Source organism: Carassius gibelio, chromosome A12, assembly GCF_023724105.1.
Source record: "Carassius gibelio isolate Cgi1373 ecotype wild population from Czech Republic chromosome A12, carGib1.2-hapl.c, whole genome shotgun sequence".
NCBI lineage: Eukaryota > Metazoa > Chordata > Actinopteri > Cypriniformes > Cyprinidae > Carassius > Carassius gibelio.
In genome coordinates this window covers 22,606,472-22,750,650 of record NC_068382.1, presented here as the reverse complement: position 1 = coordinate 22,750,650, position 144,179 = coordinate 22,606,472, and the positions used below count along the sequence as shown (strand labels likewise).

The window sequence follows — 144,179 nt, the reverse complement described above, 5'->3', positions numbered from 1 at the left end:
CTTGGACTCTAGCTCAGAGACTTGTGAGCATCTCTGGTATAGCCTGACAAATCTAGAAAACTCATCCAAACATAAATCCATCAATTCCCAATACTGTTCTGAGGTTAGACTTTGTTGTTTCACCTGCAGAAGAACAGAGCATTCCTAAATCAATAAAACAGTCAAAATACCTTGAATTGATCATGACATAATGGTAAATCTGTAGTGTAGCATGTCTAATTCCAGCTATTGCTTTATCGGCTGCTCTCGAGGCAGAGGTTTGTGCTCCGTTTGCTCTCGGTGTAGTGGATATACCGCTGTCAAATATAAATGTTATCTTACGGCTGAGCAATGATGTGGAATAAAGAAGGCCCTCACAGTACCACAGTGATGCACAAATACCCCCGTGTAACTCAACATCTGCTTTTAAGATACTGTGTTTCATGAAAGTTTAACTAAAACGTATGTTTTACAGACTGGGCAAGAGGGAAAAAAAATAATGAATATTGACAACAAAAGTGACTTGAAACCCTCACTACTGTCATTTTAATCATAAATTACAGTATTAATACTGATTAAAATGCAACTTTTTAATTAATATAAAATGCATATAAACATGCAGTCTGTGTTTTTGTAAATCATATGCATGCATGCATTAATGTCTATTTGATATCTACGTTGTTGAGTGTGCAGATATGTTGGGAAAAACAAGTGTTATATATGGAGCTGGTGAAACTGTTTGGCATTAATGTGCAGCTCTAGCTCACCTGCTATTGACAGGTGATATTGATAAGGATATTGTCAGAACAGCCACTGCAGGATCCTGAGCTTTTTAGTGACATTGTGCGGCAGTATGAAAGGTCACAGCATGGGTGGACAGAAAATAATGAAAATAAACAACACTGCTCTTCATTAACCAAGGCAGCATACAGCTTACTACTTATATAAATATGAACATGTTTATTTGTATTGACCTCAGAAATAAATGTAATAATGGGTGGGCATTGCACATAAATATATATATTATATCTTTAATATTTTATATGGTAATTTTAATAGTATTATTATTATTATGATTATTATATCAAAATATTGGAATTGTCAAATGGACGCTAATTTAATTTAAAGCCTCAACAATAGGAGCATAAAAAGTTATTATAACTTTAGAAAGTATACTTCAAAAATATGTAGACCTAAATACTTTTTCATGTTTTATTTTGGATGTTTAACGCCTAACTGAATGGATGTTTAATGAATATATATATATATATATATATATATATATATATATATATGAACTAATATAACAATTAAAAGTTGCATGTGAAGCAAGAGAATCCGAAAAATTTCAAAGAGCCTTTACGCTTAGTGCAAATAGCTCACTTGTTGGCAAATGCAGTTCACACTAGTTTCTCCCACCAATGTCTGGTAGACTCAAAATTACAAAACAAGACGTGTCTAGTTCTCCAGTAGACAGTAGACTCTGGGGTGTTCTCTGAATTCTTAATCTGGGTCTGCATAGCACAGTAGGCTACATTACTGAAAGTATTTTTTCACAGCATTAGCTATTAAGGTTGTTTTGTGACAAAAAGCATAATCACAGAGTGTTTTTGTAGAAAATCTGTACCTGTACCTGTCCATTAGTGACGTACAGCTTGTATATGTGCTTGGACGACACAAATAGATTACTGAAAAATAACAGAGATGGAAAGCGAAAAGGTGGGGAACCGATAGAGTGAGAGAGAAGAGAGATCCATGAAAAAACAACAATAATACAATTCAGAAGAATGAGTCATGGTCTATTGTTGAGGGAGAGCTCCTCGGCTAATGTTCATCTTCTGTAGATATAGCCAGACCTGCCGATTTCACCAGGACGTTCTTTGTACGTTTCATTACCGTACACGAAAGCATCGCACCCATATTAACAGACAGAGTACCTACAGAGACGTTGATTCGATTGAGATGAATATGCAAGAAAACCTGTTTAAATGCCTGTTTTATTTCTACTTTGCTATCAGTGCTATCAGTTACTTTATTTATTTTTTAGCCGCTGGCCAGTGTTTGAGAAAAGCACAGTTTATGCTTTTGAATGTCTCTTATGCTCACTAAGTCTGCTTTTATTAGATCAAAAATACAGTAAATCAGTAATATTGTAAAATATGATTAGAATTAAAAATAACTATTTTCCATTTGAATAAATTTTGAAATGTAATTTATTTTTGTGATGCAAAGCTATTTTCAGAATCATTACTGCATTCTCCAGTGTCACATGATCCTCCAGAAATCATTCTTATATGCTGATTTGCTGGTCAGGAAACATTTCTTATTAGTATTGTGCAGTATATAACATATATATATATATATATATATATATATTTTTTTTTTTTTTTTTTTTTAATTTTTTTTTTTTTTTTTGAACTGAACTCAAACTTCTGAATGGTAGTGTAGATATCAAAAAAATTATGTATATTTAATCTAGGTTCTTAAATGTTTATCTTTAAAGTTGCTGTTGCATAAAAAGCTTGGTTTTATAAGCTGTCAGTGCATTAGTAATGGTTCAGTGTCTTCAAAATTGTGAAAACGTATGTGATATAACCACACTTCATGTAGAAACTGCTGATGAGATCACTTTATGTTACATACATTTTCGTAGCTTGTTACTGGAATGGTTGCTGTATTGTGAAAGCAGTTGAGTCCCCAGCACTTATGCAGAACTATTAGAAAGTGATGCAAATATGAGTTTTACACAGCACCTGCCAATTATGTGTTGAATTCAGCTGGGCCGGATGCCAAATAGTAGAAAATGAAGATTTCGGATATCAAGGGAAATTGCAAGCCAGACATCATAGCTACTACCCGCTGCCTCCTTATTTTCATTCACTCATCCCTCCATCCATCCACCTGACCCAGAAAGCTGGAGCACTGCTATGACATACAGGGAAAGCACAGCTGTTCCTTTCTTCGCAAAAGCAGGCTGAGAGGGAATGAGCTGGCTGATATCCCACTGGCTCTTGGGCCTGGAACTCTTTAGAAAAGCATAAAGACAGTGTAGAGTCAAGGTAGAGATGGAGAACGTCATGGCTCAGTGGGAAATGCATTCAAACAGTGAGAAGAGTTGAGAGTTGTCCACTTTGCATTCTGAAATATTCATGTGAGAAAGTGTGAAGGAGAGCATGCTAAATAACATGGAGCAGATAAATGTCAATGTTTTAGTTTAGGTATCTGTTGGCTCTTTTTTGATGATTCTTTTAAAGCTTTTTATGAGATGTAGTGCTCTGTATGATATACTGTAGATAAAAACAAACTCACACAGAAACTTATGATTGAAAGAAATCATAGTCTGAAGCTAAAAAAAGAAAAGAAAAGAAAGAAAAAAGATCATAAAAATACTCTTTTTGGTCTCTCTACTTCAAAATTTAAATTGTTACTTGCCGTTTCTTTGTAATTAAGTGTGAATATTAAGAGTGAAAAATGTCCTACAGCTACACCATTATTATTTTTTTATTATTATTATTTTTTGTCTATTACATATTCTATTATTGGGATTAGGGCTAAACAATGAATCATATTTTAATTGCGATCATGATTTCTGTGATATTTTAATTGTGATCATGATTTCTGTGATTTGTGATTTGAAGCTTAATTGTCTCCGATATGCTGGTTATTTATCTTGAAGGTGTTTAAATGTAATTTTGCATTTGCATTATTGCATTGGTAACAAGCCTCCACAAGCCTTCATGGCTGAGGTGGTTGCCAGGTGTCAAGAGTTTAAATCCACCAGTCAGAGCTTTTTCAGAAATAAACACATTTTCTTCCCAGTGTTTTACTTTATCTTTCTTCATGACAAATGAAGTACTGAAGGTCTGAAAAATACTGGCAAATATGTGAGGGTATGTTTACACAACAAAGACTTATACTAAAAAAATGCAAACGTTTTTCCTTTGTGTTTTGAAAAGTATCACACACAGTTTCAAAACACTGTCAAAATGATTCCCATTCACACGGATCCTCGAAAATGACTGAAAACACTGCATTATGCATCTCGGGCCAGTAGTTGCCAATGTCACTTTGCGTGCCACATAGTTATGCATTCACGTAATACACACATGCACATGATGTCACAATTTTATAATAAAATTGCATGGCAATAGTAAGGATATTTATTGTATGTATTTATTTATTGCGTAAAATAATTGTGATTAGTGTTTAACCATTGACATGCAGCCCTAATTGGCATCTGAAGAAACGACCCTTATGAAACAAAAATATATTGCAGTATATTGGAAAATATCATGAAATATATTAACCATATATTATTATATATATTTATTTTTTTCCAATATATTGCAATATATTGAAAGTGGCAATCATTTGTATATTTTGCTATAAATTATATAATATATGTATCATCAATATATTATTAAATGTATTCAAATATATAAAATATTAGAAAATAAAAAGGGAAAATAATATATTACAATATATCACAATATATTTTAAGAAATATATTGGTAAATATATTTTCCTTTCGTAAGGGGACCTTCAGGCCTTGAGATCTTCTCAGATTCCAAGAAGGGATAAAACCCTGGGAGTTTGATCTAATTACTGTTGCTGGATGCTAATGCACATCGTCTAATGGTTCAGGACTTGTCTCATATAAGCTTACTCGGTTGACCAGCCATTCAAATCCAAGACGCCATGGATCAAGGCGAGCTAAAATGTGCTAATGACCATAATTGAAGCCCTCTCTGAACTAAAGCAGGGTGGAGTGTATTTACTTGACTTCAGGCTGCATTTTAATTAGCAAAGTTGTTCCACATCTTGAGCCGCAGGTGGAGGGCCACAGGGATTGACTCTTTGGGATATCACTATGTTGATTAACAGCATTGCCGTTGGAGAGGATTGAGAGCACTGTAACACTAATGAATTACTGAAAAATGTATGTTTTTTATGTAACAGAGCGACCCGTGGCACCTCCAGTTGTCACTTTTGATACAAAGAACCGTGTTTCTTCTTCTTCAGTAACTTCTGTAGTTTCCCAAGGGCATCTGCTCTTGTTCGTGAATACAGTACAGGATGGCATCCATCTCAGGAAGATGGTGTGCTATCAGCTGGCCACAGACGATGCGCGATGCATGCTGCACAAAGGGAACAGTTTCCATAGAGGAGGAGGAAATATTGAGACACCTGGATAATGGAGGAAAGAGAAAAGAATGAACAAATTTACAGAGTCTCCTCTTTTCCAGCTGAGGCCACGGTAACCAATAAACCGTCATCTGCTATCAGAGGAAACTGGGATTTTTATGTGGTTTATCAGCAGCACTCACACAGGCCTCTGCAACGCTAATAATAACTAGAGCTGTCAGCGTAACATGTTTATTTAGTGTGATTCATTAGAAGGAAAATAATGTGATAAAATGATTAGTCATGCCCATGAGACACTGATACAAGAACATCTCTTAAATTAACTTTACAGTATTTTTCTTCCCCATTGGCAAATTGTTTTATTATTATTATTATTATTATTATTATTATTATTATTATTATTATTATAAGCATAAATCTAACAGCATTTAATGTGCTTTATACTTAAAATGAGAGACAAACAATATTTATTTATCAGTGGGTATAAGAAAACCATGGAAGCTTGTTTAATAAAAAAAATAATAAAAACATTTTTTTTATTAAAAAATCTTCCAGTTTACATTTTTTTCTTGCTATTCTAAATTTTTTAAAGGATTTTATATCTTACAATTTTGTTCTTTGCATACACTATAGAATAAAAAATATATAATAATACAATTGTGCAATTATATTTCACAATTCTGAATTTTCTTATCAGAATGCTAAGTTTATATCTAGCAATTCTAAATTTAGCAATTCTGAGTTTATGTAATTTAGAATATTAATATTGGGTATTTTATTTTATTTTATTATGGGCTTTAGAATCAATATTTAGTTTATTTTTGGTTTTCAGCAAAAACACACACACACACACACACACACACACACATATACTTCACTTCATAATGTCTATTAATTTTTTTATTTTTATTTTTTTTTTTTGGATCATTATTCCTCTTTCCTCTTTGTGCTTTAAAAAAAAGTAATCCTGGCCTAGAATATCGGTGTGACATGCTTATTCCAGTCACCCTCTGTCTAACTGAAGTGAATCAAATCAGAGAAAAGAGGGAGAGAGACGAAGATGTGTGACAGACTGAAAACGTCAAAGACAAAGATGAGAAAGATTGTGAAGATGTGAATGTGTTTCAGCACACAAACATCAGTACCCTGGGTTCTCTGTCTTGGCTGGAGCGAGTAAAGCGGAGAGAGGCAGAGGACTTTTCTGGAACTTTCTCTGAGGATTAGGAGCTCATGAAGGGAAGTTCTCTCTGTTCTCGCCTGTATTTAGGCCATCTCTCCAGTTTTCCATTTGCTATAGACTGGATCAGACTGATCTCATTTCAGTTCTTAGCACAGTTAGCTATGTTTGCTGAGAAATATGTGAGTGTCCAATCAGTGACCAGAAAAGCCAATGACATCAGTGTAAAGGCTTGAACTCTTTCAGATCCCTTCTGCATGGCAAGCATTTTTAACATGAAATGTCAATTTTATTTTTGTAAATCACTACCATATTGACCAATCCCCACATGCACAGTTTACTTATCAAAAAACTGCTTGTGGTTACATTTTAAATACTGTTTATGAATCTAACATAATAATAATAATAATAATAATAATAATAATAATAGACATATATGAACTTGTTACATATTGACCAGGCTATATATATATATATATATATATATATATATATATATATATATATATATATATATTTTTTTTTTTTTTTTTTTTAAGTTATGAGTTTACTGGCAACTGTTCAAAGTGAAAAATGGTAAAAATGTGTCAGAACCGAAGATAAACTTTGTCTCTGGCTAATGCACGTTTTCAGTTTGAATTGATTTAACCCATGTGCTGTGCAATGACACTGACAATTAACCAGTTCCAAAAATGCCCACAAATGCCCACAAACCCCACAAATGTAATAATGTATAACAATGTACTGAAAATATTTGGGAAGTTGCTATAACCTGTGTAAGCAAAGACTTAACATTTTAGTCCAATAATGCAACAATATTAAATTAAAAATAATTTTCATAATAATGATAATAATACCAATAATAATATTTAATAATAAAAAGAAGAAGAAAATACTCTCATCCTCTCCCATACTATATGAGGGTTAATAAAGACAACTTAATATTGAAAATATAGCTAAAAATTGGATATCTGCATTTTTGGGTTAATGTTTTGGGCTAAAAAAACAGAGAGAAAATGAGATAGTGGCAAAATCCAAAAATAAATATTCAAAAATGGATATGGCTTATTTCCCATCGTTTCATTCTCATTCGCACTACTTGCATGCAGATTTCGTGTAATTTCTGAAAGTGAAAGTGTATGATTTCGCACATTTATATGGAAATGATATTCCTCCCACCCTGTAAATCACACACTGACACAAATGATGCTTGCTTAAGGGAATCCTGCGGGAATGCCAAGAACACTGAAGCACACTGTGACTCCAGCTCAGATGATCAGCGGCTGCTTTATTTCAACCTATTCTTTCTGTGCTTAATGTAAAAATATATGCATTTTAATTCATTTTTAAATAAACCTTTTTCTTTATCCTTTCTTATTCCGTTGTCATTCACTCTGTAAAAAAAAAAAAATGTTCTCTTACATAAACTAAAATGTGCTTTATGTAGTAACTAAATTGTATTTTTTTAATATAAATTTAAATCAAAAATATGATTTAATATGAATAATCAACCCGACTACATTACATCATTACATAAGCTTCTTAAGTTCATTTGAAATATCTTATGATCATAATGAAGGATTTAAAATATGACCTTTATGTGGCCATATCTTATTTTCTCTAGCATGCATATGTAAATATCCTCAATTTACCATTGTGTATAAAATGTAAACTTGCTTAAGACACATTACATTTGGATGAACTGCATGTATGCATCATTTTGTCCGTAGGAGTGTGTTTATGGAGTTGTTTGTTGTTTAATCATTAATATTTGAGAACACATAGAAGCTGTGTGTTAATCTAATAGTGTCTTGACAAGAAACGCAATGAGTGCTTTTGCATACTACTGACCGTACGACAGATCAAACAAGACGCGGCGGGACTTTGTGATTAAGATTATAATCATTTGTTTTGCTTTGCTTTTCTTGTCATCCCAGCTCCAGGTGACAGCTTAAGTGGAAGATGCACTGACGACTGAGGACAGGAATCCAAAGAGCTATATTATTATGCCATAAATAACAGTTTTATGGTCCTGTAATCAAATTCCACTCCAGTCTTGGCATTTCTAAATGAGGCTTTATGACATCTTACAGTGTGACATGAAGTCATTTACTGGTATTATCATTTAATTTAGATGGAGATTTATCTAAACTGGATGTAAAAGTATGATATAAGTGTTGTGCACTACATAATATAAAGCTATTTTTTAATGATATGGTGTTTGCAGAGAAATAAAACTCACTGTGAAGACATTGTTTTGTAGCTGGGCAGATACAACTCATTCATTCTCTGTCAACCTCTAGATAAAATAAGCGCGTAATCATATACTTCTTCTAAAGAAACATATGAGAGAAGGGAAATGGTGGAGATTATTCACTGCCGGTGTGAGTGACTGTACTGAGCTAAGTTTCAGATCAAATAGATGCTCTCCATTAAGCCCATGGTGGTGGCTGTATAATATTTCCATATGAAAAGGAAAGGAAGGTCATTTCTCCTTTCTGTTGGGACAGTCACACACCTCTTCTGAAAAAGAAAGAACCAGCCATAGGTGAGCGGGCAATGACGTAAACTCTTATGCATAACTCTTATAATAGGCTAACACACGTAGATTATGCCATCAAGGTCAAGAGCTATTTAAGAACATGAACAGAAGAGTTGAGAGGCTTTAGCTCTCCAGATATTAAACTATGATTCTCTCTTGGTTTGGACAAGCTGGTTACACCATCAGAGCTGGGGAAGATACAAGCAAACCCATTTAAAGTAGTTGAATTAACATCAAGCTGCTCTTTTGAAAAAGTAGTGATGTACTCAAGCTGCTAAAGAAAAGTAGCTAATTAGGTTTGATTGATTTAAAGGAGAAATAGTTCCATGAAATCAAAATTGATTTATTTGACTTTCCAAAACATGACAGACTTTCTTTCTTTTGCAGAAAACAAAAGATCATATTTTGAAGAATGTTTTATTTGTTTTTGACAATGCAAGGAAAGTTAAAGTGTCCAAAACAACACTGGACTTTTCTTATTTTTTATTATATTTACATTATTCTTGTATTATTTTTGTGTTCCAAAACATGGTCAGAATGGCATGAGGGTGAGTAAATGATTAAATTTTTTTTTTTTTTTTTTTTTTTTTGGATTAAACTATTCTTTCTAAGGGGGGCAATATCATATTAAATAAAAGTGAGTAAGGCTATATTTATTTTTACAATTATTAAATTTGAACAAAAACACTAACAAAACTATTAAAAATAATAATGTGATGCCAATTAAAAATGGAAGCTACCGGAGAAGCTACACTGCTTTGTAAACATCTAAGCCCCTGAACAATCTAGTAATGTTGCTTTTCTAGTTCATCGCTCCCCAACACTATACATGATCAAAATGTTCTTCGCTAGTTGCTTGATCTTGTACTTGTGCACCTCCAAAAATCCTCATATTTCAGATGTTATCTTGGAAACCGGGTGTTAATAAGGACATGTCTGCATAGCATATAACACATCTGCTTTCTTTACGAGTGCAGAGTATACATTAACATTTCACAGCTCTTTTTAACCTGAGCCCTTCCTCTCCATGTAAGTTGACTCTACGGGATTAAAGACAGAGAATAAAGACAAATGTTTGCCACAAATATGGCTCAGGATGATCATGAGGAGTAATCTCTCTGCTCTCAGCACTGCATGTGGACCAGAGTGAGCGATCGCTCTCACTTAAGTCAAGATTTCATTACTGGGTCATCCATCTCTTTCTCCGTCCCATCAAGAGAGAGATTTCATCTCCTAATGTGACTCTCTCGCTGAGGAAAGCACAGAGAGAAGACAGATATCAGTCAAACTCATCATCATGGGCTTCCACTGGTATGATGAGAGTTTCTGTCTTCACTATGGGGTCGGCCTTCTCTTTGAGACTTGGATTAAAGCACTTCAATTTTTTTTAAGTATGCATTTTAAACTTTTTGAAAAATAATAATTTGACACAATGGACTTTCAGGGAGGAGGCAGAAATCTCTAATTTTTCAAGTAAGTAATAGTTCATTAAAAACTCTTAATTTAAAAAAAAAAAAAACTGGGCAACTCTAAAACTTGTTTTTCAGGTCCGCAGGTTTAAGCGACCACAAGAATGTGATATTTAGCCCCTAATTTTTTTTTTATTAAAGTATTAATTAAGTATTTTAGCCCCGGAGTGTGATTTTTACTATTGGAACTCCCTAAAAACACGACTGGGCTAGTTTTAAATAGCAATTGGGTGGGTATTGTTGTGAAAATCTGGCAACCCTGCCCTCAGGTCATCCAAGATGTAGATAAGTTTGACAGAAATTTAGCACTGCATGACTTGTAGATCCTCTGCAGTGAATGGGTGCCATCAGAATGAGAGTCCAAACAGCTGACAGAAACATCACAGTAATTCACACAACTCCAGTCTATCAATTAATGTCTTGTGAAGACAAAATGTGTTTGTAAGAAACAAATCCACCATTATACAGTACCTTTCATATTGTTGCATCTGGTTAAAAAAAAATACCAAATCCATCATTTTTTTTTTTTTTTTTTCAGTGAAAAAGGTCCATCCAGTTGTCCTCTCACATAGACTGGAGTGGTGTGGATTATTGTGATGTTTTTATCAGTTGTTTGGACTCTCATTCTGACGGCACCCATTCACCGCTGAGGAGCCACTGGTGAGCAATAATGCAGTATTTTTCCAAATCTGTTCTAAAGAGGAAACAAACTCATTTGCATCTTATATATCCTGATGGTGAGTAAACTTTCAGCAAATTGTCATTTCCAGGTGAACTATTCCTTTAAAAATATATTCATGGTTTGAAGATGAACAAAAGTCTTATGGTTTTGCAACAAAATAGGAGTGAAGAATTTATTTAGTTTAAATGTTGTTGTTTTTCATTTATATTTTGTATTCGTTTAAGTATGAACGATAAATCCAGTTTATTTTATTGTACGTTGTTTTTTTTTGTTGTTTTTTTTGATGTATCAGGGTGGATTATACAGTTAACACCAATTTTATTTTTACATTATATAACAAATATTTCTTATATTATCTTTGAAAAGAATAATGTATCAATGGAAATGTTCTTCTTTTCTCAGGCAGTGCAGTCAAACATATTTTAGTTAAGCTGCTTTCATTTTCCCTGACAGACAGTGATGCTGATCCTGATGTTTCCCAGCTCTGCTGAATGGTTGGTCAGCTCTCATACCCACCATGCGTCCTTTCAAAAGCTCCAACAAGGGTTTGTGGGGACAATGCAAAGATTTCTGCAGAAAAAAACATCTCTGAGCAAAGACAGCCGATATCATGGCTTCACGGAGGTGTTTGGCTGGTCTGGATGTGGCTGGGAGCCAGAAATGTCAAGATGTTCTCGTCTCTCCTCCGTTCCTAACTTGTTGTTGAAGCTGTGTGTAAGCATTATTCTTTTCTTCTGACAGACTTCTTTGTGGGAAACAACAGGACTGCATTCCAATTAGTTTTCAAAAGCAGCCACACATTTGAAAGATAATTTGTGGCTCTGTATATGGTGTGAGAAACCTTTAAAGCATGATGATTTTCTAGTGAAAACGATGTTCAATACCCAGGTTTGTTTTCAAAAGCTTTCCCAGTTTCAATGACCATCAGCTTTGCTCTTATCTTTACAGAAACAGCCGCTTGGGATGAAAAAGGTCTGTTTCGTTTACTTATATTGTTAATGCTGTCTATCACACAGTAAGCTGTGCTTCCTAAGGACTGTAAAGTTTACAGATTCTTAATTGTACAGTTTTAGTACAAGGCATAGTGTTAGATTTTCTCTTCATAAGATATGTCTAGTTATTAATAAAGTTAAGATTTTTTGACATTTACAATGATTTGCAACTAAATTTGGTGGAGCACTGATAGGCCAATATCTATCCAGAGTCTTTCACAGCCACATGATATTTTACATCTGCAAATTCTTCAACAAATGTAGATAACTGATGGCAGTGTTTCATTATAATAATAATAATAATGCAGGGTTGCCGGATAAAGTGTCCACCTGACAGAAATGGATAATAATGCTAAAATAATCTTCTAATCGGTTTCATGTAGAAACCCTTTCTTCCTCTAATGAGAGGACATATCAGCAAGATCGGCAGCGGGCTCTCAATGAGCTTCAGTAAATGTAGCTCAGAATGAAATGGACTGATTTTAAGTGTCTTTTTTGTGTGTTTCATCCTCTTTCCTTTTTTAGAGGTGCTTTCATGCTCCCAGCACAATGAACTGAACTGTTCAGGTCCAGAGGTGGGTAGTAACGAGTTACATTTACTTCGTTACATTTACTTGAGTAATTTTTCGGGGTAACTAATACTTTTCGGAGTATATTTAAAGATGGGTACTTTATACTCTTACTTGAGTACATTTTTTGGGAAAAATCTGTACTTTTACTTCGTTACTGTGGGTGACGCCCCTCTCGTTACTTTATCTTAATGCAATAAATGCTATTCCAAACGCGCCGTCTACTTTTCTCTGGGCAATGAGCGATGCCCATTCGCGAATGATTCATTCTTTTGAGTCAACTCTGTTCAAAGGCTTGATCAAACCAATTGGCAAACGAGTGAATTGGTTCATGAATCAGTTTGATTGAGTCGTTCAGTTCCATGCTGCACGCGCTGAGCTCTGAAGCGGTTCACTCAGAATTGTAACGTTTAAGAATATTAGCAGCGTTGAAAACGGGGCTATGGAACTGCACTGAATTGAAAGCTAATCTGCAAAGACTATTATTTGCTTGCGATGGACATCCTTATTAGATGAACGCGTGTGCTGTCTACTGTTTAACAGGTAATAACTTGGGCTACATTCGATTACAGTACACGATACCACTGTGACATTAGTTTGTTGTACGTGTGTGGCTTATAACAGGTTGAATGCAGCTTCCAAAAGACAAAGAATAGCCGATTAAGATTTTATTAATTTTAATACAATCACACCAGTGCGAGTACGTTCAGCAAGTCATATCATCAGCTGCTAAATTCAGATCTGTGATCGCTTGCTGGCGCTGAGCCATAGACAGACGCGTTTTTACAGCGCTGCGCATTAACCAATCACACACGGTTCTATTGAGCTTTTGAATGCAATCAGGCCAATCAGAGGTGTTCCGATGAGTCATCGCTGAAATGCCGGCACTTCCTTCACTCGCTCACTTACTGAATACCTCTTTCTGCCGAATTCTCTCGTCAGAAACAACAAAGTGCAGATGTGTGTACGAATCTATAATTAAGATATTGATTTCACAGTGTTAACAGTTTCAGTGATTTTAATGGTAGTTTCTGAGAGTGAATGAAATCTAGACTGTCAGTGAAAATTATGTTTAATAATGTAAATGTTATTTGCTCTCTTTCTGAACAATGAAAGATTAGTAGCAATATTTATATCACATTGACTTTCAATGTTAAATTCACATTTAAAATAAAGTCAGTCGTATTAAAAATATGTTATGGCATAACACCTATATTTGTTACTTAAATAAACAGACAGGGTTTTATAATAAATTACATAAATTGGATTAAAGGCTGATGAAATATATACATTTATACACACACACATACATTACATACATTTTTTGTCTATATATCTATATAAAAAAAGGCTCCGTATATATGACCCAAAGTAACTAGTAACTAACTACTTGAGTAGATTTTTTATCCGATACTCTTTTACTCTTACTCAAGTAACTATTCAAGACTAGTACTTTTACTTTTACTTGAGTAAATATTTCTAGAATTACTTTTACTTTTACTTGAGTAAAGTTTTTGGGTACTCTACCCACCTCTGTTCAGGTCTAAATTTACAATAGGAACTGCTCATTAAAAATAAATGTGCACATCACAACACAACGCACTAGAAAAATACAAGTTCAAAGATTCAGTAGAAAATGCTTTTCTGCAACATCAAATGCTAAACTTTCTTAAAGGAATAGTTTGCTTGCAAACGAAACTCCTGGAAATAAAGCAATATAAAAGTTGTGAATACTATAATATATACAAGTATTCTGAAGTCGTATGAAAGCTTTGTGTGAGGAGAAGTTATTATTCACAAACATGCTGTGCAACTTCAGAAGCATTGTAGTATACAACTTAGTCACTTTGACTGCATTTATGGTTATGGTATTTTATTATTATTATTTATTTATTTAATTTTTGTTTGGAAACTAGGATTCTGTTGTGTGGAAAACAGATTAAAAAAAAATACAGCAGGTTTATTAAATAATGAGAGATTTTTAATTTTGGGGTAAAATATTAATTTAAAACTTTCAATCTATAATTATTCTGCAAACTGTATTGGAAAATGCACACTGATTTCTGATTATTATCATCACACACCGTGATTAAAACTAATTAATTAGGCCGTTCAATGCCTGCGATGGAATTTAGTAGATTTTTGAGAGCGGATGCAATGTGGGTTAAAATGTGGAGTAAAAAAAATGTTGTATCCCTTGACACCACGTGCAGGACATGATAATTGGGCAGGTTTGAAAGCCCATTTATGTCTGGAGACGTGAAAAGAATGAAGCTGATGTCAGGAAGATGTCAGGCATGTTTCTGGAGGTATTAAGGTAAACAACACTAATGGGCAGGAGTCCTGAAAGCTGGCTGAGAATCAAGTCTTGCCTCTGAGTTTGGAGAGATCAGTTTTCTGTGCATCCGGAGTAGTTCAAACAAATCCATTAGGGTATATTTTCTGATTCATGTGTGGTGAGGTGAGTGCTTCTTACGGATACTTCAGTCCCGCATCACAATTGTGAAAAGAACAGGTAAACATGTCAGTGTTGCCAGATCTCGCTAGAAATACAAACACCTTTCTGACAAAATAAGCCTAAATGAGAGTAGGTGGGGATATCGGAAAACTGTTATTAGTGGTCTGTCATATTTTATTGAGCTATGGGGACCAAGAACAAAAACACTACTGTAATCTTTTTTTTTTCTTTCTTTTTTTTTTTTTTTCTCCATGCATAGAAATAGATTTTATACAAAATGTGTTCTATATTACAAGTCTTTTGAAGGCAAACAAGAGATTTTTTTTAAATATAATTATTCATATTTAAGCATGGCACTATCAATGCAACTAACTAATTATTATTATTATTATTATTATTATTATTATTATTATTATTATTTTATCTATATAGCAGTTATCCTTTAATCTAAATATTCATGATGCATTGGTATTGCATCTTTATTGGTTTTGGTCACAGTAAACTGGTTGATGAAAAAATATGTTATTAAATTCAATCCAAAACTGTATTAATAAATTATAATTTCTATTATGTATTCCTGTAGAAAGGTCTAAAAAGCTTTGGAATGATAACATTCACACTGACATATGCATATTGGAACCGAGAGCTTTATGCTGGTTCTCTTTATGAAAAATCTATTGCAATTAGCAGCATGTCACCACTGTCCAGTTTTACGTTGCAATTAGTAGTTCTTTACCCCCGATGCTTTATTTACAATGGATTCTTGTGAGCATTCTGGATTAATTCCCCTGGCTGTCAACACACCCCAAAGATTTGTTTAATTAAATGTTTACTATAAATAACTGAGTCAATGGAAACCAATTAATTCAGTGCTCAACAACACTGTGTGTCCATAGAGGAGTTTAAAATAGGAAGTGGTTCACATGCAGATTATGCCAAGGTTTCACATGTGTTTATCAATCTTATTTTCTATCTTTTTTTAAGGGAATGATTTTTTTAAGACCATCATATATTACAAAGACAAATTTAGGTCATTTGATGTTATAATGTCCGGCAATTATTTATTTTTTTCTATCATAAATCAAGTCTTGTTTGTGAGAGATATTACCTCTAGTAAGGGCTATTGATTTCGTTCTTGCTCGTATCTGAATGTAGGACAGCGACTCATGTGAGCTAGCCCCCTCAGGACAGTCATTAGTAAAATGACTGACTGATAGAGGTAAACTACTGGGATGCCTGTTCTTGTCACACCTCATGTTATAACCAGGAGCGTTTTTAAAATAATGTGCATCATAACTCTCCCTTCAGACAAATCCACCTGCCTTCTTTTGGTTTAAGAAATATTTTAATGTGCCAAAATTAGCTGTTTCAGTACTCATAATGTATCTCAAATATGAGCACACATTAAAGTAATATCATTGCTTTAATGCTTTACTACTATTCTTTTAGTTGTCAGAAATGTGTTTGTGAACTTATATGAATATGAGTTAAAGTGGTCTTTAACAGGTTTTTTGCTTTAAACTATTTAAGCTATTTTTTTCAGCAAAAATGAACAAAGTATCTACATTTTATTAATTTTTTAGATGTTTTTATATTCATATATTTGCCTTACAATTGCTCTCGAACACAGCCACAGTATAAGCATCTGTTATTCATGTAAACATTAAACTAGAGTTTAACTAGAGTTAAAATTATATCATAAACATTCACATGGCAGAAGAAAAATACTGGATGTCCAAAAAATTTTTGTTCTATTTTAAAATCGATGTTTTGTTGAACATTTCTTCAGAACAAGCTGATAGCCAGAGAGAGAACTAGCATGGATTTAAAATTGAAAATTGAATCATGACACCCAGGGGCGTCGCTAGGCCCTTTTTAGGGGGGCTTCAGCCCCCCTAAACTTATGCCCAGCCCCCCTAAAAATTATTTGATTAATTAGTGATCGCTTCAGTCCCCTTTAAAATCTCATTTGAGACGGTGGCAAGCTGCATCAAGTTCCGGCTCCTCCCCTTATCTGAGTCTGCATGGATTCAGCGCGTTTTTCAATCCACAGGGGCGCCGAGCAGAGCGAACATCAGAGAGTACAAGGTGTGTGTGTGTGTGTGTGTGTGTGTGTGTGCGTGTGCGCGTGTGCGTGTGTGCGTGTGGTGTGTGTGTTCTCGCATCCCATACCAGTACGTCTTCGCTGCGTTCACTTTCAGCCTTTATCACAGTGTGACAGATTTTTTTTTCTTCCAACAAAAATGAAGCGATTAACACCCATGAAAACATACTTTAGAAAACGATCATGATTTATTTTAATTTACTTTTTGAAATTGAAAACATATTATTGTGTATTTCGGCATTACATTATGCAGCCATTCACAGAAATGATTAAAGACACACATCATTGTCTGAAAGTACTAAATGGCACAGAGAGAGAAACATCATGTGGAGTTATTTTGTTTTCTATTATTAAACATAATTTTGTATTAAGTAATAATTAATCATTAGTGTATCATGATACATATATTAGAGTAAGAGTAGGCTAAAGGGATCTGTGATTTTTTTTTTTTTTTAAGTAATTGATTTATAGAAGTGGCAAATTGATAATGATGTTATTTTTAATAAATATAAATAAATATAGAACAGATTAAACATATTGGCAATAGACAATTACATTAATACATGTTTTGACTATATTCTTAATGAATATTAGCTGGTTAGTTAAATGATTTGAAATGAAATAAATGTTCAGGGGCTGACTTGATGTATAACCAACCGTATTGTTGATTATAAAGGCTAAAAAGCTAAAAATTAATATTAATAATAATAATAATAATAATAAAATATAATAATTTATATTTCATTGTAGATGGATATACAACATTTTTTTTTTTGTCGTGCGGGAGTAGGTCTGCAAATGAGCAACAGTCAGGTGAGAATAGAACTGACAGCCTCACACACACAATACCACTGTATTCCCAAGATTCATTGCAGTCATTGAACCCTTATGTTGTTTTAATTTTCTGCCAATTTCCACGTACATTTCATAAGAAAAAGCAGTGGTATCATCAAAGGATAAACATGAATGTCCTAATACTGAATCAGGAAGTCTTTATTGTAAAAAAAAAAAAAAAAAAAAAATCTACATTCCCAATTCAAAATTTTCCAGTGACTGGTCACATGTAAAAAAACTGTATTAGTTTTTTTTTTTACAGTGTTATATATGGCTCAGTCAGTACTCCTACTCCCATATATGAAATACAGGGAATACAATGGAATAGTGGATTGCAATAAGGTTAGTAGTATACAACCCTACCCTAATAGTAAAATAATATTTTTTAATCATACCCTTATTGGGGGCTGAGCCCCCCTAAAATCAAAATCTTAGAATCGCCCCTGATGACACCAAATAGTTTTCCCGCCTCCACTGCATTTTTATCACAATATCTCAAAACATGCTGCCTATAATTTACCATGTTGTTTCCATCTCTCACCAGTTATGCCTTCAGAAGACTGCTACAGGAAGTGATGCGCCAAACCGCTGCAGTGTTAGAAAGCATAACAAACTCTTACTGAAGTCTTTTCAAATTGCATTATAATTATTGTGCACAAAGTTTTCTATGGAGTTTAGCGTTGTTTTCAGCAGTCAGACTCCCATCTCGTCTCCAAGGAAATCTCTTTCCAGGATGTGAAGGAATCACACTGCAAGACTGAACAAATGAACTTGGAAGTATTTCCACAAATATATTATGAATGTTATTATTTGTAGAGGTAAAGCTCTCCCTCTTCCACTTAAAAGCTTGAAAATGTGTTAACTGCAAGGGGTCTGTAAGTATTTTATACTTTAATAAGGACTTAAAACGACAACAAGAAGAAAACAATTGAAACAGTAAGCAAGCAAAGATTGAATAAACCTCATATTTTCAGGTTACTTCAACTGAGATCATATGGGTTAAGCAAAAAACATTTGCTTATGATGAGGTTCAAATCTTAAGTCTAGCAAATTTGAAATACTTGTGTTTCTTTCCTGCTCATTTGCAAACAACTCTGGAATATGCAAAAACTGAAGGCCACAGAATTGCTCATAAATGCTAGCTTGGCGTTTCCCATAATTCTCACTCATTGTGTTCTGTCACTGGGTTTTAATAGACTCACAGTATGTGAGCACCATTTGCTAGTCTCTTTCCAGTGTTTCACTCCCAGGAGTGAATCTCCATTGATTTAATAAGCACTGGGAATCATTAGAGCTCTACTGCTTCACCATTCACTGAGCATGAGGAACACTCGCCTACCTGAAAATAAAGGTGAGGCAGGTGAATGCAGAAACCTGCAGAAAGTTTAATAAATGTGCAGTTTCTGTTAGCAGAACCTTTGCACTAAAAGGGTCGACAACACAGCAATTAAACATTACTAGCTGTGAAATGTCTGAGATGGTGCTAACATGGTGCATCTGCTCTGTGGCAATATTGAAGCTTGCTCCATCACGACAGGAGACGCATGCTAAACTGAATACAAAAAATGACTGCACTCAAGCACAGCAGTATGCCACAGGCTGGAACTCATGGGAGAATGACTTGCTAATCTTTTCCAAATAGAGATGTTGCTCTGGGATATGTTGGGTGATGTACAGGTACAAAGTATGACGTTTTGAAAGCTTAAAGTTTAATGGGGGATAATTATCTTTTAATATTATTCTATATAATATAATATTATTCTTTACAGCACACAGATGAATGGTTCTGTTTTAAAGTGAAAGTGCGAGGAACAAGTCTTAAGTAAGTGACTGAATAAATATTAGAGCTCAATTAATGTTATGAGCTTATTCTGAGATTTGTGTTTGAAATTGAAATTTTAAATTTTAAATTTTATGCAGGGAGAAAGAAGTGAATACGTTTGGAGACAAAATATCAGGAGAAAGCTGATCACAACATAAAAGCCTTCACAGATGTGTTTATGCTGGCTCAAACTTGACTACACCAGCTTATATATTTATGAGTGTATGAAATATTTTGTGCTTCTTTAAGGGGCATAGAAAATGTTATAGTAACTTTGTATGTAACTTTATAGTAAGCATTTGGTGCTTGAAATTCTGAGCTAGCTTTTCGTGTGAAATGACTCAAATTAGATGAGTATAGCAGTGAAGTGAATATATAAAACCTCTCCAAAAGTGGTGTTTTACACTTTTATTTTACACTTGTAATCATGTTTACCACACTTGTAATTCAACATAAAAAAAAAAATAAAGAACTTTAAAATACTTACATTTAAACACCACATCTCCGCTTGTGTGTAGATCTGCCGCCGCCATTTTTTTCAAATAAACAACGGTTATTTATGGCGATGCAAAGAATTGTGGGTTATCTGTAGCAGCGAAGGATACACCCAAAGTCCTTTCAGGCAAGTCGTGGCACTCGGGCGCCATCTTGGCAACCCCTCCGGGCAGCTATTTCAGAATAACAAGACCAGCTCCTATCTAAATGAATGGGCAGAGAGTCAGAACTGCTGTTTCACTGGTCACCGGGACTTAAAAACAGTATATATAGAAACAGCAGTGAAATATGATAAAAATCGCTGAAAAATTTTGATTACTTTGCCCCAAAATAAGGTTTAAAACGCCTTTTTCCCTACAGGTTATACCTTTTTTCTGCAAGCGCAAGTGTTCCTCAACTGTGCACATACGTCAGTGGAACCAGATGATAGGCTTAAATGTTTCCTGGCTTGACGGTTGATTGGCTTTCCAGCGGGAGGGGCGGAACATGTGCACACAACCGCCATCTTTGCCGTTACGGGTTTCCTTATATAGTTGTATTGAGGACTGAGGAAGTGGCATGTCTCTTATAAACTCTGATACACCTCATGTATCCTTCGAATTCCTGTGAAAAAAGCTCACATTCGAAGGTCTCATTCGGAGTGTGCTACTTGCTTTTCTGAAATGAACCTCGATGACGTATGCAGCCTTCGAATTCGACCTTCGGAGAGCCCAGCCTTCTAAATGAGACAGCAATAGTAACACATGAAATGGGTTGCAATAGTCATTTTATGTTGTTATTTTATCTAATTTCCAGCAGGATCAGTCTTTTGGGGAAGTCGTGGCCTAATGGTTAGAGAGTCGGACTCCCAATCGAAAGGTTGTGAGTTTGAGTCCTGGGCCGGCAGAATTGGAGGTGGGGGGAGTGTATGTACAGTGCTTTCTCCACCTTCAATACCACGACTTAGGTGCCCCTGAGCAACGCATCGAACCCCCAACTGCTCCCCGGGCGCCGCAGCATAAATGGCTGCCCACTGCTCCGGGTGTGTGTTCACAGTGTGTGTGTGTGTGTGTGTGTTCACTGCTCTGTGTGTGTGCACTTTGGATGGGTTAAATGCAGAGCATAAATTCTGAGTATGGGTCACCATACTTGGCTTAATGTCACGTCACTTTCACTTTCACTTTACTAGGCACTGTTTACACCATGAAACTGGTTTAGCTGGCTAGTCAGGTCAATTTCAGTTTAGTTTGCACCAAATCTGGCTTTTAGTGACACATCTCTGACACAATAAAGTCACACCCTAAGTATCTCTTGCTCCAAATTAAACATGGTAACGTTACATGGTAAATAAATAAATTCTAAAAGTGCTGTCAAGTTATTAAAGCTGCAGTCGGTAACTTTTGGTGCTCGCGTCTGGCGGAAGAAAGTTGTAGCCGGAGCTACTTCTCTCTGTTTACATCTATGGTGAGTCACGCAGGTACTGTGATATACTCTGCAGCGTTGCCGACCCCAACCAGACTAAAATAGTCTGAATATAAACACTTATTATAGGGGTACCATAGTGATTCAGAATAAGACAAAATCACGGTTTGGAAAATGGATTCATGATGTACTCGCTCAATATATATATATATTTTTTCAACACAAAGCAACTCTGTGGCACAGCCTTGCGCTGATTGGACCAGAAGAGCTGGGATCTTTTATTTTGGTCACGTGAAGGTCACACTTTTTATGCCAGTTGTATCATTTTATTTTGTTGTATTTATTTGTCAAACAACGTTCTTCCGCCAGGCGCGAGCGCCAAAAGTTACCCACCTCAGCTTTAATCGATATTAATTGCATTCAAAATTAAATTTTTGTTTACACAACATATACATATGTACTGTGTGTATTTATTATGTATATAGAAATACACACACATACAGTATATATTTTGAAAATATTTACATGTATATTTATTATTTTATATTATATATACATTTATTTGATATATAAATGTATATTTTTTAATATATACATGCATGTGTTTGTATTTATATATACATGATAAATATACAAAGCATACACACATATATTATTTAAACAAAAACCTTTATTTTGGATGCAATTAATCGTGATTAATCGTTTCACAGCACTAAAATAAATATAAAATAATCTAGCTCTTAATGATGATTATTATAAATATTTTATGTGATTTATATAATTATTATGCCCTTAACTATTCACACCAGCCATATTAGTTTAATAATAATTATTAAGCTTTTATTTTAAATTCATATACATATATAAAGATAATACAGTATGTAATATAAATAAGCTTTAGAAGCAATACCCTTAAACATATGAGCTTAGATTTTTGAGTCTCTTTATACCTATAAATATAACCAACTGTATAAACTCACTTCAAAACTTCTACTTGCACTGATGTGGCAAGATGTTTTCTTTAAGTTGTCCTCTTTCATGTATAAATCTTTTCATCTTGCTTTGTAAATGTGTTCAAATTCTTCATATCGTTTCATCTTTGGCAGTGAATTGCACTCTCTGGTGAGAAGTTAATCACAGTTTCAAGACAGGTGACTTTACTGATGTCACACTTTAATGCACGCGCTTCATAAACTCAGGATCAAAGCCTCAGTGAACAGAGAAAATTGAAGATCGGTGTCACGGTACTAACAAAACTGGACTGTATTGGTCAGGTTTTGTCATAAACGAGGTCTTAGTGTTTTTATAAAATGTTACCTTTCTGTATGTGCTTTCTCTCTCCCCCACTGAATCACAGAGAACTTTTAATAAATTAACTACCAAGATGATTAATTATGAGGAGATTATTAGTGTTTGTGAATGGTGGGTCTGCCATTTAAAGAGACTGAAACATCATTGTAACAAGTTGATACATTAAGACATGTTGCTAGCACAGCATTAACACCAGTTGGTAATTCAAGAGTAAACCATTTCAAAAGGCAACCTCATGGCGAGTATTTAATGCCTTTAGCTTTTCTATCACTTTGTGTGTTTGATTTCCTCTTTCAGGCAGTGTGTGGCAGCAAAGGAAGCCCCCATGATCCTGTCAGCTTTCATTTAGGAGCCGGTGACAACAGCCTTACTGTGTTAAATCACTGTGTCGCGTGGTATTACTGGGTGAACGCTAGCTGAGCTTGTGGAGTCCTGACTGAGTAAGCCTGCTGATAAAATCACTTTCTGTGTTCGCACTGGTGTCTGCAGGCTCCAGATAGGGGCTCAGACGCCCGGTGCAATCCAAATACAACAGGAACGAGCAATTAATTGCAGGGGTTAAAGTGTGTCAGCAGCAGCACAGCGTTAATGTAAGCTGATGTAAGCCTCGTTATTACTACAGTTTTTAGCTTGACGCAAGCTGTGTGGTTTCACTTTTTTTCCTGCAAGCATATTTCTGCCTTTTTTCTTATCTTTCGGCATTAACATGTTTAATCAACAAGCCCCGGAGAACAAATGATAACCCCAAATGAATGGAAGTCAGCAAAGCGCTTCAAACCAAATAGATCTCTCTGGTTCATTTCTTTTGAAAATGAAAAGCGATATCAAAGAGTAATAAAACTGCTGTGTCAGAATCTTTGCCTGCTGTAATTTTAATAACTCAAAGGGAAAAGCCTCGCAATATTCAACAAGTCTTGTTTAAACGAGTCTATTAATAAAGACTTTGTTCAAAGGGCAGGTTATATGGTATTGTTTTAGCTCTTTAATTCAAATGTGCTTGTGTTGTAACTTGTTTCTGTAGACTTTCTGAAAAAAGCTCTATTCATTAGAACTTAAGATAATGATAGAGATATTCTGAATATTAATTAATAGTAAAGTCCACACCACAGCTATAACAATAAAGGCACAAAGAAACAAAATAATTGGAATCAAATCCAGAACTAAGCTGAAAAAAAAATACAAATAAATCAATCTGATATAACAAGTGAGAGATTTTAAAGCGGCAGACGAGTGTGCGCTTATAATAAACAGACAATATCATCCACTGGTGTGGACGCTAATATAGTTATCTTTATAGTTATCCGTGTTGGTGTGAATGGGTATAAACAGGAAGGAAACAATGGTTTTGATGCTTGGAATGTGACTGGGTTCGTTTTGGTCATGATTGGGCTAGTTTTGAATACCGATTGGGCTGGTTTTGTTACGCAGATGAATGATGCATTTATATGGTGCCTTATTGTGTATTGTTGTACACCCAAAGCGCTTTACAATCATGTGGGGGTCTCTCCTCAACCACCACCAGTGTGCAGCATCCACTTGGATTATGATTGTGAACGCAATTGGGCTGGTTTTGTTACACAGACCTGGCAACCCTGCTGCTGTTGTTACTTCTGTATTACTCTGACCACTGTAAATCACATCTATAGACTTAATTAGATGACGTTTGCTGTTCTTCTTACCGTTTGACATCAGATTAGTTACTATGATATAGTCTTTACCTGCTGTACCAGTTTAATGTAGTTTATGATGAGCCAGGGGACACTGCCGAAATGCAGCTGTCCTTAAATGTGTCCGACAGCCTCAGGAATACAAAAGTCATAACATGTTCTCTGGCCTCAGGCATTGTATGGAACATATACTTATGAAAACGACATTTTTGACAATGAAGGAAATTCCAGTCATACGAGGCGTTTGGACAGGGTTCAACTCAATTTTAAAAAGTGAAGGTGTCCTAAATCATGTTATGATAAAGTTGTCAGACTCCAGACTGCCCAAGGTCACCCATGCACCCAGACAGTGAGGAAACTCGGTCATCTGAAAATCACAAATGTTAGAAATGTTGTCCTTAATACTGCCCTTAAATTGGATGTATTATTATGTTTTTGAAAGCTTTTACCGTATAAATACGGAGGATGAGTTTCCTAAAGGAATAGTTCACCCAAAAATGAAAATTCTCTAATAATTTACTCAACCTCTTATTATTCCAAAAGTACCATTAAAGTAGCTGTATAAAAGAAGTTGAAAAAGACAGTAATGACAGAATTCTCCTTTCTGAGTGAACTCTTCCCTTATAATTAAATTAACATGGCAGTCTTGCACTATTGAAACAAAGTTCAAAGCACTTTGGATCTGCAGGGAACCCCAAGGGATGAACCTTATCACAAAATATGTTACATCTCTTGTTCTTAGTCTTTGTATAAAACACAGTTTGCAGTGTTTGCACAAGGATAATAATACCCTTCAGTAGGGCAGATGGGAGATCATTCCGACCTATCAGCCTTGATTTTTCCACATATTTCTGACACGCTTGACTGGAAATACAGACAATTAAGCTGATAAAATGTGCTCCACCTAAACTGTCTCAAACAAGTTCCTAATTAACTGTTTTGGGAGGTCAGCAAACAGTTATTGTTCAATTTACATACGGAAAGAGCTCCAGTCAGGTTTGTGTTGAGCTGGCTGGTTTATAGCCCTGGAAAGGGCGCTGGGGGAATGAACGCAGAGCATCGGCATTTGTTATGTCCTAAATAATTCAACAAGACTATTCCAGGGCTTTTTGTCAGCAGTAATTCCTTGTGCAGTCTATTGTGACAAAACATTTTTGTATACATGTCACATGCATCATTATAGAGAACAGAACAACGTTACGATCTTACAAATGTTATATTTAATGTAATGCAATGAAAATGTAATTGTAATGTAATTAGTTGACAAATAACAAAATGTCATAAATAAAGCATGAGTTTATGATTATTATTAAGCTATCTAATATAAATGATATTTTCATTGAAAATGTTTTTAATAATAAATATGTTATAAATGTATATATTTTAGATAAATTAAACATTCATGCAAAGGTGTATGTAAACTTTTGACCTCAACTGTACAGGGGCATCTCAGTAAATTAGAATTGTATGGGTTTTTGTTAAATATGAGCCAAAATCATCACAATTAAAAGAGCCAAAGACTTAAACTATTTCAGTCTGTGTGCATTGAATTTATTTAATACACGAGTTTCACAATTTGAGTTGAATAAATGAACTTTTCCATGACATACTACTTTATTGAGATTCTGATCAATATACGATTATGCAATAAAACTGTGCAAGCCAAAACACATGTGCACACCTTCTGAATTAAAACACACCTTAAGGTGTGTTTAGCACTGGCACACAAGCCCTTAGCCGCAAAATATGTCAGGCACGAAATTCAGTTGTTTTACTGTGATATTTGGTGCACTGTAAAAATTCAGTTAATAAACCCTCAAGCACTAGCCAGAAGAATAAGCATTTTTGAAACTAATAACACTTTCTGAATCAATGTCTTCACTGTAAACCACTGTTATGACATCTACAGTAAGTGTCTCAATAATGTGCTGCCTTATACTGCATGCATGCTTTAATTTGAAGGTGATGTCATGTGCCTGTTATTGTTGCTCTTGCTGTGACGAATCATCGCTTGCTTTCTCTCCCCCGTCGTGTAGAAAGCCATCTCATCAACACAATGTAATCACAAACATCAATCTCCCCTTGCTCCTCCTGAACACTAGTGAGATGTCTCGACCAAACATAATACAAAAGCATTGTTCCAAAACATACAGTAGAGAGCTGCCAGCCTAGACAGAGCTGCCGATGGCTAGGATGCAGTCCTTGAAGACAGCTCCCTATGTAGACAATAACAGTGTGCACAACAGCATTGGTGCATTTATTCATTGACAGGATAAAGATGTATTCTGACTTTTTCTGGTTTAATGCAGAGATCATAACTCGGGATTTTAGCCAGAGCATCTGCTTTCCAATTGTTTATTCTGCTGAGATTCTAAAGTTTAAAAGGCCTGTTCTCATTACTCCCATGACTCAGTTTGAGCTGCGTATAAATAGTTCCGTGAAAAAAGTGTTATTAATTTTTCATGAACATGGAAAAGTAGGGCTGAATATCAATACAGCTAATGAAATCAGAGTAAAGGGGTAGAAGATAAAAGAAAAGATGGTCACCAGAGAGAGAAGAAAATGGAGGAGCAGTAGTACATGATACTTGTCTTCTGATGGACAAAAGTATGATGTGATGATTAACTGTGTTCTAAAAATTAAAATTTGATGACCTTCAGGCTATCCAAGATGTAGATGAATTTGTTTCTTCATCAGAACAGATTTGGAGAGATATAGCATTACATCACTTGCTCACCGATGGATCCCCTGCAGTGAATGGGTGCCGTCAGAATGAGAGTCCAAACAGCTGATGAAAACATCACAATAATCCACACCACTCCAGTCCATCAGTTAATGTCTTGTAAAGCGAAAGCTGTGTGTTTGTGATAAACAAATCCATCATTACGTATTTTTTTTTAAACATTGCTTCTGACCAAAATAAAAGTCCTCTATCCATAATATTTCTTTATCTAGTGGAAAAATTTGTCTCATCTGAATCAGGAGAGGTTGGTGATGGCGAATCAGAATCAGGTCACAGGGTGGTGATGGCTGAGTGGATAAAACGCAAGCCATTGGTCGGAGAGACCTGGGTTCGAATCCACTTGTTGCCACCAATGTATCCCTGAGCAAGACACTTATCCTCTAGTTGCTCCAGAGGCGTGGCACCTCTGACATATATAGCAATTGTAAGTCGCTTTGGATAAAAGCGTCAGCTAAATATGTAAATTCATACCAAATTCAAATATTTACAGATCAAGCACTATTTACAAACGAAAAGAGGTGATGGACTTTTTCACTGGAGGAAGCGTTATTATGGATTATGGAAGTGTTTTAATGCTGTATTTGTCGTGTGAATTGATTATGGATTATAGTCCAGCTGATTTGACTCTCGTTCTGACGGCACCCATGCACTACATAGGATCCACTGCATGGCGAGCAAGTGATATAATGATACATTTCTCAAAATCTATTCCAGTGAAAAAAATTATGAGCTCTAAATCTACATGCTGGATGGCCTCAGGGTTTGATTTTTGGTTCACACAGAAAATTAACATTCTGTCATCATTTACTCACCAATCCAAACCTGCATGATTTAGTTTTATGTTTTCCCAATAAGTTAGTCTGGAGTAGCTGTCTTAAAACAAGTGAGCTCATGGATCACCAATAAATCAAAATTTGTATTTCTCTTCTTACAGAATTAAATCTTTTGACTGAGCATCTGATCTTACATGAATTAAAGAAACAATATTCCAAGGATACTGATCCGAAGACAACAGTAATAGACTTCATGAGTGCTCGAAAGAAACATGTCTCAGCTAATGTGTATTCAGAATTGTGAGAAATCGCTTTCATGCAATATAAGTGGTGTAATTTACATAACGTCTGAAATGAACTATAAAGGCTGTATAATTGAGGTGAGTGAGATGAAGGCGTGTTTTTCTTCCTCTTTCTAAGTGGCCGGCATATTCAGAGTGATTTCTAAACTAATTTAATTTTGTTCATTACACTTAAAATCTTGTGCAATACAGCACATCACTGGCAAAGGCTTTTATTTTCAGTGTGTCTGTTTCATTAAAGTATATATAAAAACTCTCCCTTATATAACACAATTGCATTTCCCTTTTTTCTGTTTCTCTCCTGATATAGGTCCTATAATACCCAACACTTATATTCATTGGTGTACAAATATTACTAAAATGTGTTTAAAATCTAATGAAATTAATTAATATTAGGCCCAATATTAATATTAAAATGAACTTCATAGCTATATGCAAGAAGATGTGAAAAGTCTGGGGTTGGTACGATTTTTTTTTTTTTTTTTTTTTTTTAAGAAGTTTCTACGCTCACCAAGCCTAAATATATTTGATTAAAAAAAAAAATAAAGTAAAAACAATAATACTGTGACCTATCATTACAATTTGAAATACCTGTTTTCTAGTCGAATATATTTTAAAATGTACAAACCCGATTCCAAAACAGTTGGGACACTGTACAAATTGTGAATAAAAACAGAATGCAATTATGTGGGAGCTTCCAATTGCAATATTTTATTCAGAATACAACAGATGATATATCAAATTTAAAACTGAGAAAATAAAGGGAAAAACAAGTTGATTTTAAATTTCATGGCATCAACACATCTCAAAAAGTTGGGACAAGGCCATGTTTACCACTGTGTGGCATCCCCTCTTCTTTTTAAAACAGTCTGCAAACGTCTGGGGACTGAGGAAACAAGTTGCTCAAGTTTAGGAATAGGATAATGCTGTCCCATTCTTGTCTAATACAGGCTTTTAGTTGCTCAACTGTCTTAGGTCTTAGAGAAACTCCTTTCTGATATTGCTCCACTATTTGTCACCGCAGCATTGGGGGAATTGGTGATCCTCTGCCCATCTTGACTTCTGAGAGACACTGTCACTCTGAGAGGCTCTTTTTATACCCAATCATGTTGCCAATTGGCCTAATAAGTTGCAAATTGGTCTTCCAGCTGTTCCTTACATGTACATTTAACTTTCCCAGCCTCTTATTGCTACCTGTCCCAACTTTTTTGGAATGTGTAGTTCTCATGAAATCCAAAATGAGCCAATATTTGGCATGACATTTCAAAATATCTCACTTTCTTGATGTGTTATCTATATTCTATTGTGAATAAAATATAAGTTTATGATATATATATAATTTACATGTATTTATTTACATTCTTTATTTTGTTAAATTATTATTAATATTAATAAAAATATAATTATTAATTTTTTATATTTATTTGATATTTATTATTTTGTAGATTTAAAAATTCAGCTAAACTCACATTTCAAATTTTAAGTCCCATTTTTTTTATCCAAGTTTAGCCATAAAGCAGTGGTTCCCAACCTTTTTCAGCTTGCGGCCCACACAACCAAACACATGTTTGCGCGGCCCACTTCAAAAACATTAACTGACCCCCGCTATTGTTGGGTTAATAACTTAGTACTCAGAAGCTAGATTGTTAACTGTATTTATTGAATGAAATAGGTCTGTGCGATATGGACAAAAAAAAAAAAAAAAAAACTATTGTGGTTTCTTTGATCAGTTTTGCGATTGTGACACACATCGATATGCTTTTACAGTCATAAATGCATTCAGGATTAATTTGAAACATATTTCCAAAAGAAAACCAATTACAGCTTTATCAAAAATTTGTAACGTCTCTAGAACAGACATGGAGTTAGGCATGTGCCCAGTCTGTTCTGTTCTCGCGCTAGGTGCAATGCAGTCTAATTGGATCGGATAGCATTCTACGGTAGGTCAGGGCAACGGAAAATCGTGCAATAAAGCGATTTAGAAATCGTGCATGCTCAAATCGTGATTTTATGATGATTTCTTTTTAATCGCACAGCTCTAGAATGGACTGGAAATTAACAGAAAGTAATTACCACCGCGACCCACTAGGGGGCTGCGGACTACAGGTTGAAAACCACTGCTATAAAGTGCCAGGTACAATCTTCAGAAATAATTGTCAGTTTTGTGTCATTTTTTGTCAATCTGTGGAATTTGCCTATTTCTGCCTATCCCACACAGATGGTGTATATATATATATATATATATATATTTAAAGCCACAACAAAATGCACCACCTGCCTCTTATCTGCAGACAAGCAGCACTGCATATGTTAGACACTGTAGTAAATCAGGCTCCTGAAAGCTAAATCAGACCCTTAAATTACTGTTGAAGCTATACGGCCGCCGGGGCAGACGCATTATACACATTACCGTTTACACAGTGCTGGACGTGATGAAGAGTGTGTAGCTGCATTTGAAGCCTGCTGGCTTCAGTTAGAGTATATTAAAAAGAAAAAGAGGCTTTTATATTAAAAGACTGCCATCTGCTGGTCATTAAAGCTTTCTTTATTATAATAAATAATCTTGGCCTACTAATTTATAGTGCAATCAGTCCCTCAGTAGGGCGCTAATGCCCAATCACCTTATTTATTGAATTTTGTGACTAGTTTGGGTGGCAGCCAACCTCATGGGAGCTTTTCAGACCTGAACACGTCAACGCGCACAGATTGGCAGCATCTTTAATGTGACCAATAAAAGTCCTAAAATAATATAAGCACAAATGTTTGGTTGCATTCAGAAAAAGTAAGCCATTCAGATACATAAAGACAAAATCTATTTATACATTAATATTCATGAGGATCCTTCAGCTTTGTTGAAAGTTCACGTAAATATAAACAAAACCTAATCTTCTGATTGACACACAGGAATGGCAGAGCTGATTACTGCTGGCCAGTACCTTATTAATAAATCATCGGTGAATAAATTACATATTATGCATGAATTAGGTGGTAGAGAAGCACTTATGTGTACTTTAAATCACTCCTCGCTTATTTATTTCTCATTAGCAGTTTGGTATGATGTGTTTTGGTGCTGTTATGGTTCAGGGTAATGAACCCCCTTTGCAGGATGTCTCTGTTGATATTTTGTCCTGCGCTGCTCTCTGTGAAACATTGATTTACAGACATCTGCCATATCCACGTGGGTCTTGCAAATAGATAAATTATTCATTCAGTATTATTCTGTATGCTTTATTTATGTTCTTCAATGAAGAGCCCAGTATGAATTTCTCAAATAAACTATAAAGTAATGGATAGATATGGTATGAATGTTCAATTGGCTTTACAGTTATTTGTTGTGATATGTGTTAATGTTATAATCACAGGTTAGCACAAGAGTAAATGCACAAGTCATGTGAGTTCTCGACTGCTCAAATTAATATTGTGCCATTGTAAAGAACCCTAAATCTGATGTTTTCAAACATACTCTTTTTTCTCTCTCTCTCTCGTTCTCACACAAAGATAGTGGCTCCTCTATGTGGCAAACCTATGCAATAACAATAAAGCACTGTAATGGATTATACTGTCATAACACACAGAGAAAAGGTTTAAAGATGTTAAAACGGTGTTAAAACTGTTAATTTCAGACTACATTTAATGAGGATTCATTTAAAAATTTAAATAAATCATTTTTTTTGTCCTGTGCAACAGTACAATATATAGCAGTAATGTCATTTAAAAAATCTAAATTATTAAGATGAGAGAAATTTATGAAGAATGAGAACAATATTACAATATAAAACACAACATAGGTAATGTACTTATTACACACACACACACACATAGCATTCAGCATACATACTTAAATATAATATAAATATTTGGAAACACAAAAACATACGTGTTTGTGTGTGTGTGTGTTTTCCAAACCTATATTATTTCTTTTGTTGAACATAAAATAACATATTTTAAAGAAGGTTGTTAGCCAAACAGTTGGTGGTCCCCACTTACTTCCATAGTATGTTTTTTTTTTCATTCTTAGGAAAACAAAGGACCATCCCTTCATTTACAATATTATTATTTTAATTTAAAAAAAAAAATGTTTATGTAGTCTACTTTATAGCTATATATATATATATATATATATATATATATATATATATATATATATATATATATATATATATATATATAAATATATATAAATATATATATATATATATATATATATATATATATATATGTATGTATGTATGTATGTATGTATGTATATATGTATATATGTATATATATATATATATATATATATATATATATATATATATATATATATATCTGTATATATATATATATATATATATACACACACACACACACACACACACACACACACACACACACACACACACACATAAAGTAGGCTACATTCACATTATATATATATATATATATACACACACACACACACACACACATAAATTCACATTGCTACATTCACATTGTAGTAAAAATAATACATTTTTTTATTAAATATATAAAATAATTAATAATATTAAAAATAATATATATATATTTTTTTTTCAATTAAATGTAATTATATGTATAATTACGAGAGAGAGAGAGAGAGAGAGGCCTAGTTTATAAATATTGTCTAATGATATGCATTTCCGTTTTCTCTCCTAATCTTCATGAACAAATGTTACTTTCAGCACATTTCCAAATTCAGTTTAATGTTTTGGAGGAAATGCCGGCAGCAGAAATAGATTTTAAATTCTCAATACAATGTCTAACTACTTTGTCCTGTCAAATTTAGCATGTTATGAATGCTAAGAAAGCAATTACATAATATTTAACATCGTTTTTGCATCATTTTACCAAACTGCTGCTAGAAATGAGAAATACTAAAACATTCTCACAAGAAACCCTCAAAGATACTTAAGATAAACACAGCTAGCTGGATAACATTTCACCTGTCAATCATTCATTCATCCAAACCATAAACAAACAAAGACGTTTGGTTTTTTTCGTAACTTCCACAGCGTCTGCGCAAACCTCAGCGCAGCGAGGACGCAGCGGGCGCACGACGCGCTCGGTTAAATGACGTCACCGAGTCATGTCGACGGGCGGCGTGCGCCATCTTGAAGCGAAACCAAATCACGGGCAGATCCCGCGCGCCTCCGCTCGCTCTCAATCCGCGCTCGTTCACACCGACCGCCCGGCTGAGCTCGAGGATAAACCGCATTGAAGGCTCCAGGCACAGGCACAGGCGATGATGGCAGGTAAACGCGCCGCGCGGGGGATTTGTGTTAGTAGGCGGGGGCGCGAGCGGCAGCAGTGAGGCCTAAACATCAAACCAGCCCCCTTAACTCAAACTAATCAAACCCACATCAACTGCTTTATCTCAGTATGCGTGCTCGTGCTGGCGGGGCTCAGAGTTCTGCGTGATTAAATGCTTTTTTGAGGCTGATCTGAGCATGCATTTCAATGCAGTTGTGTTATTGTTGTTGTTGCAGGGGTTGGTGGAGGCAATGATTTCCAGTGGTGCTTCTCCCAGGTCAAAGGAGCCATAGATGAAGATGTTGCAGAAGGTAAATATCGCGTTGCATTAGTTTTAAACTCCCCTGGGTGAGTATGCATGAGTGATAAACACATCGGAGGAGTTCTGTATAGTGAAGCATGCATCAAAAGGTATGATAGGAAAAGAGTGTTGAAGATCCATGAAAATGTACATGCTCATCCTAAATATTGTAATTAGTCTTAAAATAAATTCTATGGAGGCAAGTCAATATACAACCTCTTATTCTTGAGACTTTGCAATGCAGTGCTGTAAATATTGTTGGCTCATTTAACAGAATGCTTTTGATGTTCTTTATTTCTAAGTTGCTTGGGTAAGAACACCCGCTAAATGATTTGATTATTTTGTTATCCATTTTATAGACATTTTTATAATATCCAGATTTTTGCAAAGGCAAAAATATTGTTGACTGAAGCAATCAAAAGCTCACATGAAAGAATAACACACTCACCCTAAAAATCTTTGGAATATAAATGGAAATAAACCTGTAAAGTATGGAGTAAGTTCTGCAGAATTGGACGTCAACTTTTAAATATATGCTTTGTAATTGAAATATAAAAGCTCAGACGTAAAATTGTATCAACACACAAATGTGTATTTTGGATGCTTTCTCTCCACTAAATGTTAAGAAGATTGGTATTCTTAGCCGTTGCTAGGGTATTGTTATGTGGTTGCTACGGTACTCTAGGTGGTTGCTAGGGTACCCAGGGAGGTTGTTAGGGTGTTGGTATGCAGTTGCTGCAAAATAGTCTTACATCTCAAAATGTGACCAGTTCAGTCAATTGTTTGACTGTATGTAGGCTAGATTTATTTTATAAAACAATGTCTGTTTCAGTAGGAAATATAGCAGCGTGGGAAAGAACACAGCATCATAATATTTTATGAGTTTTTAATCCCATGAAGGCAGTTGTTGGCAAACGGGCAGTCAATGTAGTAGTAATAAATCCAAAAACATGTATTAAAAGGGCATGGCACACTGCGGATTGATCTTCTGCTGGGTGCGTCAGTGAACATTTTTGCCATTTTCTGGGGCTCCTGTAGGGAAGCACATCCTGTCTTTGAAACGGCGGAAAGCACGTCCAACTGGTCCGACCAGCTCACATTATCCATGTGCAGTGTCTTATGGTGCACTCGGCTCCATCCAGAGATCAGTGATTGAGGCTTTACAGCGAGGTTTGGGAATACAGATGTGCTTGTGAGTCTTAGAGAGCTAATTGGGGTTTACTGGATTGTTGAAATCGTCCGTTCTTATATGCCTCTTATTTAGTTTTTGCATTATTTTGCTAAAAATACCATGGTTTTGTGTCTTATGTTACATGAGACAAAAAAAAAAATGATTCAGTTCAGAGGCATTCTTAAGGATGTTTAATGTTGAAATAAAAGTTTAGTAATTTAGTTGAGTGTTGTTTGGTGTTCAATGGTGGCAGTTGGTTGTTGATGTTTATGCGTCTTCCCGCTCTCCGCTTTAACCTTCTGTGAAAAATAAAACGGATTTCTAGGAAACGGACACATGTTGACTGGTGTAATTTCATCTGAGCCGAGTGGCCCTAATGTGGAAGAGAAGGTTATTTCGAGACCAGACTGTGAGGTGGGATTTCTCAGAGTGATGATTGTTTCTTTCTGTCTGTCGAATTCTATGGAAATGGGAATTTTTAGAGTTGTGGTGATAAGGATGCATGGAAATTTGGATTCAAAACAATATTGTCTAAACTGTGTGTATTTTTAGCGGACCTTCAGACTGTGTGCTTGCAGGATGCAAACATAGAATTACATGTGCTCTGACTTTCTCACACTCAGCACCTGGGCTTATAAACGAAAAAAAAAAAAAATCAATCGGTTCACTCCGAGCAGAATCAAAATTTTAATGTTTCTGTTCCTGCGTTCCTCTGTATTATTAGTTTTCCAAAACTGCTTTGGGTAGAAGGAATCCTGGTTAATAATGTTATTTAAAAAAAAAAACATAGTTGCCTATAATAGACATGAAAATAATAATAATAATAATAATGTATAGCATTTTCGGTCACACTTTATTTTAAGGTCAAATTCTCACTATTAACTAACCAATAACTATGACTTTTGCCTCAATTAACTCAGAATTTGCACTTTATTAATGTTTTATAATGTAGTTGATAAGTTTATGGTATTGGGCATTCATAAATGACACACAAGAAAATTTTAAATAAAAACAAGGATTCGTTTTTGTAAGGACTGTGATGTCCACATGTCTTTGTTGAAGAAATTAGAGGCTAGCATTTCTATCGCCAAAAGGTGGCCAAAAATTGTAAGATTAAATGGATGTTTGAATTGAATTAATTTAACGGAACATTGAAACTCTAAGAGGATATTAAGGCAGATTTGACATTAAAACACGTTATTAACTTAACGTTATCATAATCCAAACAGAATTATAAAAGTACCTAAAAGTGATGCACGGGTCTCATCTTGGGCTTTTTTCTTTTTCTTATCTCGGCGCCGGACTACTGTTGTCTTTTCCGGGGCAAAGTTGTCCATCAGTAATGATCATTTGCAGAAGACGCAAACCTGAGATGAGAGCGAGCACGCATTCAGATGCAGGAATGATGCGTCACATGTGCTTCGTCTGTCTACTGTCTTCACCGTAAAATGCATTTTTTATCATTATGTTTACATCGTTATTTGCGTATACATTAATAACATACAAAACTAAAGGAATTTTTTTTTTTTTTTTTTGAGAAACTGTTGGACTTTTTTCCTCTTTAAGGTCAAAATACTTCCACAACGCTGATATGACTATTCTGTAAGTTAGCTAACTCTCGTACGACTATAATTGGCTACTACTGTTTTCACATGACAGGCTGCGCATTTGTGAAATGCTAATATTCAAGCATTTAGGTGATGGTTTAAGATAGATTTTCCCATGGTTTGTGTTGGATAAGTATCGGACATAGGTATTGGATCATATTTTTTTCTCCCCTCCGATCTAGCGTTCTGGTCCAGTATCTGAACGATACCGATGTCTTGGATCTGATCGGGACATCCCTATTTTAAATTGGCTATATCTATCTGCACAGTGAGACACTCGTCACGCTGAATGCAACAGTTTGAACAACGTAGCAGTGTAACTTTTTATTTGTCTCTTTTAATTTAATATTGATAATGAACAGGCTGAGGCATTGGCGTTATGGTTATACCAACACTGGTAGGTTATACAGATGGAAGAAGACATGATTCAAAAAGGTTTTGCAAAATAAATAAAACTGAATCTTTTGCAAAATATTTACAATTACTCTTTGCCGTCTCGTTTTCCTTTCTGAGAACTTTGGAACACTTCACAATGAACCATAATTTGGCACATTTTATTCTTTCATTCTGTTAATCTGTCAATGATTTAAGTAAAATAGCCTATATTTTGTGTATATGCCTATATGTTCCTTTTTGTGTAAGCCTATAGTTTTCTGTTCTCTCACAGAAGCGCTGTAGGTGCATGTGATCTGTTGAATCCATCTTACACTATCCTCGGTTAAACTCTAACGGTGCATTACCAATGCGACTTACCTATGATGAGTTCACAGCTGAGCGGCCATTTTACACGCATCATAAGCGACACATTTCAAAAACATACTACTGGAATTCGTGATTGGTTGACAGCAAACTTTAAATATTAAATGGAACGATAAAATAACATCATTAACTGGTTAATTGCCATTTCATATTTTCGATTCTGTTTGGTACTCTAAAATTTATTTTAGTTTCTGGTTCTGTCCATGTCAAAATTTCATTCGTTTTCAGTTTTCGTTATTTGAACCCTGCTCAGCATAATGAACAGAAAGTCTCTGGCTCCTGGACATGTAAGTAATTCCTAAGGGAAAAGACTTCCGGTTTAAAATTTTAGCTGTTTTTTTTAGTTTAAGAGCAGGAACCTGAGCATAAGCTGTTCTTATTGCCTCATTAAAGTGCCCCTATTATGTGTTATGAAAGGTTCATATTTTGATTTTGGGAGTCCCCGACTACAGGTTGACATGCATGCAAGGTCAAAAAACACTTTCATTGTCTTGTAACATGCTTTTTTTTTTTTTTACTTGCTCAACGACCCCCAAACAAAAACTGCTATTTTTACAGCTCCAAAAGCAGCACAGCTGTTTCCAATGTTGATATTAAATCAGATTATTAGAATGATTTCTGAAGGATCATGTGACACTAAAGACTGGAGTAATGACTGATGATAAATCAGCTTTGCATCACAGAAATCAGTTATATTTTAAAGTACATTAAAATTGAAAACCATTATTTTAAATGGGAATAATATTTTACAATATTAAGTGTGTGTGTGAGAGAGAGATATTAAGCTACAAAGATTTTGTAATAGAAATATTTTCCTTTACACATTTGTGTAAAATGCCAGGGTATAAAATATAAATTATCAAACCATAGTGCAAATATTATGAATTTCTTTTGTCTAAAATGATTTAATTAAATTAGTTATAATTAGTAATTAGTTGCATTACACATACAAATACACATTTGTGCAGAAATGTCACAGATATTATGTGAAGTGGAATTTCTTTTTAAATCTTGGTGAATATATTGTTGTAGTTGCTTGTGTGCTTTTTCTCTACCCCTGAAAGATGTTCAAACAGGAAGTGAGTCAGTTGTCTGTGGGAAGGACCGCACTGCAAACTTGAAGTTTTATGTTGATGTTTATGAGGCCATAATTCATTCGGGATCTCAAGTGAAGGTTCTGTGTCAAGTGTGCGTGTGTGGAGGGATTCCCTCCCGATCTTATCTGTCCAACATGGCCGCGCTGCACCCCTCGCTCACCCTCCCTGCAGGCGAGCCAGTGCCGTCCGTACCGCAGCTACTCCAAGGCTCTTAAATCTTCCTTTGCTGTCTTATGTGCGCTGCTGACAGCCACAGCCTGGAACTGTGCTATAATGGCCTCTTTCTACCTTTCAAGATGGGTATGTGTTTCTTTATCTCCGTCTGTCTCTCACGCCGGGTGCTCCGCTTGTTCTTGAGCTTTGCGAGGTCTGGCTTGGTCTGCTTTTCTAGCACTGTCGGACTCCTCTGTGATGTAACGTGTTGTTTGGGTTACTGTACAATGCTCTCATTTGATCTGGTTTTGGGAGGCGCTGGTGTAATGTGCTGTAGGTTAAGGCTGATGTCTGATGTGGATGTTAATCGTTAATGTTTGCTCGGATGGATTATTTACGAAGTGGTCACTGTCCATCATGTACCTGCCTCCGCTTCCCCCGCTGCTGCTGCGGCTGTTTCGGTTTGTTTTGTGATACAGAAGAGTGGTGTTTCCTCTCTAGCTGTACTTACATCATCTTCATGTATGCACAGCACAGGATGAAAGATCAGGATTGATAATGACCGCGGCTCTCGGTGCTTAAATGAATCTCACAAAAACATATCTAGGTCACATCACACCTAAAAATAATAATAATAATAATAATTTTAAATTTCTATATTTTGTAAAAAATCAAATTGACAATTTTTAGGACCATTAAGTTTCATTATGCATTTTAACATTGACAATTAAACTCTTATTCAACTTTTATAACCGGCTCCTATTTTCTTTTTTTTTTTTTTTTCCTTTTTTTTTTAGGGATTTAAATTTGGATTTAAAATTGTTTTAGATTAAAATGTGTTTTTTTAATTAATATTTATTGTTATTATTATTGTTATTTTTATTATTATTAGTTATCAATATTTGTTATTATTATTATTACTATTTAATTTTCTCAAAGAAATCATGTGAAATGTTTATATTTTTGCACACTATTAAACTTGTATTAACTTGTTAATAATAATACATTATATTAATAACAACAAATGTATTATTAGTAGTAGTATTTAATATGCTAATATAGTGTAAATAATTCATATTCATTTCAGATGTTTAATTGATTAAATATTGTGTAAAATGCGTTTTGCTTAAATTTATTGTGTGCATCTTAATTGCTTTCATTGAATTGTTTATAATTACTATATTAAATAAAAACAAAATACTTTTATTAGAATTATGTAGTAAGTATTTTTTTTAAATATTGAATTGATTAAATACGGTCTAAAATAAGTGTTGATGTAATTTGTTTTGTGCACCTCTCATTTAATGGCGTCAGCTTGACTGTCATTTTAACGGGAATTTAATGTGCTTGGATATATTACAATGCAAAGAATTGGAATGGTTATCAAAATAGCCTTCATTTTCTTCATGCATCATCATCCTTTGTATCTTTAATGTTGATGTTCGAGTGAAATAAGACCGGGCATGTTGTTGCAGTGTTTGTGAGGTTCACCCGCTGATGTTTGTGACTCATCCGATTACTCGCTGTCCCTGGTGTGATGAGAGATTGATTAATCAGACACAGACGGTCCAGAACACACACATGGACAGAGGTCGAGGCCGCCGCTTGTTTGTTGCTCATTAGCTGATTCCTTTCGACCCAGGATTTCTGTTGGTTTTATATCCTAACTGATACCTTTTTTCTTTTTTGATCTTCAGGATTCTGGCAGTCTATTTGCATAAATGAATATAATCATTTGCTCACCTTTATGTTGTGTTATGGGCCCTTCCGATTTGTTTTTACAAAAGGAGCAATTAAGAAAAATTTGGTGCCTAGAACAGTTAAGCCTCTTAAATGTGAACTATAGCCACTTTAACTATTTGTGTCGTTTTAGACTAAAATAGTATGTACACATTTTGTTTGTGAATGTATAAATGGTTTATTTGTGACCCGGAACCACAAAACCAGTCTTAAGTGTAATTTTTTGAGGTGTATATGTCACCTGAAAGCTGAATAAATAAGCTTTCCATTTATGTGTGGTTTGTTATGATCGGACAAAATTTGGCCGAGATACAACTATTTTAAATCTGGCATCTGAGGGTGCAAATATTTGCATATTACTATTAAAAATTTACGTTTTTATATATTTACGGTAGGAAATTTACTAAATATCTTCATGGAACATGATCTTTACTTAATATCCTAATGATTTTTGGCATAAAAGAAAAATCTATAATTTTGACCCATGCAGTGTTTTTTTGGCTATTACTTAAATCCCCCAGCAACTTAAGACTGGTTTTGTGCTCCAGGGTCACATTTCTTATATATTTAAGTAATTTGACCAAAATCTAAAAGTCCGCTTGAAATTGGAATAAAGAGTACATTCTCCAGACTGAAGACTTGATGGGTTACATTTATTTTGTGGTCGCAGATCCCTAGCCGAGCACCTCAGACGCTCTTAAAATAATAATAATCCACATAAAAAAGTCACCCGGGTGAGTAAATGATATTCTCACATTGGCTTTGATGTTACTCATCAGTGAACTTTCTGTGAACCGGGCTCTTTCTGTATAAACTGAAAACAGAACGTCAATCTTTTTGCTGTTCGTCATATCATCATCTCAATTTTTTTCAATCATGCTTGTCTTTTAAACAACCTGAAGCCCAAACCAGACCCTACCGATTAATCACATTAGGTTAGCTCCGATCACTCATCAGTGGCTCTCAGTCGATGCGGAGTCTCCTCATCAAATCCACAGTGAAGAAATCAAATGGCAGTTTTGTTTCAGTTCTGTATATGTACAATAGGTGTTTGATTATTTCTCGTACTGTGAACCGTCGGCTGAATGCGTGTGTCTGCCTGCGCTGAGCTAATTGTTCTGTTTCGGGAACACTGAATCATGCCTCTGTTTGTCCCTGTGTCCTTCCCTCCGAGCGAGAGGGATCAGAAAGGTGAAGCAGCAGGGGTGGAGAGAGGAAATGATCCACACTGAGCATAGATCTGTTTTTAACTCAGTTTAAAAACATCTATCCTAGACTTGTATAATGCATATTTGATGAAATATGTTGGCGTAAACATGCAGTGGTCAGTGTTGCATAGTCAATTTTGGTGTCAAAGCTTTCTACTTTCTTTAAGATGTGCATATTGAACATATGAAATAGGTTTGGAATATAGATTTGTTTTTACTCCAGATTGAGTTTAAAACATTTAAACATCATCATGATATTTGAATGAAGAGAAACATTATTTGTCTGTGGCATGTTAAGCAATGATTCAGTCTTGCACAATAAGATCAAAAACAAAGCTTGCTGCTTTCTTAAAGCTGTGCATGTTTAATGCATGAAGTAAATAATTGTCTTATCTTTCCTTCTTTTTGGATACGCAGCGGACATTATCTCAACTGTTGAATTTAACTATTCGGGGGAGTTATTAGCCACAGGAGACAAAGGGGGAAGAGTCGTCATATTTCAGCGAGAACAGGAGGTGATGCAACCTAAAGATTTTTATTGCATTTATTGCATGATTCAGTTGGTGTGTTAACTTGTTCATTGTTTTGACTCCATAGAGTAAAAACCGCCTGCTCTCAAGAGGGGAATACAACGTGTACAGCACCTTTCAGAGTCACGAGCCTGAGTTTGATTACTTGAAAAGTTTAGAAATCGAGGAGAAGATCAATAAAATCAGATGGCTCCCGCAACAGAACGCTGCACACTTTCTCCTGTCTGCAAACGGTATGAAGACCAAATTAAGATTTTTCTACAGTTTTTGTGTTTTGTTGTACACCACCATTCGCAATCTCCACCGTGTTTTTTTTTTGTTTTGTTTTTTAAAGCAGTGGTGCATTGAATTGATCAAAGTGACAGAGTGTATTGTTATAAAAGATTTTGATTTCATAAAGAAAAAATTAACATGTTCATCAAAAATCCTGAAAAAAAAGTTTACTCAAAAATATTTACATTCGATATTAATAAGAAGAAATGTTTCTTGAGCAGCGAATCTGGATTTTTCATGATTTCTGAAGGATCACGTGACACTGAAGTAATGATGCTGATAATTTGTGGTTGACCGATATATCGACCGATATTTGGCATTTTTCAAATATCGGCATCTGCCGATAAGTTTTTCACAGTGCTCACACTCTCTCTTGTTTACTGTCGTTAACAGTTCTTTCTTATACGAATATAAGTCTGTCTAGTAATCCGATAGAATGGTTAAACAAATGAATAAATGCATACAAAAAGTATTATAACGATTGCTTTGTTATTAGTTATAGAAAGGCAAACATTATAATACTTTCTTGCCAAAATACTGAATGCCCTGTTGATTACAGTTTTTTTCTTTTCTAATTATATTTTTATTAAATATTTATTTATTTGTGAAAAATACTGTAATCAAAATTATAAGTGTTTATTTTACAATTTTTTTTTTTTTTTTTTTATCCATTGTCAAATGATTTCAGATTTCTTAAATATTAATTCAAATTAAAAAATATATAATTATATCGTCTATCGGCCCCCTGTTTTCCAACATTTCGGCTGTCAAAAAATCAATATCGGTCGACCACTACTGAAACTTCAGCTTTGCATCGCAGGAATAAATTAAATTTTAAAATATATTCAGATTGAAAACGAGAATTTTAAATTGTAATAATTTTACAATATTTCTGTTTTTAGAAATATTCATCAAATATTAATTTTGTATATCCAACAAATGCAAAACAAACCTTTGTGAATGGTAGTGTTTATAAAATAATTTGAGCTTCCCAGGTCACTAGGTTTTAGAAAGGAGCGCTGGATGTGCAATTTCTGTTACTGACATTATTTTTGTTTTCTCTTATTAAAAAGACAAAACCATCAAACTATGGAAGATCAGCGAAAGGGACAAACGAGCAGAAGGATACAACCTTAAAGATGAAGACGGAAGACTGCGAGATCAGTTTCGGATCACAACACTACGGGTAAGTCTGCCGCTTCCCTTCCGATGACATTTGGAGTTGAGAGTGCAGCCAATGAAGGTTAGCTGTGCAGTGAAGCACTGGTTTGTAGTTAATCAAGATTTAAAGTTGGATGTTTCCAGAACTTGCTGTCTGTTGAGTACATGCCATGTGACAAATGTACAGTATACACCAAGTTGTCAGTGGGGCAGAACTGTTAAGTCAAGGCCTGGACATATTTTGGAAAAACTGAGTACAAGAAATACATTTAATTGCAACCTTATATAGTTTTTATATTGGTTGCTATATCATGTATATTGGTTAATGTCAACTCATAGCATTGTTCAGTGATGGTGCCATGGATCCTTTACTAATCTTTAGCTATAGATGTTGGGTTAAAAGTTAAAGGTTAAAAAGTGAAAAAATATATTATTTTATATATATATATATATATATATATATATATATATATATATATATATATATATATATATATATATATATATATATATATATGTGTGTATGTATATATATATATATATATATATATATGTGTATGTATATATATATGTATATATATGTGTATGTATATATATATGTATATATATGTGTATGTATATATATATGTATATATATGTGTATGTATATATATATGTATATATATGTGTATGTATATATATGTATATATATGTATATGTGTATGTATATATATGTATATGTATGTATATATATATGTGTATATATATGTATAATTTGTCCTGGTTTAACATTTCATTAAGTAACTCTGGTTGTTTCGCAGGTCCCTGTGCTGATGCCGATGGATTTGATGGTGGAAGCAAGCCCGCGCAGAATATTTGCAAACGCACATACATATCACATCAATTCCATTTCTGTAAATAGTGATTATGAAACATACCTTTCTGCAGACGACCTCAGAATAAACCTCTGGCATTTAGAAATCACAGATAGAAGTTTTAGTATCCTTTACACAGTCAGTGACGTTCGTGTTTTGCCCTCATTTTATTGAAATGTATCGTCCCATCTAGATCTCAATTTGTTTTGCTGTGAGTGTGTGTGGATATGTACATATTTTAATAGTTTAAGTAGTAATAGTTTACATGATATTTTATAAATCATCTTTTTTGACCAACTGTTTCTTCAGAAGCTGAATGGCCAAGGCCTGCATCTGACACATTTTCTAAAACTTTCAATTGTGTTTGAAGTTATTTCTGTTGGTTTCCTTTACCGTTTCCCCCCCTCAGACATTGTAGATATAAAACCAGCCAATATGGAGGAGCTGACGGAGGTGATAACGGCGGCCGAGTGTCACCCACACCAGTGTAATGTCTTTGTGTACAGCAGTAGTAAAGGAACCATCCGCTTGTGTGACATGAGGGCCGCCGCGCTCTGCGATAGACATAGCAAATGTGAGTATTTTAAGTCAGTCCAGGATTATTTTTTTCTCTCCAGTTGTCTGTTTTTTCCACTTTTTTTCCTTCTATATTCTTGTGTCCCTTTATTTTCCATCAGACATGGGAATGTTACCTGACTCTGTATCATTTTCTCCTAAAACACGATCAGACTCTCTCACTAAAAGGCAGTGGAAAGTTCTAATTTTGTCTGTTTTTGCCGTCCACTGTTTAATGTCAGTATGGCCTTGTGTTACGTAATCACTGGGTTATGTAATTAATCGAGCGCTCTGTTCTCAACTTGGACCTCCCTCCAGACCAACAAAGCAAAACAGCAAACGCTCGCTATTTACTTCCCATCAAATCCACTAGTTACAAAACAGATGCCAAGTAAGTGCATCAAATTCAAGTGCACAATCCAAGCTTTTATTTTGAAGTTATTTTAGCGAGTATTACATTCCCAACTATTCTTAACGAAAAGGATGTGTGCTCTTGTTGATAGGGTTCAGCTCTGCTCCACACTAGAGATAGAAAGAGGTCAAGTCAAGTGCATTGTGGGAGATAAACATGTACTACTGTTCAAAAGCTTTCGGTCAGATTGTTTTTGTTTTTAATAGATTGTTTTGATATGCTTACAGAGACTGTTAAAGAACAATATTATTGTGAAATATAATATAAAAGAACTATCTCCTCTGATGTAAAACGTAAATTTCAGTCTTCAGTGTCACATGATCCTTCAGAAATTGTTCTAATATACTGATTTTGCGCAAGAAATATTTCTTACCAATATTGAAAACAGCTGCTTATTATATTTGTGGAAACTTATATACATACATACATACATAAATACACACATACATACACACACACACACACACACACACACACACCAAGGATTCTTTGGACGAAGCATTCAAATAACAGCATTTTGTAACATTGTCTTTTCTGTCACCTTTTAAAAACTTTTAATGCATCTTTGCTGATTCAAAGTATTAATTTCTTTCACAAAACAACAACTCTTAAACGACACCAAACTTTTGAACAGTAGTGCTCATGTGCAGGATTTTATGTTTTCTACTCAAACAGTCTTTAATGTTTCTGCTGTGAGTCTGAAATATCATCAGAAATACTGTGGTTTTTGTTCCTCTAAAGTTTTTGAGGAGCCAGAAGATCCCAGCAGCCGGTCGTTCTTCTCAGAAATCATTTCCTCCATATCTGACGTCAAGTTCAGCCACAGCGGTCGATACATGATGACCCGCGATTACCTCTCCGTTAAGGTTTGGGACCTGAATATGGAGAACCGGCCCGTAGAGACCTACCAGGTACGGAAGAGATCATCGTATTGCAACAGCTGACATTCCAGAGCTTGTACCGTCATGTTTTCAGAACGTGGTGCTTCATGTCTACAATTAATAAATTCTACAAATACTGTCTGCACCTTCCCAAAGTTTCACACCCTCTTAAATGTGTTATTTTGCAAGTGATATGTAGGTCTTTGATTCACGTGTGCTTCTCTGTTTCAGGTGCATGAGTACCTACGAAGCAAGTTGTGCTCGCTCTACGAGAATGACTGCATTTTCGACAAGTTTGAGTGCTGTTGGAACGGTTCAGACAGGTGCGAAACCGTATTTAATTAGGGCGGCCAATTCCCACGGTCCCACATTTTAAAGCTGTTGATTCTTCCCAATAATGTGACTGCAGGAAGAAAATATTTTCAGTGATTTACATGTGCTGGGAAGATAAACGTTCTGGCAGAATAATATATGCAATTAATAATATATGTGATACTGGAGCACAAAACCTTAGCTTAGGTATATTTTTAGCAATAGCCAAAATACATTGTATGGGTCACAATTATTTTTTTTATTTTATGCCAAAAATCATTAGAATATTAAGTAAAGATCATGTTCCATGAAGATATTTTGTAAATGTCCTACTGTAAATATATCAAAACTTTATTTTTGATTAGTAATATGCATTGCTAAGAACTTCATGTGGACAAATTTAAAGGCGATTTTCTCAATATTTTAATTAAAATCTTTTATAAGCTTTAAAAGCGATTAATTGTATTAGTTAACTTTAATAATAATCTATTTCTGTATGATAAAAGGATTTGTAAATTAGTGGAAGGAAGCGGTACTTGAAAATTAGTGATTTGCTTGAAAGAAACAGTTTTTTTAACTGAATCAAAATAGTTTAAACAAACTTGAACTTAATTGAAAACAGTAGTGCAGAAAAAAAAATCTAAAGCCTGGTGAAACTTTGTAATGTGCAACAATCTCTTAACTAATCTTTTTTTTTTTTTTTTTTCTTCTCTCATCGGTCCCTGCACTTGCGCCCTCCTCAGTGCCATTATGACGGGTTCCTACAACAACTTCTTTAGGATGTTTGACAGGAACACGCGCAGGGACATCACACTGGAGGCGTCGAGGGAGAACAGTAAACCCCGTGCCATGCTCAAACCACGCAAGGTCTGCACAGGCGGCAAACGGAAGAAAGACGAAATCAGCGTGGACAGCCTGGACTTCAACAAGAAGATCCTACACACCGCCTGGCACCCGAAAGAGAACGTGATAGCTGTGGCCGCCACCAACAACCTGTATATATTCCAGGACAAAATTAATTAAAAAAGAGAGAGAGAGAGTGATCTAAAAACCAAGAAGAAACAAAAATAAAGAAAAAGAAACATCCCCTCCTCCCCATTTCCCCCCTGCGCAGGTCGGAGGATGCTCAAGAATTCTCATACTTTGCAATGATAAGCCTAGTCGTTAAATCTGTAAGAGAAATATGGCCCTGTTGTTGACCCAACAAAGAAGTGAAGCACTTGTTTTTCACACGAGGAAGCTGAGAGACAGACCTTATATATTAGAAAAAATGTAATAAAAAAACTCTTTGGGAGGGCGTCAATAATTCACGACGACCCCAAACTAAAACATAAAATCTAAATCAAGGAAGAAGGCCGATATCAACTTACCTTCCAGTAACGGAACCAATACCAATCAGCATTAAGAGGCTTGATCTACTTTTGCTAAAGTCGTACATGTATTCGTCTTTCGTCTGAGCCTTACGTTTTTATGATTTGACGACCAAAAGTACGGAAACGCACCAGAATGGGTAACGTCTCGCTGTCAATCGTATGTACTCACTGTTCGAAATCCAGGCCTTCATGAGCGTTTATTTAATGCCTGTTAACATTCCTTCCCCTTGCCTGACTCTCAGGCCTTCAAGTTCTACCTTTTAAGCACTTAAAACAGGTCTCCATTTTGGTCAGTGCACAGTTTTGTTTGTTTCTTCCCCATTTCTCTCGGTTTTTATTTTATACAACGTTTTTTTTTTTTTCTTGTTTTCTCATGCATAATAATATCTACTCACTGACTGTATCTATATATTACACCATCTGGTGTCAAACCACTTAATAAAAGTAACATAACATTACAAAGAGAAAGCGTTTTTACATTGAGTAGGTATGTATGATTTTTTTTTTTTTTTACGTTCTATATTTACATGTAATCTGCATATGTAGATCTGGAGCGCCAATGGTTAGAATGTGAAATCATACTGCTGAACCCAAATCTGCAGCATTATTGGGGAATTCGACCCAAAAAAATTTAAAAAAGACATTTGACGAAAAGAAAGTGGCCTGATTTTTTTTTTTTTTTTTTTTTGAACACAGCAATTGCTTGTGTGTTGGACGAGTCTTAAAAAAAGACAGCAAACCAAATGTAATTCCCTCATAATGTTCTGGTTGGGAAGCAAATCTCCTTATTGTACTACTTGAATTTGCAGTTGCACTGTTTGATTGAGGACGTTGGCCATGATAAGCATCAGTATTGCCATCTGTCTCGCGTTAGAGTTTTCATTTTAAGATTACATTTTTCGTTTTGACTTCGTAAAGGGATTCTACCGCCTTAAGTCTGTCTGTATGTCTGTCCTATAGTAATTCTCACCCAGTAACCTCCAGGACTAGATCTCGACATCCCATCGCCGTCATGCATTGTTTTTTTATTTTATTTTAGCACTCCATTTGTCCATTCATGTGCTGCTACGATTTGTGCGGCTTAGTATTTGGACACTAATATACAATATATTTTACGGTCGGTGACGGCCATCACAGAACACTCCAATCGAAACCAATGTGTTCAGTGCCTCTTGAGACAAGACTGGCTTCCTCCAGTCAATCAAAGTTAACAGAACACATCCTGATGTTGAGATACTCATTGTGCTCAATTCCTTGCACAGAAAAGAATGGTATGCCGTGTGGAATTTGATCTAAAATGATTTATCTCACATCAGAATGTGGTTTAAAGAAACTGGTGACAACATAGTTTGTATGCTGCTGAATTTTGACATGCGGCTGCAAAACTGATGTCAAGATGTCAAACGTAACTTAACGGTTGACAAGTACAAAGTTGTTCTAGCTGATTGTGACGCTCTTTAAATCTGGGAACTGAGAGGTCGGATACGTACTCGCAGACCTTGTTCCTTGTTAGATGATGAGGATGCTTACATTGTGAAAGTGTACACTTGTTTGATTATTTTTGACCAAAGTTAAATAAAATTTTAATTGTGTTTATCTGAATCGACACACTGCCCGACATTTATTCCAATGATTTCAGGTGGCCTTAGCAAACTTTGAAATAATGCATTTTGCATTTTGTCTGTGCAGTAAAGTTCTATAAATGTATGTGACTATGTAATGATAAACGTGTAAAACTGTGTGGCTCAGTGGCACATTATGTCACAATTGTGTGCAAGTATATTTAACTACTGTTTAAAATTATAGTGTAAATGTAAATCTCCTGCAATATTAAGACAGATTCCACATTACATTTGGCAGACTTTTATTTGTTGATACAAAACCACTATGAAATTGACACGTACACTTAATACGATTTTTTTAAAACTACAAAACATGCACAAGTTTACACAATTTCCCTTTTACTCCTGCCTGATTCATTAACCGTTTTATTTGAGGCGATCTTTGGGCTGTACCCTTCAGATAAACTAAGAAAATTTGTTTGCAATCCAAGTGAGCAGGAAAGGCAAACTTAAGTTAGGCTTAAAGTACATTGGACATTTATTTGTGATTTCAATTGACATTCAGAAAAGTGTTGATATGGTACTCAATATTTTGGCCAGTATTTACCAAAAACCATTCTAGTTGTGTAATACTGTGAACAGCTTGATTCCCAACGCAAAGGTCAGCTTTTGGAGTCTGACTCCTCATAAATATAGAAGCAACTTCAAGATACAGAGAAATGGTGACAAGGTAAAACAAGTCCTATATTATACAATCTAATGTTGAGATATACCACAAGATATAAGTACAATCCCTGTTTTGATAAGAGGGAGTTATTTAAATCTCTTTCAGATTCACAGTCTGCAGTGTCCGGTGCCACATCTCCGGAGATCCAGGATCTCATGATCAACTCTTATTTCTCTCCCATCTCTTGTTTTATGATCCTCTCATAATATTCTCAGTAGTATTGGTTCAAGTAAATGCAAAATTCTGAGGATGCAGTACATGTAATTCTATCGAGTCTAGCTTGGCCTTCCCTGTGCTGATGACCCTGGAAAGGACTGGCATTATTGGGGAGGAACTATGGGAAAGGCCAGTGGAATACACAAGGGGGAAGCGAGGAAGTGTGTCACGTGACCTCGTCCTATCTGCGTCTACACAAGCACTGATCCACGATAAAGCAGCTAAGATGGCGGATGTGCGTATATGAGATTTGTCTCGTTTCTTGGCTTTTCCTGCTCCCTCAAAAGGTGCCAGAAGTAGTAAAGCGCCGTCCGATGTACACCCTAAAAAGATGAAAGGATTCATTATCAGATGTAGCATTGGTGGTCATTTTACTGTGTAACACATTAAGATGCATTTGATGCACTATCAGCTCTTTCAGCCTTTCTCCTCTAGGTCGGTTTTTCCATTTTCCGGCTGCTTTGAAAGCGGTCTTAAATCAGTGGACTTGTTTTCGCATCAGCAGAAAACTGCCAAGTCATGCTAACCCCTGTGGAGCACTAGCATGCATTCCAGCACGCAGACCGCATCCACTGCTGACTCCAAAAATAACCCTGCATTTGTTACTGTTAAAGATGCCATATCTAGTATTTAAAGATGATATATTTGCACAGCAGTTTTTGATTGATGAATTTCTGGAAAATGTGTTTTGTTAAAGGTTGTTAGGGAGTGCCTGTGATGTTTTTGGGTCATTGTTTAGTGGCCCAAGTCAATAGAAACCACCCACAGCTCTTAAAAATATTCTGTTCCCTGGAGATGGCTTGGTTTCCTTTTTTAATGCAAGTTTATGCTATTTCTTTACCAATTATTACTTATTTATTGTATTTTTTGGTCTGTCTGGCAAAATTAATATGACCTGATCATGTAGCAGGTTTATTTTAGGTGTTTTATTTTTTATGTTTTATTAGTTTTTTATTATTTTTTTTAAATTAATACTATACTATTATACTATTTATTAATATTTTTATACTTCCAGTTGTATTTTTTTTCTTTTTCTGATTGTTTTAGTGATTATGTGCTGGTCATTTTCATTATTTTTGGGGGGTTTAGATTTTTATGTAACTTTATTTTTATTTTCGTTTTAGTTATTTCCATTCTTCAACTTAAATTTATTTCAGTTAGCTTCCAAAGCAATCGGGTTTATTATTGTTAACAAAAACTGAAACCATAATATTTAATTGAAATGAAAAAAAAAAAAGTTAAACAAAAACTGAATGAATTAAATCTGAAAACTAAAACTAAATTAAAAAAAAAAAAAGATACAACAAAATTACTACAACATTAAAATTAAAACAGAAAATTAAACAAAAAAAAAACTGTTTATGGAAACCATAACAGTATATCAATAAAACTAAAATAACACTAAGAGCAACTCTGATGTTTATATATACTGTTTCTTAAATAATGTTTATATTTTAATTCTACATTTCAATTATTATGATTTTTCATGGTTTTAACTTTGGAGCTTAGAAAATGTATTCGTAAACAAGTTATAGGCTGATGTTTAAGATGAAAGTTTAGAGGTTGTTTTCATTGACTCACCCGAGACCCACAGCAACGATGTGCGAAATGACAAGAGAGGGCAGGAAAACTTTGAGGAATTCTGCTGAGAAGATTCCCCCCTTCTTCATTACACTGGTGTTCCTCATGCTGAGGGTGCTGGAACGCTTCGGGTGCCTCAGCACAAACTCCCTACAAACACATCATCTGAACTCGTTACTATGTTAAGATGCCAACATGCCAAGTTGTTTTTTTTTAAAGAATTAAACTGTTTTCTAAGGGGTTTTTTTTAGGTACTTGGGCGCCAGGTTTTCAGGTCGACTCGACCAGTCCCAGATCCAGTCTGCATTTTTCTTCATCAGGATCTCCACCTCTCTTCTTCTCTCCAAATAGTCTTCTTCTGACTTAAACCAAACCACAACAAAATTAGGATGGCTAACAGATGACTCATGTTGTTTATTTCATCGGCCAACTTGTCAGAGTCAGATGACCTAAGTATACGCATGACTTTTAATTGACTTTGGGTATCTTTAACTACAATGTATTAAAAACATTGAGTAAAATGCACTTTTCACGTTTGCTGCTATAGAGGTGGAATAAGATTCAAATTAAGGGTGGGTCAACAGTATAATTATAGGATTATTATATGCTTATTTTAATGTTAGCACAATGTTAAAACATGTATGGACACGGTAATTTAAATGTTAGTACTAGGATGTTAAAGACACTTAATTAATACAATAAATTAAAATTGGGTCCAATCTCTGTAGCTTATTAAATATATTAGATCCTAAGTGCATATTTCCAATAAAATTTTCCACAACTTTGTTTTATTAATTAGATTGATTTTTAGGTCAGGAAACCACTTATTTTAAATTTCTATTATCATCTCTAGTTTTAAATTTCTAATTTTTCTTGAGCATGGAAGCCTTGAAACTTGCTTTATCAAGAATTTATCTAGTTGTATGGAAGTCTGTATGAAAGCAGTAGGACAGCTGCACTAGTACAATTTAACTGAGTCATGGCAAGGTTAAGTGTGCTGCTAATGTCTACCTGTGAGTTGTCCTTTTCTCCAGAGCTGTGGACCTCGGAGCCCCTGCGCAAGTGTGAAGGAGTCTGAGATCTTGGAGGACTGGTGAGAAATTGATGTAAGATGTTTTATAACATGCTCATCCCATAAAAATGAACATCTTGTGTGCATCTCAGTGCAGTTCATGCACTAGACTAAAATGTGGTCCTGCTGACCTCTCACATGGCAGGCTTCCTCTGGAGCTGCTCCTGCCCGACTCGTGCTGAGCATCCAGCAGCATCTTCTCCAGGTCTCCGCTTGGGGCGGTGCTGGCAGACTGTTCCTCAGAAGCTCCTTTAGGAGTGCTGCCTCCTCCATTATTAAAATGCAGCTCCACCCAGGAACCTGCAACAAAAGCCAGATAACATATTAAGGTCTTTATAGTGTTGCATGAAGGTGTGTTTTTTTTTATTTATTTTTTTTTTACTTAAATGTTATTTTTATTTTTATTTTTTCCAAAAGCCGACATTGCATCATTCTGACATTGCTATGGCAGCAGCATTGTTATTTGGTTTATTTATACATTTAAGTATGCAAACACTTTTGTGTATTGCAAGTATCACATGCCTTTACCTGTTGTGAATATGTTATCGAATGACACTGAAAACTGTGCTGGGCATGAATCAGTGATCATGACACAGCGACCAGAACATCCAGACAAACAGAGAACACGCAAGGACTCGAGACTCAATCCAGAAGTCAAAAGAAAATAAACATAGCCTAGCTCAGACTATAAATAGCTCATGATTTTTTTTTTTTTTTTTTCCTCTCTCTTTGCTTCACTCACCATCCAATGAAATCAGGCTGTGTGTAGACCCCACCTTTCTCGAGTAGCCTAGTGATGCGGACTTCTTTCTGCGAATCGGTTCTTTCAGACAATTCATTTCAAAGAACCGGTTAAAATGGTTTAGTGCTTCTTTGCTTCATTCCCTGTCTGCTTACTTGCCAATGTATTTTTTTTTTCCTCTTCATTTTTATTTACGTTATATTAATAAGGTTATTTGCATTTACCCTGTAAATCAGTACTTAAACTATTTCGTGTTGATTAAACCGCCACAATTAATTCGTAAACATATTATTTTCATTATTTTCAATAAATCTGCTGGCTGGTTGGCAAAATACTGCCCAATCAAATCATTGTCTGTTCTCGGGTTATGCATTAATAAAGCGGACATGTTCAAAAGAGTTCTGAATCGGATACGTTCAAAAGATTCTGTTCTCCGTTCACTGAGTCGGCAAGTTGCCGAATCGAGAACGGTTCAGTTCAATTCATAAATGAATCAATCAATAGATCCGTCTCTTAAGAATGAGTCGTTCACACATCGCAAAACGTGTCGCTTATATCACTGTTATTTGCAGATGACATGCGTCATTACCGTGCTTTTTTGCCCACATCGGTTTCTTCTTATGTTATGCCTTTAGATATTAGCTAGACTTGTACATTTGTACAATTGAACTTTGTGAAACCGGAATTTGATGGATGGCATGTACGATCGTCATCTAATTTCGTAGTTTTAACCTAAAAAAATAAAATAACCATTTACATTGTGGTATTATGAATGTGGTTTTGAGTAGAAACATGCATAAAAGAACATGATCTCGAGCTGTTTTAATAGCTACATACCCTGAAGGTTTTCCTCGGACACGCTTTGTTTTTCAATCGACATGTCAGCTTCTTTTATCAACAAAATAACCCGCAGAAGATGATTCAGTCCGTCTAAATCCTTAACCTCATTGACAAGAGTCGATACGACACAGGAACGCAATGTTATCCAAAGGCATGGGTCTCTCCACGCGCGATATCTAGTGTTTGTCGATGAAAACAGTCCTGTGGTATATATTCTGCACGTCCTGTAAGTAAACAGCATATGGATTCATGTGACACAAGTGGATCGGGATCTTTATTCCACGAATCCACACAGCTGGTGGTGACGCAACATGCGCCTGTCCTAAGGATGGAAATATAGGGCATACAGAATGACAACAATACTGGCACAAGAGACGCCAGATTGTCTAAATCTTCCTCAGAGTTGTTGCCAGATTGTCTGATTTCCTCTCTACCCTCGGTAAATACAAGGTTCACCATAGTTTTTCGATTTTTCTATTGTATGTATGTATATATATATATATATATATATATATATATATATATATATATATATATATATATATATATACATATACATATACATGGAAATATAGGGCTTCACATCTAGATGCATCGAGTTGCCGCAATGTGATTGGCTAATTAGCAATTTGTATCACCAAGCAATTGAATAGATGTACCTAATACATTTATTTATTGTTTCAATTATGTATATATATATATATATATATATATATATGTGTGTGTGTGTGTGTGTGTGTGTGTGTGTGTGTGTGTGTGTGTGTGTGTGTGTGTGTGTGTGTGTGTGTGTATTAGGTACATCTATTCAATTGCTTGGTGATACAAATTGCTAATTAGCCAATCACATTGCGGCAACTCGATGCATCTAGATGTGAAGACGTCTTGCTGAAGTTCAAACCGAGCATCATAATGGGGTAGATTTAAGTGATTATATATATACACAGAGGGTACGGGAAGTATTCAGACCCCCTTAAATTTTTCACTTTTTGTTATATTGCAGCCATGTGCTAAAATAATTTAAGTTAATTTTTCTTTCCTCATTAATGTAGGCTACACACAGCCCCCCATATTGACAGAAAAACAAAGAATTGTTGACATTTTTGCAGATTTATTAACATGATCCTAATATTCAGACCCTTTGCTGTGACACTCATATATTTAACTCGGGTACTGTCCATTTCTTCTGATCATCCTTGAGATGGTTGTACACCTTCATTTGAGTCCAGCTGTGTTTGGTTATACTGATTGGACTTGACTAAGAAAGCCACACACCTGTCTATATAAAACCAGCTCAGTGCATGTCGGAGAAAATGAGAATCATGAGGTCAAAGAAACTGCCTGATGAGCTCAGAGACAGAATTGTGGCAAAGCACAGATCTGTCCAAGGTTACAAAAAATATCCAGTCGGGGCTTTATGGCAGAGTGGCCTTATGGAAGCCTCTCCTCAGTGCAAGACACATAAAAGCCCCCAGGGAGTTTGCTAAAAGACACCTGAAGGATTCTCTGGTCTGATGAGACCAAGATATAACTTTTTGGCCTTAATTTTAAGCGGAATGTGTGGAGAAAACCAGGCACTGCTCATCACCTGTCCAATACAGTCCCAAAAGTGAAGCATGGTGGTGGCAGCATCATGCTGTGGGGGTGTTTTTCAGCTGCAGGGACAGGACGACTGGTTGCAACCGAGGGAAAGATGAATTGGCCAAGTACAGTGATATCCTGGACAAAAAACCTTCTCCAGAGTGCTCAGGACTCAACTTTGACTTAAACCCAATTGAGCATCTCTGGAGAGACCTGAAAATGGCTGTCCACCAACGTTTACCATCCAACCTGACAGAACTGGAGAGGATCTGCAAGGAGGAATGGCAGAGGATCCCCAAATCCAGGTGTAAAAAACTTGTTGCATCTTTCCCAAAAAGACTCATGGCTGTATGAGATCAAAAGGGTGCTTCTACTAAATACTGTGCAAAGGGTCTGAATACTTGGGACCATGTGATATTTCAGTTTTTCTTTTTTAATAAATTTGCAAAAATGTCAACAATTCTGTTTTTCTGTCAATATGGTGTGCTGTTTGCACATTGAGAAAAAAAAAAAAAAACTTAAATGATTTTAACAAATGGCTGCAATATAATGGAGTGAAAAATGTAAGGGGGTCTGAATACTTCCCGTACCGTATGTATTCTATATTGAGTTTTATTTCAGTTTTGAAAACTAAATTTATACACAGCTAAATGTGTTATAATTTTTACAAATACTATATTTATTTGCTTATGTATTTTAATTTGAAGGGCTCTTAAAAGTGTGAAATGTGCAGGAATGTTCAATATACTAACGGATATCTCTTTGCAGGTATTCTATACCTTCTTGGATTATTTCTAGCGCTGCTTGCTGCTGTATTGTGATTGCTACTTCGTTATAAAAATTGCAGGTGGGAGCAATGTTTGGAAATCTTGTTTGAAAACCGCATTTCTGCAATTGTTTAAAGCACTGCACCTTTAAAATCAGCCATGCAAGGTTTTTTTTTTTTTTTTTTTTTTTTTTTATCTCTCTTGTCTTAGCTGTCCTTCGCCATCTGTTGGGCTGGAGGATAACCCATGCACTACAGCAGGATGAAAATTTTGTTCTGCAGTATTTAAATCATGGTCAATGATGCAGTTTCTAGAAGGAACAGCATGCTATGTGGATCCTGAACCGCTTCCAAATAAACAAGAGCTATGTAATGAGTAGGGTACATGTATGCAGTTGGTTATTTAATGCATAGACTGGATGATGACGTGATGCTGTGGGACTGAGATGCAGTTGCAGTGCATTGGCCAGCGGGCGGCCACAACAGCTGTCTTTCCCCTGTCTCTTTTAAAAGGCAACCCAGGATAGAAGCCAGGCTTCACGCATCCCGCAGAACTGCCAGATCCTAGTGTGTATGCATGTGCACCCGCCTGCGCATATGTGTGCGCGTGCCACCCTCCCCTCCTCCTTTCTCCCGGCATCATCCCTCGCTCTCCATCAGGGATGGTGAGGGAGTGTTTATGGTAAGTGTGGAGAATCAAATCTCTCTTGCTTCAATATCTCTTAGCCTACATGCAATTGCTCCCTGCCGCTCCTCCTTTTTTAATGTTTTTCCCTGGTGATCCGGTGTCTGAATTACTGTGGATCCAGTTGTCTGCTCAGACTGCAAGCGGCTTGGTTCTAAAGGGATTCAAGCATCTTCTGCATGGAATTCAGGGCATGACAACATGCATCGCTTGTCGTTTCAGTGCATGTGTTGTGAATCACACAGACTGATGGAGGACCAACAGCTCCCTGGATAAACCCTGCAGACCAAAACAACATCACAACTCAAATCATGCACTTAAGGTTAGTCTCAATCTTTATTCACTGAATTCACTTCTTGCAGGGTGGCATCAAGCATGCAATTACCATATAACGATCCTGTTATCGGCCTGCTGGGATGTTTGTCAGAACTGTCAATGCGAGCCGGTGCAGAAGGGGAGATGTTGATCAAATGATGCTTGTAGCAGCTACAGCCTCGCTTGCGCAGGTTGGAATAACATCCACAGGCTGGCGTCTGCCCACTGGGACATTTGTTGAAATGTTCTCGGAGGGCCATCTGTGATGCAAAGAGGCTCGTTCTGCATGACATCTTTTTTCTTCAAAAGCTTGGCAGAGAAACACCGCACAGGTTGCGTAGGTTGTATTTATGATGCAAGTGAAGGATGATGAAATGTGCTTCTTTTTTTGAGAATGCTGTTGTCTGTCACTCATTGACTTGAGATATTCAGAGTGTTTGGAAGTTTTGACATGGCAACAAAAATATGAATATACATAGGCACAGATGTATGTTTAAAGCGTTGTGATGTGATTATTGAAAGAAGGCATAGATCACTTTCAAAACAAGTTTGTCTACAAACAGGTTGCATGAAATTGATGCACATATAATAATATAAGAAATGTGGATGTTATTGTAGCCTCTGCAGTAGGTTGTTTTATATATTTGTAGAGGATGCAAATTATAGTAGCGTGTTTATATATATATATATATATATATATATATATATTTCTAATTAATGGTGATGAATAGCATATGCTTAATCCACGCTTGTAATTTTGTGCTTGATCAGGAGACTGTATGCATGCTAAATATCCCAGAATGTTTTAGATTCAGTGTTATTTTTATTTCATTTATATACTATTATAATTTTTGTAAATATCTGAATTGGATTTAATTTGTATATATTTTGTTTTCACTTCAGTTTCTTGATTTTGTTGTGTTTGTTATTTAAATGCAGTTTTTTAATACATGTAAACAAAATGAAGAGCGCTGCATTGGCAACTATCTGAAATAAAATTAGTATATATTTTTATATTTTATTTCAAGTTAACTAACCCTGTTAAGAGCAGCTAGACATTTTTTATATTTCATTTTAGAGGATATTACATAAAGTCTGCTGAGTCACTGTAATTCAGTCAGATTAGACGCTTCAAGTAATCTCACATCCAGAACCTTAAAGAAACCGTTCCTTCAAAAAATGAAAGATTTGTCATTATGTGCTCACCTCTCATAGCTCGATATGGGATCTATAAACCTTTCGTGACTGTTACAAGGGTTAAACTCAGTGTTGAATTAGCATTGGACAACAGCTGATCTGTATCCAGGAAACAACTTGTAATATTTGTATGTTTGATGCGCTGATAAGTGTTTAGTAAGAGATCCGGCAGAGGCAGACAGTAATTCTGCTGTACCTCAGAGCTGTCAGTATGGCTCCTGTATGTATGAAAAATGCCGTTATCTTACCCAATGATCCGCATAATGTGTTCAGTTCAACTGGGCAAAGCTGAAGGGTGTCTTTCATCACTTCTAAAGTGAGATTATGTTAAAGAATGAGGTGAGAGATGCCTACTTCAGTACAGGATTGCTGTCAGTGTCTATCATACTTTGACAAGTACAAAATATCTTTGGAAATAAAGTGTACATATTTTGAACAATTTACACAATTATTGTTTATAAATATATAATTAATTGTTCAGTTAAAAGGTTATTAGATTTAATTTAAATTTAAAAATTGCCATATAATATTCAGTCTGGCCATTATGTCAATAGTTCTACTGTTTAAGCACAATTTGATACTTGCTCAGGATACTTATCTTTTAACTGTATTACTTTTAGCAAGGTAACAGTACAATTTGTAGTATTTTAGCATTAAGTAAGCTACAATATTATGGTGCTTCTTTGAAAAGCAATTGATAATTTAAAACAAAAACGTTCAAATATCAATTAAGTGATGCAGACATTGTATCCGCTGCACTGCTATAATCGCCTATAGGACCACAGTGGAGCCACAAAGAACAAAAGTACAAGAACAACACCGAAGCTCCTCAAGACACTTGCAAAGTGCATCTCTAATTACACAAGCTCAATAAAAATGTGATAATCTGAGTGCTTTCAAAGCAAATGAATTAATTTAATGCTCACATTCTGTATATGTAATTGGTCTTTTGTAAAGCTCTTTTTGAAAAGTTATTTAAACTCACCGTAGATGCTTTTCCTTCAGTCTAATGAGGGATAGAGATGTTTTCTGTCCTATTTTGTCCTTTTCTGATTATCTGTCATCTACAAGTCAGTTGGGTTGCTGCTAGATTCCTCTTATCTCTAGTGGAGCAGAGGGAAAACTTTCAATTTCTCTTTCCGGAATCATGACTGCTAAAAGAGCAAGCATTTCTTTTTTATATAAATCTCTTTTTATTGCTCAGAGTTTGCTGTATCATAGCTCAATAGACTACATCAACTTTTGTCTAGGATGTTTCTCCTTGAAGGAAGTTAAAGGCAACACTGCCTCAGTTGTTGACTATACAGTAAGAGTAGACAGGAGCTCAGATCATTCGGTGAAGTTTGATTAGAAATGTTTGAATGCACATTGAGATCTTTGATTTCGATCTTGGCAGATTTGAGCTCTGTTTGAGACGTTGAGATCTCTTCTGATACTGTAAGAGAAGATTCGAGATTACCAGGCCTTTTTTTTCTCTAGAGAAAAAAAAAAAGTGAGAAGCAGGAGACTTTGGCACCATTTGCTCTTCACTTAATCTCATTTCTGTGATTTGGGATCATGTATTACTTAAACTGGAGACAGGTAGTCTCAGAAAATTACAAAAGAGTAAGACACCAGGCACTCAAATGGTCTTCTTTGCTAATAAAGAGTTAAACACTTGACTATTGGAATTAGGGGATTATCTGATGTTTATAGAAGAAATAAAACTCACTATTATAATGAGGGTTTTTTATCATTATTTAATTGATTATTTAAATGAAGAAATGAGCTAATCATTGTCTGTCGGTTTAAGAGAGATTAGCATTTGTGTGACATCACAGAGATTATTCCCAGTTCTCCTCTAGTTAAGGAGAACCTTATATTTATGTCAATTTGACATGACGAGCAAGGCAATGAAGTTAAGAATATATTATAAACCATTTCTTCCTGCACCTCAGATAAAGTTGAACATCATCTATAAAGTGTTAAATTAGCAGTTTTGTTGGAAATGACTATAACACTGTTGATACTAATACTGCTATCTAGAGAGCAATGGCTACCTATGACATTTGAATAAAATATTCTTTATTATTATTATTTTGAATAATATGCATGGATATAGTAAATTGATTTTGATTTTTGACCTCAAATCCTGATGCAATCAAATGTTTTGTGGTGTTTAGTTTATTTCTGTTTAGTGCTTAAAGATGACAAAATCAGTTTTAAGCAGAATGGAAAATTAAGTGTATTTATTCTAGAACAGTTTTTTCCAAACCTGTCCTGGAGGCACCCTGCCCTGCACATTTTGTATGTCTCCCTAATCAGACGCACCCAGATTAGTTCTCTCACAATCTAATTCGTGGAATAAGGTGTGTTAGATAGATACATACATACATGGAAGACATACAAAAGATGCAGGGCAAGGGGACCTCCAGGACAGGTTTGAGAAGCGCTGTTCTAGAAAATAAAAAAATACTGTATGTCCTGTTCAAACTTTGTTTTAATTGGAAATCTGTCATCAGCAACAGAAAAGAAAACTGCATGGGGTTTTTCATTTGTATTTCAAGCGAATTTGCTTTTAATGAGAGTCAAACTATTATTGTTCTGTGTCTCGGTGAGCTTCCTAATTAATCTCCTTTCCTTGTGAAATGCAGGTGGGTGGAAAGATGTAGCTGAGGATCAAACGGAAACCAATCTTGACCGTTCACGAACTCAGGTCATCCCTGAAAGGGGTGTGGCCTGTGGAGTACCGCCCAACATGTCCAAGAAACCCCCCAGTGGGCGGCCCAAAGGGGAACGGCCTGATGCCATGGCAGCACTGCAGGCAGCCAATGAGGAGCTGAGGGCCAAGCTCACTGAAATCCAAATAGAACTTCAGCAAGAGAAAACCAAGGTTAGAATCTAGACCTGCTAATTGCTTGTGTACCAGAATACTTGAGTTCATTTCAGAAGTATTATTTTGTTTCTGTATAATAGTTCGACTACATGCAGTCTGGAAATGGCTTCTCAGTTTCAATATTGCTTTTAATGTTGACCTCATTTCCTTCTGTATATTTGAAAGATTTTCTCTGTAGAGTTCAGTCTCTTTGTTGTCACATCATCTGCTTATGTCACTATGATTGCCTTTTAATTCTTTTTCTCTGAGAGTATATATATATATATATATATATATATATATATATATATATATATATATATGTGTGTATGTATGGATATATATATATATATATATATATATATATATATATATATATATATATATATATATATATATATATATATATATATATAGGAGATTAAATTTATTGATTTTAATTATTAGCTTATTATAATTAATTTTTTAATTGAATTATCTCCAAAAATGTAAGTAGTGTTATCAAACAGTTCATCCTGATTCCACATAAGGAGCACTCAAGAAATCCAATTCCTTTGAATTCAGTTTTTACAAACAAGTCTTATGCGCTCTCTGATAGTGTTGATATCATAAACCTCTTATGTTTTATGGATTGGGCTCATTTAGTTTAAGTGGCTGCGTTGCTCCATCATGTGTGTTCTGTTAGCTGTTTTATGGCTTCAGTAGCACTGGGAAATCAGAGTTAAATGAGTGAAACAAACTATAGGCATTCTGTCAAAGCAGGTTCAGTGTGAATGAGAGCAGATCCGGGGGAAATGATTTAGCTTAGTCCATTACTTCTGTGTCTTCTTTTATCTCAGTGGATGAGGTTGGTCTTTAAGAAGCATGAGAGTATCCAAACCATCCATTTCATGGCCTGATGATTGACAGGGTGTGAACCTCTGTTCTTATGAACATCTCAATCGAGGATGAACACAACTCACTAATGTCTCAGTTGTTCTGTTTTGACATTGAACTGAAGACATTCTCGGAGATGGAAAAAACTAATTTACTAGGTTAAACTTAAACCTGGGATCTAAACCTCCTCATAAATCATTTAATATATATAGATTTGATACATTTGGTCACACCTCTCACTCCTATCCTGCGCATGGGTGTGTTTTCGTGTCCGCTCGTTGTATGTGTGTGTACATACTGCAGTGACTCTCAAGATCAATACACACATCTCAGGGCGAAAACAAATGACAGCGAGGTTCTGCAAGAAAGGACACTAGAACGAACCGATGGCCACCAGCAAGCATTCATCCTCAGAAAGGATTCTGTACTGTACATTTAAATCTCACACAGGACATTAATGTACCAACCCTTCTGCTTGACCCCTTTCACAATCGTTTAAAACATCTTAAGGGACACCATTATTACTCTAATCATTGTAATGTCAGCCACAGTTATAATAAAATGTCGGACTGATTTTAGTAAGTTCTATCAGACAATGTATAGTGGATAGAATAATGAGGTTCAATTATTTAACTGTATGTGTGTGTGTTTGTGTGTGAGAGCAGAGATCCTGCTGTGTTGTCCTTGATTATATTCAGGACTTTTATCGGATTCTCCTTGCTGATGCAGTACGATCTTTGATTTATAAGCAAAGTGTAAATGATCTAGAATAATGGGTTTCCCTGTGCTCATCCTTCAGCAGTGAGAGTTTTATTTTAATATTCTGACCCTGCAGAACTGGGAAAAGTCTCTAACAGGCCAATTACTGCAGGTGCCAAAAGTCAAACACACTGCTGTACCTTGTTTTCTGTAAATTGCTTTTATGTTTGCAGGAACATGAAATGCAATGTTCAGGAACTATTCAGGCCATCGGTATTGTGAGACGGGGAGAAAAAGAGATGGAATTGATTCATTATTAAATGTGATGGACAAAGAGTGTTTTGTTGTTTCAGTGTTGAGATCTGCAGGGAACTAAATTCAGCAGGCTAGTTTTTGTTAAATAGACAAAAGCGAATCTTGAATTCTACCCTGCCTGTGAATGACTGATGTCTCTGAGAATCATGTTAGACTAACAGAAAGCCTGGTGAAAACAGCACACGGTTATGACTGTAAAGAAATTATTTTAAAACCAGTAGTTCACCCATAAATAAAAATCAGTATTTACTTACCCCCATGTCATACCAAACACTTTCTTGTTTCCACGGAACACAAAATGAGACTTGTTTTAAGTCTGTTTCCATGCTTTGATATTGCAATTAATGAGGACTGAAGTCTTAAAGATTCAGTAGTGATGTCCAATTTGTGAACAAATCATTCTTTTGAGTTAATCTTTTCAGTGAACCAGTGAAACCTGATTCACAAACCTTGTATTATGATTCATGAATCAGATCCACTTAAGTCCATTTACTGACTCTGTGAATCTTCAACAAGATTTTCAGTGAATAGCTCTTTATATTATTCCTCAAAGCTTGGAATATAGCGCACGGTTAGTAGTGTAGACTAGTTTTATGTTGCACATATTTTGTGTCTCTTTATGAATCTTTAAAACACCATTAATTGTTATCGGATAGAAAAAATGGAAACCTGAGTTTGAAATTACATGCAGATGCTTTATATTTTATGTCGGCCTTATTTCAGTGATTTTTTTTTTTTATATATAGTTTTAGTCAACAATAATAACCCTGTTTATCCCTTTAGGATGTTATAAGATGCAATTCAATTTAAGTGCACTTATATAAACCCCACACCCCACTGTCAACCAAAAAATCTTTTTTAGCCTTAGGATGTGATTCAGAGATGAACTGTGACCATACAGGCTAGTTCTCAGATCGTCATCATGCATGCCCATGAAAATGAAGATCTGGTCTTGGTGAGCGCAGTGACAGCACACCACTGTGTGAGAACTGTCAGATCCTCATAGATGTGCATCAGACTGCTAGCAGCATGCATCAATGCAGCTATTGTGATGGGCTCATACTGACAGTAAGAGGGGACATAGGAGCTGTCTCTACTGTTGTTAGGCCTGAATGAACAATACTCTTCATGTATGATGGAAAGAGACGGTGCTGGTGTCTCCATCTGTAAATACTCACAGGTTTGTGCTACTGCTTGGTGGAGTGGAGCAGAAAGGAGAGGTTTGGTGGATATTTTGAGGCATGGATTGCCAATATGATATATACTTTACATTACACTATAACTGAATAGCGTTTTATTCTTGTGAAGTCAGTGTCACACAGTCCTGCACACACACTGTTGTAGTTCATAGTGTAGGATGATGAAGTTGTTAAATACTGAATAGGTGCAGATAAGTAAATGTGATTGGTCATATGTTAATTAACTTGTGTTTTTGATGTCACTGATGATCGAGGCATTTTTTTAAAGCTTTATAAAAGGTTTTCTATGGACTGGGATGGGATTTTTGTATTCTAGAGTATCTTTATGCATATGTGTGTTGAGAAAATGGCATTTTTGGACACGTCGTTATTGGCATTATGCCACAAATGCTGCCAATTGCGCGCTGAACTGATACTGAACCCTGAACATTAATTTAAGCTCATGGATGGCTGGTTCTTCACCAGAGGCTCATGGGATTTCACAGCTTGCAGCACTGCTGACTCTCGCTGGACTCTAAACCTCATCTCCACATGTCCTCTTACGCTGCATTAAAATGCAAACTCCCCGAAGGCCTAAAATTACTTCTCTTTGCTATTTCATTCCTTTGAAAACGGGCGAAAGTAAGTGTCCAGCGACCGTCTGACCCAGTTCTGGTCCAGAGTGGCGTGGTGTCAGCCATATAATCTCACCTCAGGGTCACTGCCTCCATCTGGCTGTCAGCGATCAGAGTTCGATTTATAAAAGGCAGTGGAGCAGAGACTTTTACTTTCAAGACATTCCATCAGACTCCAACCTAGTTCTATTTAGTGGTGTCTGCTAAGGCAGGCATCTCGATTATTGTTGTTTATTGGGTTAGGAAAGTATTCAGCATAAGTTTTCAGCTTGTCCTCAGTTACAATTGTATGTTTTGGAGAGCAATCATTTTCTATATCCGTTTCATAAGTTTAGGGTCTAAACATGGGATAATCCATAGCTTTAAATTTGAGTTTCCTCCAGTGTTGTCTTTTGTTTTGTGACTGAATTTCAAGTTTTGTTAGTGCTGTCTATTGCTGTGCCTGTGTAATGTGTAACCGTGTAATGGTCATGTCCTGACACATTAACTCTCCTATTTTTAGGACACGCTCAATATATTCTGCAATGCGCTGGACTGCTGTAGTGCCACGGTGCTTTGCATAAACAATGATTCAGTGTTCATTATACATTATACCACACTTAATTGTTTCCAAATATTTTTATACCATTGTTTTTTTTTTTTTTATAGTACACTTAAAATATCCCTTCAACTTTACAAATACCATAAAAATTTCAAATATACATAGGTTTGATCCCGTCAGTTTTTAAATAGTGAAGTTAACATCTATTTCCTCAGGTCAGTAAGCTGGAAAGGGAGAAGTCTCAGGAGGTCCGTCACGAGCAGCACAAGTCCACAGTGGTGGTGACGGAGTTAAAAGCCAAACTTCATGAGGAGAAACTTCGGGAGCTCCACAGCGTTCGGGAAACACTCCTACGTCAACACGAGACTGAACTGGTGCGGGTCATTAGGATCAAAGACGGAGAGATCCAGAGACTCCAGGCGCTCGTCAGTGCCCTCCGAGACGGATCCACCGATAAGGTACCATTGGAATGGAAATTAAATAGAGGTTATTTATTTACAGTTCCTCGACTGACTGCAGTGTCCAGTTCATACTAAATGATCACAGTACTCCAAAAATATATAATGATGAAGACAATTATTGAACAATTGTCATGTTATCTCTGCCGCCACAGGTGAAGTCTGCAATGATGGCGGAGGCTCGAGAGGAGTGCAGGAGGAGTTTCGATGTGGAGCGCATGCGACTGCTACAGGAGATCTCCGAGCTCAAGGCGGTGAAAAGGCATATGGAAGAGGCGTTAAACATGGCTGTGCAAGCCGACAAGAGCAAAGCCGCCGAGATCCGCAGCGTCTACCATCTCCACCAGGAGGAAATCAACCGCATCAAGAGAGAGTGTGAAAGAGAGATCCGCAGACTGGTGTGTAATAAAGTTCAGAACATGCACTATTAATCAGTGAATTCATCTGTCAGTACATAGGTCTAAATACATGCCCTTTTATATAAATATATTTCTTTGGGTGGCAGCTGATAATTAAAGCTGTTCAGGTTGAACAGAACACGTACCCCAGGGTTCTCCACAGGGACTGTCTGTTCCAATAATGTGCTGAATGAGAATCTTTTGTTAACCGGCAGTGCTTCACGCGGTTTACACAGGAAAACCTTGTGGCTGTTGCCATGATGAGAAAATTCCATTTAATCTGGTGAACAGAATTATTCAGTTGCATTTATTTGGTAATAATTCACATAATTACAACACACCTCTTTAAAAAAAATAAAAAAAATAATTTCTGTACAAGTTCCATTCAGATCAGTTGTTTGAAGTCCCACCCCTTGCTTGTTAAGCCCCGCCCAAGCTTTATAACCATCCCATTGGAATAAACTACAGAGTTTTAATGCAATTCATGATTTTCAGTCAAATGTGTTTATAAAGTGTTTTGATATTATTTGTGACCCTGGACCACAAAACCAGTCTTAAGTGTCAATTTTTTTAAATTGGACTTTATGCATCATCTGAAAGCTGAATAAAAAAAGCTGTCCATAGGACAATGTTTGGCCGAGATACAACTATTTGAAAATCTGGAATCTGAGGGTGCAAAAAAAAATCTAAATATTGAGAAAATCGTCTTTAAAGTTGTCCAAATGAAGTTCTTAGCTATGCATATTACTAATAAAAAATTCAGTTTTGATATATATATACACACACACAGTAGGAAATTTACTAAATATCTTCATGGAACATGATCTTTAATTAATATCCTAATGATTTTTGGCATCAAAGAACCCATGCTACAAATATACCCCAGCAAAGTTTTTGTGCTCCGGGGTCACATTTGTGGTTGGGCTGGAATGAATTGTGACATTGCGACACATTTTATCTGCTTTTTTCTTCTTCTTTAAATAAACTGTTAAATTATGCAGTAAATTGATTTTAAAAACAGCAGACACTGCAAATCTGAATCAAGGAAACATTTATTTACCTTGGAGTGAATGTGGGTGTTTTTACTGATGTTAAAACGGACTATAATTCCCTACCATGCACTGTGTATTATTTTTTTTTTAAAGTGGAAAAAAAATATTGTTTCTGTTCTCTTTGGGTACATTGTCTGGATACAAGTGCTCCAGTACTGTCTCTTTGGATAATTTCTGTAAAAATTAATTCAAGATGATCTGAAAACAAGATTGCCATAGAGCGGCAACCATTGCTAAGGTAGTATTGGCCAGTAATGTTTCCAAAGCGGTTCTTAAAGTAAAGATTTTCTCTCCAAATCCCACACTAAAGCTTCAAGGTTTTAAATCTGTTGGTTCACATTTTATTTTTAGCCGCATTTTTTCTGTTTCTCAATGTATTACACCATTCCCTTCAGAGCCTCTTTTGTTCTGGGCTTTTTGCCATCCGTTTTTTCCTGGAGTATTAAAATCTCTGTATCTCTGCAGTCAGTGGCCGCTGCTATCGATCGCTCTTGTGTGGCTGAGCGTTGACTCTATACTGCTTCAGGACTAAATGGGTGAAATGCAATGGAATACAGGGCTGAGGCCGGACTCTGGATGATATATAGTAGAGGAGCAGAGTGATGGAAAGATGCAGGACATTTCACTATTTTCTGAGAAGTATATATATATTTAGGGCTGTGTACATGGTAGATTTTTTTTTTTTTTTTTTTTTCACATTATACTGATACTGTGATGTAAGATTTTGGTAGTTCTTCTCACCCCCATAAACATGTCCTCTTGTTTCTGTCTGTCCTTAATCTCATCCCATACTATTAACTCATCGTAGAGCTATTGAATACATATTACTGATGTATTATCTGGTGGGTTGTAAATCCAGAAGGTCTGTGTGTGATTAGAGTCCTGTGTTGCTGTTGTGTGTTGAGGATGTATTGATCTTTGGATTATTTATTGTATCGCAGGGCCGGCTGGGGTTGTTATTCACTTAATCACATTTAGTGAGCGGGGTGGCAGGGTATGCCAAGTCGAACACAGCTTGTGAGTGTGTGTGTGTGTGTGTGTGTGTGTGCATGTTTACTGAACCAAGTCCATGACTGTCCTTTATGGATGGGACAGACCATCAAACCAAAACAACAAAGCCAGCCCATCATTAGAGGTTCTTGCTGAGGCAAGCAATGTTTTGTTACCGGCAAGAAAGATGCCTCAAATCATGTGACAGGTTGAGAAAAGGTCTGATGTTAGTGTTTCTAAGCATTCGGGGAGTGAGAGACACTGTGTCTGTGTAATTTTAAATGAAAGAGACCTTTGGATCTTGGTTAAATGAAATAATGGGATTTTTTTTCTGGTCTGGGTTAAAACATCAATCAAGGACATGTATTATTGGAACGAGGAAGGTGTTGCTGTAAGTGCATTTCCATGGGTTGTTGGTACACATTCTGAGTGTGTGAGAAACACACTGAATACTGAAATTGTTGGGATGGCATCTGGTGTAATCCACAGAGGAATGCTGGGTATTGAGTAGTGGATTTTTTTTTTTTTTTTTTTTTTTTTTTTTTTTTAACTAGTGCTGAGTCTCCAGAAAATGCTTTATGTGAGGACTCTTCATTTGCTAGATGTTGCAAGTGAGAAATATCCTACTGTTCCAAGTTGATTTATTTAGTTTATTCCCCATAAAGAAAACATGTATGTTGCACTTTATAGTAATAATACAAATAAAAAAATAAACATCGCTAGCATCTCGGCATGTAGTTCTTTTTTGGATGAACCACAAATTAATTTCAGTTATTGAGTTTTTGGAATCATTTTAACTGCACTCGTAGTATGTTCTCTTTAATTGCACGCACAAATGCAGTGGGGCATGCTGTATATTATCTCATATTAAAGCGCAAATAAAACTCTGAGGATGCAATGTCCTCTTGAAAGTGAAATTATTGCTTTATAAAAGTGTATTTAAAACTTTAATGTTAGGTGGGATAGATCATGATTAATCATGATTTCAGAAAATTTATCGATTGACCTCATTAGCAAAAACAAATTTCCATGACTTCCTGATCATATCAAATATTATTTATTTATTTATTTATTTATTTTTTATTTTTTATTTTTTACACCGTAAGCAGCCACCTAACCACCAATAACACCCTAGCAACCACATAGCAACATGTTAAAAACATTCTGAATATAGCAAAACCCTGGTACTCCACATCATCCGTCTGTTTTTATATTGGCAAACATAAGTCACATTTTTCAACAGTTTCTCTCTTTTAATTTTATACAAAATACATTTTGTGTGTGTTTATTAATTTAATGGGGAATAATAATAGGTAAAGTAAGTACCTTAATATATAAAGTGTGTAATATCTATGCCACTAGCATTATCCGAAGGAATGGCAAAACTAATAAGTTGTACTATTAAGTAGAAAAATTGCACACCACATTTAATATTTGTTTTAGTGCTTGGAAACTTGGAGTGCGTTGGTTTTCATAGTTCAAATGTGTCACTCCCCTGCATGCAGACAGACTGTAAGTTTATTGAGCATGTGTGAGTGTGAATGGGTCATGTTTAAAGGCTGGGTAAATAATGTTGAGTCTGTGGATAAGGGGCGTAACAGGATTAGTTTCAGAGAAGGAGACGCAGTTTTACACATGAAAGAGAGACTCAGTCGTTTGAGGCGTTGAGATGTCAATTAGAGACCGGTTCAGACGCTCACAAGGGAAGGTGGATTACAGCTGTCCCGCCTTTTCTGCAGAGATGGCTGTGCCTCGGCCGTTTGGGGGAGTTACGATCGGCCAAGTGTTGTTCAGAAAGAAAAAAGAAAAAAGTGAGCTGCTTCTGGATTTTATGTTAACAATAACACACAACGCATGTTAACATTAATCCAAAAGTGTCATCCACAATAATGATGATTATTATTATTATTATTATTATTATTATTATTATTATTATTATTATTATTATTATTATTGTTGTTGTTGTTGTTGTCATATATAATTATTATAATACGTAATTACAGTATATATAGTAATATTTTAATGTATTAATATAGGCTTAGGTTGTGTAGATATTGTATGACAAATCCGTACAGGTACTCAAGGTAAACCATATAAAAGTTGTTATATTTAATATAAATAATTGTTAATTGTTTTTATTATTATTATTATTATTATTGACACTTTTATTATCCAGTGTAAGGCAAAACCTTGTGTATCATTAGATTTGTAATTTAATATATGATTCTAAACCTAAATGATTTAATATTTCTCTCATTCTTTGTTTAATATGCATGAAGAGTGGCAATTCAAATGGTTATGGAATAATGATATGAATTAGTTATTTATGTGAGGAAAAAAAAGAGACTGCAGGGTGAATGGAAACTTACACGGCACGGAGGGAAAAACTGTATAAACCAATATACTGTTTAGCAGCCATCATACAAAAATACCTGACTGCAGATGCTGCATTTGACCAATCAGAATCAAGTACAGTAGGCATGATATGTAATAATAAAAGCATTTTCATGCTGGCTGGCTTCATATTCAAAGCACAGTCCTACGAGAATCCCATTTGATGAAGGAAATAAAAAAATAATAAATAAAAGCAGCATTACTCCCTGTGTTCAAATCCACGTTAAGCAGCGCACCGGCAGGAGTTTGCTTTTAGTGTCTGTGCCTCACGGGTCTGGAGCCCGGATACGGATGCGAATCCTTGATTTTTATTTATCAATCACATAAATCACCAAGAAAACAGTGAGGAGTATGTTATGGCACACATCATAATCAATGTATTCATGAAGCTCATGGAAACTGTGATTAAAATGTTAATCTGTCGTGTTATGTGCATTTATGCTGAATAAGTGTCTTCCTCATAGCCGCAGGGATGCCATATAAGAGAACAGGATGTAATTTTCTCACCGAGCCATGCAGTGCTTTATATAACACAGATAAACATAGACGCACACTGAGAACTCCTGCAGGATGCTCTGATCACCGTGGTTACGCCTACAGTGGGCGTGCCGATGTGAGTCACCTGACAGAGAATGTGTTTCCTCCTTAAAGATGGAGAGATGTGTACTTTCATTCACTAAAGTTTATTTATTTATTTTTTTTTTAATGTTGAAGTATAACACATACGCTGTTTCTACAGAGATTAAAAAAACTGAGCTGGTTGGAATGAATAGGTGAGACCGGGGCTAGTTGTCACACAGAATGGCATGGATGAAAATAATCTTTAGAATTATTATTATTTATTTTTTATTTTTTATTTTTTTAAATAGATGGTATGTGTTGTACAGAAATTGTTTTTCAAAAATAAACGTGAGAACTATTCACTGGAGTGAAAAGTGTGACAACTAGCCACAGTCTTTCTTTTTGCATTGAGTTTAAACTAATTTCTGAGATGTATAAATCCATGCAGTGTTTGAATCAGTGTATAATAAGAGCTTAATGATTCTTTTGAACTGGTGTTGAACTGGTCTGTGTGAACTATTTCCGAACTGTGTATGAGGCCGTCTTTCCAATTAGGTGATTTATTCGAGATGTGATTTGTAAAAGGTCAGACTAAAGATTTGGTAATTGCGTGTTCAAATGTGAAAGGAATTGTGAAAGTGTTTGCTCACAGGGAACTGAATATTACTGCAAACCTCAATATAAGTGGAGCGCAGTAGGTGTATAAGCTTTAAATGAATGTGTGTGTTTGAGAGTGAGAATCGCTTGGCAGAGAAAGCAAGCAGCATAGTTCATTTCTCTGAGTGGTGCTTGTGATGTAACTTTGAGGAGTTTATGAAATGGATTTATATGTTCTTCCTCTTACTGAAACACAAGTATGATGCGATCCCTATGTCTCTATACATGGCACATCCTGTGAGTGTCAGAACGCATCCCATAACACAGTCTTATTCTCTGTAGGCTGTGTAGGTGAGCAAGGATTTATGTTACATTTTGACTCCTATACTTTATATAATTTATGCGGTCTAAGAAAGAAATAGACACAGAAGCTATTACTTGGGCAGTACCAATATGTATACTTTAGGTAATAAAATGCATCATGTAGGGCTCAATAAGCTTTAGAATTGTACCTTTTGAAAGGTTCAAAGAGCAATTTTAAATGAATAGTAGTGCTGTCAAACGATTAATCGCGATTAATCACATCCAAAATTAAAGTTTTTGTTTACCTATGTGGGTACTGTGTATATTTATTATGTGTATATATAAATACAAACACATGCATGTATTCATTTAAAAATATTAATGATATATTAAATATATTTATATATAATATAAGATTTATATATAATATCTTATATTATAAAATATAAGAATAAAAATGTGTATATACATGCAAATATTTTCAAAATATAGTGTATGTGTTTGTATTTATATTTATATTTACATACTAAATATACGCAGTACACATGCATATATTATGTAAACACAAACTTTTATTTTGGATGTGATTTAATCGTTTGACAGCACTAATAAATAGTAAATCTAATTTTAAAAATGAAGCTGTTTTTTTTTCTTTACTTTTATTCAAAATCTGCTTTCTGTTGCTGCATTTGTTTGATTCAGTTCAACTTTTAACCCTTAAACTAAATCTATAAAAACAAAAAAATATTCTTAATGTAGTAATTTTTTTTAATAAACATTTATTTTATGGATTTGGGAGATAGATAGATAGATAGATAGATAGATAGATAGATAGATAGATAGATAGATAGATAGATAGATAGATAGATAGATAGATAGATAGATAGATAGATAGATAGAAAAACTGACTAAAACAAAATATTTACATAAACTAATAAAAATTACGAAAACAATAATCATGCTTAAACTAACTAAAATGAAATGTAAAATATAAAAATAAATTCAAAATATGAATCAAAACAGTGATACTAAAATAACCCTGAACTGCTGTGGCTGTGTCTGTGTTGTCTTGAGTGGACCTGGTGCATGGACTGCCGGTCATGTTTTCTATATTCTTACTACGACGGTGTCCTGTGTAAGGACATGTTTAATGTGTGTGACTGTGCTGTGTTCTGTCCTGTAGATGGATGAGATTAAACTAAAGGAGCGTGCTGTCTGTGGGCTGGAGAGAGAGCTCAGCGCTCAGGCGGGCCACACGTGGAAGCTACAGCAGCAGAAACAGGCTGTAGACACTCAGCTGGCCCTGCTGCGAGACTCCAGCCCCAGACGAGAGGGCCCTTATTCACCCGCTGCAGGAGACGCAGTAGAGAACACAGCTCACCCTGTAAGCACCTCTCCTTCATTACTAAACCTCACCGCTCGTCGCACTTCTGCTTGCACTGTGCTCACCTGCTCAGATCCGTTTTCCTCAACCCAGATTTGCTATATTAAAATGCAGCAGTCAGGTTTCAGAAAATCCCATTCATATTCTTCATAGATAAACTGATTTTGAGCAGGAACATAAAATGTTTTCAAGAAACAAACCGACCATGAGCTCCAAAGTTATTAGGTGATGGTGTATGATACTTTAAAAAGCCACAAGTAATTCATGTTCATCTTTAAAAAGTCAGTTTCCTAGAAAAAGCTGTACCAGAAAAAAAATAATAATATGATGCTGTATGTTTGGATATTATGCAAGAAACTTCAGATGTAAGATCTTTTCAATAACGACTCAGTTGAATGGTTTTATACTGTATATTTTTTATTTTTCTGTGTCATGAGATTGTTGAATGAGTAGTTCATTAATTCATAATAATTGCATTATATACACACTTGTACCTTTGTCTTTTTGAATACTTTTATATATAAAGATATTAATACTTGTATTAATCGATAACACATTTAATTGATCAAAAGTGACATTAAAGACAATTATAATGTTTCAGATGCTGTTCTTTTAAATATGTATATTTATTAAAGAACCTCCAAAAATGTATCACCGTTTCCACAACTATTAAGCAGCACAACTGTTTTCAACATTAATGAATAATACAAAATGTATCTTGTGATGGAGATTAGCATATTAGAATGATTTCTGAAGGAACATGTGACACTGAAGAATTGGACTAATGATGGTGGAAAAAAAAGCTTTGCATCACAAGAATAAATTACATTCTAACATTTATTCAAGAAGAAATTAGTTCTTTTAAATTGCAATTATATTTCACAATATTACTGATTTTACTGTATTTTTGATCAAATAAATGAAGTCTTTGTGAGCGTAGGAGACTTTTTCAAAAACAAACAAAAAATCTCTACCGCCAAACTTTAACTGTAGCTTTAATTCAGAGTTTGTAATGTGATTTTGAGCTGATTGGTTTGGTTAATGGCTTATATTCTTTAATGAAAACATTTTAAATGAACTGAATGAAATGAACCTCTAAAAAGATTTTTATTCAGATCCAGTGTAAGAACATGCAGGTCGATGATCATCAAAAAGGTCATTAAGGTGCATGTGGTACTAACTTTATGCAGAACAGACTTCCCTTGTTTGATTTCAAGAGAGCGGAAATGATACAAAAGTTGCAATATGGCCCCAGAAAAGAGGTTTAATCGATAGGTTGGAATTAAAAATAACATTTTGTGCAGAGGTTCTGGGGGAATGTAATAGATCTGGGTCTGAGGAAGATATTACGGTCCAGCTGCTTGTTTCATCTGCTGGAGTGTAAACAGATCTGTCCCGGGATCCTCACGCTTGAAAGCACTACTCTAATGTTCTGTTCTTTCCTGCATCACGCATTACAAGCATTAGGATCATAATTACTCCTCTTATTGCCTGCATGATCCCCTCCATAGACATTAGTGACAGAGTTTCATTATTCTTGTTCTAATTGTAGTTTTTACTCAGTTAACTTTAGTTGTTTTTGATGATCATTCTGATTCAGTCAATACTAACAAACTAAAGACACCGATAATTTGGCCATCATCATGTCTTAATTAATATTCTGCATCTAAATAAACCATAAATAGCATGAGCTACTGTATTTCTAAATGTCAAATGCTTGGCATATTTGGCTTTGTGCTTGTCAGGGTTGCAGGTTTACTTATTTCACTGCACACCTGGTCCGAATCTATTTAATACAACTTTATTTGCAGAGTCTCCTGCAGCGACTTGAATAAGGGCCCGTGTAATTACCCTTATATTCTATTTTAATTCTTTCTCTGGAGTCTAACATAGAAACTCGTAATATTCATCTTCTTTTTAAATTTCCATTTATGCATTTTACAGAGGATTCTATCCAAAGCAACTTAAATTGCATTCAATGATTTGTGTTTCTTTGGATAGCACTGTTACTAGTTGAGGTACAGAAATTGCATAAGAATATACAGTTTATGTATTTTTGTCTGGTTTAGTAGTCTAGTTCTAAATATTTATTCTTGTTTTAATGCTTTATTCTTCATATGGCTTGATTACTGTATACCTGACCCAATTCACCCACAATTATTACTACAATTATTTAAAATATTACATTTTTAAAATATATTCAACAAGAAACAGTTATTTTAAATGTAATTTATTCATGTGATGTGATATCTTCAGTGTCACGTGATTCATTTTTTTCCTTCTTTTTTTTTTTTTTGAAGCATAATATTCTTTTTGGTCTCTTCAATGAGCAGAGAGTTCAAAAATTATTTGGTAATACAAATAATAAATATTTTGTAACATAAATTACTATACCGTCACTTGTATTTCATTTAATGCATGCTTGCTGAATAAAATAATTAATTTCTTAAAAATAATGTAATTTGAGGGCTGTATAACAGATTGTTTCACCGGTGTGGTGTAGATTGATATCAACTGTACTAAGAGAAGCAGTGTTCATTTTAAAAAAGCTGTTAATCATTAATGTGGCGCCAAACTGATGTTTCAAAAAAATGATGCCTCTTTTCCTACAGGATTAAACTCTTCTCGGGTTTCCCATTGTTTAGTCAAATATAAACTGATATAAATCTACACATATAAAAATAGATGTGTCATCATGCAGCAGAGAGCAGACGGCTGAAGGTGAGAGTGTGAGTGTGATCTTTCCCACATTTCACCTTCTCAGGGCTGATAGGAAATGCATGGATGCACACACTTCACATGTGTGGCGTATTCTTGCATCTTTATATCCGAGGCTTGTTTCCCAGCAGCAGAACATCCGTGTCTCTGGCTGTATTTGTGTTGCTGTTGGTTTGATGTCCATTTCTGCTGTGGTTGGGCTGCTGCTTTTATTTTCTCTGCAGGAGAAACGATGGATTTGATCAGTGACCTTTCAGCTCTTTGTCAGATGTTGGCAGCGCCAGAGCACTCTGACTCTATTCCCGCCTCCGACTGTTTCTACGGTTACCTGACATTATGGAATATTTCCTAAATACAGCCGGACCAAATGGAATTTAAATAAAATACATTTATCTATCTGTCTGTCTGTCTGTCTGTAAAAATGCAAGGCTTCTTTAACCACCTTCAAGTCAAAATCAAGTCAAGTCTTGATTTATATTCCCTTTTTGATGGATGGATGGATGGATGGATGGATGAATAGATAAACATTAAAAAAATGAATGAAGAGTGTTTTTTCCCGTTACCTGCAGTTGGTTTGTTTTCCAGATGCAGCAGTTGGATGAAAAGGATGCTCGACGTTTCCAACTGAAAATTGCAGAACTGAGTGCAATCATTCGCAAACTAGAAGACCGCAACGCACTGCTGTCAGAGGAACGCAATGAACTGGTGAGTCTGTGCTAGTGATAGGGGATTTATTATTATTATTATTATTATTAAGTTAAAAAAAAAACATATTCATAAACATAGACCTTTCTTTTCCAAAACTGTACTTGCTTTGTGCACAAATGTAGCATCTCTGAATATATGTGTGTGTCTTCTGTGACATGTTTGCTGTAATATCATACACTATTAAAGAGTGTTTTTGCCTTTCTAAGTGTTATGTGATAGTGTGAATGTTCTCTGTAATGGTGGTAAGTGTCTGAGCAGTAATGAATGACTTCAGAGTTTCCTCCTCTCAGCTCAAACAGGCTTAAAGATCAATACAGAGACGGAGTGATTTAAACATAGCAGCTCAAACCTTCAGATTCAGTTCACCACTCAAAACGGTCCGCAACAATGACATGATGTTCAAGTAGACTGAAAAATCCTATTTGGCTTCACTATTTATTTAGATTTCATGTCTTAAACCCCTTCTCCAGCTAGTTAGACAGTCAAGTGTCCTGGCATACAGTAGATTGGGTGAAATGTATTGCTTTACGGCTCCTCAAAGTGCAGCATTTTCTTTGACCATTTTGACATGTTTTGTTCAAAATGTGTAACTTCACTGGTTTCATTAGTAAAAGTATTTTCTGAAAACAATACTGGTACAGCCGCCTTTTATCTAAGTCAGTCATATCCATGCACTTTTAATGGTCAAAATAATATTTAGGGTTACTGCATGCTTTTGCCACTGCAATTTTATTATTATTATTACTATTATTATTGTTTCATTTCTTTGTGTTTGTGCCCAGTTAAAGCGTCTCCGTGAAGCTGAGAGCCAGTATAAGCCTTTAATTGACAAGAACAGACGTCTCAGCCGCAAGAATGAGGAGCTGGTTCATGCATTGAGACGCATGGAGAACAAAGTGCAATTCATCACACAGGAGAACATCGAAATGGTAATGAATGAAACAACTGACTCAATATATCTGTATTTGAATAGCATGAGCCCATTTTAATTTAGAGACTTTATAGAATGTTTTTATTTTAAATAATTTATTGTCATGCCACAGGAAAATTTACAATGAACTAGTGAAGGCAAAATTACTTAATAAAAAAAGAAAAGATTAATATTATGAAGTGAAAAAACAAATGGTGACCAGATAAAGCTCTTAAAAAATGAGGCTGTTTATAAAAAAGGAATAAATAAAGAATTAAGTTAATTGATTGTTCATCGGGGTCATTATTTACTAGTATTATTATTCATTTAGTCGAAAATGCAGGTGCAGTAAAACAGTATTAATACTGTGAAATATTATTACAATTTAAAACCATGGTTTCCTAATTCAATATCTTTTAAAATATAATTTATTTCTGTCATGGAAAGCTGAATTTCCAGCATCATTACTCCAATCTTCAGTGTCACATGGTCTTCAAGAAATCATTCTAATATGAATTTAAAAAAACGTTTTTTAATATTATCAATGTAATATAATATTTTAGCAGAAACCAAAATACGTCCAGGATTCTTTGATTAAATATACAGTAAAAAAACAACAAAAAAACAACGCATTTATTTCAATTGACCTCAGCTTTTCCTGAAGGCACACATCCGGTCACTTGACGTGAAGAATTGGTTTTTATTTTGCAGCGAGAGAAGGCTGGGACGATACGCCGGCCCAGTTCTCTGAACGATCTGGATCAGAGTCAAGAGGAAAGAGAGATTGAGTTTCTCAGACTACAAGTGCTGGAACAACAGAACATAATCGACGAACTGTCCAAGGTATCAGAATTTCTCCTCACATGGATGCACAAAAAAATATATATTTTAGAAGCTACAATTTGTGCTTTGCTGTTCTCTGATTGGGCTGTTTTAATTTCCAGGCGCTGGAAACCGCTGGATACGTGAAGAGTGTGATAGTGAGTCATTTTGCCTCTGGGAAATATCCACACTGTGAAATCCTAAAATCTGATTTTGCATATAAGCGTAGTACGTTACCTAACACAACAGATGAAACTGGAAACTAGAAATGTTTTCTCAAATGTTGAATGATATAAGCAGCTGAAATGATTGAGCAATGTAGTACATATGATGTTCAGACATAATGTAAATACAGTTGCATGCATTTCTTTCTTTCTGTAAAACTGGAAGTGTAGTGGAAGCAGCACCTTGTACTTTATAGAAATGAGATGTTCATGTATGAATCAGAATCTAATGCAAATGTATGTGTTTTGTTCTTTAATTTAATCTTATTTTGATCTTGTTTCTCAGGAGAGAGACATGTTGCTGAGATACAGGAGACAGGACAGCCTGCGCAGGAAGAAGACCTTCAGAACCTGTAGAGTACGCAGACACCAGGACTGAACTACACACACACATCTCATTGTCAAACACACGTTCAGCAGGAAATAGAATAATTACATTAGTGTTTTGTTACTGCATTTTTTACATATACTAATTGCATTACATTACATTATTCTTAATTATGCATTCATAGTATGTATATAATATTTGCTTTATATATTGCATTTTTTTTTGCTTATATTTTTTATGTTTTGATAATCATTTAGCTTTGAATAATTTAGCATGGATTATGCATTCATTTTATAACAATTTTATCTATGAAATATTTACTTTATTATAGTTTTAGGTTTTTGTTTATATTTTATGAACTGATTGATAGAATTTTATTGTGCATTGAAAGTGCATTTATTTTTATATTAAAACAATACATATTTTGATTATATTTAATATGAAGAATATAAGCTCATTTTGGTCTTTATTATTATTATTTTTTTTTATTGTTTTTTTTTCTTCTTCTGTATATTTAAACTTCTCTGGGTTTCTCTCTCACTCATTCTTTCCAAAGCCGGTGGTGGAGACGTTTTTTGGCTATGATGAGGAAGGCTCTATAGACTCGGACGGCTCCTCTATTTCCTACCACACAGACCGAACGCCCTGCACACCAGACGATGACCTCGAAGAGGTGTGTGTGTGTGTGTGTGTGTGTGTGTGTTTGGCTGTGTTTGTGTGAGTCTGTAAACTATAACCATAAACTTGTCATCTCCCTGTGCTCAGGGAATGCTTAAGGAGGAGACTGAGCTGCGTTTCCGTCAGCTGACGATGGAGTATCAGGCTCTTCAGCGAGCTTACGCGCTCCTGCAGGAGCAGGTGGGAGGAACATTTGACGCAGAGAAAGAGCTCAAGGTAAATCATTTAAACATCCCAGCCATGAAATATTTATATATTCAGTCTCTTAACAATAACAACATCTCCGCTCTTGGCAGATGACTGTGCAGTTCCTCAAATGATATATTACACCGTGGCATAACCAAAAGATTTAAAATATTTTTTAACCTCGACAAATGACAGGGAACTTTGTCAGTCACTTGGTCTCCATTTCTGTAATATCTCTTTGGTACAAAATCCAGCTTCACAGAACCTTTGTATTTTTCTCTTCTCAAAAGTGTCCTAATTTAACTTTTAGAAAAAATAAATAAATAAATGTTTTCAATGTTATTATGAATAATTAATTAATGCACATTGTTCTAAAGAACAAAGTAGTTGAAAATTTTAATTGTTTCATCAAAATGAAATGTTCATAAATTTCATATTTTCTTTCAACCCTTTTCCTCCAATTAGCTTGCAACAGTCTGGCAACGCCCAGTTTTCACAATCACAATAATAATTTACTCAGAAATATGCAAAAAAAAAAAATTGGTTTACAAATGGTTCACTTTTTTTTTCTTTACAGATGTGAAAAAATTACAATTGTTTGTCTGTTTTAGACTCGCGAGCAGCTCCATGCTGAACTGGTCCGGTACCAGACCAGAATAGCAGATCTGGAGTGTGTTCTAAGTCACCAGGGACAGGTAAAACACCAGCATTAGTACCGTTAGACCTGCACAATGACATTTAACACATTTGTATAATTCCATTTTAAGAAATAGTTTACCCAAATTTTGGAAAATGTACTTACCCCTAGGTCATCCAAGAAGTAGATTATTTTTCTTCATCGGAACAGATTTGGATAAATTTAGTATTACATCACTTGCACAGCAATGTGAATGGGTGCCATCAGAATGTGAATCCAAATAGCTGATAAAAACATCACAACAATCTACAAGTGATGAATTTTTTTCAGTTTGTTTATGATGTGGACTACTTGTGGATTATTGTGATGTTTTTATCAGCTGTTTGGACATTCTGACGGCACCCATTCACTGCAGAAGATCCATTTGTGAGCAAATTATGTAACAAAGTGTTCAGATGAAAAAACCAACTCATACACATCTTCAATGGTCTTTCAGCAAAAAGAGATTTTCGGATAAACCGTTCCTTTAAAGACTGATGATGACAGTTTAAAACACTTTTTCACATATGCACAGTTTCTTGGTGACTTTCTCATTCTGTTGCATGTGGAAACAATTGTTACATCAAAGCTCTTGGAAAATAATAATTATAATAAAAATAAAAAAACTTTTTGATACATGTTAGATGAGTATGTCTAACAGTGACATCTGCGATCAGAGATGCACTGAAGGAGAATGAGTCTGGCAAAGTGTTGGAGATGATTTTAAACGAAAAGATGAGTTTCGAATTATTCAAATCGTTTGCATTCATATTATATGCATTTTTCAGGATATGAAGTGGATTGAGGAGAAACAAGCTTTGTATAAACGCAACCAAGAGCTTGTAGAAAAGGTGGGTGACGTTCATGTTCATTCGACTGATGAAAGACGAACATCACAATCAGAGTGCATGCTTTTCTTTGTGTCAAATGTTTCTTTTAATAACACAGTTTAAGTTGTTAAAGTCTGACCTGTATGACTTTGGAAAACTTGGTGTAAAGACAAAATGTGCTGCTTTATTCAAGTTACAATGGCACCAAATTACAGGATTGACCCAAAAATGACCCTCTTTCAGTAGGAGGTTTTTAATTAACCTTATGAAGCCGATTTCAGGCAGTGAATGCAGCTCATTTGTTTTCACAGACAGGTTTCCTGTCAGATGGCAGATTTTTTTCATTTTTTTTTTTTTTTTTTTACCGACACTTTGTATTTTTTTTTTTCCCCCAGATTAAAAATATGGAGACAGAGGAGACACGACTGAAAAATGAAATTCAGGATGCAAAAGACCAAAACGAACTCCTGGAGTTCAGAATTCTTGAACTTGAAGTGAGTCTGACTGAAGATTTTTTATTTATTTTTTTTTGCTCTAAAATCTGTTGTGTGCTTGCAGCTATTTCAGAACTGGTCTGTGGGAATAATAATGATGCTCTTTTGTTTCTTCAGGAGAGAGAGAGAAGATCTCCAGCCATAAACTTTCAGAACATCCATTTTGCTGAGGGCACGAGTCCCCTGCAGTTGTACTGTGAGGCAGAGGGTGTTACTGTGAGTTACTGATGTGTCTATAGAGAGACCGGGGCTAGTTGTCACAAGTAACTATAAGGTTTATATAATGAATGATCCGTTTGGGGCAAGTTGCCACAATTATACTGGGGCTAAAATACAATACTTTTTATTATTTTAAAGAATAATTTTTATACATTCATTAATTTAAAGCTTTGCTAATAAAAAATAATGTTTTGAAATCTTACCTTAAATTTTCATATATATAACAGTTTTATTTTGTATTTTGTATTTTATTAAATAATGATTTAATATAATGTTAACTTGTTGTGTTTTCAAAATTGTTTTATCTTTTACATTTTTTGTTTTTTTTATTTTTTTGTTATCCTACATGTAACACATTTTAAATACAGATGTTTTGCCGTTTTACTTTACCATAGTATCTTATATTTTATTAAATAATTTAATGTTACCTTTTTGTTTTCATAATAATTTTACTTTATTGAATATTTTAAAATAAATATTTTTATATTACCTTACATAACACAATTAAGTAGTTTATATATATATATATATATATATATATATATATATATATATATATATATATATATATATATATATATATATATTCTATTAAAAGTATTTGCTATTGTTACCTTATATTTTCATAATTGTTTTACTGATTATATATTTTTAAAGAATCTTTATATAAATAAATAGCAGATTTCCATTGTGACAACTTACCCCATATAGCTTGACAACACTTATAATATTTAAAGATATCATAATTTATTTTAAGTTGCCGACTATATAAAAATCCAGACATTAATGAAAAGCAGAGGCACAGAAACACCAGCTACTGCAGTTATTGGACTAGATTTGAATTCTTTTAAGGTCATTGTTGAATTGTATTGCACACATCAGCTGTGAAATCATTTCTTCTACATGGTTTTCAATGTAGTTTTTCAGATGAAACTGATATCAGACCAAACACTTACTGTCAGTGATCCAGCATAGATCTAATCTTCTGATGTCTGGAGGAGGATTCATAGTTTAATATCTCAATTAAAGTATTTCTTAAAACCACAGGACATTTTGATCACAGAGCTGATGAAGAAACTCGATATTCTGGGGGATAACGCCGTAAGTGTATGTTGATTTCATATGTCAATGTGTGTGTTTAAACGCATGCCTCGGTGTGTTTGGTAAACATGCATATCTCTGTCATTGATGTTTCATTGATGTTTCATTGGACGACATGCACAGAATCTGACCAATGAGGAGCAAGTGGTGGTTATTCATGCCAGAACAGTATTAACATTAGCAGAGAAGGTATGAGCCATACGTCTTTTTAAAATGATAGTTATTTCATGTTAATTTCATTCTGTTTAAATTATGGTATTATTTGTTTTTTGACGTATCTGCTGTGTCCAGTGGTTAGAGCAAATCGAAGTCACCAAATCAGCTTTACAGCAGAAAATGCTGGACATCGAAAGTGAAAAGGTAAATGTACTTAAATGCATTACACACTTTCGTTTCCATAAGTTCTTCTTACTTATTGTTCCCCAAAATAAAAGAAAATAATAAGTTATTAGTTAGAAAAAAATATTTTATAATTAAGAAAATAATAAATGCGAAATGTTTATAATTAAAACAACTTTTCACCCAAATTCCAAACATTTTACTGTTGATTTTTTTTTTAAGTTTCTTATTAGATTCTCATTACATATATAAATACTTTAATGTGTAATATTTATTTATTTTTCTTTTGTTTTATTGTTTTTTTGTTTTGTTTTTTGTCTTGTCTTCTGTTTTGATTTGTCTTGTCTAATGCATGCGATTATATAATGCACATCTTGACAGTGAAATAACGCACATGTAGAGATTTACCACTGATTTACAGAACCGGTTTTACTGTTAAGATGCACATTAAATATTGCATGCGATTTATCGTGCAGCCCTAGTCTTGTCATGTCTTGTCTTTTGTTTTGTGTCTTGTCTTCTGTTTTGTTTTTTGTATTCTTTTTTTTTTTGTTGCTTTTTTTTGTCTTTCTTTTTCTTTTGTTTTTGTCTTATCTTCTGTTATGTTTTGTCTTGTCTTCTGTTTTGTTTTTTGTTTTCTCTTGTCTTCTGTCTCGTCTTTTTGTTTAGTTTTCTGTCTTCTGTTTTGTTTTGTTTTGCTTTACTTTGTTTTGTTTTTGCCAATGCAGTATTTGGAATTTTGTATCAATAATATCATGACTATATATATACTTAAAATAATAATGGTCCAAACAACAAATGTATTTTTAATTTAACATGTTTATATAATTTAAATTATATGATATCGATAATACTAATAGTCTCACTAATATATGCATTATGACATTTGTTAATGTGTTTTTACATCAAAACAATTATTTCCACTTGTAAATTTCCTCCAAAGGAGCTGTTTGGCAAACAAAAAGGATATTTAGACGAGGAATTAGACTACAGAAAGCAGTCTTTGGACCATGCGCATAAGGTAAGGACTGTGCATCATGTTTAAGAGATCACACATGGCCAATTATCCATATGGTTTACTCTAAAGCACTGCAGAGGAGTTTTGCTTTATTATGAGATGCAGTTCTGTCCTCTTGTGCCCCCTGGTGGTGAATGCATGCCATCTCTGGCCCACACCCCTGTGTTTCTCTCAGCGTATCCTTGAGCTGGAGGCGATGCTGTTCGATGCTCTGCAGCTGGAGGAGACGGGAGGGAAGGTGTCCGAGCTGCTGACTGAGCAGGACCGTGATTCGCTGAGAGAGGCTGTGGATCAGTGGAAGAGGCAGGTCTTGAGTGAATTACGAGAGAGAGATGCACAGATACTCAGAGAGCGGATGGAACTGCTACAACATGCTCAAGCGGTACATACATCTATAAAATATAAGTGAATGAGATCATGCTTTTTTTCTCGCAAAGTGTGTATAATATTGTCCATTTGTTACGGTTGATTGATGACTTTTTCTCATCCCATCAGAGGATAAAAGAGCTTGAAGAATGGATAGAGACACAGAAACGGCAGATCAAGGAACTAGAAGAAAAGGTAATCATATAGATCACTCATCTCTAATTTTCTGTCAAGGTCAGGACAATCATCTCCAGTAATAATATTTTTTATCTCAGTCCAAATGTAATGTTTATTTTATTCTCTCCTCTTTGTTCCATTATGTTGTTTTTTGTCTTTTGTTTTTGTTCCCATGTTCAGTTTTTATTTTTATTTTTGTTTTTTTCTTTAGCCTTCATTCTTTGGTCGTAGCTCTTCTGGAAAGCAGGAAACGGTGCCATGCGGCTCAGTGGACTCCGGTAGTACATGATAACTTCATACACACTAGATTATAAGAATAAGTATTCTAATCAATTAAGAAATAAATACATTCATTCAACAATGATGCATACAATTATCAAAAGTGGCTGTAAAGACATTTATAAAGTTACAAAAGATTTTTATTTCAAACAAATGCTGTTCTTTTGAACTTTATATTCTTTAAAAAATCGTGGATAAATACATATACAAAAATAATCCCGAAAAAAAATACATGATATAACTAAAGCAGCACTTTCTGAAGGATCATGTGACACTGAAAACTGGAGTTATGGCTTCTGAAAATTCAGCTTTGCATCAATGCTTTTTCAAATATATTCAAATAGAAAACATTAAAAATATATATTTCTACTGTATTTTTGATCAAATAAATGCAGCCTTGGTTGACATTAGAGACTTCTTCCAGATAGATCCATATGTCGCCAGGTTCTACTTGTAAATGCTTTTTTTGTTTAGCTCACAGGCCTCAAGTGTTCTTCTGTACCAGAGGAGGGTGACACAGGTGTCATCAGGGGTCCCAGCCATCTCTTCTGCACTGATACGAGACTTCAAACTGTTCACATCAACTCTGGAACATGGACGTGGAATATGGTGCTCTCCATCTTGTGGACTATAACTGTTTTTATCCTCCTGACCTTTTAAACTTTGCTTCGTGTGACCTCTGTGCGTGTGGAATTTAAGGACTCTTAAATTGAAACGCTCTCTCCTTTCCCTGCTAAGCAGGTGGTGCTGGAGGCTGCTTCCCTTTGGAAGCCTGATGGAATGAGAAGTGTTACGTTAAAATTCTTCCTCCCACTGTTTACACTCACTCTGCTTCAGTTCCTGGTGGTCCAGTACGTCTGGTGTTTGCGTGGTGGTGCTCGGCCGCTCCTGTACATTGAGAGAAATTGAACTGAAGGTTTAATCCTGGAATTAAAATAGTCTGGTTTTCTAATGTACAGGAAAAGTGTTTGAAATAAATTTCTCAGAGGAAGACTGGGAAACTAAGAGAAAGTTTCTGCGTCTTTTACTGTTCGTTGAAAATAAAGTGGCACAGTGGATTTTCTGAGGTACAGAAGTGCCTCTGAACAAAAACTCAATTTAAGGTAAGCTTGATTTGTACATGATTTGAATACGGTTTGTTGTGTGCATAATAGGGATTTAACTTTGACATAATATTTATGATATTTTTGTACTTCTGTCAAATACAGAGAGTAATTCAAAGTTATTTTTCTAAATTTCTTTCAAAATGAAAGGTTGGGAAATAAAAATGAATAGAAATACATGGGCCGTATATGATAATACTCTAAAATAGTAATACTAATGAATAGCAATAATACTATTTATAATTTAGTTTTTTTCTGTACTATATATGCTATACTTTATATATAGTATTTTTGTATAATACATCAGTAATATAAATTCTAATAATTTGAAATGAAAAAATTATAATGTTTTATAGTTGTAATAATAATATAAATATATATTTATATTAAATGTTATAATATAAATATAATAATAATAATAATAGTATATATTTAATAATAGTATTAATAAAAAATATAAACAATTAATATATACTGAAGATAATATATGTAGATCTTAAATATGTTTTATTTCTGAATGCAAATCCAGTTTATCTATTTGTAAATTATTTGTGTAGTGTAAGCAGCAGTTCAGTCAGTAGAGGGCGCTACAGATCAGTATAAAAAAGTTTTTTTGATAAATTTCCAACACTGTATTGGAAAGCCTGAGTTGGCAGAATTTCTTTAGAAATATTTTAGTGCAGTACATATTAAGATATGTTTTGTTTTTTCTTTAAGTAGCTAAACTAATTGAACTTCATTATGTTTTTAACATCATATACTTTCCTGTCTGGTAAAATTCAGCTCTGGCATGGACAAGAGAGATAGTAGTAAAAGCCTCCGGCTGCTTCTTCCATCTCGCTCTGTTACATCTGCAACTAAGAAATGCCACAGCCTTACAATCAAAGAGAAATCCAGGAAGCTGAAGGCTCTGGTATATGGGCTGCAGCTCATAGATACCCAGGAGTCCTTTGTGGGTTTTTTTTATTTATTTATTTAGAAATAAGGAATTAATAATCTTTTACGACCATGACCTTTGACGGCTCTGCTTAACTATAAAAGCATGCAGGAAAACTCATTTTTGCTACATGATGTGAATTTAAAAAGAGCATTTGATATGGAAATAAACAACATGTTCAGTTTATTCACACAGGCACTATGCTGCTAAAATTGGTTATACATTTATGATTGATTGTGTCTGTTACTGATTTTATTGTTTTCACAGTTTCATTACACCGTTATTGATGATATATTTTATAGATCTGTTTAGATTCCACACGTGTAAGAAGTGGTGATATCATCTCTCTGGTCAGGTATGAATGGAAAAGAATCATGTATCTGTTTTATTAAATGAAATGCAGGCCCTCTTTCCTCAGGATATTGTTAGACTTCAGCTCTTGTGCTTTTATATGATCCATTCTGGTTGTGAAGTGTTTTAACGCATTCACTCCCAGAGGCATTTGGCATATGGGGCAGAAGTCCTCTCCTTTGGGAACACCATCAAGCCTCCAGATGGACTTTCCCAGATCTCCACATGCACCGATGAGACCAGACACACTGTAAACGACATCTGCAAGCATTTGGTGTGTTTAGCCTCTGCCTGTTTTACATGAATTGCAACACGTCTTCCTGATGCAACCCTTTAGCTAATTTTTGAATGCATTGCTTGTCAGTACAATAGTTTTAAATTGCACCTACTACAGTATATGCATTAGCCCAGCTGTGAATCAGTCATATAAATATATTGAAATAAAACATACAATTGCATGAAGGGTTAATAGAAAATATTTCGAAATTCTTGTAATTTATGCACCATTATTACTATTATGATTATTATTGGTGGTGTATGAAAGTCATACACATTAACTGCTTGTAGTGATGTGTGGTGCTGACTTCTGCTTTTGTATATGATTTTCACAGAGCACAGAATAAATAAGAGTGCTCTGAAATCTATATGAAAATGCAAGTTCAGTATGTCAAGATATGTAAATTTAGGACAGCATTTTTTTATTATATATAATATACATTTATATTTTATATCACTATACACAGTGTTCTTGACCTCATTAATTTATATTTGTACAAATTATAAAATCAACATATTAAAAGATTTGTTATACAGAAGAGAGATGGATAGATGGATATATAGATAGATAGATTAAACTTGTTGACTCTTGACTTTCAAACCATCTTAAGTAAAGGAATATTGTAACATATTCTTCCCTTCTCACACTTACTCTTTTCTGAATTAGATTATCTAAAGAGTCAGATTTAAAAAAATAAATAAATAAATACTTTATATAGATTCTCTCTGATTGACTCTCTCTGATGCCCCTTTGTAAAACAATCGATTTACCTTAATCTCGAGGGAGCTCATGTCTTTCCTAATCCAGTGAGTGGAGGATTTCAGCACCACGCCTCTCTGGACAGCTCCTATAACTGCACCTGTCTCTCTCAGTGGAAGTGTGTCTCTGGAATACCAGCCCAAAGATTCCTCAAACAAGCTTTATATTCCTCCTGTGAGCCATGGCTGAGAGAAGACTCCTTCCCCAGGATGATGACCAGGGTTCCCTGCTGTCCAGACTGGGTACCGACAGCCCTAAACCCCGGGTGAAGTTCGGTGGGATGTTCTGCAACATCGAAGGAGCTTTTGAGAATAAAACCTTGAATTTTGAGTCGTATAGCCCCAGTTCTGCCAGGAGAAACCCTCGGGGACGAGTGGACGATCAGAGGGACTATTTCAGCGACACGTCGAGCATGAGTGGTTTCAGCAGCGTGAGTCAAACGGCTCCAAGCCGAACGCAGCACACACCGTCCTGCAGTTCACAGGGTCAGACCCTCGTCTACCCCACAGGACCCGGTCACGCGCATAATGGGCGACGAGAGGTAATCAGTCCTCTTCCAACTATCCCTGTGTGTGTATATCATAACCGCCCACTAGTTTAAATTATACTAACTTGTTAGCTATTTAATTCCTTTATAAAGAAAAAACAAAAGAAAAAAAAAAACTTGCAATTTGTCATAAAAAGATCACAGGAGACATTTTAATTAGATACGCACATATACAGTAGCTAATATATATACCTGTATGTATATGTGAGTGTTTGTAGCCTATATGCACAATATTATTTCAAAGAAAAAAAAAGTTAATAAATAAATTAAAAAATAACCCTTTGATGCAGGCAAATCCAGTTATTTTTACCAGTTGGGCTTGCATTCAAAATTATATTTGATATGATAAATCCAAAAAGAGCTAAAGCAGTTATTTAGAATATTTTACTTTTGTATTTTATTTAAATACATGTTTCCTAATATAGTGGATCGATATTAATGGGCATGATTAATATGGAAATTAAAAAGTTTTTTTTTTTTTAGTTTTTTTTTTACCTAATCGTGCTTGAAGTTTGTATTCTACATTACAATGAAAAATCGGGCATCAATATAAAAAAGGAAATGCTCGTAAATTTCACAAATAATTACAAGGAAACGGAAGATAACACTTACTTAAACGTGACAATTCTGAAATAAAATTCGTGTAAAACGTAGCACAAAACAACAACAACAACAACGTAATAATAATAAATAAATAAAATCAGCTTTATTGTAACTATGGTAAAGTAAAAAATTCTAAACTTGTCGTTTCCCACCTACAAACTTCATGTTTTTTATATTTTATATTATTATTATTATTATTATTATTATTATTATTACAAATATATGATTTTGTAGCACTGGACTTTCCAGAGAATAAAATGCATACTTTATTACTTATTTTGTTATTAAATGAGTTAATTTGTGGAAGTCCAAAATATATTTTTAATAAGAAATATGTGTAGAGACTGGACCTAGAGTTCCTCTGTTGGTTCCTCCTCGCCCTGAGTGCAGAATGGGGTGTGAATACTAAAGCAGCAGATGGTGAGCAGACACAGAGGGTGGGGGCTCAGGGGGGCTTTTGTCTACAGTGACTATTGAACCCCGGTAATCTCAAAATAACACCCCGAATCCCGACACCAGTCCACGCGCCGGTCGCTGTGCTTTTATTCTGACGCGAGCGCAGATCCGATCATCATCAATCATCATTACCAACATCTCGGCTCGCGTTCTCGGAAATCCAAGCTGCTGCCAGACCGGTGCAATGTCTTTCCAAGGCAAGAAGAACAACCCTCGCGTGACGGTAAGAAATATCAGAGATTAAAAGCCAAAACCACCGGTGAATGTCTGCTAGCTGCATTAACGGACACATAGTGATGTTGAGGACGAGGAGGATGGTTTTATTGTGCAGTCAAGGGTGATCTTCCCCCGCCGCCGGCAACGACCTGCTATCCTCCGAACACAGCTGAGAAAGCCGGTGGACATTTAAGAGCTGCACTAATGGATGCAATGATGTGACAAGCGTGGATAAAAATGCTGCTTTTGTGATGATGTGCGTTTAATTTGCCATGGCGGCGGCACGGCGGTTTGTTCCCGGTTTCTCGTGTCCATTGTGTCTTTCATTCATTGATGTCGGCTCTTTCCTTTACCGGTCGGTCTGACATTAATGAATATGAAAAACACATGTTGGCTTTATAATACAGTCGTCGCACCATTTACGCACATTTTGCGCATAATGTCAGAACTCCAGCAGGTCGCGAGCGTTGAAATCTCTTCTCCGGCCTAGACGTCTGTCTGGGGGCCCTGCCCATGAGCACGGTCCCTTGACAAACATTATGGGGTGGGATTCTGATTTAATTTAAAGGCATACTTCACAGGCTATATATCATTTTATGCCAACATTATCTATCTATCTATCTATCTATCTATCTATCTATCTATCTATCTATCTATCTATCTATCTATCTACCTATCTATCTATCTATCTATCTATCTATCTATCTATCTATCTATCTATCTATCTATCTATATGTATGTTTGTGTGTGTTTCCCAGATTCCATCTCTGTAGCTAGCTGGTTTAGCAGCTACTATGAATTTATGATAATGTTATAACCTCCAGTAATCCACATTAACACCCATTTCTCATTGTCATATATTAGCCATTGTCAATACACTTATAAAGTCCCTAAATGCATATTTCCCCCATTTGAAGACTGTCACAGATTACCCAGAGCATGCTGTCCCACATTCTCAATCATATTTGATGATATGGGACAGAAAAAAAAAAAAATGTTTCAATACTTTAATACATAGTAGGTTGCTTGAATAGATCACAAACATAATTTGACAACAGTTAGGTACATTGTCTTATGACAGATTTATGTCCTTAGCATCAGAATCCTATGTCACTGACCTTGTCATGCAATTCCCCGGAGAGCTTCTTGATTGACGAGTGCCCTGCCCCTTTCTGTGGAATCACCCCCTTGAAGTCACATGGCATCCATGCTAAAAGTATAGTAAAAGTCCTGGGCCCATATTTACAAAACATTTTAAAGGCTAAAAGTCGCTCATAACTCAACAATTTAGGAGAAAGTCATAAAAAAATAAATGGGTGTGTCAGTCTTAAATTTAGTCTCACTATCAGCCATGATTATTCCACTCTGTTAATTAAAAGGCTGTTTATATGCATATCCATTAATTGTTTGCAAGAAGCATATATGTATAGTCTGACAATTAGCTGAGCATATACTTGATTTATTAGTGACTCTTAGCCAGCACTTCAAAATATTTATTTGAATGTGGAAGGAAAAAAATTGCCAATCACTTCATGCATAGTTAGTTACACATAATATTTTGAGTAAGGTAATAACATATTTTGTGCTAATGTGATATTTATATTTTATAATTTAGATTAAAATGACTTTTAAACTATTTTTATTATTTTACAGTAAAATTGCGTGTATTGTCCTAAAATATGAGGTACGTTAAAGACAATTAACATCATGTTTACATTCTTATCTTTTCAAGTGTTTAAACACTTTTTTTTTTACCATTTGCAGCAGTCAATATGGTGTACATTTCATAGTTCTTTTTAAAAAAAAAAACAATTTTATATTTAAAGCAAAATGTATTACTTGTATGTTCATGATCATGTGAGGTTCCAGTAACAAAATGTATGTGGTGTGTTATATGCTTTACCAATAACCATGACCCAAAGAAAGTAAAAGGGTTAAAAAGTGAGGATCCATGTGGACTGCAGGAGAGAGAAACCTCAGGAAAGAGTGATAGTAACATGGCCAAATTGGATCCAATTCCCTTCCGCACTATCTGGCATTGCAGCTTGACGAGTTCCTGTCTGACCCACATTCAGAGCACAGAAATACACATACTCCGCATTACATTGATTTGGAAACATCTGCATAAAAAAAAAAAAAAGTTTAATAATATACTCATATAATTCATTACTAAAGGCTCTGGATATTCAGTACTATAAGGTGGATCATTCTGGTGTTACATGCTGCATCCCAGACACCTCGCTGTCTGTCTCGTCTCTCCCCAAGCCCCCTTTTGGCCCAGAATTGGACATGCTAGGAAGGGATTTTGGTTGTGCCAACAATGGGCCGCCTGTGGAAGTGTCACATTGCATTAAAGTGAAGCTCTGTGGGATGCACACCACCCCAGCACAGTGAGAATGTGGTGAAATACCCTTTAGCAAAATTATAGGGATGTTTATTTAATTTCTTTCTTTATTTAACCATGTCTGTTTGGACTTTGTGACAAAAGTTGAGGTTGGCACTGTCTAACAGCACTGTGAATGACGTCTCATGCCTGGGTGACCTAACAAGCCCAGTTGCCTGGCAAAGATCCATGCCAGGGGTAACTGAACGGGCATTGGTCTCCTGTAACTGGGACTGTGATTTAGACTCATCAGAAATGGTGCAAAAAAGGACAGTGAAAACTGTCAGTCACTATGCATTGATGCAAAACAACAGCCGTGCATGAATAATAAAGTAAATCGAAAAGTGTTGTTACAGATTAATGGAGTTGCCTGTTATCTTTCTTTTGTATTCTCTGTCTGGATTTTTTAATGTCTGGTTTTTGAATGATATAATCTCTCTGATTAGCTTCTTAAAGAACAGTGCATATTGCATAGGAGGATTTGCATGCATTATACAGCTCTTTCTCTCTGTACTTTGAAATGACTGTATATCTACATCCAAAGCTCTTTGGAACTGGGTAAGCGGGTTTCAGTGAAATTTACAGCATTTTATTTAAGTATAATCTTTTGGGTATCTTAACACTGAATATCTCAACTTCTTGGTGTCAGCGACGCCAAACCTGTGTTAAAAAAAAAGATATGCAATATGCAAATTTAAATGAGAAATAACAGTATATTAATTTGTAATTGAATGATCACTTTAAAGTTGCATCACTTACAACTTTTAAAAATAGCACGCTGCACTAACATCATATTGAATGTCTTCTTTTTTTCTCTCCACAGAGTGATAAACTTATTATTAAAGGTGGGAAAATCGTAAATGATGACCAGTCATTTTATGCTGACATTTACATGGAAGATGGAACCATTAAGTAAGATTTCATTATTTAAAAAATCTGCATTAGCCATTCAAACATGTGAAAACGTTCTAAACTTCATGTTAAAAATGATCTTGTTTTAATAAATTTTTTACATCAGATCATATTCAGTGTTGTCAGGTCTGTATAATGACCTTAGCCTAATAATCAAACTCAAAATATGTCAATTTCATACATAAAATACATATTTTACAATTACGTTTATGCGTTATTAACAATTTCAACATGGAAATGAGTAATCAAAAGCACAGACTATTTTCATTAAGGCTCCCCTCAGGTTTATCATTGGTAAAATATAATAAATGCATTCCAGTCAAATATAATTTATGCAATAATGTCAAACCATTAACACCTGGGGGGAAAAATTACCTACAGCATCAGTTTAAAAGTAGCTCAAGACTTGGCAACCCTGATTATATTATATAAATTTTACATTTAATTTAGCAGATTCTTTTATCCAAAGTGATAATTTATATTTTTTTATTATTCTGGCATACAGGCAGATTGGTGAGAACCTCATTGTTCCCACCGGCGTGAAGACAGTGGATGCCTATGGGCACATAGTGATCCCGGGAGGCATCGATGTGAACACCTGTCTACAGGCCCCTCACCAGGGCATGACCCCGGCAGATGACTTCTACCACGGCACCAGAGCTGCTCTAGCGGGAGGAACCACCATGATCAGTATGTCATTACATCGACATCTTATAAGGACAGAGGAGAAGAGAGCAGAAGACTTACAGTAGTTATCATTAAACTCAGAATGGATTTCTAGTGAAACAGAAAGGAGGGTCTATGCTAAAGTGTGTGTGTGTTGTAAGAGCTTGTCAGGTCTGATAAAATCAGTTGAATTGGGGTCACAGCGCTGTCACTGTCTGTTCTCTTCTCTTCTGCTCAACTTTCCTCAGATAAGCCACTGGACTGCTATGAAGTCATTTAGGACACATAAATCATTGTTTAGATGCATTATTTAAAGTTGCAGTGAAACACAAAACAAATATTGCCTTTATGGTGAAGTTTTAAACAAATAATCTGTGTTTGGGTAGATAACAAATGAACACTAAACATTTTCCCCATAATATGTTTATGGGATATTGCTTTAATGCTACAGGCCCATAAACGAGAATAATAATGACATTAAACATAGCATCTAAATGACACTGTAAACACAATACTTTATGTCTCTGAAAACAAGTGCTGTATATTTTAATGTTAAATCAAATGTGTGCATGTTTTTTTTTTTTTTATCTGTAAAAAGACAGAAATCAATTGCTTGTGTAAACTGCAAATGTGATGCAGAAAAGGGATCCAGCATTTTTACCACAATTTGCTGTGTGAAAGTGACAATTCATATTTTAGTTTTTCACCAATATTAATCACCTTTTACTGAAGAGTTTTTTGCCGTTCACTTCAGTTATCCTCCAGTGTGACAGTGTGACAAAATGCATGTAGATACTCAATAATAACAGGGTTTCTGCTGGTCTTGAAAAGGTCTTAAGATTGCCCTTCCACAAATGAAGGCATAATAAGGTCTTAAATCTGAGCAGATCATGGCATTATATGTTGCACACATTGCAAAAAAAATTATATCCTCCTCAATATTTTCGTCTTGTTTTCCCTTACAAATATCTAAACATTCTTAAATCTACTTCAGATGCAAAATGCAGATGAAGTGCATTTTTCATCATCATGCTCTGCTTATCTTGTAGTTGACCATGTTGTGCCTGAAGCGGGAACTAGTTTACTGGCAGCGTATGACCAGTGGAGGGATACAGCGGACAATAGGTCGTGCTGTGACTACTCTCTGCACATTGACATCACTCGCTGGCATGATGGGCTGTTTGAGGAGCTGGAGCATCTGGTTAAAGATAAAGGTGATGTGAGATTTCAGGTGTGACTTTGCTATTTTTGCTTTCTGCGTTATAAGGTTTTATTAGGTTTCTTTTTAACCAAATAAAAACACATTCTGCATTCAACTCCAAAAAGAGAAATGCATGATAAAAACAAGTTCTGTTTCTTGTTTTAGGGGTGAACTCCTTCCTGATCTTCATGGCTTATAAGGACAAGTATCAGAGCTCTGATACACAGGTTTATATATAATATAATAAAAAATTAAGATAACCATGTTTACACTACAATTTAAAAGTATGAGGTCTGAATTTTTTTTTATTGCTCACCAAGGCTGCACTTATTTGCTTAATTTAGTTTAGCATCATTACTCCAGTCTCGAGTGTCACATGATCTTCAGAAATCATTGTTATATGCTGATTTGCTACTCAAGAAATATTTCTGATTATTTATGTTAATGATTATGCTGAAAACAGCTGCTTAATTTTTTTTTATGGAAACCTGATACATTTTTTTTTTCAGGATTCTTGGATGAATAGAAAGTAAAAAAAATAAATAAATAATAATAAAAAAAATAATAATAATAATACTAATTTAAAACCGAATTCCTTTTGTGAAAATACAAATGTTTTTACTGTGACTTTTGAACAATCTAATGCATCCTTGCGGAATGAAAATATTAATTTGATTAAAAAAATCTTACTGACCCCAAACTTTTGAACATTTAGCAATGTAGGTGGGTTTCTAGATCCTGTTTCCAAGAACTAATTCTCTCTGTGTCTGTAGATCTATGAGATGTTCAGTGCTATGAGGGAACTGGGTGCCATCGCACAGGTTCATGCTGAAAACGGTGACATCATTGAGGAGGTAACCATGTTTTATCACCATTAATCTACATTACTTCAACTGTTATTTCATTTTAACTACATTATTTTCAAAAATATACCTTCCTCTGTTTTCCTTTCCAAAATATACCTTTGTTTCTTTCCTTTCTCCATACATAAATGCATGTGTTTGTTTGTAACCTCAGGAACAGAAGAATCTTTTGGATCTGGGAATCACTGGCCCAGAAGGACACGTCCTGAGCCACCCGGAGGAGGTTAGTCTTCAGGGATTGATCTGTTCGTCCACTGGTGAACATCAGCATCACTTCTGCTGTTCTTCTTCAGGTGGAGACTGAGGCTGTGTATCGAGCCATCACCATTGCTAAACAGGCCAACTGCCCTCTCTATATCACAAAGGTGATGAGCAAACCAGCTGCTGATGTCATCGCCAAGGCCAGGAAAAAGGGTACGAGAGTAGAGAGAGCTCAATAATACTGTAACAGAAACGCAAAGATTCAAATGTTTGTGTCATGTGCATGGATTCATTTTCAGGCATGGTCATCTATGGAGAGCCAATCGCTGCCAGCCTGGGCACGGACGGCTCACAGTACTGGAGCAAAAACTGGGAAAAAGCTGCTGCATTTGTCATGTCTCCTCCTCTGAGCCCCGACACAAGCACTCCAGATTACCTCAGCTCACTGCTGTCCTGGTGAGCAGCTAAAATCATGCCAAAGACCAGCTTTTCAGTGGAGTCTTTCACTTAAATGTTCACCGCCTCTGCTAGTTTGCAGCCCTACATTAATTTGCACTGCTCTTGTGAGATTGCATTGGCCTTAATGGAAATTATCTTACTGACCGTCATAAATTGTTTCAGTGGAGATCTTCAGGTGACGGCCAGCGCTCACTGCACCTTCACCACGGCACAGAAAGCTGTTGGAAAGGACAACTTCACCCTCATTCCGGAGGGGACCAACGGCATCGAGGAGCGGATGAGCATCGTCTGGGACAAGGCTGTGGTAGGTCTCACAAAACAGTCTCTCTTTCTTAAAGGGGGGGTGAAATGCTCGCTTTCACTCAATATCCTGTTAATCTTGAGTAGCTATAGAGTAGTACTGCATCCTTCATAACTCCAAAAAGTCTTTAGTTTTATTATATTCATAAGAGAAAGATAGTCTGTACCGATTTTTCATGGAAAAACACGAGCGCCTGGAGGCGTGACGTGTGGGCGGAGCTAAAGAATCACGAGTCCCAGTAGGCTTTTGCTTTTAGAGCGTTTGGAAGCTGTGACTTTACCGTGAGGAAAAACAAACCATGGCTAACAGTCAGATTCAGCGTATATTTATGATCCAGAATCAGATCCAAAGGCTGAAATTTAACAAGAGCAGCATCAGCAACGACGTGGTATGTACAGAAACTGTATATATTTGCTTAGTGGTTTTGGAAAATGACTAAGTTCCACTTTGTCGTCTTTTTTTTTTTTTTTTTTAAGCTGTACATGTGGAAAGTGCAGTTTGATGACAACATCGCATGTTGTTTACTTGATGTGCTTACGCGCCGATAGCTAAGTTAACAACACAGAGATATTTGAAGCAGTTTTACTCACAGTCTACGGTTCCAACACACGATCGTGACCCTTTTTCGTTGGGACTGCATCATCCTTAAGAAATAAACGATACCCAAATCCGTCGTCAAACTGGGCCTTGTTTGTAAAACAAGCATCTTCGAAATTCAGGGAACAAACAAAAACACTTGCACAACTCCGTTGATGCTCTGTAAAAATAAACTCCATCCACTGGTCCCTTAATGCTGTTTTTTCTTTGGTAATCTGTGCAGGGTTGTCTTGCCCTGGCAACCAAAAACACACTCCTTTTGTGACTTTTCTTGACGCTCTCGCTCTGATCAGTGAGTGATTGTCTGTGCTCAGCCTCTCATTGTTCTGCTCTACAGGAGCGCGCGCTCTTCCGGCAAACGTTCCCTCAGGACCCATATAAGGAAATTCCGCTCCATCTAACGTCACACAGAGCCATACTCGAAAAAACTTTCCGAAACTTGTGACAAACCAGAAGGAGTATTTTTGGAACAAAAATACTCCTTCAAACGTACAACTTAATTTTTGAAACTTTGTCCATGTTTAGCATGGGAATCCAACTCTTTAACAGTGTAAAAAACTCAGTAAGCATGAAATAGCATTTCACCCCCCCCCCCCCCCCCCTTTAACTAAATAAAAAATAATGCATGTAAGAAAAAAACATATACAGTCTTGTTCAAAATAATAGCAGTACAATGTGACTAACCAGAATAATCAAGGTTTTTAGTATATTTTTTATTGCTACGTGGCAAACAAGTTACCAGTAGGTTCAGTAGATTGTCAGAAAACAAACAAGACCCAGCATTCATGATATGCACGCTCTTAAGGCTGTGCAATTGGGCAATTAGTTGAAAGGGGTGTGTTCAAAAAAATAGCAGTGTCTACCTTTGACTGTACAAACTCAAAACTATTTTGTACAAACATTTTTTTTTTCTGGGATTTAGCAATCCTGTGAATCACTAAACTAATATTTAGTTGTATGACCACAGTTTTTTAAAACTGCTTGACATCTGTGTGGCATGGAGTCAACCAACTTGTGGCACCTCTCAGCTGTTATTCCACTCCATGATTCTTTAACAACATTCCACAATTCATTCACATTTCTTGGTTTTGCTTCAGAAACAGCATTTTTGATATCACCCCACAAGTTCTCTATTGGATTAAGGTCTGGAGATTGGGCTGGCCACTCCATAACATTAATTTTGTTGGTTTGGAACCAAGACTTTGCCCGTTTACTAGTGTGTTTTGGGTCATTGTCTTGTTGAAACAACCATTTCAAGGGCATGTCCTCTTCAGCATAGGGCAACATGACCTCTTCAAGTATTTTAACATATGCAAACTGATCCATGATCCCTGGTATGCGATAAATAGGCCCAACACCATAGTAGGAGAAACATGCCCATATCATGATGCTTGCACCTCCATGCTTCACTGTCTTCACTGTGTACTGTGGCTTGAATTCAGAGTTTGGGGGTCGTCTCACAAACTGCCTGTGGCCCTTGGACCCAAAAAGAACAATTTTACTCTCATCAGTCCACAAAATGTTCCTCCATTTCTCTTTAGGCCAGTTGATGTGTTCTTTGGCAAATTGTAACCTCTTCTGCACATGCCTTTTTTTTAACAGAGGGACTTTGCGGGGGATTCTTGAAAATAGATTAGCTTCACACAGACGTCTTCTAACTGTCACAGTACTTACAGGTAACTCCAGACTGTCTTTGATCATCCTGGAGGTGATCATTGGCTGAGCCTTTGCCATTCTGGTTATTCTTCTATCCATTTTGATGGTTGTCTTCCGTTTTCTTCCACGTCTCTCTGGTTTTGCTCTCCATTTTAAGGCATTGGAGATCATTTTAGCTGAACAGCCTATCATTTTTTGCACCTCTTTATAGGTTTTCCCCTCTCTAATCAACTTTTTAATCAAAGTACGCTGTTCTTCTGAACAATGTCTTGAACGACCCATTTTCCTCAGCTTTCAAATGCATGTTCAACAAGTGTTGGCTTCATCCTTAAATAGGGGCCACCTGATTCACACCTGTTTCTTCACAAAATTGATGACCTCAGTGATTGAATGCCACACTGCTATTTTTTTGAACACACCACTTTCAACTAATTCAACTAATTGCCCAATTGCACAGCCTTAAGAGCGTGCATATCATGAATGCTGGGTCTCATTTGTTTTCTGAGAATCTACTGAACCTACTGGTAACTTGTTTGCCACGTAGCAATAAAAAATATACTAAAAACCTTGATTATTCTGGTTAGTCACATTGTACTGCTATTATTTTGAACAAGACTGTACTTATATAAACACTGCAAAACACACAGCTGTATGTTTGCATTCTTTGTGAAATGTGGATCCTCTATTAGCCATTATGTTGTGAATTCCCATGTCAGAGTTCAAACATGAACAGCAAAAGACAGAACTTCTATGCATATGTTTGCAACTCGCATTTGTTTTTATCACATAGGCAACCGGTAAAATGGACGAGAATGATTTTGTTGCAGTGACGAGCACAAATGCTGCAAAAATCTTCAACCTGTATCCTCGGAAAGGCCGAATCGCTGTAGGATCGGATGCTGATATAGTCGTCTGGAACACCAAGGAGACAAAAACCTTTTCTGCCAAATCTCACAATCTGGTATGAGGATTTCAAAAAGAGAGAGCCTATTAACAATGGTTATTTTATTTATCCCACATCACTGTGAATACCTGTTGCTTTCTACAACTGGATTCTGTCTAAACTCAGCAGAATTCTGTTAAGTCTTTGCACCTCCACAAAATTCCAAAGGAATATTACAAAGTAAAACACTGATTCTGATCTATGTGTCACCGCAGACAGTGGAGATGAATATCTTTGAGGGAATGGAGTGCCGAGGTTTCCCGGTGGTGGTCATCAGTCAGGGCAGGATCGTTCTAGAGGACGGGAATCTCAATGTGACAGAGGGTTCAGGCCGCTTCATTCCCAGAAAAGCCTATCCTGACTTTGTCTACAAGAGAATCAAGGCCCGTGGCAGGGTGAGAATGTCTCTGTGCTTATGACTGTTGACTTACTCAGCACAGTAGTTAAATAATTGATGGAAATCTCTCACAGACTTTTCAAGTTTAAAAAGACTCAAGACATACATTTTTATTTTATTTTATTATAATAATATTTTTATTGCAGATGGCTGATGCTCGTGGTGTTCCTAGAGGAAACTATGATGGCCCCGTTCATGATGTCATCAGTATGACCAAATCTGTGCCAGCCACTCCTACCACTAGAGGGCCCTCATGTCCCGGAAAGACCCCACTGGGACCAGCTAGAAATCTGCACCAATCCGGGTTCACTTTATCTGGTAAGCACTTTTGATTTTGATTTATTTGTTGAAGTATAAAACGGTAGGGTCTTAGAACTAAATATACCATTTTGTTTCCATTTGTATCTTTTAATAATAATATTATGCATTTATTTACTTTTACTGGACTGTTTAATTGAGTCTACATGCAGTATATTCAGTTTGGGATAAGAGTTAATAAATAAAAAAAAGAAATTAATACTTTAAGATCTTTATAATATTTCTTGATCACTGAATCAACATTTGTGAAGGATCTTGTGAAATGTTAAAATATAAAAAAGTAAAATTTGTAATATTTCATATTACTGTTGTTACTGTATTTTTGATCAAATCAATGCAGCCTCGGTGAGCATTAAAACAATTGCCAACCTCAGACGTTTGATTTGTATATTTATATAATTAACAATGTTTACTTTTAACTATTTAATTTGGTATATATACATGCTATGTGAATTTAAAATGAAGCACCTTGTGAATGGTGCATTTGATCATGAAAAAAAAAAAAAGTTTCATAAAAAAATTTCCTTAAAAATGCAAAACACTTTGAAAGCTTTAAATGGCCAATGCACTTAAAATGTTATACTGTTATATATAACATAGTCGTTTTATATTGTACAATCATTTTTTTTATTTAATTACATCATCCACACAAATTATAAAAGACATTTGATGTTTGATCTTGTTGTTTTGGTTTTATATATCCATCCATCCATCCATCATCTGCCGCTTATCCGGGGCCGGGTCGCGGGGGCAACAGTCTAAGCAAAGACGCCCAGACTTCCCTCTCCCTAGCCACTTCTTCCAGATGTATATATATATATATATATATATATATATATATATATATATATATATATATATATATATATATATATATATATATATATATATATATATATATATATATCTTTATGGAGAAACAGAATGAGTAAAGTACATCCAGAACAATGGTGCTGAAAAGTCATGCTATGTGTAATCTGTGAGTCTCTTTCTCTGACCTAAATCAGGTAGATGTCATTTTTAGCTCCTGCAGACGTGCTTTCATTTCACTGAGCTCTGTGATTCCAAACTAAAGATTTATTTATTTTTTATTTTTTTACTCAAAGGCACTCAAATGGACGACCACATCCCCAGGCGTACATCACAGAAGATCGTAGCGCCACCTGGAGGCCGTTCCAATATCTCATCCCTCTCATGAACCTGGTCCACCAGGGGATCCAACAACAGCAGCTCCGCCTCCTCCGGCTTCCAGTTTTATATTACCTGAATCATGCAAATATTAATCGCAATAAATCCATACACACTGCTAACCCAATATAGGCAATGCAGCAACTCACTATAGCTTTCCATGAATTCATATTCACTATATAATCTGCCTCTCCTGTGGTCCGACTCGCTCATAATGTAGCATGCTCTTTTATCAGAGTCACCCAGAATCCATTCTGCTTTAGCGTAGCATCGATGGCGTGAAGACAGCAAGTGGTTGTGTTTGTGAACTACTGAATGAATCTCATTCTAGTACTGCCTTTAAACCAGTGCTTTCCTCCTGACACATATAGATTCAGACGAGATGATTAAATGGGAAGGGTGTTTTCTATGGAAGCCCGTTTATGCCACAGGAAATAAAGAAAATAAAAAAAAAATGTAATTGCGACTTTTTTTTAAATTGCAGGAATTTAACTCTGAAATTTAACTCTTGGCTGGGACTGGGGGATCAGAATTGTGAGATTTCTGTGTATGAAATCATGAATTCTGACTTTTTTTCAGAGAATTACGATTTTTTTTTTAAAGATTTTTTTTTTTTCAGAATATGCAAATCAAGCTAATGTCAAAAACTTGATGTTGATTTGATGTAAATTGAAGGTCAAACATATTGGCCTATATATACATTAAATCAATTAAAGTGTGGAATTAACCTCCTATTTTCACCCAATTACCACTGGAAGAAATTGCTGTCCAAACTGAATTTACAGCGTTACAGCATCTTTGATGTCAAACTGAGATCAAGGAGCCTGCTTGGAAGTCACAAGTACCCTTTTTATTTTTGATTCCATGGCAGAAACGTGCTTCCACAGTTTTCTGCACCAGTAGTGAGTCATCTTTTAGAGATTGTGTTTAAGACATTCTGTGTTAAAGAAAAATTAAGAACTACCTACCGACGGTCTTAGTGCTAAGATATAAAGAAAAAAAGAAACTGTTATTGTTAGGCTTATCCATGTTGTTTCTGAGCCTAGAGCAAAAAATGAATTCTAGACTTCTGCCTCTAACTGCATTCATGATTTATGGTTTGGTTTTGAAAGCTAAGACTCATAACACAGATACAGCAATCAGAAATGCATTTTTTGTATGTTTCTAAGATGACGTTTGGTGCTATCAATCTATAGATCCAACACATGCCAATGTGTTACTGTGAGGAATAGTCACTTTTTGAACCCAGACGAACGTTTTTTAATTCTTTTGAGGTTTCTATTCCTGTAATGCATTTAATTGCCAACAGTCTTTTTGTAGTCTTGACCGGTATTTGTTGGAAATCTCTGTATTAGATGTAATGTAATTTTTGTGAGATATTCCAGAGTTGAATGTCAGTGAAGCTGTAAGAAAACGATCAGTGGATTGTCTTTTCTACCTTATTGTTCATTCTGTAAATATATGTTGTTTTTCATTTTTGTGCATGGTTTGCATGTCCTCGATAATAAAAGAAAGGTTAAAGAAAAATTGCCATTTTGATCATTTCACTAGTTTTATTGTTAATATCCTTGAGATCTTTATAATTTCTTCAATTTTTTTGTATATGTATAAAATTTAAAAAAAAAAAAAATGAATTTATAAAGATCTATATATATATAGAATTACAAAAATATTATATAGCCATTGTCAGAAGTATTTTATGACAGCCATCTGCAATTTATAGTTCAATCGCCAATACATGTATTTTAGCAGACAACTTTACCAAAAGTAACTTACAAATGATGAATACAAAAAAGAGAAAGTGATTTTTTGAAGTAACAGTATTTATTCAAAATTCACAAAAATTAAATTTTTAATCTTAAATATTAAAAATGTGCCGTAAATATTTTCTAAATCTTTTATACCACATTATTATTTAGTTTTTTCCTATGACTTGAAAATCTTACTGACCCCAATTTTTTAATACATGTGATCCTGGACCACAAAACCAGTTATAAGGGTCAATTTTCTGAAACTGAGATTTATACATCACCTGAAAGCTGAATAAATAAGCTTTCGATTGATGAATGGTTTGTTATTTTTGGAATCTGAGGGTGCAAAAAATCTAAATATTGAGAAAATAGCCTTTAAAGTTGAGTTAAGTTCTTAATGCATATTAAAAATCAAAAAATATGTTTTTATATATTTATGGTAGGACATTTTTTAAATACCTTCATGATGCTCATTACTTAATATCCTAATGATTTTTGGCATAAAATAAAAATGTATCATTTTGACCCATAGAAGGTTTTTTTTTTTTTTGGCTGTTGCAAAAAATATAACTTAGTGACTTAAGGTTTTTTGCTCCGGTGTCACATATACATATACACACATTATATATATTTATGTGTGTGTGTGTGTGTGTGTGTGTGTACTTCGACCACTTGTACATTACTGCTTATTTCTAAAAGGCTTTTTACCTTGTTAAAATTGTTATTATATTAACATGCTCAAGACTGATGAATCCAAGAAAACAGCATTTGTTTTTATTCTTTCTCTACCTGGTCATTTCATGTATTGTTTAAACTAATTAAAATAAATGTAATTTTGAGTAATAAGTCCCAGTATATTTCCCCCAATAAGAAGCCTGTGGACAAATGTTTAAATGTGGTTGTATGTATAGCAGTTTATAACCATTACAATCCTTAAATTCAAGGTAATTCCCACAAGATATATTCCAGGAATTTTACTATAGCAATAATAAATTAAAGCAGCTTAGCTGTTTTCAACTCTAAAATGCAAAAACATACTCCGGTGTGTTTTACCCTATACTTTATTTGTGTTTTATGTCAAGGGGTGAAAACTTGTCTACAGTAAGCAACTGAACGACATATACACAGCAATTCAATCGACACAATCTGTAGAACCAGCTGTACACACATCTGATCATCATTACATCTTTCCATTAGAGACTTTTAAACGGAGTGTTTTCCCCAGCAACGGTTAAAAATGCAGATTCAAGGCAAAACAAAATACAAAACAACAACATTGACAGTCTACAAAATGCAACCTCCTTAACAAAAATTATAAAACTCAGTGAGGAATTTGATGTTTGAGATGCAAATTTTCAGTTTTCAATAAGTGCGTTTTTCAATTGAGATGGTAACATTTTAAAGTGCTTTTAAAAGATGCAATTTGGCAAACATGACAACCGTTAGACAAATGAGCATTAACAATAAAATAAAACTGGAGGACAGTTGAGTGATTTCCTCTCCGTTGCTTTTCTTCAGTACTGCAAACCTTGCACTACACCAGATTCATATTGCACACAAAGGGTCTTAAAACGCCATCTATATCCCCCTGCTACTACAGTACTACAGTCATTAACACAAGACACTAGTAGGATCTGACAAAGGACAATGGAAACCAAGTACACTGGAATCTATATATACTTATCATAAGAAAAAAAAAAAGACATTTGTATACTTAAAAAAAAAAACAACAAAAGAAAATGAACAGCAAAATCACTAGTCTATAATAAAACAAATAAATAAAACAGTATTATCTACCAACAAAATGAGAACATGACCTAAATTGATTAAATAAACCCCACCCACCACTAAATAGGCCCCACCCATTAACACTAGACAATGAAAGGCAGTAACGTTGTGCTGAATGAAAAGCACTGAAACAGTATGAACTGTAGAGAGCCATTCAGCAGGTCTAAATAAGCAAACGCAAAATCAACCCCAACAGAAAATCCACAGTCATATTTTGGTTGTGTGAGCCAGAACTTTTGTTGTGTGGGTTTCCCTGGGTTGCTTGCAATGCTCAAACCAATTGCCATTTCCAAAATGCAGACTATCAAAATATGGACCCTATAATGGACTAAACCATACCAACTAAAACAACTCAAATCAAATAAAAGGAAAAGACTCTAAAAAGAGTATAGGTATATTGTAACTTCAGTGGCTGTTTGACCACTGCACAAACCTCACTCCAAAAAAAAAAACAAAAAACGACACTATACAAACTCTATTTAATAATGTAAAACAAACTACAAAACTGTATTGCTTTAACAGGGCGTCTATGAAGGAGAGGGTGGGATGTGATCATTTCCACATTCAAGAATCCCTTAACACGGCTTGGTTCACCCAAAAATGAAACTTCTGTCATCATTTACTCACTCTCATGTCATCCCAAACCTTTATCCATTTCATTTATCTGTCAATAAAGACGTTCTCTTTCCATAAAACGAAAACAAGGATTAAAAAAGGAGCACCGGAAACATAAAAAGCAGCTTAAAGTATGACAACCAGTGAAAATCTTGACATCTCATTTGCATTTACGTTTTAACTAAAATATTGTGATTCAATGACACCAAATATGCTATTATGTCTCAATCGAATGATCAAGGAGGGCAAGATTTGAAGTGAATAATGACTTCAATTTGCGGTTGTTTGACTTCAGAAGTGGCACAAGTCATAATGGACTTCTTGTCCTCTCTGGAGCTTGAAATTGTCCATCCTCATCCATTTTCATTTCAAAAAGCAGCATGAACATTTTGATATCCTTTAGTGTTTCATGAAAGAATCAAACACGTTTGGAACAAAATGAGAGTGAATGCATTTTTCATTGTTGGGTCTAATAAACTGCCTACCAAAAAACAATAGAAGAAGATAAAATGGTATGGTAGATAAAACTAAGAAGAGAAATCCACACACATGATTATTAATGATTTGTAGTGACTGAGCTACGGAGCAGAAACTCTACCTGCCTAGACTGTGAGAACTGAAGTTAAATATTGAAATGTCAAAATGAGCATGTGACTGAACTCCTCTAAGAGCTCAGGATGTGGCATACATGTACACACAGGTCTTTACGCTGTAACAGTGATTACTCATTATGTGTTCGTACTTCGTACAGTGCTTCAAATATATCTGCAGCTCAGGTCAATCTACATTAAGCAGCCTTTATGTTCTCATTTTCATGGAACTGCATCTTGTTTGTTTACTTTCAGACGCCTTTCATCTACTTTCATCATAATTTAAATCTTTCTTCTGAACATGTCCATCATTACAAAAACTAGCTCAGTGGTTCATATATACAGTTCATGTGTAGTGTTTTACTTTAGTTGAAATGTTCAAAGCAAGAGAGAACAAGCTAACTCTCTAAACAAACCCAAAATGTGAGCGTAGATAAATAAGGCTAAATTAATGCAGCTAGATTTTTTTTTTCTTTTAATTTTTCATTCATTTCTGCCTAATACATTCAACTTGGCACAGTGAGGGACGTGGAGAGCAGGATGTGAGCAGAAACCTACTGTGCAAGAGTGAAGAGATACACGCTAGTTACACACGTTTCCACTGGTGCAAAAAGCCTGTCTTTTTTTTTCCATTATCTTTATATTTTTAAAGGGAAGATATGAGAGATAAGAACGGGGGAACAACTGTACAGCCCAGACGGGGATAGTATTTCATGTTTCATACACATATATATATATACTTATATTCACTTTCATATGAATAGTATTGAACCCTCCCGTGCTGTGGAATGCCTGTTCAGCTTTTTGGGGTGATATCAGCTTCAGCTGGGGCTACTGGAGTTAAATTCAGCATTCAACAGCTGGAAAGAGTGAGCAGTAAAGAAACAGAGGGTGAAAAAGGAAAAAGAATGAAATTATATTCGCAATCCTTTTTATCTCCACAATGTGACATATTTAAGAGTATTTTGCAGCATCTACTCACTTATTTTACTGTTTGACTCCACCTCCACCCCGGATACCCACTGATTGGTTGTTCGGGAAGAGCCCCGCCCCTGAGCGGTTGACATTGGGGTGAGTGGGAGAGGCGACAGGGGGCTGACCTGGTCTGATTGGCTTGGCTGGGAAAGGAGGAAATATGACCAGTTAGTTAAGACAAAAAAATAACTGTTTACTAAATCTATAGATCAAAAATCACTCCTTAAAAGGCTGGAATACACCATAAGACTTCTGCACAGATTTTCAGCCTAATTTGCAGTCTGGACGAGTGCTAGTACACAGGTATCTGGCAGTCAGAGTTGACATTTTTTAACAAAAAATGGCCTAGTTTATGATGGGCACAGACTATAATTTTTTTATCGTTAGACTATGATTCCATCCAGTTGAAGGAGACCAAACATGTCTGATCATTTGCGCTCATTATAGAACAAATATTGTTATCATTGGTCATGCATCTAAGCAACGAGATTCATGTTTCTGTGTGAGATCACGTTTAGTTTTTTTGCAATCGTATGAGCCCTAAAAGTTGTTTTTAGCTGACAACAAACCGAAAAGCTTCAAAGCTGGCCATTAACTGTGGTAGATTCAAAAGAAATCATGAGATGAACCATGATTAATCATTTAAATCTACTAATATCCCTACAAATGTGAGCGGGCAACACCTCTTGGTAGCAATCGACACCTTTCACTGTTCCTCTGTTCTAGTATGTAAGTTGAAAAGTCAAAAGACACCTGTCTTCCGTACACACTTGGCTGACTCTAGTAACTGCACTCTAAAGTGTGTGTGTGTGTGTGTGTCTGTGTGTGAGAGCTAACCGATCTGTGCGGAGTGTCCTCTGCGGGCCATGTTCTTGGCTCTGACGGCCTCTTTGATGCGGTCCACCTCCTGTTGGTAGCGTTTGCGGTCACGGGCTGCGTTCTCTTTGGCCTCTTTGAGCGCAGACTCCAGAGCCTTCACACGCTCCGCCGTGGCCCGCAGGCGCTTCTCCAGTTTGGGCAGCTCACAGCGCAGGTCAGCGTTATCACGCACCAGCTACACAAAAGAAGAAAAGGCATCAGTAAGCATGTGTTTTGAGAGAATGCCTGTGGTGTCCGATGTTTTGAGTGTGTGTTTACCTGCTTGTGCACTTTAGTGAGCTGCTCAAGGTTGTTCTCCAGGAATGAGATCTTCTGTTTTTGTGCCGCACTGCCGCCAGTGTCATCGGAGTCCATCTCAGCGCTCTGAAAAATATGTAAATGCATAACTCAGGCACCTCTGAGAGAGGTCGATAAAGTCCTAACTGGAGTTTTATGATATATATTAGCTTTGAAGTCAGTGGCAACCTAAGGCTACTAGCCATAAAGAAAAAATTAAATAGTAAAATAAGAAATAATTAAAAACCAATAATAATATAAAGTAAAATAAAACATAAAAAAATAGTACTATAAATTCTAATAATAATAGCAATAAAAAAGGTAAAATAATAAAATCATTAAAGAATTAGAATAAGGTTCAACTCAAGAAGTAAATCATACAAATAAAATTAAATGAAAGGATAAGCTCTGATGTCTGTCAAAGCGTCCTGTTTAAACAGGAACTACACAGAAAAGGCGTTAAAAAAAAAAAAAAAAAAGACAGCTACACAGCAATCTATAAATCCAGTCTAACGTTTAGCTTTTAATAGTAATCATAGCTCAGGGTTAGTCATTATAATTTCTATAAAAATCCACATTGAAACTATTTAAATATCTGGAGCAACTTTTTAACTACAAATTTCAGTTCAAGGGGAATGTGTTAACAACTGCGATACCTTCTTCACCCGTGTGGCCAGATCCTGAACAAAGAGTTTCCTCAGGTTATGAAGAGTCTGCAGCTCTTTGGCCTGAGGACGAGAGAGCGATCAGAGCGTGGACGCATAAATATGAAACACCTCTCATATACAGAACAAAATAATCTACCACTGTCTCCTCCAGGCCTTTGAGATCCTGTCTGGCCTGTTCCCTTCTGTCCTGCATCACCCTGTAAACATATTTCATCATTAAGACACCACACCAAACGATTCTCGTATGCTATTCAAATCTCGGTATGTCTGTTGCATGACGTACGTCAGCTCGTGCAGTTTGCGGCTTTTCTCCTGGTCGGTGTTTTTGAGTTTCTCGTGCTCCACCTTCAAGCGCTCCTGCTCCAACATGATCTTCTGGTTCTGACTGCAGACAGAAAACAGCGTGAGAAAAAATAAGCCCATGTGGATTCATTCAGTGCCTGAAGATGTGTGTGTTTGTGTGTGTCTTACTCCTGCAGTTCAGTGATGAGTTTCTCCTTGGTCTCCAGCTCATCTCTCAGGCTGCTCAGCTGTTTCTGATGAGCTTCTCTGTGGTTCTGGATCTGCTGCTCAACTGCAACCTGTACGATCACACATCCAGAGAAACCATGAATTACTATCTCTTTATTAAAACTTATACTTTAGCAAAACCCCCTTTTCTAAATCTAATTCAAATGCAGAAAATGTAATAGGTACATAAAGATTATAATGAATTCAAAATTCAGAAAAATCATTGTTTTGCAAGAGAAATGTATCAAATGCTATAAGATTATAATGAATTCAAAATTCAGAAAAATCATTGTTATGCAAGAGAAATGTATCAAATGCTAACCTTGACTTCATTAGCACTCTGTATCTCATTCTCCTTCTCCATGGCATGAACTTTTTCTGCACAAGGAAAAATAAACCTCATCAACTTTCTTTCACGCCTAATGCAGTCTCACCACAAGATGGCAGTGAACGTTGGTCGATCTGAGCATTAAAATTAATTTATGAGAGGAAAGAAAAGCATGTGCATATGTACCCTGTGCACTGATTTTGACCAGTTCCTCATTGAGAGAGTCGACGTTCTCCTCTAGCTGTCTCTTCTTCTGTTCGATGTTCTGCAGATACTCCGTCAGGGACTTGATCTTTGCCTCATACTGTATACAAACACAGACAAATAAATCTCAATACCTTTTTACAGTTTCCTGTAAATGCCATGCTAGTATTGTAATGAAGAGCATGTGGTGTTTCGATTTTGCTAAAGTCTTACAATAATTAACAAATACAATGGTTTTACTAAAAGAGCTTTGTAAATGCTTTTTTATGTTCAGTAAAAAAAACACTAAAACAAGTTTAAAATGCTATACGAGTGAGTAATTGAAGGCAATTTTCATTTCTGGATGAACTTCCTTAATAAAAGAGAAGATTTGTAAGTTTTCTCATGTTGTTCTTGCGTTTACCTGAGAGATACGGAGCTGGCAGGCCGCGAGCTCCTTCTCGTTCTCATCCATCTTCTTGTTGCTCTCGCCCTGAGCGCTTTCCAGCTGTTTGCTGCGCTTCACCAGAGTCTTCACCTCCGACTTCATCTTACTGATGTACAGACGAGCCACGGTGAACTCTTCATCAATGAGACCTCCGCCTTCATGCTGCGGAGACAAAACACAGACAGAGAGAAAGAAAGAGAAATAACTGAGGTTAGAGAGAGCAGGGTGAGGAGTTAAAACAGTTCAAAGGAAGTGAAAAAATAAAAAGCAAGGACAAAAAGAACACACACACACACACACACACACACACACATACATAATACGTGAAATAGAAGTTAATTCAACTAATTTTGCCCTTTTACCTTAATGTCATTGCTCCCTATGGCGATGCCGATCTCTGCCAGGTCTTTAAGCAGTGATGACATCATCTCGGTGACTCTCTTCTTCTGATGATTGGTCATTTCCTTCAGTTTCTGCAGCTCAGAGTCGATAGATGCAAGAACGCTCTGCAACAACAGACAGCTCAGATCAGCAACCGATACCAAGACATAACTTCACATCACTTGCACTGATATAGTTACCCTGCCGCTTTAAAATTACATTCTTTTAAAGGTCCCGTTCTTCGTGATGCCATGTTTTAAACTTTAGTTAGTGTGTAATGTTGTTGTAAGAGTATAAATAATATTTGTAAAATTTAAAAGCTCAAAGTTCAATGCCAAGTGAGATATTTTACTTAACAGAATTTGCCTACAAAAACGACCCGTTTGGACTACAGCCCTCTAGTTCCTGCAGTAATGACATCACTAAAACTGTTTTTTGACTACCCTCCGCCCACATGAATTCACAAAAAGGGGGGCGTGGTCTTGTTGTGAAGAAGAGGAAGAGCTGCGTTTATAAATTGTGTGAAAAATACTGCACGCGAAACATGAACACATGTTATATTGCACACTGTAAACACAATCAAAGCTTCAAAAAAGCACGAAAACGGGACCTTTAAATACAATAATTGCTTTATCTTTTGTAGATATTAATAATACAACATTATTAATACACAGTTGTTATTATTATTACAATTATTATTAAAATCAGATGTTCTGGGTCTTCTGACGTTGAATCTAATTGGCTGTCAAAATTTTCAAGCAAATGTAAATTATAACTTTTCGGTGCAAGACACCATCAGATGGTGTAGAAAAGCGTTTCTCCTCACAGATTTCTGGTTGAGCTCTTCATTCAGGGTTTCAAACTCCTTGGTCTTGTCCTCCACCTCCTGACTCTTCTGATCATAGTTGACTGCGAGCTCCTCCAAGGCCTGCAGCACCTCCTTCACCTCCTCTTTAGACGCCTCGTTCTCCATCTGAAGACGGGTGAGCTCCGCCTGCAGGTTGTCATGGTCCCTTCGCGTTGAGACCAGCAGCTACAACACAAAGATTTTTTTTTCTTTTCTTTTTTTTATTGTGGCAAAATACTGTCTTTACATTAATTAGTATTAGTGTCAAATTATTGAGAGGAAAGAAGAGGGGAATGTGATGGGATCTCATGTGCACTAGGCCACAACACTATTTACTATTTATAGCTTTTAAAGGGCAACTCCCAAGTTTTTAGTCTCCAAATGATTCACTGTCAACTCAGAGACAAAAAAGTGCTCTAATTTATGAGGATTCATGTAAATGTGATGTGCATGTTCAGATCTCACCTCTTCCTGATCCAACATCTGCTGCTTGAGTTTCTCAGCCAGCTGAGACTGCTGATTTATCTCGTCATCCTACAGAGAGAGAAACACAGAATGAATGTAATGAATGAGAATGTTTTACATAATAATTATTAATAACGAGAGTCTAAGAAAGCTGGGGGATTGATGGCCGATATTATGCAGTTTGGGGTCAATATTATTTTTTATAAAGTCTTGCATATTTCCCTAAATCTGCATGGTAACACTTTAGAATAGGTAACACATATTAGTTGCTTATTAGCATACATATTACTAGATTATTAGCATGTATTACATGTATTAGTGCTAATTAAGAACATATTAATGCCTTATTCTACTACATCCCTAATCTTACCCAATACCTACACCTAACAACTACCTTACTAACTATTAATAAGCAGCAAATGAAGAATTTATTGAGAAAAATGTTGTAGTTAATAGTTAAAAAGTGTTACATATTCTAAAGTGTTATCTTCTGCATTTATTTGATCAAAACTGCAGTAATGTTAATAGCATAAATGTAAATACTATTTAAAATATACAAAAAACTGCTTTCTTTGTGAATAGGTTTTTAAATATAATTTATCCTTTTAATTCCAAAGCTGAATTTTTTTTTGCATTATTATTATCAATGTTCTTCTTTGATGAATAGAAAGATCAAAATGATATATTTTATTAGAAAAAGATAACTTTTATAACATTATAAATGTCTTTAACTTTCACATATGATCAATTTAAGACGTTCTTGCTGAATAAAAGTGTTAAAAGTTTTATATGGTACTGTATCCTAGGTGTGTGCACAAATAGTTAAATATTCAATTTGTAATTATCGTTTGAAAAATAAAAACACTATGATAGATCTTAAGCAAGTAAAGTAAAAGTCAGTAATAAGCAAATGCACCAGGTGGTACTCTGTAACGTGTTGATGGCATTTGATCACAAAATGTTGAATTTTTTTTTTTTTTTTATGAGCTCAAATATTCGATCACAATGTTTTTGAAAAATGCCCATCCCTACTGTATATTTCTTTGTAATAATTTAACTGGAACAAATGATACAGGGAGAAACGCTGAAAAGAGACTTTTTATTCCAACCAATATATATGAAGATACTACTAGTCTTGAAGATACCTAGCTTTAGTAATTATTGGCAATTACATTCCAAATACAGCAAACGTCCAAAATCTTCATTCATTTAAGGTCAGTAGTTCATCTCACCTTGTCATCCAGCTGTTTGTAGAGTTTGGCCAGTTCAGCCTCACACTTCTCACGCTCAGCATCAGTCAATTTAAGGCCGGGCACACTGGGAGACGAGGTGATTTTTTCATTATTGATCACATTATCCAGGGCCAGCACATCTGCATTTGCCTTCTCCTTATCGTACTGCTCCTCAATGGGTACGCTCTCACCTAAGAGCACACCGAACACAATCCAGCTGTGTGTAATTTTCACTGAATGCCTCTGAATCAACATAAAGCATGTGTCATTTCAGTACCGTTCCTCCAGCGGTTGAGCTCGTTCTCCAGCCAGGTGATGGTGTTCTTAAGCGTCTTGTTCTTCTCTTTCTCCTTCTCATATTTCTTCTTCCACTGCTCAGCTGTCAGCTCCACATTCACACACACTGTGTTCTTGATGGTCTTTGCTCTGAGAACAGTGAAAACCAGAAAAATGACTTGTCGATCAAATCGAAAGGTTTAATTCAAACTCTCAGTCTGTTAGATCTCATCACCTCTGTCCGAACATGAGCGTAGTTTTGGTCTCGGCCTCGTTGAAGGAGGATGGAGAGCAGCAGATCACTATAGTTGTCCTGCAGTTTCCACCCAGAGAATCCTGCAAGATCCTCGTCATCTTACTGTCTCTGTAGGGAACGTACGTCTGACAGGGGAAAGAAATATTCAATCATTATCTCGATCCATTAGAACACAGTCCTGCATCTTGAAAAAATAAATAAATATGCTGATTTACAAAAAAAGACTCAATATTACCTAATTTGATGATGCTGAGTTAAATCTATAAAAAATTTGTTTTATTTCACAAAATAATATACTTTTTTTCCCCAAGTTATATACATGCATCAGCTTTAATGCATTAATTAAAGCAGGCAAATGTCAAAAATTTAAATGCATGATTTAAACTATGATCTGAAAAGGAGTGGAAAAATGTGTTTAAGAACTTTAAGAACTTTACATATACACATAAATGTGCATTCTGTTTGGATGTAGTAAAACACCCACAGATGCTGCAGAAAACATCAGGGACAGGTTTGCATTTTTTTCTGTCCCTGGCCATAACCTTGAAATCAGGATTAGACATATTATAATGCCTCCAGATGCATTCATATAAGTGAAAATAGCAGGGAATTGAACAAATAATTGTAACCAAGCTCAAAGGAAGATGGGAATCACGTCTTTCTATCAGTTTTTAAGATGACTTCATCTTACAATTGGTTATGGAAAGCAAAAATGCTACCAAATGACATTTTAAGCAAATCAGATGCAGGGTGGTGAACTGTAGAGCTTGGGTGCATCACACCTACCGATCCTTCAGCCAGAGCAGAGATGACGTTTCCCAGAGCGGAAAGAGATTTGTTAATGTTTTTGGCTTCATCCAACACAGCACCCTCTGCTCCGGTTTTACTGACCTGCAGTCGAAAACATCACAAATGAGCGTAACATTAATAAAGAACTAATCAAATCACATAGGCTATTATGGGTCCTGAAGGGAAACCAGATGAGGATGAAGGAGTTGAAAATGTCTGTGAATGGGTTTGCAAAAGACACAGAGAGAACAAGTGAAAGAGGAAGTGAAAAGAGAGATACGGAATAATAACCTTCTCGCTTCCTGCTAAATCCACCAGGAAGAGTTTCCCGCTCAGTTTCTGCTCCGTCTGCGTGTTCTCTTGCTTGACGTTTATCAGGAAGATACTGTGACTCCTGGAGCTGTGCTCGTTCATGTCTGACACACACCACAGAGAAAACATGAGTTTCCTTTTCCAACTAACTTTAACTACAAACACACAACAGGGCACTCTTTTGGTTGTTTAAACATCTCAAAATAAATGAAATAAGAAAGAACATCCTGAAACTACTCCCGCTAATGTAACTCAAAGAGCAACAGGTGTGGAAAGCTTCAGATGGCTAAAAACAGCTATTCAGTGTGTCTGACTGATTTAAACGGGCTTACTTGTGACAGCCACATGTCTGTTGGATTTGCCTTCATCAATGGTGTCCATCACTTCGTCCGGACTACACACAAACCGTTCAGTACAACCCTGCAGATGGAGAAAGAGATTTGAACCACTCCTTCACTGATGCATGTATTCACAGCTAATCACTAAAACACAGACTCACCTTTACATAAGGAACTCTGTTCTTGTCTTCATGTACAGACAGGTTGGTCTTAGATACTGAAAGAAAAATCCTTTATTATTATAATTTTTTTTTTTTTTTTTTTAAGACAGATCACACTCAGATTAAACCATCTCTAAAACAACACAATCTGTATCATATTCAGTCACACGTACCATCCAGCAAATCCCTGATCTTGTCCAGGTAAATCTCAAAATAGGAGACCTGTCAAAGCAGAAGAGCTCTGTGAATTTCATTAGCAGCAGTCTGAAATTAATACACGGTTGTGCAAAGTTTTTTTTTTTTTTTTTTTTTTTCAAGTTTTTGAAATTTCTTACAAATGCTGCATTTATTTTTAATATTGCAAAATACTTATATATATATATATATATATATATATATATATATATATATATATATCCATCTCCAAGCTTCCTACAACTTTTGACCTTTAAAGTTTCAAGTCTTTCAAAAAGTATCAAGTCTGAAAATGTCAGTGGGAACCCTGTGAATAATTATCACTTATTTTTAAGTTCATTTCAAACCTTGATATGGAATTCCAGGTTTTCATCCATGGAGTAAATGTAGTTGAATATATCCTGGACGATCCGCGGAATAATGCCCATGCCGTCTGGATCGTGCAGGTTCCCCTTAACAATTGCACAAACACCAATTCAATCGATATTATAATGTCTGATGATATACAATACGGTAAATATACTGATAGTCATTATTAGCAAAAATGGAACCAGTAACAAAAACACACTGAAAATCACAATGACTGTTGTAATAAACAATTCTTCTTGACTTTAAATATGTTTATTTCTAGAGACATTCTCACCTCCATGGTGTGTGTTTTTCCAGAAGAGGTTTGTCCATAAGCAAATATTGTACCGTTATAACCCTCAAGCACATCTGCAGGGCACAAACACAACGAAACATTCAGTTTGAATAAATATCCCATACAATAAATATGGTATTTAGCGTTGTTTAATCAATATCAATTAATTTCAATGAATTATTAACGATTAAATATTAATGGCATCATGAAAGGTTTGGAGCCAATCAATTATAACTATTTCCTGAATCTTGTGATCCGGACGCCACGTCTCCGGTCTTACCTTTAACTATCTTCTGAGCACAATCATTGTAAACCTGCTCCTGAGAAGTGTTAGACTGAAACACTCGATCAAACACATACGGCCTTCCCTGGAGAGAAAGAAAGACAGACAGACAGACAGAGAATGAATGATGGCTCATTATGCATACTGTATATCTGTTTATATATGATAAATCAGCAGACCACAGTCATAAGACTTAAAGATGATCCTTCATGGAAATGTTTTACATTCAGACGAAACATGACCCTCATTACTACAGGCTAAAATACAAATCATCCTTCCCTCCTGTTACGAACGGCTCTAACCTTTAACAAACAGCAGACTCAGTAAATTCAGCTGTTATAACACAATAAAAGCATTTTATAAGAGGTCTTCCCCCAGGCATGAGCTCACTCTGTACAGCTATAAACAGATTTAACAGTGCACAATCTGTTTTTTTTTTTTTAGCAGCCTTGCTTTCAGACGTTTTTGACTCATAAAATACAGTATTGCAAACTGATGCAACATAATATGTTTTGTTAAATACCAATGAGACACTACTACCGCCGTTTTATATAAAACATTAAAACTGTGAGCTTGTGAATTATATGTGATAAGTGTAAGACTGAATGCAGCTAAACATTTTCATTTTACTTTTAATGGAAAAGTTTAAACCAACAAGAAAATCAAAAACTGATATGAATAATCTGGACTGAATCATCAAACGACTCACTAGCTTACGGAAATTGTATTTTAACTAAAAACAAACTAAATACTGAATGAAAGAGTATTGGTTATTTTTTAGCATGTCAGTCAGCTGTGCATCTCTAAAAATAGAGGTAAAAGCACAAATAATCTTCTCAATAAAAGGCGTAAATTGTTACCAGTTTGAAAATGAACATGTGTAATCATTGTGCATTAGATGGCCATTTTCCCTAATACCATTACACTTGAACAATTTGATTTGACATAAGATTTAAAGGTCCCGACATGAACATTTCACTTTATGAGGTTTTAACATTAATATGAGTTTCTCTTGCCTATCGTATAATATGGTTTATGCATCAGTGAATCAAGCCAGTGACTAAACGATCAACTTCACGTTGTTTCTCTTAGGCCCCATTTACACTGCTTGGTTCAAGTGACCCAAATCCGATTTTTTGCTCTCATGTGGCACAGATCGGATATGACCGGTGAACGTGTAAGCAGGAAAAAAAAAACGCATGGATTCCTATGTTCTCAGATCGGATTCAGGCCTCATTCATATGTGGTAATAAATCGGATATGAATCGGATATGTGCATTTGCGTGTGCCATGTAAGCAGACAAAACGGATATTCCCCAGTAAGTGCGAGTAGTACGTCATTAAAAAAAGTGACACCACCAACTGAGATCACATCACATGACTTATTATAGGCACGATGGAGGATGAAGGATACACACAGTGGAGCAATGCCGAGGTTTCATGTCTTTTAAGTCTTTGGGGCGAAGAGACAGTGCATGCAAAAATGCAGGGTTGTTAAAGAAATAAAGGGCTCTCCTTTTTTTCTCCGCCATACGAGACCAATGTTTTGCTGATTTTTTTTGTTGACTTTTCAAAATCTTGTGGAAAGCAAAACACTGCATAATTGTATTTACATCTGCATCCATTGTATTTCGCGCTGTTTCACTTCTTTTTCCGGGTCAGAACGTCTACGTTTGGTAGTTTCAGCAGTGTACAGTGTAAATGCAAAAATCGGATACGGGACACTTTTAAAAGATGATGTAAGCAGGTCATCAAAAAAATCGGATACAGTCAGAAAATTGGATTTGGGCATCAATACCTGCAGTGTAAATGCAGCCTTAGTAGCATAGCATGAAACAAATCGTTTTTTAAAATTGTGATTTAACTACAGAGCGTGATTAAAGAAGCTCCCTTTATTTTGTTCGGAGCTGTCAATCACACATCGCGAGTATATCTGCACACTTGCCCAAACTGCCGTTATAATGAATGACGCTTTTATGCTGCACAACTAAGCTCTTACTGTATTCATGTCGATATTGTGTTTGCTGTTAGTTGTTGTGAAAGCATTTTGTGAGAGAAAATACGTTGCAATGATGAGATCGCAGCATTCACGCGATAAACAGACTCAGTCTACTCAATGCTCATCACTGCAGCCTTTCATGTGATGGGAAAAGATCTACAAAATAATGCTATAATCAACACCTCCGCAATTTGTTAAAATCTCGACAGCAGTAATAGTAAAAAAAAAAAAAAGTAAAAGTATTTGAGAGGGGTTCCACATGTAATACGCATTTCAAATGCAAAGATCACCACAGTTTACTCTGAGTCTCACAGCAGACACACCCCTTCAAACAGAGCATTCAAGCCAGAGGACTAAAATCAGGATATAAAAATTCCTTTTATTTCTAAATTTTAAATGTCAAAATCATTCTAGCAATACAAGTACACATCAGGAAACATTAAAAATGTTTTTTTTTTTTTTTTTTTTAAAGAAAATCCACATCATGGGACCTTTAAGAATGTGATGTCAGCATCGGCAGTGATTTCAGTAGAAAGCCTGTTATAGGAGTAGTAAACTAATACCTATACATCCAGGTAAACTCCCATTCATTCACACAAGACAACACACTTTACAACTGATTGAGACCAATCAAAAGACAACAAATCATCACAATCCGGTCAAATATACAGCCGAGACCCCTCACAAGACACATCAGGTCTCCTCTAAGAGATTCAGACTTTGTTGTGAAATAAAAATAAAAAGAGAGATTTGATACCCAAGAGCTTGAAAGAAGAGCCATAAAGATTATATGACATAATAAAAACTGGCTCAGGATCTTTTTTTGATCCATGAGCGCTATAAGTTCTTGGTCTCATTGAATATGTGATATAAAAATACTGCAAGAAAAAGATAACAGAAAAACACACAAAAGTGAACAAACGGCAGCCTAATTCACATTTAATTATTTCTGATTCTTTTAAAGAATCAACTCTTTTGATTCTTCAACACCTCTTGTTTTAAATCACTCTGCCAAATTCTACACTGAATGAACTTTAAAGATTACAGAAGCAAGTTCTGTGATGTATCTGCTCATTAGCAGGGACACTTCTTCTTCCTCATGATCCTGATTGGCTGATTCTGGTTGATATGACCTCTTCACTCCCGACTGACTTCATGTGAACCGTCCAAATGGCAATTTTCCTCACCATACCACTATAACACAGTACTAGATTAACCAGGTGAGGAACACAACACACTCTAACACACTTTATGAATTGAGACACTGACTCAGTTTAATAAAGAAAATAATAATAATAACAACATTTGTTCAAATGAATATAAATGTATATATATATATATATATTTTAAATACTTAAGCATTTTTTTTTTACAGAACCACTAGTAAATTATTATTATATCAAAAAAATGATTCTCAATTTATCCAGAATCTTGCAGCTCTGGTTTACACATCGTTTATTGCTGCATATAATTTATTACAGTAGAAGTTTAGTTTCATGAAGTTGATTTCGAAAATGCATATAGATTTTTTGCATTGTGTTTTTCAGTTGAACAAGACTATTTTTCCCTATATATTTTATCATTGAGGATTTCTTTAAAAAAAAGTCTAAAAATCTTGTCTCGTCTCGTCCTCATGAACCCTGTCTCGTCTCGTGGGATAAGTGTCTCATCACACCCCTAATAAGGAGTGGTTCCCTGCATTACAGTATTGAGCTGCTGCAAGGGAGCAGGTCTAATGCGCCATTTAAATGAACAGTGAAAGTAACAAAAGCTTATACAAAACATTAAAAGGGGGGTGAAATGCTCATTTTCACTCAATATCCTGTTAATCTTGAGTACCTATAGAGTAGTACTGCATCCTTCATAACTCCAAAAAGTCTTTAGTTTTATTATATTCATAAGAGAAAGATAGTCTGAACCGATTTTTCCCGGAAAAACACGACCGGCTGGAGGCGTGACGTGTGGGCGGAGCTAAAGAATCACGAGCGCCAGTAAGCTTTTGCGTTGAGAGCATGTGAGCAAACATTTCGATTTATGTTTTATACTTAAAACTTTTCTAATAGTTTTAATAGCATATTTTACTGTCCCCAACAAATCAATAACATCTACCAAGCAAGTTTGCATGATATAGCAACATATACCTTTTTATTTTCGATTTTACATTTTCTTTAAATTACCTCATGTATTATAAAGTAATTAAAATTGTACAATAACTATGTCCATCAATACTAACATTTAACATTTTCATTGTCAAATAACATTAACTTAAACATTCAGTGGCCAAAATGTCTCAATAATCAAAGACTTACATGCAGGAGACCAGCACTGTGTTTTAAAAATATTAATAATGCACAACATTACAGCTTTGGAATTTCAAATGACTTATTGTCCTCAGACAATCACAAGACTACAAAAAGATTGTTTTTGAGGAGCTGAATGTCCCGAGGCCTCCTTCACAGCCAGGATTGGAACAGCACTGTTTACAGCTCTCAGTATTCCCAATGAGAGATTTTAATTGTGCTCCCAATGGTCACAGAGACGGGAACGTTCGTCACATGTTAGTTTCAAACATGCATGAGAGCATGCGCTGTGTTTGCGTAGAGACAAAGAAAGAAAAGAAACGAACAAGCATAAAAAGAGCTGTAATTACAGCATATTCTCTTATGAACTAATTCTGAAATGAGAACAATATCAACACAACAAGATGTGCAGCTGGACAGGCAGGTTTGGTTTCCTTCAGTGCAGCAAGATTTACTGCCCAATTTATGACCTTATCCACCTGCTTTAAGCCATTATACCAACACATGCATGCTTCATCACACCAGAATAGTTGCTCTGGTGCTTGATGCTGACTTGCTCAAAACAGCTGGAAGACAAAACTCATTTGGCAGACTCCCAAATGCACACACAAAACACGTCAGTGCTCTGGAAAACAAAAGGCCGATTGTTGGTCAGACAGTATGGTGTCACTGCAGAAATGAAGGAGAAGCTAAAAAACTCTAGACGCTATATTGCAATTTCACTCAGTAAGACAGAAAAACCTCCAGGGCTGATTGTCCACAGCAAAACCACAAAACCACTCCGCCTAATAGTCACCCATACACTACACAGACTGCAGGAGGGGACTTTAGGATGTGACTCAACACCACATCACTAAATGATATCCATAGCTACTGCATTCAAAGTTAAAAACAAGTACTTAATATAAATGCAAAAAGCATTTTAACTGCCATTCAATAACAGAAAAACTACAATTTCCAGAATGTAAAGCCATTTTCATTATGTAAATAAATCAGTAATGACGCACTGACAGAAAATAACATGCAAAATCAAGACATTTCAATCCATAAGGAGAAGCCAATATCATGCCAATCCAATGATGTCAGCATTTTAAATGAGAATTTGGCTGTTTTACAGTCTGTGGAGAGAGTTACACATACAAAACCAAATATATGAAAATGACTCCAACTTCAGAAAAGGTGCATTAAAGTCATTGATAATTAATATAGTTATTCATTACATTATCTAGCTAGCATCTTTTACCCTTTAAACTTTTAAACAATTTAAACTTTCTTCACAAGCTTCTTCACAAACAATGCATTTTAATAAACTTACAAGAAACATGACATGTAGAAACATTTGGATTATATATTGCCTAACTGGTGTTTAATATCTACAGGCCCATAAACAAACAAACAATATGATATAGGAAGCGAGATTACTTCATTTCATGCTCTAAAAATACACATTTGTCTGTTCCTAATAGAAGCATAACGTTACATATTAAAGCCATAATAAATGATTTGAAATGGTCTTTGTTCATTCATGTTTTAAAAGTAGGCCAAATCATAACAGACTGGCATTAGTGAATGTTTATGAACACTTCATCTATTCATTTTTAACGTTAAATCCACATATTAAGGTGAAATCTGCAATTTGTATAACGTCATATTTATTTAGCTTTTGTTGATTTTCTAAATGAAAACAAATTAATTAACATTAGCACCGGGGCTAGCGGTTACTAATCATCCGTTTGACATCAAAATCCATTTCGAAATGCACTAAAATAGTAAATTAAGCCAAGAATGATTAGGTCCTACGTTAATGTTTTTAAGTTCATAATCAAACATTTTGACATTGTAACGTTACTGCATTACATCTGAGGGCTGTTAGCCACCGAGCTAACGATGATTTAAAACTCACTTTACGATTGTCACTAAATTATATCCTCGCGTACAACATTTCCAACACAAAGTAATTCTAAAACACAAATTACTATCGTATTACACATTAAAATGCACCGAAGAAGATATTTTCTGTCAGGATAAGTTACGTCTGAAGGTGGTTAGCGGGTGCTAATAGAAATGGACGGCGAGCGTCACGGCGGAAATTCACCGTGATGTCATGTTATAAACTCACCCCAACGACCACACTATCTTCTCCTTGAAATTTGGGGATGTATTTGTCTCCCCTCATCACCTCCGAACTGTTTAAAGGCCGAAAACGGCACATGACTTTGATGGTGCACTCGGCCGGGTCCGCCATCTTCAGCTGTGAGGAGGAGGAGGAGGAAGAGGAAGAGGAGCAGCTCGGTGTGTTTGCTCTGTTTAGGTGGAAGTAGATTTTGACACACACACACACAGACACACACACACACACAGAGAGAGAGAGAGAGAGAGAGAGAGAGAGAATGAAACAAGAAGGGGCTAGTTGTCACAAAGGCTATTTCTGATTAATTCAGCCTTTCAGAGGAGTACAAATGCAACCTACACTGACATGAAAAAAAAAAAAAGAATACTTTACATTTTCATGACAACATTCACAAATAATAATAATAAAAAAATATACTGGGACATTGTGACAACTTACCACTTAACACTCCAACATAACATTTTAAGTGTTTTTTTTATACTGTATACTTTTCCAGATGCACACACACACACACACACACACTATTCTTTGCAGATGCAGCATTATTTCTGGATGATTCGGGGATCCGTTGGATCCTGATGGATGTGTGATGCCAAGGGATATCAAAGATGCTTTTGGACGAAATCTGGTGGATATTGGGTTAAATTGAAATGTCTTGCTCTGATTCACTCACTTTAAGCATAAACTTGTTGATTTATTAGTATACGATGGCTAAAGAAAGGTATGATAAACTAATATTCCAGATTCAAAACAAAGAGTTAAGTTCTATTACCACACGAATGAAACTAAGAGTTTCATTATATTTCATGAGGTATTATTAAGTACATTTTTAGTGCCGACTTCCTGCCAACCATAACGTCATGCACACAGATGTCATTGGTGGAAATTACTCATCACTGGTGCTGCATGGACACATGTACCCGGGTGTGGCAGGAGGACACATGGCTGGAAATATTTCAAATCCTTAGAAGTAAGCAATAGTAGCAAAGCTTGCACGAGCAAATACTGATAATAATTACAGATGTCTTCTTGTACAGATTTAGTCCTGTGATATATGACACGTTTTTGTGGTTTGAAAGTGGTTTCACTGTATTGTCTCAACCAGCTGCTACTTCAAAACACATTTCATAAGTGCTGAGATTGGGGAGTTATTGGAAGGCAGAGGTATCCATGATCCAATCCATTTTACTTCAGTAACGTGATGGATTCAAGTAAAACTGAATATTTAACAAGAGAAAAGCTTATTTATTTATTTATTTATTTGGTAGAAATTAATGTTCAGCAGAGATGCATTAAATTGATCAAAAGTGAAAGTGAAGACATTCATACTAGATTTCTATTTACTTCTGAACATGAATCATGAAAGACATTTTGAAAACAGTTATTTTAAATGATGATACTATTCAACAATATAGCTGTTTTTACTGATAATGCATTAACAAAATAAATAGATACATTGTTAATTTCAATGCATGTTGACTTTTTGTGTTATGTGACTTTATCATGGCATACATTATATTTTAATGGGCTTGTAACTCAGAGCTCGATGAAATGGATGTTTCCTTACACCTGAATTTCTATTAGGGGATCAATAAAATGCATCAATCTCTGTGTCATTTTACTAAATCCTCTGACACGTCTGCTCAAGACTGTGCAGGAATGTGTGTGTGTGTGTGTGTGTTTCTGTTATCTCTGGTCGTCACACTGCATGACCCAGTCACACCTGCTGCCACTCTTTAGTGAACATCAGGACATCACCGCAGGCCAAAGGAAGCTGGAACAACACGTTTAAATGGACAGATGGATGAGAGAGATAGAGGGGGAGACAGAAAGAAAGTGAGCTCAGCTGGGATTCAGAAAAAAAAAAAAAAAAACAGGCTTTTCTGGGTGTTGGTAATCTGAGGGACTACTGTTAATTTGACCAGTTTAGACTGAGGAACATATCAGGGCAGATCTGCTATACAAACAAAAATGATTAGTGACACTGATGAAATCCTTTACTGTAGGTAACAATTTAAGAGATAGTTGCATTATCATTGTCATTATTTACTCATTACTTACTATACTTCTTTATTAGTTTTTTTCTTCTTTTCTTTCTTTTTTCTTTTTTATTTTTTGTATGAAAAACAGCTTTAACCTTTTGTGATCCACTGGGGGAAAAATACGTATTTCTTCATGATCGAGACATAACATAGTAAACGTAATACATATTGTACATAATACATATAAATATTAAAATATTTTATATTTTTTAAATATTTTATATAAATATTTTATAAATATTTATACATAAATACATACATAAACAATTAACAATTAAAAGTAAGAATTAAGAGCAAACTGTAAAACTAACACTTTTTGGGCAAACTATGCTTTATTTTGACCCAGAGCAAAGCTTTTCTTTCTTGCCTTTAAATATGTAAAGCCTTAATACCATTTAGCAGTCATTTCTTTATCACTAAATTCAGTACTGATGAATCTGCATTTCATGAGATGTCATTAAAAGTTAATATCTATAATAATGTGAAATTTAGGCATGAAGTGTTCATCAGCTGTTTGTATATACATACATAAATACATACAGTAGTTAGTTAGATATCATCATGAGGATAGACAAAGCATTGAGTGTTGAATGTGTGTGGATGAGTGTATGAGCCTGTAGGAAAACACCTGTTCTGGTTGGACAAGATCCTATATTCAGCTCGTTCTGTGTTTGGGGTTAGGCTGTGCAGGCCTGTTATGTTCATTCTGTGCTGGACATGAGCTTAGAACAGATGCTGTGATTCATAACGCTCATGTCACACTACATAAGCACAACATAGTCTGAATATTTGTAAAGCCTGACTTAATAATGCATTACAGAGTAGAACAGCACCAACCTGTGCTGATAAGAGTTAATAGCAGGTCGAAGCCATTGGGATTTCTTCCCATCTTCTGCTATGCAGTTTCATGGCTGCGTTCACAATGTACATGTATACCTCTTTACCCAACAGTTTTTGTTATAATTTGTATATATTCAATGAACAATAGGTACTCTTTTACTTACTATTGAAAAAAAACAAACAATATTCTGTAAGTACACTTCTTTCCGCTTCAAAATTTCACCTTTAATTCAATGTGTTACTTGTCATTTCTTTGTGATTTTTTTTTTTGTTGTTGTGATTTTCACTTGAACAAATAGCCTACTGTACATTCTGTATAATGTATCAGAACCACACTGAACCAGAAATTTAAGTTGAGAAATTGTGTATACATAAATAAACAATGAAACTAACAAAATACCAACAACACAATAAATTGTTTTTGTTTTACTTAAAGCAAAAAGTAGAGTCAAGTTCATTGCATTGTGGGATATGGAATTATTTGCAGCCGATTTGTGCTAAATTCTATGATAGCATGCAATTAATACATTCCATGTCCAGGAAATCAATTGCAAGAAAAAGATATAGATGCAGAAAACAGAATAATTATTAAGTGGAGAATAATGAATCTGAACGCAACTGGTGCACTGGGGAATAGGAGAAAAATGATGTATATTCAGAGAGAGAATATTCCGAGAAAGATAATGGAAGAAATGAAAGAGCAAGTCAGAAAAAGACACAATACTCATTATTTTGTCTCTCAGTTCATATGGGCCTGTCAGTTTGACCGTCATAACATACATAATTATAACTGTCAGCTGCAGGACGCAATTAGAACTGTGTCCCATAGGTCTGAATTACACACGCTCAGCACAGATAATAACCTGCTCTCTCTCTCTCTCTCTCTCTCTCTCTCTCACACACACACACACACACGAATGCAGAATAACAGAGGTGAATTGCCTCTTTTCCAGCATTGCTATTTTCCTGCTCTTTTTCTCCATAGGGATAAAAATATAAAATATACATAAATCTTAAAAGAGTTTGAACTGAAACACATTATATAATCACAACATGGCAATCTTTTCACAGTGGATAAAATGAATATGATTTTTACTTCATGAATGCAGGACCTTGCATTTTGTGCCTCAAAATGGACTCTAGTAGCTGGCATTAAACACAACTAAAATACCAGCACGCATCTTTGTTGTTATAGTCTTGATATTAAAACTTGATTAATGCATAATTATTTACCTGTGCACTATTATATCTACAATAATATAATATCATAAAACTTGTTTAATAGCCTATTTTAAAACTTTTTGAATTTAATGCATTGATATTTAATTAACCCCATTCCAGTTTAGAGCAGACCAAGGTTATCAATGTAAAACAAATTCATTAATACAATTAAACATTAACTAAAATAAAATAAATTATTTAAATTATTAACCCTTAAACTTATTTTATTTCAGCTACAGTTGAGCATCTCATTTTTGCTTTTTGTGCATTAATAAATAAATAAATTATATATAAATATATATAAAATCTAATTCAAAATATGAAAAAATCCTACAACTGTATGATTAAAGTAGTATAATTAATGATGCAAAACATTACTGAATGTTATTACATTTAATTTCCATTTATTTTTATTTGTAATATTATTTATAATTTTATTTTACCTTTTACCTTTTGTATTAATAATTATCAGTAATTTAATGTTACATATTCTAAATATTTTATTTTATACATTTATATACTTATGTATTTTAATTTAATTATACAATGCAAAGACAACACGCACTTAATATATATATATATATATATATATATATATATATCAGGACTATGTGTCTATCTGTCAACAACAAACTGCAGTAGCATGTTAAAGCAGGCATTAGTTACAAGACAGGTGTGTTTGATGTGTCTTATATAAGCATTCAATTAACAGGCCTTACTGGCTCCAGGATTCTCCAGAGCAGAGGGAGGATTTAAAAGTATTTGGGTGTGATAGTGTATGCATTTCAAAATGATTATAAATATAAATCACACTCAGTGTCCACACCTGTCACATACTTCACTCTGTGATGTGTGAATACATTGCATTGCCATAGTTACACCACAATCTCCCTATTATGAGACGGGAGTTAAGGTACCATGACGGGACTGAACAAACTCATTGTTGTCATTTAGGGATTATGTTCAGTTCAAAGCTATAGATTATCCCTGCTGCTAATATGCAGGCAGCTGTTATCACAGCCATATGGCAGTACATCCCATCAGCCATCAGCAAGCATGCAATACTCAATTATAATACAAAACACATGGACACATGAATAGACAACCAAAGAAAACATCAGAAACTACAGGAAAGATATTTGCATGAGGGTGGCTGCTTATGTTTTTCACTCATTTTTGTCTTTTTGAATTTCATATACACTCTCAGAAAAAAAGGTACAAAAGCTGACACTGGGGAGGTATACTTCTCTTATATGCATAATTTAGTTACTTAACTAATATGTATTCTTTAGCTATTCATATGTACATTTAAGGTACCAATATGCAATATGGTATATAAAGTACAAAAGATACTTTTAAAATGCCCTTGTGACAACTTTTGTACCTTTTTTTTTCAGAGAGTGTGAAGTAAAAATTTAGGTAAATTCTTTAAAAGAGTAATTCCTCTCCCTGGTGTTATTTCAAACTCTAAGCTGTCATTTGTTTCTGAGAAACACAAAATAATAATAATAATAATAATAATAATAATAAAACATTATGCAACTGTTTGAACAACTATATTACAACAAAACACACCATAATATGAAATCATATTACTACAATTTGAGTCGATTCAACCCAAAAATGTCTTAATGATGATTTGTTTCTTGCAAACGTTGCTTCAAAAGATGTTAATTGATGAACTGGAGTGGTGTGGATTATTGTGATGTTTTTATCAGCTGTTTGGACTCCCATTCTGACGGCACCCATTCACTGCAGGGGAGCAAGTGATGTAATGCTACATTTCTCCAAATTTATTCTGATGAAGAAACAAACTCATCTACATCCTATGAAGCATTTCCACCAAAACAACGTGCAACAGTCACTCATACCGAAAGTCATGGATAAATGTTCATTAGAATTGTTTTAATATTTTAGAAAGAACTGGAGAAAAGGCCACTTATGTTTAGAAATGTAAACAAATATTATTAGTGCATTCAGGACAACACAATAAAATGTCCATCTTCCCTTAGCTCCCTTCATGCATTTACAGTAAGTCCAGACCACAGACTGAAAACTTTGAGTAAAGGACGGATGTTCCTTGGCAACTGAAATATATAGTATGGTGTTGCACAAATGCCTTTAGACTTCAGCATAAGTTTCTATAGCAACAGCTGCTATTTCATTTGCAAGGTTTTGTGTTAGCATTCTCCTGTTGCTTTCAATATACTGGAGGTTAATTGTTTGATCCCAGCAGGCTGTGACGGTGTACACGGATCAGACTAGCCCGCTTTCCTCTGGTCCTCAGAACCGACACAGAACGCAAAACTAATATCCAATATGTCTGCAATGCACCACTGCCATCACACTTCTGGGAATATTTGGTGCTTTTGTGGTGACGCACTTTGGGCCTTGGGAAACCGCGGTTAATTAAAACTGACATTTGCAGGGATCAGCACTTGCCATGGATCAGTTTTCCATCTAATTCTTATGGATGCGTCAATATAACAAGCACCAAACTGACTTAATCTAGCCGATATGAAAACAAACATGCAATACATTTTTGAACCTCTAAGTGGCGCTTTAGGACATCAAAGAGCCCCGCATAAGACTTCAGAGGGGAACTGATCTTTTTTCATCTTCCTGTGAAGTTTAAGCATATATTAGTAATTTCAACCATGAATGGACAAATAATGTCATTAGTGACGTGAAAGATTTGATCGTATTAATTTAGAAATGCAAATAATACAAAAATATTTATTTTATAAAAATAAGAATAGAAGTTTATATTAATGAATTATTTGATATATAATTTATTAAATATAAATGAAAATGCTTCCACCCAGATTTATGTAAAATAACATATACATCTATAAACTTTATATAATGTGCACATAATGGTAGTATTCATTGGAAAGTAATGTATGTTGATATTAATAATAAAAAAAGAAAAAAGAATATATATATATATATATATATATATATATATATGTGTGTGTGTGTGTGTGTGTGTGTGTGTGTGTGTGTATATATATATAATTTTTTTTATTAATATCATATGTTATATATATATATATATATATATATATATATATATATATATATATATATATATATATATATATATATATATATATATATATATATATATATATATATAAACATTATTAAAAAAAGTTTTTTATTATTTTTTATTATTATTGTTATTTTATTCTTTATATTGTATTTTAAAAATACTCTATTGTGGTAATGAAAACATAATTTAAATTTAATCTATAACTAAAATAGTGTAAAAATTGTGTAAAATTGTTCCGAAAATATAATATAATATAATATAATATAATATAATATAATATAATATAATATAATATAATATAATAGTCCAAGATGTGTAAATTTTCTAAGGCTATTTATTTGTTCAATGTTTCTGAGTAATTCAAAGACTTAGATAACAGCTAAAAAAACAGACTGCAATGTCAGATCAACATAACATAAATGGAGGCACATTTATTGATTGAATGATCTGTACAGTAAAGAGCAACTCTACAGCATTTAATCCTGTCATTCTTTATCAGTCTCTGCATGCTTTATTTATTCTCTGGATTGCCTCATCATCACAAATCTTTGCTCTTTCACACAGTCTTCACACTCCCAGGTTAAACATCTGTACTGTGAAAAAAAATATTATACAAAGCCAGCTTATATAACATTTAAAGATGTCCTGGCAAGAGCAGAGCACATTCAATGAGAGATGATTCATTTGGATGGCACTCAGCTTCACAGCGCTGTGTGTGTTACACTGCACTTGAATGGGCTGTAAGTGAAGCGCTACTGAAAAGAGGCAAACTAATGAGACGAAAAGTGGATCATGGGAAATTTGAAAACATTTTACATGGTAAACTAAAATACTGTACAAGCAGTATACATAATTCTGCAGAAACAAGAAATTCAGTCTGAGAAGAGAGAGAAAAAACGGGAAGAAAGAGAACAGCTGCAAATCAAGTGGTTTTCTACTGGCTCCAGCTTCAGTGTCTGGAATCATATTCCATCTGAAGTTTCTTTATTATCCAATATGAGTAGGATAAAATTACTAGATCAAACCATGAAAACGATAAACATGTCTGGGACCTTTCTGTTCTTTTGTCTTTATCATTCTGAATATCAGACAGAATTAATCCTAAGCAGAAATGTGGAATTTATTATTTATTATTGTGGAAAGTATTTAATTAAACTTCCAAGAAGCAGTCTAACCTGTTTATTTAATAACGTGGCCTTTTGTCACAGTATATGCTTAAGTCTTCACAATAGAGTCTTTTCAGCCATATCTAAACTGTAAAACATTCATGATGCACAAAAATAACAATAAAACAACAAAAATGTAAAACGTTCTATTTTCCACTTACAGCATATCATTTTATCTGTCTGCGTAAGTGATTAAGCATAATATTTTACATCACAAGTTCTTAAAATGATGTCCCTATGTGTATGCATGAGCATGTTCTGCAATGTCGAAACATGGCACATGTTCCTGTGGACTGACTAGTTAAGATCAGTAAACAGATGGCAGGCTGGATTAGAATCAACACTAAAGATCTGCTTTAGGACTGGATACAGCACTAAACCTCATTTTAAACCTGCTGGACTGCTTTTCTCAGTGTGGTGTAACAAAAAATAAATAAATAAATGTTATACATTTTTTATCGTAGTTCTGTTTCATTTAAATGGAATGACAAATAATACATTATTATTTTTTTTTTTTGAGTTTACACACACACACACACACACACACACACACACACTTCATTGCATTGAGTAGCAGCCAATCTAAAGCGTATTGCATTTGCATTACAACATCTGTAAGCGTAAAATTACAACGTTTTCTTGTTTTAAGTGTTTGTGAATTCTCCCAACGATCAGTATGTGGCATCTGACAATACCAAAGCCTATATTAATGACTGCAGGGGAAGGTAGCCCCATCTGACATTTTATCCTGTATGCAAACCCCTTACAGAAATGTATTAGCAATCATATAACTCCTGCTGAAATAATGTAGGCTACTTGATATTAGGCCAAATAAAAATGATGACATGATTCTTAAAACCTCTTACTCTATTTGAAGGAGATGTCATTTATTATTGTTTTACAGTAACAGATACAGTCTAATATAGTATCAAATATAGTATCAATAGTCACATTGAAGCACAGAGTTGTGATTTTCCCCATGTGAATGTGATCAGCGGGACAGACAGGGGTGCTGATGATAATCCATGAGCAAACACACCTCATGTGCTCAGAGATAAGAGGGGTAAACGATCGCATGACAGATGGAGGTTTCATCTAATACGTATCTGACAATGGTTTCTACAGGCCTTTAATAGAGCTAACACTAGAACAGAAGATTTGGTTGTGTATTCAGAATATTAGTATACTCAAATAAATAAATAAATAAATATATCTCCAGAATATAGGGTTGTATCATGATTATAGTTCACTACACTGCAAATAAAAAATAGCTTAACTTGATGTAATAATTTAATTAAAGCTAACACACACATATCAACTAAATAAACTCTCTCTCTCTCTCTCTCTCTCTCTCTCTCTCTCTCTCTCTATATATATATATATATATATATATATATATATATATAAGATAAAATATAAAAATAAAATGTAATTCAAACTATTAATATAAAATTGTAGTATTGTACAACCCTGCAATATTTGCCAAACTGTGCACTGTACAAAATACTACGTCTCGAAATGCAATTCACTCAACCCAGTCTCAATATAGTTTGTGAATACAATCAAGTATGTGAAAAGTACTCATCATGCAATGACAAAGATTTCAAAATATTATGCCATATTTTTGTCATAAGATCTCATCACATGGCATATTTATACATGGCACATGCTGTCTACACACACACACATGCAGTACACATGCAGTACGCATGCTATGTATATACTGTATGAATGCAGTATGCATGCTGTATAAATAATAGGAATACAGTCTGAGTGCGTTTATTTGGGTGATAGGGAATCCCAGTCACTGCTCATTAGTCTCACAGGTGCACACACACACACACACACACACACATTTACAATTCAGGAGTGTTTAGGTCTGATGAGTGAAGATAGATGGGGGTGTAGGTTTAAAGCAATAAATACACAGCTTCAGTTCTTGAGCGTATCTGTGTTAGAGTGTGTGGGAGTGAAAAAAACAAAACCTTTGTGATAAAGCCCTGGAATAGATGAGTAATACTGCAGGAGCTAAATAAATCCAGTCCAGCATCCCTCCATACTGAACACACACACACACACACACACACACACACACACACATACTGTCCTTCATGTTCTCTCGCTCTCTCTCAATAGTTCACTTAAAAGAAAACCCTCGTATCAATGGCTCACAGCTGGCCCACTGGATTGAACTATTGATCTGATGAGAAGTTTGCAGCTCGAACACAATTTGCGAAGAATATTAACAGCTTAACATACTTTAGCAACAAAACCGAAAAAACTCAGGTTAAATGTTGGATTCATAGAGACTTGCCTGCAAAAGTTTTAAAACAAGTTGATGTTTAAAAAGATGAAAGGCTGTTTACTATATATATATATATATATATATATATAGAGAGAGAGAGAGAGAGAGAGAGAGAGAGCACGCTGAGAATTCATAACTTACCGTATGCATGTGAACTGTTTATATTTATGTAATTATATAAATACATATATAAAGAATATAAAATGATGTTTTGTTTATACATAAAACATGAATATTTATATAGAATATTAATTACATATGAATATAAATATACATGTAAATATTTTTTTAAATATATACATGTATTTTTGTGTAGATATACATAAATATACACAGTACACACATTTTGTAACAAACTAAAAAAAAAATTTTGGAGGTGATTAATTGTTTAGCATTTCTTATGTATATATCATATCAAAATAAATTACCTCAAAATGAAATGTTTGCTCATCCCTGGATTAAAGGCCAGGGTTTCTTCTTTTTCTTTGCCATGCAAAAAGGCAGAGTGAATATGGCGATCTATCAGACCAGCCAATCAATTACTACCATTATCTTCAAGCTCTTCTTCAGTAGCACACTAAACATCGACCACCGCATCCATCAGACGGACATGCTAGTTTGGAAAATGACTGCAAGATTTAGACTCCCTGTTCAGAGAATCTTAAACAAAAGAGTATGAAGAGAAAGACAGCAAATCTAGGCAAATTTAATGTGATTCATGTCATGCATGAAGAAAGTTTAGAAGTTATAGACAGATACACAAACACTTGCATCATGGCAGCAAGTTCGTCACTTTAATCTCAGCAGTGAAAGAGAAGCAGAGAGTTGAGGACATCTCCTCCAGTCCGTCTGCGTTCTCTCTCTCTCTCTCCAGGCGGATGAGGGTTAGGCAGGTGCGTCAGACACAGTGTCTCTGTTGTGAGTCCTCTCACTGATCCATCTATCCTCTCAGTCATCTATCTCTCATCTCCTCCGTCCTTTCCCCCAATCTCTTTGAACAGATGCGTACAAATCCTCTCACTGGCAGCCAAAACACACCCTGTGCCAAACATCCCAGGCTCTCAGACCAAAAACAAGGAACCAGACTGCTGTTCAGGAGCTTCTCACCACACACACATTGCTGGAAACTTGTTTCCCTCTCAGTGTATTAAATGGAGAGAATATTTCATATTACTTGCTGTTAAACATAATGGTTCCAAAGTTAGAGTAAAAAAAATCTATCTATCTATCTATCTATCTATCTATCTATCTATCTATCTATCTATCTATCTATCTATCTATCTATCTATCTATCTATCTATCTATCTATCTATCTATCTCTGACTGCAGTGAGCCACTGCTCACTCTTTTTATAATATTGTTCTCAAACAACCTCCCATATTGAACGATGTCACATAGCAGACTTGTCACTTATTGACAGGAGGTCATTGTAACCAATCACATTTCATCCCTTCTGTCACCTGACTCCAAGCCTAACAATCACCTTGGAGGGAAGAAGCCGTTGCCATGGCGTCTTCAGAAGTATTGCTTTCTGACTTCAGCAGTACGGCTCTATTAGAGAATAATCAGACTATCATTTTGAATGGGCATTGATGAATAGTTCAAACTCCAGGATCTAATCAATCATTCCACACCACAGCGCCATCTGAAGACTGCAGACAAATTGGATTACGTGCCCTAGCCTGAAAACAATTAATGAATGTCACAGCATTTCTTTGTTTTTTTTTGACTTTGCATCAAGGCAGCTTCAGAGTCTGATCGTCACAGTGTGATGAGCCATTGCTGGCCGGCGTATTGACAAAGGCACTAGAAAAATCAAACAACTTTCTCATCCACTCAGATAAAACCAGATGACATCGTGCCATGCATGTTTATTATGAGTCTCTCTGTCGTTAATGAAGGAAATTTTAAAGTGACGAAAAATCCGTAGACAAATTCACTGCATTTATGTTTCACTGGCTGTCTGCACTCACCCTATAATGCAACCAAGTTAAAGCTCATCCAAACAGAATACTGTGATTGTGTTAATGCAAACATGCTGATAATCAGTCTTTTGTGAGTGAAGGGAAGTCTCTGCCTCTGGTTTTGTTCGGTCATTCTGGGAAATGACAGAAAGGTCAAATAATGTCTCTCACCAGTCAGTCAACTGAAAACACTTGGCAAGTGAGAATATCACAAATACACCGTGGGATTCTCCTGTCAGAATATAATCTTAGGTAAGAGTGTTTAGGCAACACACCTACAGGCTGTGCTACCTAGGCAGCATTTTAGGGCGCACATCTAACTCAAAGTGTAAAAATGTAGGCATTTAATTATGATGTTTTCTAAAAAATGTCCCTGCTCACATAAAGATTCCAAATGTATATGGTTTTTGCAGTGATGCTTCAGAAGAAGCATTGTTGTTTCCCCAAAGAACCATTCCTTTTCTTATAGCGCGGATAACATTTTCATAATCTAAAGCACATTTCTTCACTATAATAAACGTTGTGTAATGAAAGGTTCAAGGAAAGGATTTTAAAGGCTCTTCATGAAATCTTCAAGGCCAATAAAGAGTGTTCTGTACAAAAGTAGCTGTATGTAAATGACATCATTTGTAAATTTCCCACATGCTCTTCAAAGAGTCAGTGACAAATAAGAGAATAAAAAAAGCAAATGCATTCATGTTGGGTTTCATACGGTTTGAAAATATCACTCCACATTCAGCTACGCTTTGATTCAGAGACTCCTCCAAAGTCAAGTGATGTAAGAGTATTAACAGTGTGTGCACAGATCTCAAAAATCACGTTCAAAAAGCTTTTATGAAAGATTTCTGCAGTTCTTCTAAACTTTTTCATTAAAGAATTCTGGAAAAAAAAAAATATTGTTTCCAAAAAAATATTAGCAGCTGAACCGTTTCAGCACTGATTATAATGATAATAAATGTTTCCTGAGCAGCAAATCAGCATATACTGATTTCTGAGTGATCATGTGACACTGAAGACTGGAGTAATGATGCTGAAAATACATCTTTGATCACTAGAATAAATTACATTTTAAAATATATGAACTTGGAAAGCATTTCTTTTAAATTGAAATAATTTGTTTTTTTTGTTTGTTTTTTTTTCAGAATATTACTGTTTTTACAATAAGATACTTCTTTCAAAATCAACAAATAAAGATTTACCAACCCTAACGTTTTTAGTGGTTGGTAATGTTTCGAGTGTATAAACAAACACGCTTTAATTCAGAAATTGAAAGGGTAAATATTAGAAGAGCCCTAATCAAGCCATTGTTACATCACTGCTTCCAAGAACCATATATAAGAGTCTTATAGTAAAATTGGTTGTTCTGACGGGTTTAGAGGTTTTTCTTGGAATCCAAACCACAACGTTGCTATATTCATAAGGAAATGCTTGTTGGAGCAGACCTCTGTTTCTTTGAAGCTCCTTGAAGCTCCGCACACACATGCACACACACACACACACACACACACACACACACACACACACACACACACACACACACACACATCACTTTGCATCTTTGATCCGAGTCTCCTGTTGGCTCATTATGTTTTCCTCCTCGGATCAAAGCGCACATTGAGAGACTTGGACAGAATCCATCACACAAACAGTCAATAAGCATTTCCACCACTTACTCTGCTCTCCAGAATGAAGTGCTTCAAACAATCTCTATCAAATCAGGAAGACTTCTCACTCTAAAGCTGCCAACCATGTGATTATCACAGGCCCGGTCACACCAAGAATGATAACTATAGCCTGTTTTAACAATGGTTCAAATTCTGTGAGAACAGTGAAGCTCACATCACAACTATGCTGATGATGACATCGAGCAGGGGTGTCAAACTCAGTTCTGGGAAAGACGGAGCCCTGCAGTGTTTAGATTCAACCCTATTAAAACACACCTGATCAAACTAACCAAGTCCTTCAGGCTTATTTGAAAACTGCATGACTTGTGTGTTAGAACAAAACTCTGCAAGGCTCCGGGCCTCCAGAAATTGAGTTTGACACCACTGACATAGAGGAAAGCTTTTTTTTTTTCAGGTGATAATGATAGAAACATTGAGTTCCTGTGGCTCAGTGGTAGAGCATTGCGTTTGCAGTGCAAAAGGTCATAGGTTCAATTCTGAGGGAACACACATACTGGTGAAAAAAAAAAAAAAAGATGTATAGCCTGAATGCATTGTCAGTCGTCTTGGATAAAAGTGTCTGCTAACTGCATAAATGTAACATTGAATCCATTCTGCTTTCAAAAGATAAAGAACAAAAGTAACCAAAATTAATTAAAAAAAAAAAAAAAAGATATGACCGGGATTATCAAAAATGTATACAGGGTGACATGGTCACACTTACTGAGCTGTGTTGAGACCACAGACAGAATATTTACGTTATGAATGGCCATATCTTACCTACTCATCTCAGGATCCAGGAGCTCATTTCCCATCATCAGCAGTATGCATCTGTAAGAGTGAACCTGGTGCCTCTGTCTCGCTCGCTCTTTCATCCTGGCATTCAAACACACAGATCAACTGAGGAATGGAAAAGAAAGTCTGCAGCATCACTCAAGAAACTCAACCTAAAACACTAAAGGATTTTTGAAATATGTTACTATAGTAACAGGCGAGTTCAGTATTCTCAACTGAGGTCGATAAAAACAATATTTGACTTTGTGGCGTGCAGAGAGATGATTTGGCATTCATATTGAAATTCAGTCTGCTCAATCTCTGAAAAAAAAAAAAAAAATATATATATATATATATATATTACAGAGCAAAACAAGGGTGGAAAAAGAGAAAGCATCTAACAGATTGCAATGTGTGCAATATAACGTTTTCTTCTCAAGATGAGAATCTGATGACTGCACATTCAATAAGACTACATTTAAAACAGGACTGCCCTCAGTTTCTCTTGCTCCAAGGCCACATGTAGTGATCACTTCAGAGTCATTTGATCTGAACATAAAATGCAGCTGACATGACACGCTGTATTTCTGACATAAACAGGATGATCAATGAGAAAACAGTGCAGAACGAGACTGGATTTTATGCTTTCGGAATTGATATGGAAAACAATTGAATGGGAAGTTGGCCTATATAGTGTAAATGTGGTATATTTTTGATTTCATGCTGACATCATATGCCACCAAATGAAAACTCAAAAGTGTCATTTTATTAGGGCTGGGTATCGATTTTCTATACTCGATTCAACTCAATGAATATAGATATAATACAAATACTATAATTATTTTAAAAAATTAACAGCCACAAACCTGTATATTAAACTCTTATTTAAGGCACACTTGGGTACATTAAAACAGAACCAAAAAAAAAAAAAAAATCTAATCGTGGCCTTAGAGAATTGATTTTGAATCAACCACATTTAAAAAAATGATTAATCGAAAAATCGATAATTTTGTCAATTATAATGTTTGCGAAGTACACAAAACCTCACAGTCTTGTGGCAAGTTGTGTAATTTCTGAGATCTTGAAATGTACAAACACTGGACACCATCAATCTGAGAACGTTACAGATTTCATCTTTTCAACCGTCATGATGTCGTTCCACACAATTGTTGCAAAACTTTTATTTTGCTTTATATCTTTGATGCCTTTTGGCATAATTTTAGGAACATCGTTTTATTCAATGTTCAGTGAGACTTAAGCTACTTCCATCAGCGTTTGTTGCACACTCAATTTCATGTAAAGTTTGTATTTTTGTTTTAAGATTTTATATGAATAAAAAAAACACACCAGTGCTGTCGTTAGAGGTCAAGTTGTATTTCCTTTAAAGCAGCCATGCAAGACTTCATAATGTGGGTCTTCCTTTTGAAGTTCTGCAGGATGTTTAAGAAAATTAATAAAAATCAATAAACATTCATGGTGCTCAATGTTAGAAGCAGCCACACCTTTCAAACTGCGTGCATTTATTTGATTAATAATATTGTTATTAGAGATGGAATTATTATGTCACATTGTCTTTACTGTCACTTTTAAACTTTTTAATGCATCCTTGCTAAATAAAAGTATCAATTTCTAAAAATTTCTTAAATTCAGGCAATAAAAACAACTCAACATATTTCACATATAACAACCTGGGCTTTATTGTCTGATTCACGTTTGAATTGTCATATCTTTTTTCACTTATTCAATATATATATATACTGAATCATCCTCCTCCAGGGGTTTTCTAGTCTGATCTGGATGGAGGCTAAAATATATATATATATATATATATATATATATATATATATTTTAGCCTCCATCCAGATCAGACTAGAAAACCCCTGGAGGAGGATGATTCAGTTCAGTCAGTGGACTGGGCATCAGAGATCTGAGCACCGGACAAGTGTGTACCGCAGGACCGCGGTCTTGAGCCGGAGCATCCTCTTCACAGAAGAGACTGAGCAGGACATTCCCAAAGGAAGGCACAACCTTTAACTTGTAGGTTTTTTCAGGCTTTGAAGTAGTCCAGAGTCTGTGGGATTGATGCGTTTAGAGAAGAAGGCCAAGGAGATGACATTCATTTGGCATCCACCTCTTTTGATCCTTCTTGGGCTTGAATGATGTCATTAAACTGGAATGAAGACTCGGATGGGCGCTTATCAGCCATTGTGTGTGTGACATTTAGCAACAAAGAATGAAGTCTTCTGTTAACAAAGCGCAACAGACGCTTCACCACAAGAACTGAAAAAACCAAAACGAACAGAATGATAGAAATGAAAAACAAGATACAAAAATAACTATAATATAAAAATGGGGGTAAAAAACTTTCCATCGTACGAAAACCGAACAATTTATACAAAAAGCAGCAATAAATCAACTAAAAACAAACAAAAAACAATAGTGCTTTGTTGACCGGAAGCCTTGGAAGCTCCCAAGTGAAGACTTCATCCCTTGTTTGTCTTTTCATTTTTGGGATGATAAAAATGGAAGCTTCCTATAACCACCTCCTTTAAATGTGCCCTTCCATTAACCCCTGAACCTAAAGGGCGTCAAACCACGACGTCACATTCCTCCCAGAAGAGGAGGGGAAATTAAATAAAATAAAACCAAAAAAAAAAAAAAAATTGCATGATTCCATTAACGTTCAATTTGAGTCACAGAGTGAATCAGTCAAACTTGAAAACAGGGAAATTTAGGAGTTGCTGGCTTCCTAAAAACAACACCACAGGAAACAACAGAGGGACAAAGTGTACGAAATAAAAGAAAATAACCAACATAAAAACACATAACTAATAATTGTAAACACAGCACAATAAATAGGTAGAACAGCAGGTTTCCTCACCATGCACATGACTATTCACACACACACTCACGTTTACCTCAAACACTCATCCTCGTTCACTTTCATTCTCCAAGTGCAAAACATCAACTCAACAGTTCTGTATTCAAGTAGCGTATATACACAAGATGGTGGTGGGCTTTACAAATATGTAGTTTCTGTACATCGAATATTAGCCATAATCATAATTTACACATCACTATTCTTAACAGAAAAAAAAGAAAAAAAAAGAAAGAAAAGAAAAACGGGAAAAAATAAAGAGATGTAATTTTCTGTCACATTCAGACAGTCGCTGTGGAAACCCGCTGTCCATTTGCTTCCCCGAACCCAATTGGTGCACAGCACCAGAAGACTGGACGAGAGAGAGAGAGAGAGAGAGAAATAAAATAAGACCGACGCCCAGGAAGTGGTCACTACGTCACCTCCATGGCCACTGTGTTCTCTGTTATACTGTTGAGGGACTGCTTTTCCTGCTCGTGATTCTCCCTGTAAACAAACAAGAAACAGATCAATAACCCGATCAACAAGCCATACAAAAGTGACTAATGTACTTGCTCAACGAATGCAATGTTTCACATAAGTGCAATCAAGAAAGAGCAGAAAAGCAACCACAGAACTTTAGA

General features: G+C 35.3%; 6 protein-coding genes across 19 annotated transcripts in view; 3 read left to right on the top strand and 3 right to left on the bottom strand.

Moving 5' to 3' along the window:
* Positions 1-33,473: 33,473 nt before the first annotated feature.
* Positions 33,474-49,707, top strand: LOC128025486 (serine/threonine-protein phosphatase 2A 55 kDa regulatory subunit B delta isoform). The gene is made up of 10 exons (XM_052611899.1): positions 33,474-33,720; positions 33,955-34,029; positions 42,172-42,269; positions 42,352-42,517; positions 43,631-43,743; positions 44,519-44,696; positions 44,982-45,146; positions 46,281-46,450; positions 46,652-46,743; positions 47,476-49,707. Exons 1-10 carry the CDS (start codon positions 33,711-33,713, stop codon positions 47,753-47,755), a joined length of 1,347 nt encoding a protein of 448 aa, XP_052467859.1. The 5' UTR covers positions 33,474-33,710; the 3' UTR covers positions 47,756-49,707.
* A 245-nt stretch (positions 49,708-49,952) lies between these two features.
* On the bottom strand, positions 49,953-55,215 carry LOC128025487 (BCL2/adenovirus E1B 19 kDa protein-interacting protein 3). Of its 2 annotated transcripts, none has more exons than XM_052611900.1 (6): positions 54,843-55,215; positions 53,395-53,563; positions 53,203-53,281; positions 52,447-52,553; positions 52,192-52,341; positions 49,953-50,933 (listed from the first exon to the last, which is right to left on the bottom strand). In XM_052611900.1, the coding sequence occupies exons 1-6, from the start codon at positions 55,084-55,086 to the stop codon at positions 50,891-50,893; spliced, it is 792 nt and encodes a 263-aa protein (XP_052467860.1). In that variant the 5' UTR covers positions 55,087-55,215; the 3' UTR covers positions 49,953-50,890. The 2 variants fall into 2 exon arrangements, with proteins under 2 accessions (XP_052467860.1, XP_052467861.1); XM_052611901.1 differs by lacking the exon at positions 54,843-55,215 and adding an exon at positions 53,792-54,808.
* Positions 55,216-58,051: 2,836 nt separating this feature from the next.
* LOC128025485 (janus kinase and microtubule-interacting protein 3) lies at positions 58,052-87,705 on the top strand. 11 transcript variants are annotated; one of them, XM_052611888.1, is made up of 24 exons: positions 58,052-58,196; positions 62,020-62,258; positions 66,700-66,942; positions 67,098-67,340; positions 74,421-74,621; positions 77,931-78,044; positions 78,830-78,976; positions 79,669-79,800; positions 79,902-79,937; positions 80,290-80,361; positions 80,888-81,004; positions 81,097-81,225; positions 81,807-81,890; positions 82,660-82,722; positions 83,097-83,195; positions 83,313-83,411; positions 84,462-84,521; positions 84,639-84,704; positions 84,807-84,875; positions 85,798-85,875; positions 86,048-86,254; positions 86,368-86,433; positions 86,627-86,693; positions 87,169-87,705. In XM_052611888.1, the coding sequence occupies exons 2-24, from the start codon at positions 62,124-62,126 to the stop codon at positions 87,207-87,209; spliced, it is 2,568 nt and encodes an 855-aa protein (XP_052467848.1). In that variant the 5' UTR covers positions 58,052-58,196; positions 62,020-62,123; the 3' UTR covers positions 87,210-87,705. The 11 variants fall into 11 exon arrangements, with proteins under 11 accessions (XP_052467848.1, XP_052467852.1, XP_052467849.1 ...); XM_052611892.1 differs by having other exon boundaries at positions 86,596-86,693; XM_052611889.1 differs by having other exon boundaries at positions 77,925-78,044; positions 84,462-84,515.
* A 2,575-nt stretch (positions 87,706-90,280) lies between these two features.
* On the top strand, positions 90,281-105,555 carry LOC128025484 (dihydropyrimidinase-related protein 2-like). Of its 2 annotated transcripts, none has more exons than XM_052611886.1 (14): positions 90,281-90,662; positions 95,150-95,238; positions 95,744-95,928; positions 96,954-97,118; positions 97,271-97,332; positions 97,879-97,959; positions 98,123-98,191; positions 98,262-98,382; positions 98,469-98,625; positions 98,791-98,932; positions 101,973-102,143; positions 102,341-102,520; positions 102,669-102,840; positions 103,947-105,555. In XM_052611886.1, exons 1-14 carry the CDS (start codon positions 90,303-90,305, stop codon positions 104,036-104,038), a joined length of 2,046 nt encoding a protein of 681 aa, XP_052467846.1. In that variant the 5' UTR covers positions 90,281-90,302; the 3' UTR covers positions 104,039-105,555. The 2 variants fall into 2 exon arrangements, with proteins under 2 accessions (XP_052467846.1, XP_052467845.1); XM_052611885.1 differs by lacking the exon at positions 90,281-90,662 and adding an exon at positions 91,725-91,950.
* A 1,267-nt stretch (positions 105,556-106,822) lies between these two features.
* Positions 106,823-125,826, bottom strand: LOC128025483 (kinesin-1 heavy chain). The gene is made up of 26 exons (XM_052611883.1): positions 125,636-125,826; positions 119,215-119,302; positions 118,935-119,008; positions 118,639-118,743; positions 118,270-118,318; positions 118,097-118,152; positions 117,930-118,017; positions 117,577-117,701; positions 117,283-117,387; positions 116,476-116,621; positions 116,242-116,390; positions 115,965-116,155; positions 114,733-114,801; positions 114,247-114,453; positions 113,402-113,545; positions 113,016-113,201; positions 112,595-112,712; positions 112,403-112,458; positions 112,042-112,151; positions 111,854-111,955; positions 111,707-111,767; positions 111,559-111,630; positions 110,885-110,989; positions 110,585-110,801; positions 109,755-109,890; positions 106,823-109,632 (listed from the first exon to the last, which is right to left on the bottom strand). The coding sequence occupies exons 1-25, from the start codon at positions 125,759-125,761 to the stop codon at positions 109,760-109,762; spliced, it is 2,880 nt and encodes a 959-aa protein (XP_052467843.1). The 5' UTR covers positions 125,762-125,826; the 3' UTR covers positions 106,823-109,632; positions 109,755-109,759.
* Positions 125,827-142,510: 16,684 nt separating this feature from the next.
* The window catches only part of LOC128025482 (enhancer of polycomb homolog 1), a 21,925-nt gene continuing 20,256 nt past the window's right edge, over positions 142,511-144,179 (bottom strand). For both annotated transcript variants that reach the window (XM_052611882.1, XM_052611881.1), the window contains exon 14: positions 142,511-144,042. In XM_052611882.1, coding sequence (XP_052467842.1) covers positions 143,970-144,042 — 73 coding nt within the window. In that variant the 3' untranslated portion in view covers positions 142,511-143,969. The remainder of the gene's footprint in view (positions 144,043-144,179) is intronic.

Excerpts from the sequence above, each read along its gene's own strand:
- LOC128025486 (XM_052611899.1), top strand. Across the intron at positions 42,270-42,351 it reads TATTTCAGCGAGAACAGGAG|AGTAAAAACCGCCTGCTCTC; the intron begins GTGATGCAACCT and ends TTGACTCCATAG. Across the intron at positions 46,451-46,651 it reads GGCCCGTAGAGACCTACCAG|GTGCATGAGTACCTACGAAG; the intron begins GTACGGAAGAGA and ends TCTCTGTTTCAG.
- LOC128025487 (XM_052611900.1), bottom strand. The coding sequence starts at position 55,086 with ATGCTGTTTACTTACAGGACGTGCAGAATATATACCACAGGACTGTTT. Across the intron at positions 53,564-54,842 it reads GTCCGAGGAAAACCTTCAGG|GTTCCTGGGTGGAGCTGCAT; the intron begins GTATGTAGCTAT and ends CTTTTGTTGCAG. Across the intron at positions 52,554-53,202 it reads GAGAAAAGGACAACTCACAG|TCAGAAGAAGACTATTTGGA; the intron begins GTAGACATTAGC and ends GTTTGGTTTAAG.
- LOC128025485 (XM_052611887.1), top strand. The coding sequence starts at position 62,124 with ATGTCCAAGAAACCCCCCAGTGGGCGGCCCAAAGGGGAACGGCCTGAT. Across the intron at positions 62,259-66,699 it reads TTCAGCAAGAGAAAACCAAG|GTCAGTAAGCTGGAAAGGGA; the intron begins GTTAGAATCTAG and ends CTATTTCCTCAG. Across the intron at positions 66,943-67,097 it reads GAGACGGATCCACCGATAAG|GTGAAGTCTGCAATGATGGC; the intron begins GTACCATTGGAA and ends CTGCCGCCACAG.
- LOC128025484 (XM_052611886.1), top strand. The coding sequence starts at position 90,303 with ATGGCTGAGAGAAGACTCCTTCCCCAGGATGATGACCAGGGTTCCCTG. Across the intron at positions 90,663-95,149 it reads CGCATAATGGGCGACGAGAG|AGTGATAAACTTATTATTAA; the intron begins GTAATCAGTCCT and ends TTCTCTCCACAG. Across the intron at positions 97,960-98,122 it reads ACGGTGACATCATTGAGGAG|GAACAGAAGAATCTTTTGGA; the intron begins GTAACCATGTTT and ends TTGTAACCTCAG.
- LOC128025483 (XM_052611883.1), bottom strand. The coding sequence starts at position 125,761 with ATGGCGGACCCGGCCGAGTGCACCATCAAAGTCATGTGCCGTTTTCGG. Across the intron at positions 118,153-118,269 it reads GATCAGGGATTTGCTGGATG|TATCTAAGACCAACCTGTCT; the intron begins GTACGTGTGACT and ends TTTTTCTTTCAG. Across the intron at positions 113,546-114,246 it reads AAGAGCTCAACCAGAAATCT|AGCGTTCTTGCATCTATCGA; the intron begins GTGAGGAGAAAC and ends CTGTTGTTGCAG.